The sequence below is a fragment of the Thamnophis elegans genome, chromosome 3 (assembly GCF_009769535.1).
Source record: "Thamnophis elegans isolate rThaEle1 chromosome 3, rThaEle1.pri, whole genome shotgun sequence".
In the NCBI taxonomy this organism is placed as follows: domain Eukaryota; kingdom Metazoa; phylum Chordata; class Lepidosauria; order Squamata; family Colubridae; genus Thamnophis; species Thamnophis elegans.
The window spans coordinates 93,179,122-93,323,300 of NC_045543.1; the positions used below are offsets into that span (position 1 = coordinate 93,179,122).

The window sequence follows — 144,179 nt, forward strand, 5'->3', positions numbered from 1 at the left end:
CTAGCAAGATAAAAAAAACCTCTTTGTCAAGAGTCATCTTTGGTGAGATGGTTGGCATATAAATTTCATAAATGAATGAATAAATGAATTTGTATATTCAATTCTTACAAATTAAAAGTATTGCTTAAAGCTGGTATGTTCTGTGGAACAATTCTAGCATAACAAAATATGAATGATCCTTATCCAAAGTTTAATAAAGATTCTGGGAGAAGAATTCTAAGTCAAGAAGTTACAAAGTCATGACAAATCTATTTAACATGTCACTAGAGCCTCTATTTTTTGCTCCAACTAATTAACATTACTTTATATCAGGACTTGGCATTAGAAACTGTATCACTGCCTCATACAAAAAGAAAATTCCAATTCTCAAGTTATAGTTTCGATTGCATGCAAAGAAAATAAAAGTCATCACTTAACATTTCTGCCTTTGCTATCAATATCTCAAATAAGGAGACACAGCAAATCCGACCTAATTTTAGAGTCATTATTCATACAGCTGAATTGGATTGCATTGGGTTCTACCTTGTTTTTCCATTCATTGCTTTTCAATAAATCTTTACTTTGATGACATAAGCATATAATTCTAGTATATTGTTTTCAAGTGATTGGTATTAAACAAAGAGATAGAATAATGAGGTTGTGTTTCATTGTTATTCTGAAAATGCTACCAGTGTTAGGACATCTTTAGGACCTCATTCCCTCATCATGAATTATGTATGAAAGATAGTATGGCACACACAGTCAATTTGTGTATAAAAATTACTACTATGAGGAAATGATTTTACATTTTTAAGAGGGGAATCAAAGAGGTAACATTTTGAAGGTAGTCAAAAAACTGCACAGATGAGGGAAAGTGTAAAGGACATGAAAAGGAATTCCTTAACTTTGGAGTCATCCCTGGAAATGATCAGTTTCTTGAGCTCACCAATTTAACATACTTTACTAGCAAGTACGTAGTATGGATTTAGCATATGTGCTTCAAATGGATGAAGATGGTCCATAAGGTAATCTGTCCCAAATCATTTACAGCAGTATAGACAGGCTTTTGAAAATCAGAAGCATCCAGGAAATAATTAGGACTGGAATTTTCAGATTTATTTGTGCTTTTTTTTTTTAGGAGGGAATGTGTGTGTTTAAAATATGCAGAGCCATTTTATTTGCATGTATATTGATTTTATTTACTTTTCTGCCAAAATTTGTCATAAATCCTATTTTTGGTCTTAAAGCAATGTTACGATAATAAGAAATTTAGGAGCTCCAGGTTACCCATCTCTATTTTAAAAGGTTTTACTGACAATATCTGGCCTTCCAGAAGGGTCTTAAAACCTGGTCCTCCCAGTTGGTTTGGGGGTCTGACAGAAGTGGTACAGACTGGAGGTGGTTGCTACAGTCAGGGCTGAGGAAAGGGGGGTGCAGCCAGTACATTGTTCCGGGGCCCCTGGAGCTCAAAGGGGGGCCATGAAGGGGAAAAGGAGGATTTACTTAACGGCCATGTGATTCACTTAATAATTGCAGATATTGACACAGAGGTTGAAACAGTGACCTCATGGGTTTTTGGAAAAGCAGTGACTCCCCCATGCCGCCCCGCAACATGCATGGGGGGGACACATTCATGGAGTTACCCATGCATGCACGGCAGTGGTGGGTTTCAAAATCTGTAGGTGTGGCCTGCTTTGTGGCTTGCCGGCCATGTGGTGAAACTCACTTAACAATGCTCTTGCTTAGCAACCAAAATGTTTGCTCAGGAACTCTGGCATTTGAAGCATGCAAGTCTTAAAGCTGTCAAGTTACAAGACCCTTGCACCCCTAACCCTTTAGAAAAAAATCTCAAGGGGTGTTCAAACTTGACAGCTTTAAGACTTGTGGACTTCAATTCCCAGAATTCCTCCTCTCAGTCTTCATCTTGATGATGTGCGGACGGGTGGGGGGAGGGAGCTAGAACCAGTTCTAAACGGCACTGTAGATTTGTGGAACCTCTTCTATAGGTTAGAACTGACAGGAACCCACCCCTGATGCACGGGGGTCGCACACACATGCATGGGGGATGCACACACATGCACAGGGGTCACGCATGCATGCATGGGGGTTGCGTGAATTGCATTTTGAGGACCAATATTAGTCTTGTTCCAGCACTTAATAATCCTCTCGACAGCCCTGGCTACAGTGACAGAGAAGGCACCAGCTCCATTCTTCCCGAACAATTTTTAAATTGTTTTTATGGTTAAAGCTATTCTTATAATTTTATTGTCTTGTATTTTTCATAGTATAAGATGCTCCAAAGTATAAGACACACCTAGCTTTGGGGAGAAAAACAAGAAAAAAAAATCTACCTCTGTCTCTGCCTCCCAGCAATTTGCCTCCTTGCAGGAAACAGCACAAGCATCTGATTATCGGTTGGATCGGCCTCCTGAGGATCAGCTGTTTCAGGCTGCAGGGATTGCCATAGCCTATTGCTGCCTCTGCATGCCCCGTTTTTAGCCTCCGCATCAGAGGTGGGTTGCTCCCAGTTTGGCTGAACTGGTAGTAGTGGTGGCGGGACATGCACAGAAGCACCACACATGCACACAGGAGTGTGCCCGAACTGGTAGTAAAAAAATTTGCAACCCACCACTGCTCCGTACGCCCCATTTTCGACCTATGTGCACCCCATTTTCCTCCTTTTCCGGGTGGTGGGGATCAGAATGGGCGGAAAATGGGGCACGCAGGCAGTGGCAATGGCAATACCTGCAGCCTGAAACAGCTGATGGTCGGGAGGCCGATCCAACTGACAATCAGCTACTTGTGCTAATCAAGCTGTGCTGAAGCTGAAAATGAAACAGGCTGTTTGCTGTTTGCTGCAAAGAGGCAAATTGCTGGGAGGCAGAGACCAAAGGGTGGGGGCAGGGGGGTGAGCGGGACTACATTCATTGTATAAAGCGCACCCAAATTTTGCCTTCTTTTAGGGGGTGGGAATAGTGCGTCTTATACGCCAAAAAATATGGTAATTCTTTTTGGGTAGCCACATTATAAATAATCTTACAAGGTACTGACAAAAATGAAGGAAACATTTTTTTAAAATTGAACAATTCATTTTGATCTCATCATTGTTTGAGTCTGATTTTCTAATTAATGGCACTATAATGTGTTCCTTATTTTATTTAAATAAAACAAACATTTTTGATGGGGATGACAAATGTTTATCTTCCTTAAAGACACTGGTTGCTTAAGACGTAAACATATCACCAGGATGTTTGCAAATTGACTGGCAATTAGAGCTCAGTTTTTTTAAAAAAATACTCTTTTAAGTCTGTATTAGTACTGCAAACAATTCTTGGCCTTTCATGTATTGCATCAGCTTGATTTTATGATTTTCCTTTCTCATAACAATTGTGAATATAGACTGGTTTTTCCTACTATAAAGCTGTCATTTGGCTGCTAATGTTGTCCAAGGTTAGTAGATCTTGACAAAAAACATCATTTAGACTGAGAAAGGACTGGATTGTCTTCAAAAGAACAGTGAATTGGGACCTAAGCCCAAGAGGGCAGAGGAGTAATTGACTAGTTTACTTAACAGTTCATCATAACCTCCTTGTCTTATAAGCACGCAAGACTGGCAGTCTTAAGAATGACTTTTTTTCTCACTTGTCAACTTGATGGAAGAAAATATCTTAAAGGAAGAATTTGGTAAAAAGCTAATCTGCTAGAAGCCTGTTCATGTAATTGGTGCAGTATAAATGATTAGAATGTTAATGTTTAATAAAGCTTGAATGGTTTGAAGCACAGTGCAATATGGACTTTATCAAGCTGATGTTTTAATGAGAAGAAGAATGCCACCAGTTGTCTTGCCAAGCCAATCTTTCTGCTTCTAAGGATATCATTGACATCTCCCCAGATAAAATCAAAGAAACATCTGCAGGGCTTTCAGGCTGTGATTGCTGCTGCTAGAAACCAGGGACGTATTCAGACATATGCAGGAATGGATTTGAATAAATCATACACAGGTAGACTTTTAAAACCTGTGTTTGAATACCCAAAGCTATATTTTGAAGGGGAAAAAAGAATTGCAAGACATCAGAGAATGATAGTAGTTCTAAGCAGATTTGATATGGCCATAATTCCTTAATGCTATATAAATGTAAGGCTTTCCACAGTAAAATAAAATTCAGGCATTTTTTTCAAACCTCCAACTTGTTGTAATTCATTAATTGCTAAAGGGAAGAATGTTTGAGGGTTGTTAGAACTTAGTAAAATTTATAGGCAAGGTTAGCCATTTGTGAACTGTAACTGGTATATACACAGTTCTTCACACTATATTGAATATATAGCAGCCTGTTCAGAAAAAAAAAACTGGATTTATTTTAATGCATAAACTATGCATAAACTCTGAAAAGTTAATCTAGAAAAAAATCTAATATTTATTGTGCCTCAGAAGATCATTATTATATCATAAACAATTATGATTGGGGCCAGAGGTGGGTTCCGGCAGGCATTATTGCTGGTTCGGTTGTGTGCATGCTGCATATGGGTGCACACTCTGCATGCAGGCACATGCTTTGCATGCTTGATGTTAACTGTGCACACCTGGTGCGCGCTGGGCGCCCATGCGCAGTGCAATTAAAATTGTTATGTGCATGCCTAAAACTGAAAAACAAGATTCCTGTGCCTATGGCGCCACCCGGAGAACCAGTTTGGGGGTATGGCAGGCCTGGATAGCTGCTGATTTCAGCAACCTATGCTGCCAAAACACTACTGGTTTGGGCAAACCGATCCGAATCGGTAGGAATCCACCACTGGTTGGGGCTTAAAAACAAACATTTATATGGAGTTCCAAAACACGTAACTATCTAATAACTTTTTCAGACTCATCAAATTCATTTAAAAGACTAGTCCTAACAGAATTATTATATTGCTCTAGCTGAATTTGATTTACAATAGAGTAAAAATTGGATGAAATTTTATGCAATAAATAAAATTGGCATGGAAGACAAATCTGAAAGACAAGTCAAACATATTTTTAAAGCATAGAACCATCTTTCCAGCTGGTGCTGCTCAAAAATAAAAAAAATCATATTGTGAAGGGGTTAAGTTTATTAACAGCTGTTTGACATTATAAGTAATCTCCATGTTCAGAGGCATTTGAACCCAAGCTTGCCCTAAATTCCTCTGACACTGAGTAATTAGTGCAATTATTTATTTGTTGAATTTACATCCTGGCACGCAATGGAGCTAACAATCAGATTGTTAAAAAACAACTAAAACGCAAATAAAAACATATTGAACTTTTAAAATGCATCAATAAAAGTAGAAACAACCAAACAATTGCAATCAATTCAGCACCCGGTCTTAGTTATATACTTAAAGTCTGTCTCTAGATCAGTATTTCTCCACCTTGGCTATTTTAAGATAGGTAGACTAACTCTCAGAATTCCTCAGCCAGCATTGCAGCCATTCAGGGAGTTGTAGTCTACCTACTGTATCTTAAGTTTGGGAAATGCTATTCTCAATAAAATGCTTTGCCTGTTGATGAAAGAGTGTGATAGAGGAAGCTAAACTGAGCTCTCTTGGCAGAATCTTTTAAGAACCTGAGAACAGCAGCCAGAATAATTTGTTTATGCTCATAACAAAGATTTTTCTATGGATAGTGGGATAGTGAAAGTCTGAGCAGGTTCATAGTAGAAAATCACTCTCTTTCAAATATCTGATTTGAATCCTTAAAGGACTATGATTTCCAATCAGTTTTCTATCAGTGTCAATGGCCTTGGCCATCCTTTGGATGTGTTGATAATCTTGGCTTAGTAACTTTCTTTTCTTTAAGTGATGACCATTAACAAAACCATTGTGGGATACTGGCTTGTCTAATTGGTGATGTGATGTGGAAGCAAGGGATTTTAGACAGCTTTTAAGAGAGCATTATAGTTCAGTGGCTAAGGTGTTGGCCTTGAAATTTACACTGTAAATCATCAGCATGACAATGATGCTTCTTTGATGTCCAAAAACATTCTTTGCTTTTAATTTTATTGCAATTTTTAAAAAGATAAATGTAAAAAAAGCAAAATGTACAAAAAAAATTAAAAACAAAGAATAACACCTGACAAATTAGTTATGAAATTGTAGGAATAAAGACAATTTGTAGACAAACTACAAATATAAACAATATATTAAATTAATATTAATCACATACACACACATATATCTCACATGCCTACTTCATGCAATAACAATATATTAAATTGTGAATACAATTTGTCTGTTCTTGTAAAATACTATGAAAACCATGTCAACGAGAAACACTGCTATATTTGATTAAACTGAATTTTACAATTTAGATTAAATTTTGATTTATTTATTTTTAAACAGACTTTAAAAAAAAAGATATACTACATATTTGTTCAGTTTTTATATTTGGTGCACTAGTGCCTTTTCTATCAATATAATTTTGCCATTCTGCGTGTCTGATATAAGCAGTAAACCAAAAAAAATATCTGACTGCACAAAATTGTTGAAAAAAAAAGTGCTGTGTTTTATGAAGCTCTATTGCTCTGAACTCTGAAGTTAATTTCTGATCCCATGGACTGGTTCACTCAATTTTCTTAATCAGACCTGGTGGCTATATTTATGTATTTCACTTTTTTGTTGTCTTATATAAGCCTATCAGTTCAGTACATTATGCAAAACCAGATCATTCATGTAATAATCATTTAACAAATTAAGTGCATTGTGCAACCACCCGCTGGATATGAAGAAAACCAAGTGTCCATAGGAGCTACTGTTTTCATCAAGATGAAAGCAGCTCTTTCATTCATATGTCTTTGTGTGAAAAATCACAACGCAGATTTAAAAAGAGCTTATTTATTATATTCTCTCCCCCCCCCCAACCTGACCTCTGGGCAGAAGGGCAATTATATACCATTGCATGTGTGTAAGATAAACAGTAGTGAGACCCACTTGCCCTCCATGAAGGAATGTTGACTTATTCTGAAACTCAATTGTCCTTTACTTAGCCCATTATAGCTTTATGAATGCCTGCTGAATAAGGATAAATAAAAGTTTTTGCTAAAAAGATTTACAGCTTAACATTCTGTTGGCAATAGTGGTGGCTGAAAAGAGCTAGAGAAATTGAACAGAATTACTGTGTCACAGTCATGGTATTTTTATGGGAAGGATATAATATATCACTGGAGTTTGCTGTTAGAATATTTCTTTATCTGTAAGATAAATTGTAGGACACAGACATGTTTAAAGGATTTAATGGAAATATTGTTTATGTCACACAAAGCAGAACATCACTATATGGTAAAACATACCCTTTCTCTGTACTCCATTCAATTTCAAAATGTTACAAAATCAATTAGTGTCATCTGTTAAAATAGCAGCTGTCAATAAATAATTATAATTTATTTGTATGTCAAATTGATAAAAAAATTGCCGCAAAAAAGAGAAAAACATTTAAGAAAAAGATGTCAGGAAAACATCTGCAAAGAATATTACAAGATGATTCAGTTTTGCAAAGGCTTCAACACCCAAAATGTTGAATTGCTTCTAAATTGTGGCCCATGTTTACATTAAACTTCTCAGGGTTTATATGCTGATATTATATATCACAATCTTAAACAACAACAACAACTGTGTTAAGTTTATTTGTAACTTTATTGTTTGCATGTTCTGGCCTGTAAGCAAAGGGCCAACAACTCCTATGAGAGAATCTATGATAGTTAACAAAAACAAATTCTGGCTTAAAACCGTCAGTGGTTTAGAAGGTACCATGTGGTTGACATTGATTTGTTTCAACATTTCCTGTTTCTAAAACGTTACTCGAGTCATCCTGGTAATCATCCTTTTGATTGTTCAGATCTTGCAGTACCCTATAGCCTAATTTATGAGATATAAATTGGACAAAAATCCCAATCAGAGACATTTATTTCATAATGCTTCAAGTCGCTCTCACTCTCTCTCCAATAAAATTCAGGTGCTGAATTTTAACCAAGTAGCCAGAATTGTATTATCAAGAAACAAATCATGGGATTTTTTTTTTTTTACTTTTTCAATTTTACCTTACCTTTAGGACATTTACTGGGTTTAAGAGACTAACAATATAAAGAGAGACAGTTTGCTGTAGTGATTAAGGTATCAGGTTAGAAACCAAGACAGCAGGAGTCATGCCTTGGGCATAAAGATAGCTGGGTGATCTTGAGCCAGTCACTTTTTCTCAGCCCTAGGAAAGAGACAACAACAAACCACTTCTGAACATCATGCAAAGAAATGGATGCGATTGAATAAAAAAAATATAGACACATAAACAAAGTTTGTAGGAGAAAGCTGTGTGCTAAAAATAAAATGCCAGAATCAATTCCAGATGTTTGGAATCTGTCCTTGGCATGCTGATGATCTTTTGTGATGAGAAACTAAAACAATATTCTGAAATGAGATAGGATTGCCTCCCTAGGCTGGATTAAAACAGTTCATACTGTAACATAAGCCACAGTAGATTTTACACAAACCTACTTAAACACATTATGTTATATTAAAAAGTTATAGAAATTCACTGTATTTTTCTTGCATCAGTTGCCAGCTGGCTATAAACCTGTACTAATATTTAGGGTAAAACACAGTACATAATTGCCTCTGAATAAAATCTAATTTGCTTACGGCAAAAGAAAAACAAATGCAAAAATAAAGTCCATTTATTTCATTTCAAAATTGAGAGGTTAGGACCATCCTAGAAGTCCTTCATGTTCTTGGACAGTTTTCCTTCAGACAACGTGGGGGCTTCATCACTGGAGGCTTTTAAGAAGAGACTTGACAGTCACTTGTCTGAAACAGTATAGGATCTCCTACTTGAGGAGGGGGCTGGACTAGAAGGCCTCCAAAGTCCCTTCCAGCTCTGTTCTAATTCGAATCTTTCTAATTCTAATGTCCTAATGTGGTATTTGAATGACGCTCCACGCTCAGCGCCGGAGATCCGCAGGCGCACCCGCAGCTGGGAGCCACCTTAACCCTCCAGGCTAGGCAAAGAAGGCCATCCGCCGCAGCCCACCGCGGACCGAAAGCATGGAAACCGGTTCCTTCGCGACTGGAAGCGCCGCCCGCGCCTTTCCCTCCGCGCTGCTCCGCCCCTGCCAGAGTGTCAGCCGCGAGGGAGAGCCGCGCAGGCGCTGGGCTGTCGCGGAGAGGACGGGAGGATGGGCCGCTTGGCGCCGCGCTTGCTGCTCTTCTGCCTTTTCTGGGGCGCCTGGGAACGCGTTCCAGGGGCCGAGACCGTCCGAAAGCGAGGACCCACCGTGACCGCTAAGGTGACTATCTCTCTGAAGCGAGGAGCCGGAGGGCAGGAGGGATAGGTGGTTCCTCCCGTCCCCTCTCCACCTTCCCACCCGCTGCAGAGGCTGAAAAGTTAACTTCGGGAGCTTAACGCCTTCCTGCCATGCGCTCTGCTTTTCCTCGACGGTTTCCGAGGCGCTTCTCCTCATCTGCCTTGTTTCTTTTTTCTTTTTTTTCCCTCGGCCGTTTCCTCATTCACGATCTGTAGGGTTTTATAGCGTCACCCACAAAACCCCGTTTGAATTGCAGAACCATGAAGTCCTTCCCCCCCCCCAAATGCGGTACTGATCTTATGAACTCTCAAGCTTTCTTTTCCCCCTATGCATTCAAGATGGACATGGATTGATATCTATTTATATGTATGGATGTCTTTAGGGTCTATACGCATGTATGAATAGAGCATGTCTATATAGTGTGTTATGCATGTGTGAGCATTTGGAGAGCAGGCAGCAGAATTTCAGTTTTAATGTGTGCCAGGATTCCCACAGTAAAAAAGGACAATAAAGCTGATCTTACCTGCATCAATTTTATATTCTTCTCTGCCCATCCCTCTTGTGCCTTCATTGACTTTGTTAATTGGCCCTCTTCCCAGTAACATGTAACACCCTTGAGCTGTCACTGCTCCTGTCCTTAAGATCTAGTGGAAAGGGTTTGGAGGAGCAAGGGTGACCATGGAGGCGTTAAACTTTTTAAAGATCGGCTGACATTCTTGAGATGGTCTGTCACTTGATGTCGGCCTTGAAATAGCCAGCTCCAGAAGCGGACATCACAAAGGGTCACAGAAATAATACAGGGAGTCCTCAATGTTCATTTAGTGACTGTTCAAAGTTACAACGGCATTGAAAAAAGGTGGCTTATGACCGTTTTTCACATTTAGGACCATTGCAGTATCCCCATGATCAAAATTCAGATGCTTGGCAAGTGGTTCATACTTATGACAGTTGGGGTGTCATGTGATCAGCTTCTGAAAACTTCTGACAAGCAAAGGCAACGGGGAATCCAGATTCACTCAACAACCAGGCTAGTAACCTAACAAATGCAGTGATCCAGTTAATTGTGGCAAGAAGAGTCATAAAATGGGGCAAACTTAACGATTGTTTCACTTAGCAACATAAATTTTGGGTTCAGTTGTGGTCATAACTCGACTACCTGTACTCTGTTGTTGTAAAAAACAGTCACATAATTTTGTAGTTTGCCAAAGTTTTTCTTTGTTCTGTCTCATATCAACAAGAATAAGGATTATTTTGAATTTCTTAAGCTTTCCTCCCTTTCAGAACCAAGTTATCTTTTTTTTAGTTCTTAACAGTTCCTGCGTATCTCTGTCTAGGTTATTGGTACCTGGGCTATTTCTGCATACTGGAAGAGCAATATAGATGTGTCCAAAAATGACCAGGCCAGTGGAACAGAATGAGAAGGACTATGCTAAGATAACACCCTCCTGCTTCATTCCATAGTGTGTCATCCATCCCACTGGCCTATAAGATGGACTGTTTTTGTACACAGGTCTACTAATCTTCCTTTTGCTAGGGCTTTTGCTAGGGCAAACCTCTTGCCAATTTCACACACACTTCCAAATAATATCTATTGTAAGGGAAGGACAGTTGGCAGGAACAAGCTATGGCAATCAGTACCACAAAAGTAATAAATGGAGTCATCTGCTACTTCTTGTTAGCAGGAACAGCAAAAAGAACTATAGCACACTGATTCCTGTCAGAACCACTAATAGATAGTTGGTACAATACAATACAATAGCAGAGTTGGAAGGGATCTTGTAGGTCTTCTAATCCAACCCTCTGCCTAGGCAGGAAACTCTATACCGTTTCAGACAAATGGCTATCTAACATCTTCTTAAAGACTTCCAGTGTTGGGGCATTCACAACTTCTGGAAGCAAGTTGTGATTAATTGTTCTAACTGTCAGGACAACCTTGCTCTTTTTCCAAGTTTAATTCCATCTTCCATACAAAAAGAGCTATTCCCATTTCTAAACCAGAGGTCTACAACTTGGCCAGTAAGAGCTGGAAAGATTCCAGTCCACAATTCTGTCAAAATCTCTTTTATTAATGATATGTTGTAGAATGTTCATACATCAAGACTTACATCCAGAGAAAACACACCTTTAAAACCAAAATAGCTAAAGATAAATGTTGGCCATGTCTGTAGTATTTTTGTGCTGCAGTTAGTAGATAGAGAGAATGAGCTTTAGCACATTCTAGAGGCATTGAAGTATTGTTCCACTGAAATAACACTAATGAAGGCAGGCTTTACATTGCTTCAGTAATGGGTGAGATAAGACACTTGAAATCAGTAGTGAAGATCTGTGTGAATATGTTTGTGGACAAAAGACGAAGAATCAGATCAGATTTCTATGTTGGGAAAGATGCCATCACAGTTGGATACATATCATTGATTTGTGTGAAAGCATCAATCTGGAGGCATGTAGCAGTTGGACTTTGGCCTTACAGTTGAATTTGGGTTAAAATCTGTAGACTTTGTTGGGGCAATACAACCTTGGAAACTAACTGGAAGATTTATCCCTTAAATGCACATCCCTTAAAATTTAAACAAGACAATATAATTATGAATGTATGAGAAGTAGTAGGGAAGAAAAATGGTAAATGCAATGTCAATAATTTTAAAGTTACTTGTCTCATATTATTCTTTCTGTGTGCATGTGTGTATATGAACAGAACCCACACCAAGATTTGTCAATATAATTTGTGTATTAACATTCTTTAGTGAGAACTGCATAAGTTGAGAGGAACAAGACTTTTGCTTCCATGCTTTCAAATTATTTCTTAGGATGTGTCTCCCCATGTAGTTCTACAGAATGTTTTTACATGTAATATTAAGAACAAAAAGCAAGGAAAAATCTTGGCTGCCAGATAGGTAGGTAGGTAGGTAGGTAGGTAGGTAGGTAGGTAGGTAGATAGATAGATAGATAGATAGATAGATAAGATTTTGTCAACTTTACAGCTTAAAAAAATATTATTCTTGGTTTTTCTTAAAATTTGATTGCCCTGAAAGAATAGTTTCCCTTCAATTTGTTTTTACTTTAAGAAATTTCATGGAGAAGGGAATAATTTTAGATGAGAAATGACTCTGGTACTGCATGTATTGTATAATTATTATCCACTTCTCTAGAAAAAAATAGCATTTGCAAAAAAACATTTGTAATGAAGCAAAGTAATATTAGCTACTTTTCTCTTAGCTGCTCTTGCCTTGTATCTCAGTGGATTGGCTAGAGCATGGATGTCAGACTCATGACGTCATGTTGCTGTCACGTGGCCTTTTATGACATTTTTCCCCTTTGTAGAGCTGGAGTGGGCATGGCCTGCGCATGATGCATCTGGCCCCGGGCCGCCAGTTTGACACCTCTGGCTAGAGTATGAATGGAGTACCAAAAAGAAAACATTTGTTCCTATTTGCCTATAATTACGAAGCCAGTAGCAACTATGATTTCAATATTTTAGTACTTTAAGCCCATATGTTATTCATTGCTTCTGTTCATAAATCATGCTTAGTGAAAATCTTTTTCTGCTTGGTGTGACCCTTGTGTGATACAATGCTGTTGAATTAATTATTCAGAAAAATTAAACCAGTGGTTTTCTGAATTAAAAAGGGGGTAACACAAACATAATGTAAGCAACTCAGAGTCACTTAGTTGAATTGGGATGCTATAGAAATAGAAGAAAGAAATATATTTTTCTTGTTATTAACAAATCTTGGTAAAGAGACCTAAAGTAGCATTTGCTTTTTACTAATTGTCTAAATATTTATATTATTCTCAAATATTGGGGTATTTAATTAGATCATTGGGAAATGGTTTGATTTCATGCAGAACTATGGGATATCGCTGTGCCTTGGTTATTTAGCTGGAGCAATAAAGAACAAAAGCCAGGTGTGTTCTAACATTTGACAATCTGCAGAACTTGGGGGGATTTGTAATTCCCTTACTAGGTAGAGTTAGTCACTATAATAAATAGCACACTTCAATAGATATTAGATCAGGACCAATTGATGAGGAATCCTGATTTTTCTTGACATAGACATTTAAAAGAAAAGCATAGAAGAATGATGGATGTATTTATGTATCCTTCTAATATTGCTAATGTTTATACCTGTTTTGTAGCATATGCAGTTAATATAATGATATAACCATCTGTGCTTCCAAACTCAAGAGCCTCTACCTTTAACCCTAGTTCTAATTATGGAGTCCTGAAACCTGAATGATTTCTGTGCTTTGCCAGCCCTCCCTCCTATTCTGCTTTCCTCACATATTTCTGAAAGAGAGCTTAGGACAGACATTATGAGATCATTGCCCAATGGAAACTGTGATTTTAAAAAAATTTAATTTTTTAAAAAAAAAAACAAATTAACAAAGTTCATCCATCATGGCTTAATATTCTTCTGTGTACTGGTTTCTAGCCAATGGACAGTCAGTAAAGCTTGAATTGCATTTTATAAATACTTTAAAACACAGTCGATCTCACCATCCAAGTGACTCTGTGCAGTTTACAAATAGAATCCATAAAACCGTATAAAAGAGACATCATTAAAAGCTAAATTAAAACAAAGTGAAGAACAAACAGAATAAAAACAGTCAAGTTAAAAGATGGCAGGAGCGCCTTCATCCCTTAGACACCCCAGGGGTTCCTCATGACACCTGTCTTCGACCCTTCTGCCAATTGGCATAACTAACTCTACATGCTGTTCCAGAAAATCAAAATGAGTGCTAACCGCACCTCTAGGAGCAAGATGTCTGACCTAGGCTTCCTGATACAGTAAAAAGCACATGCTTCGTCCCAAAAACCTTTATTTCAAAGGCTGTGAATTATGTTCATTCACAGCCCGTAATGAGTCACAAATAGTTGTAAAGAGTCCGACAGTAGTCTGCCAAAGTTTTTCAGGATAACGCTGATAACACCTTTATCTTCCTTGAAATGCTGCCAAAAATCTAATTAGCAATTAGCTTGCAAGACCACACGGAACAAAGAATCAAAATGGAACTTCAGAAGTTAAACTGATCAGCACGAACAAAGTTGCTTCCTGCAAAGGCTCATGTGCCTTTGCTCCTCCTTTATGTTCTATAGGAAGGGCCAATCACCTCCAAGCCTTACTCCTGAGTCATCCCTTTTGTCTTAACTATTCTTGCCTTCTGGCATCTCTGCGCATGCGCGTACTGGGAAAAGGCTCTTCGTTCCTCTGTCTCGCTGACGTCCAATTCTGGAAACTCCAGAGGCGGCACATAACTCCCAGATGGCCCTGCTCCCCCTCTGCCTCTGATGCAGGGATCTCGTCCAGACCTTCCCCAGAGTCCAGCACTGGCCCATACTGCTCCCCCACTTCCTCGCTGTCCGACTCTGCTGCCAGCTCTGTACCACAACACAAGATATTGCATTAGGAAGGAGCAAGAGACCCCACCAGTAAAAAGTCTAACTGATATGGTCCCTAAATACTCCTCCTGCTTGATGGGACCCACTGATTAGACAAGATGGTTCCTCAGGTAATTTCTTAGCTTTCTCCAGGACCATGATGTGTAGGGAAGGCAGGCAGTTTTGAGAAATAAAACTATATGCAACGTCCTTTGTAATTGGGCAGGATATGTATTCATTAGGTAACAGCATGTTTTTTAATTGCTGTTTTCATTTTTTTAAAAGGAAAGCTGGTATGTTTTCCCTCTCAAAATTGTAACTTTTAAACTAAGTAGTTGTGTGTTAAGTGAAAAAACATCAGGTAGTCCTCGACTTACAATATTTTGTTTAGTGATCGTTCAAAGATACAACAGCCCTGAAAAAAGTGACTTATGATCAGGGACGTTCAGGCAGGGGAGGCAGGGGAGGCAGAGCCTCACCACTGTCACATGAAAAGAAAAAAAAATGTAAAAGGAAAAAGGCTGAGGTAGTTGCTGCCAGAGTCACAGTGTATGACTCTGCTTAGTGCTTAACTGTCTAAAAAAGCCTCTAAAAAACACCCTCTACAGGAGGAGGCAGGAGAACGACGTGCCTCATCTAGTCTGACTTTATGATCACTCGAGCAGAGTTAAGCAAGGGTTAAAAGCCGAAAAATTCCTGACGTAGATGAGGCACGTCATTCTGCTGCCTCCTCCTGTAGCGGGTGGGTTTTTAGAGGCTTTTTTAAACAATTAGGCAGAGTCATCCACAGCGACTCTGGCAGCAACTATCCCAGCCTGACCTCAGCTCTTGCCTTTTTCCTTTTAATTTTTTTTTCTTTTCATGATGGCAGGCAAGAGCAGAGTTGAAATCCTCTCTGAAACAGCTGGAAAAGGTACGTGTTGGTCGGAGGGACGGGGAGGAATTCAAACTTCATCCTCCTGGTGCAACTTTGTGTTTATGTGTGTATGTGTGTTTGTTTGAGAGAGAGAGAGTTTGTTTGAGTGAAGAGAGGGAAGGGGGTAGGAGAAGCAGGGAGGGCAGCACAGGAGTACGAAAGAGACTTTCTCTTGCCCGCCTGAGCCTAAAACGCTTTCTTTTGCCCGCCTGTGTCTGCGGCAGCCCACCAGCATAGGCGGGCGAAAGAAACTTGTGATCAGCTTTTGCAAACTTCTGACAAGCAAAGTCAATGGGGAAGCCAGAATTAGTTAACAACAGTTGTTACTGACAACAGGTGTTACTAACAACTGCAATTATTCACTTAGCAACTGTGGCAAGACAGATTGTAAAATGGGACAAAACTCACTTAACAAATGTCTCACTTAACAGCATAAATTTTGGGCTCAACTGTGGTTGTTACTTATAACTATAATAACTGAATATTGCTTTAATAATGAACTTGGATAGCTTGACTATTGATAGGAACCAAAATGGAACCACTGAGAAACATTGAAAAATAGGGGTTTTGATGCAAAATGATGAAGTTTGAAAAATTTTGTTTTTTAAAACTGTGTTGATGCCCCTTTACTATCAAATGCAGTCCAATTGGAATTGAACATTCTGAACAGACACATAGTTTTGAAACTTGATTAGAAACTTTAAAAACAATAAAGAGAAGGATAATAATAATTGTGAAGCATGGCTAGATATTGAAGAGTATTTATGTTAGGGAGTCAGGAATTGTTACATTTGGCTCTATAGATACAAGTTATATTTCTTAACTTGTAATCCATCTGATATAGCTCTGAGATCATAATATAGGAAGTTTATAAAAGTATAAGCCTTGGATTGCATAGTTCGTGATGGAAAACAAGTGTACCTAATATTTCTTTATATTCAGAAATAGGTAGACTGATAAAGTGGGTATTTCCATCTCCATGCTATAAATATAGTCCAGAGAAGTGGGAGAAAACATTGAGAAACGATAAGCCAACAGGCTTTTTTCTGCTCAAAGATCGTTAGAAAAGTTCCTTCTACAACACATTTGAATATAACTGTTTTATCTTCTAGTAAATAACTAATAAATAGCCTAGCTTAACAATGATATATCATATTGACAGCGATTCCTTTTTCTACTTTTGAAAATTTCCAGGTGTTCTTTGATATACAGATTGGTGACAGAAATGCTGGCAGAATTGTAATCGGCTTGTTTGGAAAAGTAGTACCCAAGACAGCAGAAAACTTCATTAAACTTGCAACTGGAGAGGTAAGAGCTTTTTAAAAAATATTGATTAGTAGTGATTGATCCATTATTTTCTAGCAATAAGCAAAAGTTCAAGTTTTCTGTTTCAGTTTAGTGTTGATGTCTTGAACCTTCTCCTCCAGGCCTGGCTGGTTTGGCGCAGAAAGAGAGTGAGCCGGTTTGCCAAACCCCAAAAATCCAAATGTCAGTATTTTGTAAATAGAAGTAGTAATTGGTTGTTATGCCACTGTAGTAATCAGAAAAACAGTAAGTCTTTTCCCTAGTTTCAATGAAAGGTTGTTGTATTTGGTCATTATGTTGGGTGCCTTGGCAGGTTACTTTCAGGAATAGTTTTTTCTTTCTTTCTCAGGTTTGGAGACCTTTAGGGGGATGATCTCCAGCTAAATGTTTCAGCACCAAATTTATAGTGGGAAAGGAAAGGAGGGTCTTGTCTGACCTCATGTAGAGATACTCAGAAAGTAAAAAAGTTGAAGTCTTATAATGTGCAAAAGTTGGCTATAGAACCACAACCAGTCCAAATTCTCAATATTTTTCTCTAGAGAATTATTTTCTAAGACTTTCTTTGGTGGCAGGATTCATTGTTCAGTCTGAAGTGCATGGTAGGTTTTGTTCCCATACTTGATTCTCAGACAAGCAGGGGTCCTTGGTGCTCTCCGAGGTTGGTTGTTTTCTTGCAAATGTTTCATTACCCAAACTAGGTAATATCATTGGCTAGCACTGATATTATCTAGTTTGGCTAACAAAACGTGTGCAAGCAATTTCAACCCTGAGCTACAAATGTTCTCTAATGCAAGTTATACATTAGCCATTCAAAAATTTGAACTTCCTGGAGGTTGATCTTTTACAACAAATCTAAGGAGGTCATACATCATAGCATTAAGCAACAGTGCAATTATATGTTTATAATCTTAGAGTTGTTGATTCTGGTTGGCCTCTTTTGGGAAGGAACCGATACATTCCTTACTCAAAGAATTTTGCTCTGACCTCTTTGAGAAAAATGTTTTTGGGTCTGATGGCTGTCAAAGGCACAGCATCCAGTTCACCAAGTAAGAGAGTCAAGTGATGAACATTCAAGATAGTAGTAAGAAGTATGGCAGTATTGAATCTCAGATAGAAAGGGTGGGTCACAATTAAGCTTTGGGTGGGTGTATATCTGACTATCACTAACAGAATATTCTGATCTTTTTCCTCAGTTAAATTAAATGACCACACACACACTAGTTGTCTTATTAAACATTTAATTGCATCCATTGTTAAATTGTAGTCACTTTACTGAACTGCAACTGTGTCATTTTAAATTCTAGAAAGGATTTGGTTATAAAGGAAGCAAATTTCATCGCGTAATCAAAGATTTTATGATTCAAGGAGGTGACTTCACAGCTGGAGATGGTACTGGAGGTAACACTGCTTTCTTTAGAGACTATTCATGTTGCCAGGTCCAAATACTAGAAGATGTGTCTTGACTGTTGTAGCCCCTGCCCTTTGGACCATCCTTCACAGATTAGATTGGCCTCAACTTTATTGGCCTGTCATGAGGCTTTAAAAACCTGGCTATGTGCTCCTGAATTAAGGGCCTCATTTCTCGGCTTGACTGACAATTATTATGATAATTAACTTGGTTGCTATCTTTGTTTATTTTTGACAGTTTTTAATTGTTTTAGCACTGTTTGCTGCCAGAGTCACTTGATTGAGATGGAAGGCTACAGCAATGAAAAATAAATAAATGAATAAATAAGCCAAATTAAAACTATATCATATGTACCCTTATTGTTCAAATATATGTATGTATGTATGTATGTATGTATGTATGTATGTATGTATGTATGTATATCAGCAATTGTTGCATTTTTGCTGATAAATAAATGAAGGGAGACTAGTATAGATCTATTTCAAGCTATTTAGCTCTCATCAGCTAGCCATAACCTTGTTGGGATTTGAACTTGGGCTGTTTTTACATATTAGGCAGTTATGTTAACCTCTAAGCCACAAGCTCTCCTCCCCGTGGAGATTCGGACCCTCACCACCCTCCAGTCCTTCCGCGCTGCTTTAAAGATCTGGCTGTCCCGGCTGGCCTGGGTTTAAGATTCTAACCCCACCCGAATTGTGTGACTGTTGTGCCTTCTTTTTAATATGTTGTATTGTCTTCATGTTGGAAAATTGTTTGTCCCCCCCCCTTTTTGAACTGTGAGCCGCCCTGAGTCCCCCCAGGGAAAAGGGCGGCATACAAATAAAGGGAAACTAAACTAAACTAACTAACTAACTCCCTTATCAGCTCAGCCAGGGGAATGATTAGGTGTTTTTTCTTTTGGCCAAATATGGGAGAACATACCAGGGCATACGAGGTGCATATTTGGGCATACCAGATGCATTGACAAAACACACACACACGCACACGCACACACACACTGCATAACTCTATCAGCAAGTGCCCTGTACTGTAAAATTTTCTAAACAATGCTTTTAATAGCCTTGCTTCTTCTGATGAAAACCATGGTGGCCTCTCAGCTCCGGCGGTCCTTGGATGAAACCGATTATCTAGACTCCTTTCAGTCTGGTTTCAGGCCTGGCTACAGCACGGAAACTGCTTTGGTCGCACTGATCGATGATCTCTGGCGAGCCAGGGACGGGGGTCGTGCCTCCGTCCTAGTGCTCCTTGACCTCTCAGCGGCCTTCGATACCATCAGCCATGGTATCCTTCTGCGACGGTTCCGAGAGGTGGGAGTGGGAGGCACTGTTCTTAAATGGTTTTCCTCCTACCTCTCGGACAGGTCGCAGTTGGTGTTGGTTGGGGGGCAGAGGTCGACCCCTAGGCCCCTTAAGTATGGGGTGCTGCAGGGTTCGGTCCTGTCCCCCCTCCTGTTTAACATCTACATGAAGCCACTGGGTGAGATCATTCGGCGGCACGGGATAAAATACCACCAATATGCGGATGATACACAGTTGTATCTGTCCGCCCCGTGCCAACTCAGTGAAGCGGTTGACGTGATGTGTCACTGCCTGGAAGCTGTTAGGGTCTGGATGGGTGTAAACAAGCTTGCACTCAATCCCAACAAGAGTGGCTTGTGTTTTTCCCTCCCAAAAATTGGCCTTGTATTCCATCTCTCAGGCTGGGGGGGTGAAATTATACGCCCCTCAGACAGGGTTCGCAATTTGGGAGTCCTCCTGGACCCACAGCTGACTTTAGAACACCATCTGTCGGCTGTGACCAGGGGGACATTTGCCCAGGTCCGCCTGGTGCACCAATTGCGTCCCTACCTGAACCGGGAGGCCCTCAGAACAGTCATTCACGCCCTTGTGACCTCAAGACTGGACTACTGTAACGCGCTCTACATGGGGCAGCCCTTGAAGAGCATTCAGAGACTTCAGCTTATCCAGAATGCAGCCGCGCGAGCGATTGTGGGTGCACCCCGATACACCCACGTTACACCTATCTTCCGCGAGCTGCACTGGTTGTCTATTGAACTCCGCATGCGCTTCAAGGTGCTAGTCGTTACTTTTAAAGCCCTGCATGGTATCGGACCTGGGTACTTGAGAGACCGCCTCCTGCCAATTACCTCCCTGCAACCAATTAGATCCCACAGATTAGGCCTCCTCCGGGTTCCATCAGCTAGCCAGTGTCGACTGTCGACCACCCGGGGGAGGGCCTTCTCTGTGGCTGCTCCGGCCCTCTGGAACGATCTCCCCATGGAGATTCGGACCCTTACCACCCTTCAGGCTTTCCGCAAAGCCGTCAAGACCTGGCTGTTCCGGCAGGCCTGGGGCTGATGAGTTCCCAACCCCACTTGAATTGTTGTGGCTGTTGTGGTGTTTTAATCTGTTTTTGTATTTTGCTTTTTGTCTTGTTTGTCTTTTTTGTACTACCCCTATCCCCTTTAGTTTGTTAGCCGCCCTGAGTCCCCCTGGGAATAGGGCGGCATACAAGTCTAATAAACTAACTAAGTAACTAACATTATTTTTTAATTTAGGAAGAAGCATCTACGGAGATCGGTTTCCTGATGAAAACTTCAAGCTGAAGCACTATGGCATTGGCTGGGTCAGCATGGCTAATTCTGGCCCAGACACTAATGGCTCCCAGTTCTTCATTGCTGTAACAAAGCCTGGCTGGTTAGATGGAAAGCATGTAGTATTTGGAAAAGTAATTGATGGAATGGTAGGTGAATTCTGCAATGCTTTTATTTATTAGAAATAGAATAGGTCCCTACCTGCATGTGCCCCCCCCCCCCGCGCATGCACAGCAGAGATCCAAAGACCAGCTGGCTGATGGGGTGTGTGCATACATGAGCAGCGGAGCAATAGCTCATGTGCCATCAGAAAAGGCGCTGCATACCACCTCTGGCACGCGTGCCATAGGTTCACCATCACGGATGAAGAGGTATAAAACCTCTAAAGTGAAAAATCCCACAAAATTTAGACTACAGCATGTGTCTTATTTGTTGAGTGTTTCATACCTTGTTTTTCCTTTTCATCAAAAGCCACTCTCTCTTTAGTCTGTAGTACATGATATTGAACTTCAGGCAACAGATGACTATGACCAGCCTCTTCAGGACTGTGTGATCATTAACAGTGGAAAAATAGATGTAAAAGAACCTTTTGTGGTTGAAGTAGATGATTGGAGAAGTTGACAGAAATAGAAGCAACTGAGCAGCAAGCACGTCTGGTTATCATTGTGTGAGGCTTCTATCAGAAAATACTTTGCAGAGACTGTACAACTTGACCTTGCAGGTAACAGAAAATACCTGGGTATTAAATGAGGAAATGCTATGATATTGCCTTTCTAGGGTTGATTTAAAGAGATATGTCTTTATAGTATTCATTTTTATAGTCCCTTGTTTTTTTGTTTATTAGTATCTTATGAATACTTTATGAATATTAATACTTATGAATATTAATATCTTATGAATATTTTTAACATCTTTGCCTAGTAATTTTAAAACTTTGAACAACCCCCCACTTATTCAACAGGCAAGTCTATAGCACATATTGTGTGGATTTCCTAATTTATGAATCTGAAAATAGACAAGGAAGTATTACTATGTAATTAAACAAATTACATTAATATGACAAATACTTTGCATCATATCTTTCAACAATACATAGATTTATTTCATTTCAACTTTGTTTCAAATTTGTCAAAATGCAAAATATGTCATTATTATAGTTACATATTAATTTTATAAATTTATCATTTAAATCTTGCTTACTTACCTTATGTGAAAATATTAAACCACTGGTGAAAACCACCTGTTTTAAAACAATGCTTTATTTTGTCATGCATATTTTTTTTACTAATCCAAGACTAATTAGGTTTAAAAGATGTAAATATATTTTCATTTTCTATACCCAACACAATAGCAATAACATACACGAAGACAAGAATATCATTTATTGTCAATTATTTTCCATATTTCTGCCCATATTCATTACAGCTAACAATAAGAAGAAAAACATGAACCCATCACTATTAAACCAATTCAGAGTGAAAAGGCTTGACCATAAAAGTCTAGACTTATTTCAAGATAGTGGAAGAATGTTGGGGCTTTATGAAACAGGGAATTGAATTTTGTTCAGCATTGGAGAAAATTCTCTCCTGGGTGACAGGCAAATGGACTTCAAAAAATGAAGCTATTTTTAAGAAGTCTCTTCTTGACAGGTTCACAGTATTTGGATCCGAGGCAGGAAAGCTGCTTTGAAGAAGATGTGAATGTACTGTCTGCACCTGGTGTTGCCTCTTTAAGCAATAATATCTACTGCTTGACAGTATTGCTGACAGAGAAGATGGAAAATCCCCAATGGCATTCAGGAAGTCATTTTAACATTGGTTAAAGTTCATTCCAGTGGCCAACCTAAAGCTGCCCAGAGAATGATCTGCCAGGACAACTGAGAGATAGGAAAACATCTCTGACAGCAACTGTATTTGAAAAGCATAACTACAACATGTTGTACTGTGCCAGGCACCCAATGGCAGAGAGTCATAGTTGTTATGGTAGACGTGAATTCCCCAAATTAAGCATAGTATGTTACAGCTCCATCCTCAATATTACCCAGCTATGGCACATGTACTCAAAACTGACAAAGTGGTGGATGGACATATAACCAAGAAGTTAGTATTTTTACATTCATTATTTCATTGTGGTTTTAGCATTATTTGGAATTTCACATGTTGAGAAACAATGTTGATTTGCACAATTGATAGGATGGATAAACCTTTGGGGATGAGGTCAAAATGGGCAGATTTTTACCATACATTTGGGTGGAAGTATTATTTTCATTTTTTCCTGGGCCTGCTAATGGTTTCTTATTTTTAAATTGTGTTAATGCATATTTGTATAGTTTTGAGTATATTTTTTAAATGTGCTTCCATCTCAAATCTTTGGGAAACTGCTCAATTTTTAGCAAATAAAATTAGGGAAAGTTCCAGGAGCTGCAAACAGGAGTCAAGTTGAATTGCCCCTGGACTGGCTAATTATTTTTATTAATCATGTTTATTATTATTTATATTTCAAAAGGTTAAAAATTAACAAAATTTTCAAAATGACATTAAGCATAGGCTAATAAAAGTATTGCAGCCGAGTTTATGACATAAATTAAAACTGAACCAAACTGTTAGCATCTCTGTTCTTAAAATAATACTTACGTGATATAACATCAGAAATACTGATACAGTGAGCTTATATTGCATTTCCAGTTTTCGTAGTTATTTTTTAACATTTACATTTTTTAGTCATCCATGCTATTATATTTTATGTATCCTCTGCCAGCAGTGGATACAATGCTGAGACAAAAGAATTAGGATAATGATTTATCACAGACACAAAAATTATAAATACATGATGAAAGTTAGTGTAATTTGGCATTTTGTCAGCGGTTTTAAAATTTAAGTATTTAGAGTTTAATATACAGGTTCAACCGAGTAGCGTTTTTCCCTGTTCATAATCTTGAAAAGCAGCCATTTTTAGTGATACAATTAAAAAAATCCCCAAAGTTCCATCTTCGAAGACAGGCTTCAGTATCATGCTTCAGTATTTTGATTTTTACTTTTTAAAAAAAAGCCTCCAAAACCCTGCATCGAGGAACACAACTTGAATTTACTCTGATTATTTTCCGTCGAAATCCATTTTCTACCTGGGTTGTAGGTGAGGATAAAACAATCCATGGAGAATGCCTTCAATAACTACATTTGGAAAGTCATCTGGGGAAAAAAAAGAGAGAAGAAAAACTGCTTTCTTACATATGTCAATACAATATAAATGTTTTTGTAGAACCTAACAAGGCGAAGCCTGGTGTAATTTAGGATATTGCATCACCACCCTGTTTATCTTTGCTCAGAATTTGTTATTAGTAATGCTGTTTCAGCAGGAACCCACTTTAGTGTAGCACTGGGCATTGCTTGAATGCACTGCCAGATTTGCAGCTTATTGATTTAAAGGGATGTTCTAATACTTAATGCTGCTAGGCTCCAGCTCTTTATCTGAATCTTTTCTCACAAGGAAGATGGATTACACTGGCAATTCAATTTCTAACAAAATCTCAATACACTTGAAGGAATTCCAAGATTTCTACTGGGAATAGTCTGCGGCAGTTTTTCCACTATAGTTTACAGCACAGTTTTGTCCAAGTTGACTGGAAAAGGCTTAATGCTGTCACACAAACATCTCTAGAGCAGGAAAATGACAAAGTTTTTTTTTTAAATGGATCTTAAGAACTTTTGGAGAAAGTCCTAGAAAGAACTTAAGCAAAGTTAATCACTACAACAGATACAGGAATCAAAACAAAATATTAACAAGAAGGAAAATTTCAGTAAAAAAATGTGACTGAGGTTTATTTTTTGGGGGTGCTTAAAAAGAATATTTTTCAATGTATGTATGTATTCTTAATAAAGTTGGCTTTATTGTACCCACATTTTCATACTGGGCTAGTGCTTTATTTTCTGTTTGAGTGTAAAACTTTACAAAAAGCATTCAAAATAGCATAATTTGGTAAGGGCAGTGATTTTATTTCAGCCAGGGAATCAATTATTCCATGCTAATAATTCCAATTCCAATTTCTTTTCCAAAGCTCTTTTTCTGTAGCCTTTACTTTCCACAATTAATAGTAAATGGCAAGATTAATTTAACCAAAGAAACTTTTACAAGAGTGAGTAATTAAATACCCTTTCTTTTGTACTATATCCCAGCCCATATCAATCACAACAGCAGGTACATTTTATACCTTAAAGATGAAGGGAGTTTAAGACTTAGTTTGAACATAAGCTGTACTGGAGACATCTAATTTTGCTCACTTTACAGTCTAACATCATGATATCACTGGATATTGGGAATATTTGAAGGGGAAAACTAGCAAAGGTTATGTGAAATATCATAAGCTACAATAAAAAGACACAACACATCAGAACACAAAAAAGATTTTTCATCCAACAATTTGTTTTTATAATCCTTATCAAAATATTAGCAGTGCTACAAGATTCCATTCCATTTGAAATTTACTTCCAAGAGCTTTGCTATTGATGTAGGAGAGAGCCAAGATAACAATATCTTTTTAATTTTTATTTGTAGGAGGGCTGTCTGCAAAAAAATATATCATTTTTTAGCAATTACTTTAAACGGAATTAAAATAACTCCTGATGTATTGCCAAATTATTAGAATTTGTGCTCAACATACATTTATAACAATGTGGTTTTTGTGGTATGGGGCAGATCAGTAAAGAGCTGTTAATGGATGACAGGTCTGATTACCATTGGCTGTAGGCAAGACATATGGATCCCTTAGGAACAGCAACACAGGCTGGTGGGACAGTTTGCTGTAAAGGTCAAGAACAGGAATATCAGCATCAAGGGACACTAAACCAAATACATTACAAACTAGCTTTGATAAAGTAAGGCAGTAGAACCGAGTAGGGATACCGTTTATATATATAAATCAGTTTTATGGGAAAGGGGGAAAAAAACATCATCAAGGAATAATGCTTACATGCAGAAGATCACATATAATACGAGGAATAGGTATGTATTTACTCAGAACCTAATCCAGCTGAGTCCAGAGCGGTTTCTTGCAAGGAGACCAATGATCACAGTACTAAAACTGGTTTGGTTGTTATGTAGCTTGTCTGGAAATAATCTCAGGATAAAGCAAGTAGTTCAAGATTGCAGTTGTCAGCAACTTCAATTCCCTTTTTTTCCCTTAAGACTTCAACATTAATTTATTTCCGCTGCTAGACCTTGTCTGGATTTAGGACACTTAAAGAAAGTATCATAATTTTCCTACCCATCTGTTACACAAAATTTGTAAATAAAGAAGGAAACCCGTATCATCATATAGATCTGTGGGCAGGAAAATAGTACTATAACCTGATTTAACTGCATATAAATTTAATCTCTAGGCATCAAAACCAGAATTGCTATAATAGTCTAGGTTTTTCTGGTTCAGAAATACCTACATAGGAAATCTGGAAAAAGGAAATCTAAATATAAATGCAAACGTGTTAATTCACATAAGATAAAAAAACTGACAGATAACAGCCAAAAATCAACATAATGAGACTGTAACATATAAATCCTCTTTAAAATATTCTGTTAGGCTCTCTTTCAAAATTAACTGGGGATGAGTACATTTAACCATGCAATGTTAAATATCTGATTAACTTCAATATAATCAGTTTTAAAAAATTCTAATTCAAAAGAGCAATACAAAACTGTGGCTCCTAAAATCTTTGTACGCTGCTTCTTGTTAAAAAATGAAAAAAAAGTGTTATGTCTTCATCATATCTGTTGCAATGTACAAATAATTTTCTTAATCATCTCACATCTGATACATATAAAAACACTTAAGAATACAAATATCTTACCTTGATTCTTCAGACTCTGTTTCTTCAAAAGAACTGGAATATAATTTGTTAAAGTATTAGAATATACACATATAAAATATATATTCCACAAAAGGAATGGCAAAACTTTAATTCTCTTTAAAACAGATTTTAACACTGCCTTATGCCTTCCTGTAGCCAGCTGTCCCAAGTGTGTGCAAAATCCACATTAAAAAACAGGCTCAATTGCATGTAATGGCTGCCACCTGAACTTTTATGATCCTTTATCCAAAGACATCCTAGCAGCTATCCAAATTATTTTTAAATTATTCTAGTGTAAATATTTTTAAAATAACTTCTATTTTAATGCCAGCTGCTTTCCATTTTTATGATAATGAACGCTTAATCCTACACACCCAATTTTTTTTAGTGTCATTTCAATACTATCTCAGAGGTCACATATGTTCAAATGTCCCAAAGCATTTTTAGTATAAAAATAGTATTTTTTCAAAAGAATATAGACATACATAAACTCCTTCTACTGAAATAAATGAGAGATTTCTAAAGAAGGGACCTGCATTGTCAGCAAAGCTTCTAAACCTGGAGGAATTACTGAATCAGATTAATGCAAATTATACCAAATAGTTAGATATGAAGTCAAATTCACTGTCTTAGCATGGTAATGCCAAAAGACATTAAATAAGAATTTCCCTGTTTTATATTCAAAACAGAATCACTGAAGAATTTCTTGAACATTTTTAAGTGCCATATTTAAGGAAATAATCTAATATTTTGAGACAAATTGTGAATGAAATTTTTAATTAATAAAGGGAAATTGTAATTGTAAATTTATTGTATTTTGTTGGATTTTGAACTCTTTGGATAAAATTCTTACCCACAACTTTCTGCTTTTGGGAGAGAAGGAAAATGGCGAACGTTGAGAAAATCAAGAAACATCTTGGGAAGTTCTTCATTTTCTAAAACAATACTCTATAATAAAATAATAATAAAAATAATGCACTTAGTCTAACATGATCACATCCAGTAGTCATTTTGCTAGTGGAATCTGAAAAACATTCATCCATCACAGCAGCCAGGAAAATGTCTTCTGATTATCTGGGAGTCTAGCTGGCTTCATTAATGAAAGATTTAATGTGTTTTAACAAGGACAGGGAAGTGTTTGATTTGATAGATCAGCATACAACACACAGATTCATCTCAAACACCTTGACTAAGTGCAAGATCACCGGTCCAAGTGACAATCAATGCAAAGTTCAGTGGAGATTAAATCCATATATTTCATAAGAAATAATTGATGATGTAACCCATAATCATTTTATAAGGAAGCAATTAGCAATACATTTAAAGATGTCTATAATTGTTAAATAGTCATTTATCAAACATTTTCTAACATATTTCTAATTTGGGAATGTTACAATCAAAAGTTATCCTTTCTTACTATGGTACTATTAACAAGGACAGAATGAGAAGTATATCACTCTAGAAAAAATACATAATTTGATAGAGAGGTTTGAATTAAGATTCTGATAGACCAAGAGATAAGCTCAACTTAATTCAAGGGCTGCAAATAGATCATAGAAAAAGGGCCCTGGCATAAAGAAGATATTGAAAAGAAAGAAAAGAAAGCCTTTCATTAAGAGGATAGCAATAGCACTTAGACTTATATACTGCTTCAGGGTGCTTTATACCCCTCTCTAAGCAGTTCACAGAGTCAGCATGTTGCCCCCAACAATCTGGGTCCTCATTTTACCGACTTCAGAAGGATGGAAGGCTGAGTCAACCTTGAACTGGGTGAGATTCAAACTGCCAAATTGCAGTCAACCGGCAGTCAGCAGAAGTAGTCTCTAGTACAGCACCCTAGCCACTCTGCCACCATGGCTCCAGACCAACTTTATATGTTTGACTGTTTCCACATAATATGTATACAGTATTTACTAGATTTATATCCTGCCTCTTCTTCAGAAGTTCAAAATGGCAGTTAGGAACACTCCTTTTTCCCATATTTTACCCACAACAGTCTTATAAGAAAGATTGGCCAGTGAAAAATAGCTGGCCCAGTCATTCAGTGACTTTCCATGGCTAAGAATTGAATTGAATTGAATGGGTTCATTTATAGGCCGCCCTTTTCCCTGAGGGGACTCAGGGCGGCTAACAACTCATAGGGAGGGGGGTACATACAATAACATATAACATTTCATCTAATTAAAAAGTAAACAACATTCATCCAACATTTGGGTGGGGGCAGATCAATCTCTACCCCCAGGCCTGGCAGGATAGGCAGTTCTTGAGGGCTGCGCGGAAGGTCTGAAGGGTGGTGAGGGTACGGATCCCCACGGGGAGCTCGTTCCAGAGGGTCGGAGCTGCCACTGAAAAGGCTCTCCTCCGCGTAGTGGCCAGCCGGCACTGGCTGGCAGATGGCACTCAGAGGAGGCCTAATCTATGAGATCTAATCGGTCTCGAGGAGGTAATCGGCAGGAGGCGGCCTCCCAAGTACCCAGATCCACTACCATGGAGGGCTTTATAGGTGGTAAGAAGCACCTTGAAGCGCACACGGAGATCAACAGGTAGCCAGTGCAGCTCGCGGAGGATAGGTGTTATGTGGGTGAACCGAGGTGCACCCACAATCACTCGCGCAGCCGCGTTCTGGACTAGCTGAAGTCGCCGGATGCTCTTCAAGGGCAGCCCCATGTAGAGCACGTTGCAGTATTCCAGCCTAGAGGTCACGAGGGCGCGAGTGACTGTTGTGAGTGCCTCCCGATTCAGGTAGGGTCGCAACTGGCGCACCAGGCGAACCTGGGCGAATGCCCCCCTGGTCACAGCCGACAGGTGGTGATCAAAGGTCAGCTGTGGATCCAGGAGGACTCCCAAGTTGCGGACCCTGTCTGAGGGGTGTAAAATTTGGCCCCCCAGCCTGAGTGATGGAATGCTAGCCAAATTGTTGGGAGGGAAACACAACAGCCACTCGGTCTTTTCTGGGTTGAGTACAAGCTTGTTAGCCCGCATCCAGTCTCTAACGGCCTCAAGACCCTGGTTCATCACGTCCACCGCTTCATTGAGTTGGCACGGGGCGGACAGATACAGCTGTGTATCGTCCGCATATTGATGGTATCTTATCCCGTGCCTCCGAATGATCTCGCCCAGCGGTTTCATGTAAATGTTAAATAGTACGGGGGACAGGACCGACCCCTGCGGCACCCCATGTGTTAGGGGCCTCATGGTCGATCTCTGTCCCCCGACCAACACCGACTGCGACCTGTCCGAGAGGTAGGAGGAGAACCACTGCAGAACAGTGCCTCCCACCCCCACCTCCCACAGTCGTCGCAGAAGGATACCATGGTCGATGGTATCGAAAGCCGCTGAGAGGTCGAGAAGAACCAAGATGGAGGGATGACCTCCATCCCTGGCTCTCCAGAGATCATCGGTCAAGGAAGAACTTCATACTGGATCTCCCTGATTCTAGTCCAGCATTTTAATCACAGCATCAAGCTGGTCTATAGTACTTAAATGCTCATTTATCAAAATATTAATTTATCATTTATCTGTTTTAATGTCCATGCAAGTCATTTCCCTCCCAAAAAATTACAAAAAACTATTTTTATAAAAAAACTGAGAAATGATTTTTTTAAATTTACAAGTTCACAGAAAGGAAATCATCTAATGAAAAATGTTTATCCTGAAGCATATCATATTGATTTTGGATGAGAAAACAAAGTCAAGAGCAATAGTAGTGAAGAAGTAGAAGACAGTCTTGATCAATGCAGTCAAATTATACTGCTGCTTATAGGAGTGTGATGGTGAACCTATGATATGTGTGCCATAGGTGGCATGCAGAGCTAAATTTGCCGGCATGTGAGCCATCAGCTTTAGCGTGCATGTGCGTGCCGGCCAACTGATTTTCAGGAAAGCCTCTGGAGCCTGGGGAAAGCAAAAACTCCACCCACCCGTGTGTGTGTGGGGGGAGGGGGGATTGTGCACGCATGTGCAGGGGTTGTATGCATTTGCACAGATGTGAGGGGCACATTGGATTGCAGCTGTGGGTACGCATGCGTGATAGCACCCACACAATTTGGCACGCCTTTACAAAAAAGTTCGCCATCACTGTTATAGGATAAGAGTCTTGTAGGGCTGGCTAAAAGTTCATTTGTTCACACCGCCTATAGTAATTCAGACTCTATTACAACCATCCATAAGGCCATTATTTGGTTGGGTGCCACAACAAAGAAAAAGTGAAGAAAATATGCTCAGAACAGAAAATACACTTCAATTAAAAGAAAAGGGAAATATGATATCAGTATATTTTATTTGTAAGGTCTTAACTCTTCTGTAGATTTAAACCCAAGTTCTATTTTTTTAAAGAAGATCAGGTAATTATATAAAAACGATAAATTAGAAAGAAAAGTAAATATATATTTTCCCCCAAACTGAAACTGTCCAGATCTGATGGGTATACAGTTCCCTGCCAGTTGGCCAAACTGCTAATCTGGTAGGTTTGCCAAAGATAAAAAAAATTTTAAAAGCCAGCAGACGATTTTGGAATATATTTCCATGATTACCACCCATTCCCAGTCTTGTTCTTAAAATACACACCCAGCTGCTTCAGATTGTTGGCTATGCTTTATCTGGACATGCCAACAGTCATTGGATGGCTTCTTCCAGGCCAGCAGGTATTGGTAGGCTGAGTTGTATCTCATACAACTGCTGACCACCTTGGCTGAAACTCTTATTTTCTGGTATTTAGAAAGCCTTTCAGTTCACCTTTACATGAGAATTCTACATTAAATGTATTTTTCATTTGCATTTTGTAAAATCAGCACTCTACTGCTACAAAATTCATCTTGCTTTGCATTTTAGTTATTCACAGAAGGAGGGGGGATGGGGGATGTAAGTTAAAGGATATGTGAACGGAATAACAATACAGACTGTTAACTCAAGCAAAACAAAGTCCTAATAGTCACTAATCTAGGTATTGAGGGAAAATATTGAAAAAACTCTGCAGGCAATTGAATACACTTTTAATATAGTGAAAGAAAAGCTTTTCTCTGTAGGTCATTTAGATCTATTGGAGTGTATCTGGGCTACAAAGTCACTAATAATATATTTTTATTGGCTGACTTCAGAGTTAATCCTAAATTGTACTTCAGCATTCCATGAATGGACCTCAAGCTTATGAATTTTCCTTTCTTGTCTTCCAAATGTGGCTTAAAAGCATCAACTTCGGATTTTGTTTTTAATAATAATTCTGATAGTATAGCAGACAGATCAGGGGTGGGTTCAGGCAGGCACTACTGCCGTTTCGCTTGTGTGCGATTCGCACATGCGCTTGATGCACACTGTGCGCACATGCGCAGTGCAATAAAAAATTTTCAGGGTTCAGGGGGTGGCAGGCCTGGGCTGCTGCTGGTTCCAGCGACCAAGGCTGCTAAACCACTACAGGTTCAGCTGAGCCGGTAGGAACCCACCACTGCTATAGATCCATGGTTAAATTTTATGATAACTCAGGGTAGGGGAAGGGGGATTGTGATATGCCAAGGGTCATATGAAGAAGAATCAGGAAAAACAATTATACAAGGCCAGGAGCAGAATTAAATTAATAAAATATAATTGAACTAAATAAATAAAATGAATATGATTGCTACTTATGTATAATGACTTTTTAATTTTATATTCAAAGTTGTGATTTGGCAGCTGCATTGGGAGGGACTAGGGAAGTTGTGATGAAACCTTTAAAGAACTGTAGGCTTTGAAAATTTGGAATGCTTGATTTAACTGAACAAGCCAGGACCTGAAATTATAGATTTGATATTTGCTTGTCTCTGTAAGTAAAAGTGGGGACTTGAGCACTCCAAATTCTCCAGTGCACTGCTCAGAGAGCCCAAATGCTGGGTTAACACAGCCTATCTGCCCTTGGACTGAGTGATGTTTTTCTTGACCACGCCTCCCTTTGCCTGCACATGCTCAATTCGAAAACTCAGTCCGCCCGAGTTAGGGCTGTTTTGGGAGAGCTCCAGTCTAAGAGCAGAAAGGCTGAAAAAAGTTTCCCAATTTGGACCACGTTTAAATTCTCAGATAGAGGAAATCACGCTTCTACATCAGGTCTGTCTATTTACCTCCAGTGAGGCTTCCGTCGCTTTAAGAGAAGGGCTGCCGGGTTTCCCTGCTGTTGCTAATTGCAAGCACTGCAGGGGGTTGGAAAGGCTTGCACAGCGGGGGCTGGCTAGCAAGGGAGCAATTAGTGGGATAAACCAAGTTCCCTGTTGGAACAGGGGCGTCCCAGGGGGAGGAAAAGTCCAGCAAGGCTCTGAGAAGGCTCTAAAGCAGGTGAGCCGGATTGCTAGGATTCCCTCGCCTGCTCCATTTTGCCCGGCAACAGCAGCGACGGCTGGAGCCTTCGCACACCTTCAGGGCTGGAAAGAGCGGGAAGCGGCTGCGTGCGCACCCCCCGCCATTTTGGATCGCTCCGACTCACTGGGCAGAGCGGCAGAGCTCAGAGCGTGCTAGGAACAAGGCAGCAAGAAGAGCCCAGCCAGCCAACGGAGCCTCAGCGAGCCCTCAACGACTGCAGAACGCCGCGGGGAGGCTGGGGGCTAGTCTGGGAAGCCAGCTAGTCTCTCCCTCCGGGAAATAAGCTAAGTCTCGGGGAACCGAGGGCGGTGGGAGGAAGGAAATCCGACCCCAAGGCGGCCCTTCCCTCCTGGAGATTCTGCCAGCGCTTTTGGACTGCAAAGGCCAGCGCGTGCCCATCCCAACTCCAGCTATCTTCCAGGCCTCGTGGGGACCTGAAATGGCTGAGGAATGCAGGGAGACCTTAGGGGATCAGGTGGGGCCCTCCAGCAAGCGCTGCAAGCTGGATCCCTCTGTAAATAAAGGCAAAGGGCACAAAGGCTCACTTGAAAGGTCTTCTCCAAGAGCCACAGTGGATCCCAGGGAGGTTTCAAGGCCCCTTCAGCCAGAACCTAGCCCAGGCCGTCGCAGCAGGGAGTCAGCTTCCCCTGATCGTGAGGCCCAATCCCCCGGGGACAGTGAATTCTTGTCTGGGGATAACTATGCATCCAGGGATCCATCTCCTGAAGCATCTTGGGGGTACCCCGACTCCCCTAGCTCCTCCATCGGAGAGGAACGAGATTCTGTCCAGAATTCCCCCTTTGGGAAGGGTGGATCCAGCTCAGGCAGGCCTAGCCAGCGCAGGCCCAGTAAGCAAAAGAAAAAAAGGGGAAAAAGTCCTGCTCTCTCGGATGAAATGAGGGAGGTAATTGCCTTAGCCATCTCCCAAGGGATAGCTGAAGGCATTAAGCGCAAGGGCTCTCGCAAGGGCAAGGCCCCAAAGGAGAAACGCAAACCTCGGGCCTCCACCTCTAAGGAGCCTGTATCCTCCTCCCCATCTTCAAGCCCCTCTCACTCTGGGTTATCAAGTTCTGAGCAGGAAGAAGGGGAGATTTTCGCCCTTTCCGAAGACGAAAACCCCACCCGACAAGCCAAAATTCTCTGGCCTATTTCAACCGTCATTATTCAAGTCTATCTTGCACAAAGCCATGACGGCCACAGAGTTAGGCCCCACTTCCAGACCTGAGGCCTCTCAGGCTTCCACTTCCAAGGATCTTAAGCATGGGTTGTTCAAAGAGACAAACCCCAGTGGGGGGGATAGAACTCTATATGCAGTAGAAGATAAAATGGAGGAAATCCTCAAATTCCCAGAAGTAGATGCCCCAGTCGTGTCTCTGACTTCCAATTCCAACCTGCCAGCTGAGCTCCTAGAGGGACTTAAGGCAGAAGATAAGAGGTCAGAAAAGGCATGTCAGAAAACACACATGGCGTCTGCCTGGGCCATCAAGGCATCCACCTCTGCCTCCTTTTTTATTAGGGCCACCCTATTCTGGCTGCGCCAACTCAGGTCCAGACCCCCGCCCAGGAAATCTAGGTGGCGCCATGAGCTAACCAAGATTATTACCGCTGTCGAGTATTCGGCGGATGCCACCTTGACAGCAGCAAAATTCTCTTCCAGAGCTCTAGCTTCCAATATCACCTCCCGCCACCTCCTATGGCTCAGGCACTGGCAGGCCGAAATGAAGGCTAAATGGAAGCTGGCATCGGCCCCATTTAAGGGGGGCTTTCTGTTTGGAGAGGCCCTGGACAAGTTTGTCACCGAAACCAAGGACAAACGCAAGATCCTTCCGGCAACCTTTAAAAGGGGTGACCGGAAACGGGCGGGGTCCTTTCGTAAGAGACCCTACAGGAGCCAGGAAACAGGGCAATCTTCTCACCCTTCCCCCTATCAGAGGCCCTTTCAGGCAGGGGGGGATAGGCACCAAGACAGATCCTTCGGGGCTCGTGCCAACCAATCCCAGTCTTCCTTTCGGAGACCATTCCGAGGAGGAGGAAACAACAGTGGTGGATCCCGGCCCTTTCGTAAGGGAAAGTGACGGTCACAGGGATCCCCCCATCGGGGGTCGGCTACGGCTGTATGCCGACAGGTGGGAGGAGATAACATCGGACAAGTGGGTCCTCAACACCATTCGCAAGGGCCTTCTCCTGGACTTCCTATCCTTTCCCCAAAGAAAGGTTATCCGCTGTCCTACCCCCAGGAACCCAGAAAAGAGGGAACGCATGAGGGCAGAAATCTGCCATCTCCTAGAGATAGAGGCGATAGAGCAGTCCCCAGGGATCAGCAGGGGAGGGGCTTCTATTCGATCCTCTTCCTAGTGCCCAAAAGTTCAGGGGGGTGGAGGGCCATCTTGGACCTCAAGAGCCTAAATCAGCATCTGGCTTACAAGAGGTTCAAGATGCAGTCACTCCACTCCATCCTGGGCTGTGTGAGGGAGGGGGACCTATTGACATCAATAGATCTCAAAGAGGCCTACCTGCATGTCCCCATCCATGTGGCCCACAGGCGGTTCCTGAGGTTCTACGCGGAAGGGAAGCTTTTCCAGTACAGGGCTCTTCCCTTCGGGCTATCATCTGCGCCCAGAACATTCACCAAAATTCTGGCAGTGCTAGCGGCTCATCTCCGCAACCATCCGGTTCGTCTGGAATGTTATTTAGACGACATAATCATTAACTCTCTCACCACCAAGCAGGCACACCGCGATGTTTCTCTAACTGTGCAGACCCTGCAGTACCATGGCTTCTCTGTCAACATGGAGAAGAGCCAGTTCCGACCATCCACCTGTATACAGCACCTGGGTGCGGTCATCAACTCCACCTCCTGCCAGGTATTTCTTTCGCCAGACTGGCTGTCGAACCTGAGACGCAGAGTGAAGCACTGCAGCCTTGCCAGGTCGGTACCCATCATTCAGCTGTCCCAGCTCCTAGGGATAATGATCTCGTGCCTGGGGGTGGTTCCCTGGGCTCGCCTTCACGCCAGGGAGCTGCAGTGGTTTCTGCTGCCAGTGCAGAGGGCCAGGAACAGCAACTCACTCAGGCGGGTTCGGCTCCCACGAAAGGTGATCCGGTCTCTGGCATGGTGGAGGTCCAAGGCAGTCAGGAAGGGCTGCCTGTTCAAGGAGCCGGAGAGACTAGTTGTCACCACGGATGCCAGCCTCCTGGGGTGGGGCGCTCACTGTCAGGGCCACCTAGCCCAAGGCCGATGGACTCAGAGGGAGGCCGCCCACAGCATCAATTGGCTGGAACTGAGGGCAGCTCGCCTAGCGCTGAGAAAGTTCGCATCTCTAGTAAGAGGGGCTCATGTACTGTTGATGACAGACAATGTGGCGACAAAAGCGCACATAAACCGGCAAGGGGGCACTCGATCAAAGGCCCTCATGCTCGAGGCAGAAGCGCTGGGCAGGTGGGCGGAACGTCATCTGGCTTCTCTCAGTGCGGATCACATCTCCGGCGTAAGCAACCAGGAAGCAGACTGGCTGAGCCGCCAACGCATCGACCACTCGGAGTGGCGCCTGCACCCGGACCTGTTCCAGCAGATCGTGAGGAGGTTCGGCAAGCCACAGGTAGACCTGTTTGCCACACACAACAACACACAGCTCCCACACTTCTTCAGTTGCTACCACTCGCCCCAGGCGGAGGGAACCAATGCTCTGAGGTCAGCGTGGCCTCAGGGACTTCTGTATGCCTTCCCTCCACTTCCGCTCATCCCTCAAGTGGTGAACAAGCTCCTGACCGAAAGGCAGACCTCATTCTGGTGGCTCCCTTCTGGCCCAGAAGGCCCTGGTACGCTGACCTGGTCAGCCTCTCAGTTCAAAGACCTTGGAGAATCCCCCGGGACAAGATTGCCCTCAGCCAGGGGGCCATCACCCATCCGGAGCCCCAGTGGCTGCAGCTAGCCGTTTGGCACTTGAAGGGGAGCTCCTGAGAAAGCAAAAATTCCCTGACCAGGTCATTCGATCAATCCAAGCGTCCAGGAAGCCCTCTACGACTAGAATCTATGATGCCACCTGGGCCGCCTTTCTCACGGTGGTGCAAGACTAGGAACATAGAGGCCTCCTCAGCCTCGATCCCCCAGACCCTAGACTTTTTGCAAGAGGGTCTGGATAAGGGCCTTGCAGTCAGCACCCTCAGACGCCAGGTTGCAGCGTTGTCTACCATCCTGGCAAAGGGCTCCTCTCGCTCGCTGAGTCAGCTCCCCCAGATCAAGAGCTTTCTCAAGGGAGCAGCGAACATCAGCCCTCCAACTGTTCACCGGTATCCGTCATGGGATCTTCCATTTGTGCTTAAGGCCCTGACCAAAGCCCCATTTGAGCCTTTGAAAAAGACCAGTCTGCACTACCTCACCATCAAAACCGCTTTCCTGGTGGCCATTACATCCGCTCGCAGGGTAGCCGAGCTTGCTGCGCTCTCTGTCAGGGAGGATTTGTGCGTAGTTCACCCGGACAGAGTAATATTGAGACTTGATCCGTTATTTGCTCCGAAAATTAACTCCCTGTTTCACAGGACTCAAGAACTTATTTTGCCCAACTTCTGTCCCCATCCTTCTCACCCTAAGGAGCGTGAGTGGCACAAGCTGGACGTGAGACGGGCCGTGCGCACGTATGTAAAGAGAACAAAGGACTACCGCCGGTCAGAGGTTTTCTTTGTCTCCTTCCTCCCTGCGTCCCTGGGCCGCAAGGTCTCCTCTCACACTGTGGGACGTTGGCTACGTGCTTGCATCAAACTGGCATATGAGCACCAGGGCAAGACGGCTCCGAGACGAATCACCGCTCACTCCACCAGGAGCGCTGCAACGTCTGCAGCCTGGGCAACCCAGGCCTCTATCCTAGACATTTGTAGAGCGGCCACCTGGGCTTCCCCCACGGCCTTTATTAGAAACTATAAGATCGACACCTTTGCCTCAGCCGAAGCCTCCTTGGCAGAAGAGTATTACAAAGAGTGGCTGAAATGCCAGAGGCTTCGGCGCTTCCCCACCCTGGGACTCAATAGCTTGGGCATGTCCCAGCATTTGGGCTCTCTGAGCAGTGCACTGGAGAAAGACCGTTGGCTTACCTGAACGGTCGTTCTCGGGGCACTGCGAAGAGAGCCCAAACCCACCCGGGTGTTTGTATTTTGAACGATGTGGCTGTATTGACTGTAATTGATTACAGGACGGTTCCTTCGTTTTCGAATTGAGCATGTGCAGGCAAAGGGAGGCGTGGTCAAGAAAAACATCACTCAGTCCAAGGGCAGATAGGCTGTGTTAACCCAGCATTTGGGCTCTCTTCGCAGTGCCCCGAGAACGACCGTTCAGGTAAGCCAACGGTCTTTTTCTCAGATTTCAGTTCCCAACAGCCATTGACAAAATGGTTTGTGTTTAGGTATTATGACAATTGTAGCTTGAAATTCATGAATATATTGCACATTAATGGTATTTTGGAAATAGGGAGTGGTGTGGTGGCCTAGAGGTGGAGCTCTCACCTCACAATCAGAAGGCTGTGGGTTCAATCCTAGGTAGAGGCAGATACTCCACATTGGCGGCAGGAAGGCGGCCATTAAACATTCTGTTTGCTCCATTCAATTCCTCAGACTCCACCCCGCAAGGGATTATGGGTTTGTTAAAAGTTGTTGTTGTTGAAGATGAATATTTTGCAAAAAAACTTCTCTACCAAACACTCATCTTTTGTTTTCAAAACATGCCTGTTAAAGCAATTCACATATTTATATCAATGTTTTGGGCTGGTTTCTTTTTGCTTGATGCAATCATTTCCATTATTTTTCCTAAACCTTAGGAATATTTGTCAATTTTTTTGTCATACAAGTAGCCTTTGATTTACAATCAAAATTGAGCCCCAAATTTCTGGTGCAAAGCAGGACAGTTTTTAAGTGAGTTTTGTCCCATTTTACGATCTTTCTTGCAATAGTAAAGTGATTCACTGCAGATGTGAAGTTAGTAATACAGTTAAGTGAATCTGATCCCCCCAACTTTGCTTGTCAGAAGGTTGAAAAAGGTGATCACAGGACCCCGGGACACTGCAACTATCATAACTTAGCCAGTTGCCAAGATCCAAATTCTGATCATGTGATCTTGGGAATTCTGCAAATGTTGTTAAGTGTGAAAAATGGTCAGGAGTCAATTTTCAGTGCTGTTGTAACTTTGAACAGTCATTAAATGAAAGGTTGTAAGTCAAGGACTACCTGTATTATATATGATTTTGAAAACTAGGCCACCAGAGGCGGGAAGATATAAATATACTTAACTTATACAAAATATCTCCACATCAAAATTGTATTTTCATAATCAGCGAATTTTTCATTCTGTAGTATGACACCCGCACTTCTCACACACTAATTGATGATTCATTAGTAGCAGCACCAATGATAGCTGTTTGAAAGTAGTAGAGAAAGGGAGGGTGAATCCTTAGTCCAGATGTGAGAAAAAATAGTAACCCGCCTTTATTATTATTTATTATTTTTATAAATAATTTGAGGTAGTGAACTTTCCTAATATTGCTTTCTCCTCCTATTTTCTTCACAACAATAATGCTGTTAGTTGAGTCAGGGTGACAGACAATGAATGGTTCAGCATCACCCAATCACTAATAAAACACTGTCTAGGCTAGATTTTAAAACAAAATGTGATGACACTTAAATAATCCTTAGAGAAGGAAAAAGTAGTGTTAGAATTATAATATTTAGGTATGAAATCTGGAAGAAAAGTGGGAATGAATTTGGTAGGCTACTATAGAAAAGCAAATCAAAAAGCTATACTTTCCAAAATATTTCTAAAATTCCAGATATTTCAAAGAAAGCTTTGGAGGAGGGGAGGGGAATGGGATGTCAAATTCTATCATGGAAACACTGCTTTAGAAAAAGATTGGTTTTGGTAAGTCTAGATCCAACTACATGTAAAAATGAAGTGATTACATAAACATAAAGATAATACATAAACTAGAAAGAAATCAAAATAACATTGTTTATGTGATGTTTTCATTGCTTCCTTTATATTAATTATGATTAATTAACTACACTGAGAGTATTTTTTTTAAAAAACCTAGGAATGTTTACTAGAAATGATTCAGCCTTAAGAAAGGATGTTATATAACAAAACCATAATATCCCAATTTTTCTATCTTCTTAGGTTCATAAAAAGCATCCTCCCAGAGGATTTGTTGGTCAGCTGAACATGTTTCCTGGTGACATTCTGAATTCTTAATTGTCAGTTATCTTTTCTCCTTCAGTAAGTGAAATATAGTCACAAAATTGCAAAGGGACTTGTTCTGCCTTAACCTTCGCTAGATACCATCATGCACTAGAAAACAGCGCTAAAATATCATAGGATAATGTTCTTCAGGATGGGAGACATATAAACAGCATAATGATTTCCCATGAGCTTCCTTTTTAAAAAAAATGTCACTAAAGCTAGGATTTAAATGGTGACACATCTTCACAGAGGACACCATGAAATCGAACTCTGGCATTCTAGCTAGGTCCAAACCTACTCATCAGCCAATTATAACAGTAACTGAACAGCTTGCTGAGAACTTGGACGAGACCACTGTGATAACCTGAGAACGCACCAGAGGACTGCATTGTTTTCATCAATTGATTTTCTTTTTAACACACAAAACAGCTCTAAAAATGCATGCCACCCTCCCCAATCTGCCATCCTATTTTCTCATGATCTACAGCTATCTTTTGGGCAGGAACAGTCAGTGTGGGATACATTAAGCAGCTTTGTTTTTGAAGGCTTCAATCGTTATTGCAATCTTTTAGTCTGAAATGCCCTATTGTTAGGGTGAAAAAGTTCATGACAGTTTTTCCTGTCTTCACAAGGAAAGATGCTTCGCAATATCTAATTCAGTGGTGCAGCTAAAATGGGGGAGGAAAAAAAATCAATACATTCTAGCTACAGTAAGAAAGCAGGAGCATCAGCCTCCACTGGGACTTCAACCTGCAGTCTTTATAGAGCATTTTGTAGTATATATTCCTGTTTGCCTTGTCTATGGCAGTTGCTTAAAAGGCTCTAACAATGATAAAAGAAAAAGTTAGCAAAAGAATATCACCCATTGGAAAGTCAAGAAGCAATCTGGAATGTTTTTCCTCTAACCCAAGAATGAACCTTCCGCTTTGTGTGAGGTTTTTTTTTTTTTTTTTAGAAAAAGGAAAAATAGACGTGCCTTCCTAATTCATACTAGTTTTGTTCTTTCGCAGAATAGGACTGTATTTTAAAAAAAGCTTATTCCCATTTCTTCAGCAGTGTTTTAAGATTCTGTTAGTGGTCAGCTGTTAGGGTGAAATAAGTTAGAGCTTATTTTCTTCACAATTTAAGAAAACAATCAAAATACCCATATAGAAAATATTATCACGTGCTACTGGCCGATGGAAGGGAGGGAGAGAAGGATAAAAGGATTCAAATATTCCTTTAAAACTGCCCATATTTCAGTTTATATTTCTCCTCTTCTCTTCCTGAGTCAGTTCTTTTAGACTACCCCCTGATAGATTCGAAGGTGGAGGCTTTGGAATTGATCCTTTAAGAAAATGCCATCTGCAGGGAACCTGGTGACGGGTTTTTCACTGATGGCTGCTTTTATTTGGACCAGCATCATCCAGCAAATTAGATTAACTTCTTCCCTACTAACATTCTGGGAAGCCATTACAGTCCTAGCTATTGCAAAGAGCTGAGAGTAGGGAAGTATAATGACATTTCTTTTTGCTAACTTGATATACCATATTTAATCTTTATACTGAAGAAGGTTTTGTAAGCTACTTTAAATCTACATGGATTAGTGGAGCGCACAAACCTAAGCAAATAAATTAATTGGAATTTATCTATAGCAGGAAAAATTTAAATAAAAGCCTCAAAGGATCATTGGATGGGCATCACTTTCTGCCTGAAACCTGATGAGCACTGATATTTTCTATTTTTGGTGTTCATAGTGTTTGCTTCTTGCCTCTTTGTATATATCTTAGCCTATAATTTCTATGATGAGGTGGAAAAATACTTTATAGTCAGAATAATAATCATACAAATGTCCAAAGATGTATGCAAGCTTTTGTACCATTGTATTTAAAGTATGCATGCAATTAAAAGATTATGAATATGTCACATTGATATAGATAAAAAAATTAAAAGCTGACTTCAGAAAGATGATTCTGCATCACCTTTCTGATTTTCCCTAAATTATAAGTTTGTTCTGAATGTAATATAACTTTATAATATTTTGGAAAATTAAGCAAATGCTCAGAGTTAAAAGTCAGTTCATAGCATCATCTTCAACGCAACGGACATTAAGATCTGGATCCATTTTCTTCTGCAAGACAGAACCACAGGAGATTAAATCTACAGAACTTGGTTAATGTAGCTCACAAGTATCATGTCTGCAGTTGTGGCTTTTAAGAAGGAGGATTCTTAATCCCATTGGCCTGTCCAATATGGTCAGTGGTCATGGATAATAAGAAGTCAACTTCATAGATCAACAATTTCATGATATCTGTTATCTAGGGACAGAATCATTGCCAATTCTATTGTTGGCCATTCACAACACTGGAGAAATGAAGTTAGAAGAATCTAAGAAACAGCCACAGATCCTAAACATTTAGCAAGAATTTGATGGACTGAAATACATAGCTGGAAGCCATGTAAAGTTTGGCTGTTGCATGCCATATGGGAGTATCCTAATTGAGCAGATCTGTCAAATGACACTCCAGAAGAACTAAGGTGTGTAGCAATTGCTGTCACACGCTCCCACCAGCATCAGCACACATATCTCGAGAATTATAGAAAACTAGCAAATCTAGGATTGTAATGAAATCCATCATATACACAAGACAAGGAAGTATGTGTATAGGTGTGTATAATAAATTACAAAGAAGTATTTTATTCCTTAAGGAACTTAGTGTTAAATTTATAAATGTGACAATTTTAGATGATCATGTAGCAATTAATGTTTGACCAAAATAACTGATACCTTTCATCTGCTTTGTTTTTACATTTAAACTAATTTTCCTTCCACAGTTAGTGAATTAATTTTCAAGTTAAATTTGTCCCCCTTTTTTAAAACTGTCTGTATCTCTGTTTATAAATGGGGCAAAAAAGTATGGTGGGAATAGCACACAACAACACACCAAAATCCACCTGAAACAAGCATACTTAGTTACGTGCTGTTCTGTAACTATAGGAGCCAATCAATAGCAGCTGAATGCCATCTGCAGATCAGCACCAAAAGTGTGAGCAATGCATCTTCCCTTATTGAAAGGTTATTTTATGCAAGTAAACAATTCATCGTCTTCTTGCACGCTTGACGCTCATTTACCACTTTTGATCAATAAAATATGCAAAACAACAACAAAAAATTGAATCCTAAGAGTAGTTCTGATGCCAGTGTGATAGCTAATCAATATTCAGGTCTTCACACTTAAGAAGGCAAATGGTAGGAGGACTTCCTTTATACAAATCCATTAATTTAGGAGGTGACTTCTGCTGTTTTTAAAGCAAGATGGACCCTAGTATTTATTTACATTCAAAAGAAAAAGAATTAGGATCCACTATATTGTTTCCTGTTCTTTGAATAATCAAGCATGTCTTCTCCAGGTTGGCTTTCGGGTTCCTGCTAAAACCAATACCTGAGGGTATTTTCTTTACACTGCATTAAAAAAATACTCTACAAATTGCTTTATTATGTGACAAGGGTTTTTTATATTTTATTCAAATAAAACAATTCTTACCTAATAATGAAAAAGATATAGTATAGATGTATATTTCCAAAATATATAGTATATTTTGGAAAAATACATTCCAAAAGTTAAAACTTTCCTAAAATAAAGTTAAACATATAAAAACTGTTTTCAAAAATAATGTTTTCAAAAATAACAAATTAAGAAGCATGAGGTTCATTCATTGCTTAGGGAACATGAGTCAATTACTGCAGAAGCCATGCTTAATGGCCTAATACAATATGTAATCACAGTCTGGTTGTTTGGAATTCACACTTATTCAGTTTCAACATCCTTGAAGGACATAGACGATTAAAAGTGCAATCAGAAATTGGAAATATTTGAAAAACAGAAACTATCCACAGTTATTAGGAGATAAATATTAAATGTATTAGACACCCCAGATTTCAAATAGTTTTGGAGTTTATAACAAACATTTCAGTATTTAAAAATGAATATAGGGCACTGTTATTCAGTTAGCTGTAATGAGTAATATACTAAAAATAATAATTTCTACATAAAGGAAGGGATGGAAACATCTAACATCAACCTCGAATATGTACAAGATTATATTTAAATAAACCTGGAGCATATTCAGATGAGTGAAAGATGAGATCCCTATCTAGAACCTCATAAAACTATACATCCTCTGATTATTTACATGAATAACATACTAGTAAGTGTGAATTAATTTGTTCTAGACAATATATAAAGTCAGTTTGTTTTATAACTTACTGAACATTTTTTGTTATTCTACTTCAAAGATTTCAGTAATGCTTCCACACATTATGCCTTCCACACATTAGCCTTTCAAATTCCAATATTAGTATAGTATAGTATAGTATAGTATAGTATAGTATAGTATAGTACAGAATAGTATAATGTTACAATACAATGCAATATGCCCCCATATGCATATATTTTACACAGCACTGCTGATCAAATATATAAAAAGCTTTTATTTCTAAAATGTGTGTTATATCTACTGCACATGCTGATTTCCATCATTTTCCGTTAATGTTCCCTGTTATTATTTGGGAATTGTTCAAGCTTCAAAAAAGTAGGCAGCCAGGTTTTATATAGCAAAGCACAGCAAACTTTAATAGGAAAATTTTAACTATGAATTATTACTTCTTAAACTCCAGAGCCAACTTTAGTGTAACCATAGCTCTATAAACCACATGATTTTGATCAAATAAATAATATAGAACATGGTTCACAGGAAAATGCAGTAGCTTCAAGTCAATGACCCAACTAGCAGGAAGAGCATAATTTAAAGGCAGAAATTTCCAGTGCATGCACCGTTAGGCACAGTGAACCTGTTACTACTCTAAGGGGAATTGTTTGCCTCTTATTAGATTTTCTACAGCACAGCCATAAGTGATAAATGTACTGCTGTACTCACTGTCAAGTTAATCAATGCTGCCAAAGTTTTGTTGACCTAACAGTAATCCATAAAGCGAGCGGCATTTTCTCTATCTATATGACATCTCAGTCCACAGTGGGATAGGAATCTTCCAGCAGCTTTGTAAAAATAAAATCAGACTGAAATAAGAGATGGGGAAAAAATAATAAAGTGGACACTTTCAAAATGTTGCTTTTGCTTTTAGAGAAGCAAGATTTGTTGCCTCCTTGATGGAAAAGGAACACCTTAAATGAGCCCCTTTTGAGGTTTCAACTTCTAACAAACTGATAACTTCACAGAAGAAGGAGTACAAAAGTCTTTCTTTCTTTGCCACAGTTGCAGAAATCTCAGGCATTATAAGTATGCCCGAAATATTTTTAACTAAGCTCAAATACAGAATGATGAATAGTGTAAGAAAATCTGACTTTGTTGTTTATGGAATAAGGCAGACAATAACAATCCTCAACCCCATCACTATTGTAAATAGGAATTATCTATAATAATGAAGTATTTTTATTTTTAAAAATGTGATCTGTTCCATTAACAATTATAGACCCATGAAATATGAACTTCAATTGATTTTCTTCTAGGGGTCACCCCGTTCCACATTTTATGTGCTCTAGTCATTTATTTGGGTGACAAACTGATTAATTTTTTACAGAATGAATTGAGCAGTGTAATTCTTTCTCAATCAGAAGTATTTCATTGTAACTCTTGTTCTCTAGAACTTGTGCTTTCCTAATTTTATATATGAAGGGTTTCGTGTTCAATACAAGAAAATGAAAGTAACAATTTAAGAGATCCATACAAGAATACTGCAGGATATGGTTAAAAAAAATGTCAAGAGGATAGTCCTGATGGTGTGAAGCCATTTGATTCTTGACAAACCTAGACTGACAAACCACAGATTACAAAGCCAAGCAACATTTTTTCCTAATACGATCTAAATTCTTATTCTTTTCCCTGCCTTAGAATAAGATTAATGAACTATTCCCTAAAACTGGGTCAATAACTTACTCTCCCCAACATTGCATTGAGGAAGAACGGGGGTGGGGGAATGATAGTTTACTTGAAATATCTCCCAATTCTATATAATCTTTTCTTTTTTGTTACTGGATTCCCTATTATTTCCTTACAATTTAGTCTTGGGAATGATTTAATTGCAAAATCAGCAGTCTTACAGAACTATCATCTTTAATATTATTTCTAGAAATGTGTCAGAAATGTCCATATACCATGTTCCTAATTATGAAGAAAAAACTCCACCACTGAGAATGTATTGTATTTCATATGTTCTACCGCCAAGGCCTTCCATATCTTTTCCCAACTAGATATAAATAGTCTGGAATTCAAGTTAAATGTTCATTCCTGATCAATTTGGGTTAAAATCTTGCTATCTTGAGTAGGCCAAATTTTGACTGAACCTAATGCCTTTACAGACACTAAATAGAAATCTTGAGACAATCAACCTAAAAACTTTCTTCCAAGAACCTACCCTCTTTTGAAATATTTATATTAGATTCCATGCAAGGAATTACTAGGAAAGTAATTGAAAATAAAACTGTCAATATTAAAATGCCATTATAGAAATATATTGGACTTTTGCATCTGGAACATTGTGTACGGTTCTGATTGGCACATCTCAAAAATCATATAATAGTTCTTGGGGGAAAAGCAGTAGATGGCAATCAAAATTATTTTATCTATCTATCTATCTATCTATCTATCTATCTATCTATCTATCTATCTATCTATCTATCTATCTAATCTATGTCTGTCCACCTGTCTACAGAATATGTGCATGCATTTAATACTAGGTATATACATATGGAGAAATAGTCAATGATTTTTGTTTTGCCTTCTCATGTACTATTCATCACCAAAGAAAACAGATAAAGTTCTCAAACTACTCTTGTTACACCATTCTCAATGAAAGCAACTATAAAGAGTTTGGCCAAAATCAAACGTACAGAACCTACACTGGGACAGCAGAAAATTGACCTGTGTTCTCTTGTGTGTTTTGCTGACTAGGGTAATGAGATGGTAAGGGCTAAAATGTTTCTAATCCAAGAAATAATTTATTTTATGTCACATTTGTAGTCATTGACAGCATTGGTTTTGTCTGACTTTTATACTAAGCCTTGAATTAATTGCTCTCAATTAATCTGTTCCAGTCTTTGATAGCTTATTTATCAGACAAGGAAAGATAGATTTAATGGTGCTTGCTGGAAACAGATTCTTTAATTGGAAACACCAGAGTGTTTAGCTCACTTTGTGTTCTAGCAATTAAGGACAATTTGGAGAAGAAGTTCTCCCCCCACTTGCACTATTGTCTCCTTGATTAGATTTCCAAAGAAGTAGACAAAACAAATGACAATACTACCTGGCAATATTGGTTCAAATAAAAGCCCAACAGCCGAATTACTTACTATGAGAAATGTGAGCCATCCCCATCCATTTCAGCATTGTCTTATATTTATTTCATTTTAACTTTGTCTCCTGAGCAAAGCACATGGCTACATTTCTTGCAAAATGCATGTCCACCACATTCTTTTCCACAATTATGCATCGCTCCAAATAAGCCAAATCAACAGGAGAAATTATTTTTCTTGATTAAGGGCCCACATTTCTCTGGGGATGAAATGAAACAAACAATTAATCTTTCCTTATTTGTTCTCAGAAACAGCAACATTCTTTATGTGTACAATAGCCAGGTACCTGTGGCAGCTAGTCGGCAGCAATTAGGCTTGAGTTGAAAATGAATGGACTTAAGTCAGAGTGCCTAATCTGCTGAGAGTTTCTACTAGAGGGCAAGGTTACGCTGGGAAAATTCCCCTGTTGTAGAAATACTGTTAAAAAATTACCTCTTGGCTTTGGCATAATTAACCAGGCTTGGGAATTTATATGAACTAGGTAATTGGAAAGAATTAGCAAGAGATATATACATTAATCTTTACCAGTTACAAGGTGTTTAATGAAATTAAAGTGCCAGATCTACTTCATGCTTTATTTTAGTTTATGCAAACTTTAGGAATTTCACCTGTAGATCAAGAATATGCAAGGGGGCAATGAGAATGGAGCACATGCAAGAGAATAAAAGAAAAGCATCTTTCTTACTGGCATTCATTCTCACTATTCCTTGTTTCTCTTTCCATGTCAACAATAGAATCAAAATACCTTCTGTGATTTACCATGAAATTCTAACATGGCTTCAGCAAAACATACTAAATCCAAGTCAGTAAAATGTTGAAGACTTTTGTATAATTTAGCATTGATAACATAGATGGCATTTAAGAAAGACAAACTGGGTGATTGATTTTTTCTCAATACATACAGATTGTATCCGCCTTTTAAAATAATTATTCTATATTTCTTGGCTAATGTAGTGTGAAGTCTAACAATTGAAATTTGCTCCTGCTTATCTAAATTTTATAACAAGATGAAGGTTCTGTAAGCTGACTACAACTCTGAGCATTCAATAGTTACTTCAGATAACAGAATTAGAAAATTTCATGTGTTGACTACAGAACAAAGAGAACAACAAAGCAAGGATTTCACTTCTCATCAAATAGAATAAAATGAAATACAATATTCTTTTGAAATATACATTTATCATAGATTATTGTAAATAATCTAGTTTGCAATTTAGCTTTGGAACTTAAACTACTTCGGTGCAACCTCTTCTGAGTGAGACACACGGAAAATACCACTTTATTCCTATTTTGGGGGTCTCAGATCATTTATTTCACTGACAATATCCTAGACAGGATCTATGAAATCAAAATTGTGTACCAAATAGCAATACCACTTACTTATATACCACTTCATTGTGCTTTACAGCACTCTAAGCGGTTTACAGAGTCAGCATATTGCCCCCAACAATCTAGATCCTCATTTTACTGATCTTGGAAGGATGGAAGACTGAGTCAATATTGAACCTGTTGTCAGAGTTCTGCCAGGCTCAATCAAAATCCCGACAGTGAGAAAAATTAGCCTGCAATACTACATTCTAATCAGTGCACCTGCAAAGCTCCAAATATTGAAGGCATCATATTTTTTTAGTGAAAATGTTATAGCTTTTCTCAAATATTAATTCTGCTAAAAAATGAAGGATTTTTTCATGAAAAGTATTTTCATTTTTAATGTTAATTTCTGATGTGTTTAATACCCATTATTTTTACATGATTCAATAAATAAATATTCTATGAATATATTAATTTTAATTTTTAACATGGTAATTACCAATGAGAGCCAGTTGGCGTAGTGGTTAAGGCATTAGGCTAGAAACCAGGAGACAGGTTCCATCTTGGGCACAAAACAGCTGGGTGACCGTGGGCCAGTCATTTTCTCTCAGCCTAGGACTGAGACAATGACAAACCATTTCTGAAAAATCTTGCCAAAAAACTGCAGGGACTTGTCCAGGCAGTCTCTGAGAATCAGACATGATTGAACATAAGAATAAACATAATCAATACAAGCAGAAGCACTCTTTTGGGGTGCTACATAATTTTTAAAAGTGGGAAAGGGAGTGGGAAGTGGGAGTAAAAGTTTAGCACTATCTTAGAACAGTTCTCCAACCTTGTGGACTGCGGGGGTGGGTGGGGGTGGGATGTTTCTATGTGAACAGCAAGCAAATGTGTGCACAGCTCCATTTGTGCAAGTGGCAGGCACATCACATCCACTACTTGCACAAATGGGAATGCACGCATGTGCACATGCTCACCCACTGTTTTTGGCAGCCCAGTCTGAACATCTCATGGACCAATAATTGGCCACAGCCGGGGGGGGGGGTTGGTACTACTGGCCTAAAAGACAGAGTATCCTATTCAGTAATTTCGTTTCTACTTGGTAAATACATTGCAGATAGAAATGGCTGCTTTAGTGTAGCACTGTCACTTCTCCTAGGATGTTCCAAAGAATACATTTGTTTTCTTCCATATATTATCGCCTTCATAGGAAACTGCTGACAGTCAACTAATTTGAAATATTGTCATCTGTGGGTACCGTAGACAGTACTAGAATGGTTTCCTTTAATGCAACATGAAATGAGGAATGGGAAAATGATACTTATAATCTTTCAGAGGCTGCAAAGGAGCCAATAGACCAAAGCTCAATCTAGATAAAGCAGTGGTATCATAAGTAAAGATAATTTTTTTCAACTAAGTGGGTTATATTTCTAACACAAGATGGCTGTCACCATTTTCAGTTGGCATCACTGCTACAAGCTTTCTCAGCCATATCTAATGAATTGAAATAATGACCCATAATCTGATAAAAACATTATTCTGCAGACTGAATGATCTGTAGCCAAATAGTCAGATAAGATGAAATGGGTATCATTGGATGTACTAGAGAATGTTGGTTAAGGTGCCTGATTTCTTTTTACAGTTGTTGTCAGCTACCCAAAGTTGTGTTATTGAAGATGGACAGATATATAAGTATTTTAAGTAAATAAAATAATAAATATGATTTTAATGATATTGAGAGCGAAGCCAATGTTTTTGTATAAATGTTAAGAATCACATAAGTATAAAATACAATTAAAACAGCCAATTAATAGCAATAGCAATAGCAGTTAGACTTATATACCGCTTCATAGGGCTTTCAGCCCTCTCTAAGCAGTTTACAGAGTCAGCATATTGCCCCCAACAATCCGGGTCCTCATTTTACCCACCTCGGAAGGATGGAAGGCTGAGTCAATCCTGAGCCGGTGAGATTTGAACAGCTGAACTGCAGAACTGCAGTCAGCTGAAGTAGTCTGCAGTGCTGCATTTAACCACTGCGCCACCTCGGCTCCTAAGAAGTGGGAAACATTTTCCCACTGCTGGTCATAAATTGTTGAATTTCATTCACTTGAATTGGTGGGAAGAAAAAAGAAAAAAACACTATTTTTTCCCATTTGTCTTTTTCTTGGTCTACCTGGTAATATTTGAATAAGATTTATAGACAAAACAATAAACTCCCTCTGTCTGAAGAATCTTTCTTTAAACAATACAAAAGACTGAAGGCGCTAGCAGCAAAGAAAGTAAAACAAATTCAACAAAATGATGAAACATGCATTTCCAGTAGAGTTTGTGTCCACAACACATTGCAATATTTCTCCTCTTGCCCACTTATAGGCAAAGATCAAAATGTGAATGTATTGAGAATTGGTTGCTAATTGACTATATCATCCAGCCATCTCTAAAGCATAGATTAGTGGCAAGAAACTTATTTACTTCCAACATAGGCCGAGTTTATTCCCAAACATTAAAAAAAAAAACCATCCAACTATGCTAAGTCTAAGGCAAAAGTAGTTCATTATCTCATTTTCAAGTATTCTTCATTTTGCCACAGCTCAGAAGCACTCCATGTTTGTTGCAGAGTCCACTGTTTAATCTTTAATACCTTAGGCAGCTTGTGATATGTATGTTGTTTTTAAAGACTATTTTAAAAAATTAAAACAAATAAAGGTTTGAGTTTGATTCTGCAAGAATTCTGCTCAGAGTTAAGTGAAAATTATTGATATTGTTTATTATTAGCAGAATTTACTGTTTCTCCTATTGAAAAAACATTGCTATATGTTGCCAGATAGTTAAAATAAATACTTAATAAAACTGGGTTGATGTGTTATATATCCTTCGTGAGATATTTACACACACACACACACACACACACACACACACACACACACACACACAGACACTCCACAGAATCTTAAAACAGCTCTTACCAACAATGATGGATTTAAGTTATTAACAGATCAAAAAAGATGGATGGTCTTCTGCTTTTCTTAATCTTCATCATCATCTAGATCCATTTAAAGATATGTAGTGCACTAACAAAGTTAGTTAAGGTTTCAATAAAATCAGTAAAATAATCTGCCCTGTTACATTGAGTCTGCATTGATCAATAAAATCACTTGTACTAGGAAAGTACTGTTAACTACTGACAATCCTAGCCATTAATATTATTTAACACACTTCTCACAATCTTTAATGAGGATAAAGAACATTTTGGTTCTTCACACTTATCATACTGCTCTTTCCAGAAATCTGTATAAACACAACTCAAAAGTGATCATTTAAAACTAATTAGGGTTTCACAGGGACAAGGACACTGAATAATTTCTGCTAAGTTTTCTGTGTGATTAATAGAAGTCTTCAGTGGCTTTCTTAAAAACAAGATAAAACTGGAGTGAAATATATTTGCATATATTCCAAGTAAATTTCTATAGTTTACACCATCAGAAAGGCCATTTCCAGATATTTATTTCCTAATACAACAAATAAAAAACCCCAGAAGCCTTTACCATAAGTCTAACACACTTGTAAAGTATTAGATTGAGAAAGGCTACTATATTGTCAGTTGAAACAGTATATATAAGATCTAGGTTTGGTGACACAGAAAAGTTTATGACTACAATATTTATTGGTGATTAAAAATATATAGGGAATTTCATTAAATTAGAAAACATATGTATTAATAACTATGCAAAATCATTGGGGATTATAGAAATGAGGTGTCTATGAATGAATTACAACTCCTTCTCTTAAACTGAGGAAGATAATTTCCGAATAGCTCATTTTATTTAGCTAAATCAATCTAAACAGGATTCATATAAAAGCTTTCTTCAGATCCTTGAAGCACTGACTATGACTGATGGGATTTTTTTCTCTCCAGGAATAAGCAAATTCTTGAATAAATTTTGAACATGTGAAAAGATGGGTATTGTGAATTTTCCTATTTATCCAAAACAGTGCTAAACTAGAAAGCTAACCGAGTAGCTTTCTAAGATATGAATCTGCAACATGTAGCCAATATGCACCATTCTGATGCCAACAGACAACTCTTCACTGTATTTTAAGTTTTGCTTTACCAACTGTGTTGTTAAGATTGGGAGGATGGTGGAAGAATTAATTTTTCTTTAATTTATTTCTCTTTCCATCCACTATAGACTTCTTGTTCCTATAAAAAGGGTAATGAAGTGTTTTCTCCTAAAATATGATAGATTTAAACCTCAATATTCTGGTTTCCATATGTATTTGAAAATCAAATTCTTTCAGTAAGAAACAGTATTTCAAAATGATGTTCCAGCCAGTAGACAATTAATATTTGTCACCGTCTCAATTAAACCTAGTATACTTTCTTTTTATACTGCTGACCTGGAACACAGAATTGCCTTTGGAGAACCATTTTCTAAAAGTTAATCAAAAACATTTTTTTATTCAAGGAAAGAACTTTTATAACATATATTATTTTTTGCTAACTGCCCATTATTTTGCTAAGGACAGAAAATAATAATTGTGAGATGTTTTTGCTAACTGAATTTGGTTAGTATCTATTATGTTGAGAGAATCTAAATACAATTTAAAAACACAAATCTACAGCTATTGTTAACAATATATTATTTTGTTCTATAAACATTATTTCTCCTAGTCTCCAACCTCTTGTATGATGTAATAAAAACATATTTTTACTATGTACATGTAAACATATAAACATGTTTATAGTTTAAACCTCCAAGCCATTTTGTTTACATTTTCAGCTGTATAATTACTTTTAACTGTGTTACAACCAAAATGGTTTTTTTCAAACTTTTGAAAGAATTGTACTGTATCATGACTAAAATGGTTAGCTTTTTCCTACTCAAAAATACCTTTCAGTACTGATTTCAAAGCATTAGGAGAGGAAAATCAGATTCCTATTTTAAAATTATTACATGGATTCACTATCATAAAAAATCTGACATTATATTAATTCTTGCTGGGCTTCATCAAGTATTTCCTTTTAATTGCAGTACCATCCATAACTTGAACAGATTTTTCTCTCATAACACTTTCACTAATAGACAGGACCATTTTCACACATTTCTTTTTCAGCTTGCAAGGTCTACCACTATTTCTTCCACTGTCCCACAAGGTTACCATGACTATCAAAGAAGTTTTAGGAAGATAAAGGAAGTAGTAGGGAGAAGGGGGAGATTTCTTCTTTCAGTCCTGGAAATATTCAACTCTAATAAAGTTTTTCCCAGAAGAAAGCTGTGGTTCGTATTCAATGCAAATAAAGTTCTGAAAACCAATAAAAACAGATACCCTAATTAAATCTATAAGTGTAATACACTCATTTTTAGATTTTATTCAAAAATGTTTATAATTAGCTTAACAATGAATGCTTTCAGTGGGTTAGGCATAAACAGAAACTGATACTTTATAAAACTCAACGGAAACTACAGTACATTGTCTTACATGACAGGCTAAAAGTAAAGGTTAATACAGGGCCACATTTTTAAACAGTTTATATCAAAGGACTTTCCACAGAAAAAGGCTTTAGTGAAGAATTTTAAGAGCATGGCAAGTATCTAAGACATCTTCTCACCCCCCACCCCCAAAGGAAGCACCTTCACATAAAGTTCAAAAACAAAGAAATAAAGAGGTAGACCTCAAGGACCTTTAAAAGAATTCTTTAAAATATTGTGTTGCTGAAACATTTACTTTTGGACCTCATGAATAAAAATAAGACATCAGAAATGGACTAGCTGATTCTTTCCTCCATTCCATGTACCTGGAGCAGACCACAATGATGTCAGACTGGCAACTTAATGTCCCTTCATAAAGGACAGTCAACACAAGAACATTAGACACATGCACATAACATGATATACATACTGTCATTTGCTTTCCTAGATACTAGTGACTTTTCATTGTTTACTACAACTGCAGAGAAGTTCTTGGATCCTTTGTATGCTCTGTCCAAGTTTTTAGAATACAAGCAAACTGAGATTGTAAAAATCACAGAAACTCTGAGATAACTACCATCCAAAAACAGAAAGCAGCAAGAAATATAAACTAGAATAATGCTTTCCCTTCTGTAATATTTCTCTTAGCACATCCAGTTTGTGTACATGTTAAACAGAACATTTTAATTTTAATGTTACAGTGGATAAAGAATATTAAATAAATGTAGAACAATGATATTAACTGAATCAATGCTATTTATTTAAATCAAGTTTTTCTCTTTGCAATAACCATGTCTTTATCCTTTGCAATTGGGACTGTCTTTAAAACAATATAGTTGTACAAAGCTCAGATATAACTATTTTAGATAGACACGAAGCAAATAATATATTGCTAGAGTGGTTATGTAAAATAACAGCAGACTTCAATGATCACTGTAAAATACATTTTAAAGCATCTGGCATTCAAACTCCTGATACTGCTTGGAGAAAAGATTCTTCTCTGTTCATTGTTAAAAATAGCTTACCTGTAAATAAAATTCTAATCCCTGACGACGCTGTTCCAAAACTTTGGGCACCCAGTTCCTCACATGCTTTGAAGGGATTTCTGGAGTTCTTATGAATTTTTTAAGCTAAAAAATAGGAGCAAAGAAATAAACTCTATGATCAATATAACAGATTATTTAAAAATAAAAACTTACAAAAAGAGAAATAAACAAATTGGGAAAGAAGACAAAAAAATCAATAAGCTAAGTTTTGCTATGAAAAACCTCTGACTGTAAATGGGCTTATTCAATTACAAAAGATATTGGTACTGCAAATTTGAAATAAACACTTGTAACAGCTAACAGACTGGGCAATTTCTTAAGTTGGATACATTTTGGTATGTCAGCTAAATACTAACTAACCAATATACAACTCTAATAAATCCGAAAGAATGGAGTTTAACTCTTACTTTAGATGAACTCTTGAGCATTAAGTTTAACAAACAAACCTTAAAAACTGTACTATACAGATAAAATGCAATTTGTTGTTTTTTTCCTTGCCAGACGGGCAATTTAGAAAACAGCAAATACAGACAAATGAAATATCTATGAAAATACAAATGCTTTGGTTTTGAGAGGACAAGAATTTCAAAATCTGAGAAATAAGGAGACAGAACAAAAGATTTTTGAATGAATTAAGCTTCAGAGATTACAAGAAAGGCAGGCTGAGTGGCAGCAATGTGTATGAGTATATGTATTATTATTCCTCTCACTTTTTGGCAGTGGAAATTATTCCAATGAAACAATTGTGCTTTTTCTTTCATTTTTCCTGTTGATTTGACAGAATTCAAAAAGTAGCTGACAAGAATATAAAGGTAAAAAAAGAAACAAAAAACAAACAATTTTATTATATGGTTTATTTCACAGATTTCAGATTCAAATGATAGTCAAAATCACTAGCCAATAAGCAGAGTGTGCATTTCCAAAATTTGCTAAAATTGATACAGATTACTGAGACAAAAAATATTAATCTCAAAACAAAAGAAAGACACCTTTAAAGAACATGCTATATATTCTTACTTTTCAACTTTTCAACTGGGTAGTATTCAAATTTATATTTTTGTAGCAAAGGATAAGCAAGGGATGGGAAATGTATGATGTGTGTCAATGGTAACATGCTACAACATCTTGGGTGACATGCCAGTATTCACCACTATGCAACAATTACTTTAAAGCACATCCCATTCTTGTGTGATTTTCAGAGGCTGTGGATGGCTTGTGATCTTGTGCAACCTCTGGATCTCAAGGAAGTAGGCCATGTTCTTGCATGACCTCTGGAGCCCATGTAAATCCTGCAGGAATGGGGTGTGCTTTCGTGCAGTTTTGGATGCTGCGGAGGCTGTGAAAGGCAATTCTCCAAAACCACTTCAAAAACAAAAGCCTTGTATGTCCTGGAGCAGCCTTGTGAAGGTTGCAGGGGCCTGTTAACATAAAGAGAATACCACTTGAAAATAAGAGGCAAGCGGCAGAACCTGGAGAACAGTGGGCTGCAAGAAAATCACATATTATTGGGGAATGACACAGTGTGGGCTTTTTGAGTGGCACCAGTGGTGCTAGAGCTAAAGTTGAGGCCTGATATGCTGAAGCCCTTGAAGACTGAAGTCAAAGCCTCCTCTACTTTAGGCTCAGTCACAAAGTGCCACCGTTCTATGAGATCTAGATGACTGGGAGATAATTGTTTCTCATGTGTGTGTGTGTGTGTGTGTGTGTGTGTGTGTGTGTGTGTCACTTGCCAGCAGAATAAAGCTAGATATTTTCTGAATTTTTGAAATGCTAAGTCCAGAATGTTTACCATCACTGTGCTAGGACTATCAGATCTGGCTTACAAATATTTAGACAACTGGAAGACAGCCGCAAAGAAAAAAAAGAAAACGTTAATTCTTCATTGCCATCTAATAGTTGTCAATATTTTTATAGTCCTTATATAGTAGTCCTACTGTGCACCTCAAAGTGAAGTTGTGATTGACTTAAGTACGAAAGAATCTTCTACAACTACAAAACTATGGCTTTGTTTTGGCTGATTTATAGCCAGATTATTAAGTGAATATGAACCAATTCCTGTCCACAGTTTATGGTTTTAAACTGGGAAAGCAGGATATAAATATTAGCAAAATACTCCACTCTTCCAGTTACAATAGAATTCCCTATGCGACTAGACTTGAAATTTTGGACTTGCACAATCTGGAACTGAGCCGCCTGCAGTCGAATCTAAGCATAGTACACAAAATTGTCTGCTACAACATCTTGCCTGTCAATGACTTCTTCAGCTTCAACCACAATAATAAACGGGGAAATATAGATACAAATTCAAGGTAAACCACTTCAAACTTGATTGCAGAAAATATGACTTCAGCAACAGAATGGTCAACGCCTGCTCTACCCAACTCTGTTGTTACAACCTCAAACCCTCATAGCTTCAAACTCGAACTGCCTACCCTGGACCTCACCCCATTCTTAAGGGGTCTGTAAAGGGGTGTCTGTAAAGGGGGCACGCTTAAGCGCACCAGCGTCCCTGTCTTACTGTCCCCATTTATCTGTATTTACTTCCTTTGTTCCTGTTTAGGTTCATACCTATGCTTGTTATATTGTTATGTTATATGTTTGACGAATAAATAAATAATAATTAAAAATCAATTCCTCTACAAATATCTGTAAGGGATCTGGTGATTGTGACATATCTGGACAGTTGTGACTTTTATGTGCCCTTGGATACGTTACTTTTTTTTACTGTAGATGAGAGACCTATACTTCCTTTGTCTCATTAGCAAGAATAATACCTAGCTATCAGGATTCCAATAAAGGTTATGATTAACTTTGACATACAAAACAGGCTGCATTAAAAATAAAAAGTAAAGTAAAAAGAAAGATAATAAATATATTTTACCTATAGTTGAAAAAAGTAAAAGTGGTACTCTCTAGGTACTTTATCAGTTCAAAAATTGTGTGAAGGGGTGGAGATTGAAAGTCAAAACGACATTCAAACTCAAATTTGACTTTGACATGTAATGCCCACAGGAGTAGAGTAATTTACATTTCATCTTTCATCTTGACGAGATGTCATCTGACTAAAAGCTGTGTCAACAAATGTTTCAAGTCATGAGATTTGAATATCAAAGAAAAAAAGTCTACTGTTCAGGAAGGAATTCACAGATGCTGATTTACAGATGCTCATTTAAACCAGACTTCCATAATCTGGTGTTGTTCTACAACTACTATTTCTGATAGGCATGTAGAAAGCTCCAACATGATCCAGTGTTCTGATAACCTTAAGCAGATCTGAATTTGTAAAAGGTCATGACTGAGGCACAATCATAGCATAGTCAATCTATGGCTCTCTTTAAATATGGAAATTGGTGATTCATATAGGAAAAAACCTAGAATTTCCTGGCATGGATTTTAGTTCTTCTGGATTTTCACTTTAAATAGGATAGTAAATAAGCAATGCATTTCTCAAACCATAATGCTACAAATGCTGGACAAATCCAACATCATATATGACAGTGATTAAAATTAAAATAATTGAGTTAGATACAGTATATTTAACCTCACAACTTAGGCCAAGTCAGTATAACTACTTTATTATGCTTCCCTTCCATCCTACAGTCGATAGGAAATCTCATGACCTTAAATCTTGCTGCCATCATGTGCACCTTTTTCCCAGAATGGGTCTGTAATGTGCTTGACCATACTGTTTTAATGTATAACTTTCTAAAGGACAAGATTTAAGGCTGTCCATGTTACAGAGGTCAACCAGCTGACTAACTGACATAAAAAAAGAAAAGCTGTAGAAATTACAGTTGTGTTCTTCCTGGCAGCCAAGAGAGAAATGAGGAACAGATAAAAACAAGATCAAAGGGGGAAATTCCACAGAAAACCTGCAAAACAACTGGAGCCAAGAAACTGCTGGTATGGAACAGCTAATTCAGACATATCAGCATGCCCTGCATTTTCTGGGTACTATGTTGACTATGAGATATTAGGGAAAACACCTCTTTTGTTATGTAAAACTTTAAGCTGCGTCAGTTGCAAGAGAACATTGTAATGTAGGGAAAGGCATATAGACATGTCCTCGGAAATCAGGTACATTCATTTATTAAGTTTAAGGTAGTGAGTCATCACTGCATCAGGGCCAGCAGGCAGTGTGGATTTTCCCTCAGGTAGGATTAAACACTGTTCAAAAAGGTGAATTAGCAGCAAGCCAAATTAGATAAGCAGAAATAAAACCTTATGGGCAGAACTTCGATATAGCCTAGAAAAACTGGCTATGATCAGTCAGCATAAAGCCGTGGATGCTGAAGAAGAGAGGAGGGGATTAAAATGAAGTATACCTAAACTACAGTGTTTTGCTGCACATCCCACTTTGTAAAGCAATTCCTGAAAAATCTGAGGTTGTCATGTTGGCTACTGGAAGGAACTTCAAGTGGCTTGCTAAAGATCAATATCTCTATCCAGTATAGTTTGGAAAAGTGGCATGGCACCTGAGAGTAACTTTCACCCTCACCTAGCCTTCCCCTCTGGAAAAAATAGGTGGATAGATAATATTCAAAGGCATAGATAATCTTTCTGTGACTTGGATTTTCCTTCAAAAAGACTGGATAGAGGGAATTACCAACTCCCACTTACTTAAATTTGTATTTTTTTTCTTTTCTGTCTGTTGCCCCTTGAGGCTTTGATCATCCAGTAGTAATGAAAGCAGAGAATTAACCCCAAAAAGAAAGGTAGTAAAAAAAGACAAAGTCAGTCAAAAAAATATTCCTTTGCCTAAATTTAGCCTACTTTTGATTGAGGGACTACTGAATTTTATCTGGGCCAGTGGGATGCTATATAGACATAGTAGTATGCCATGCTTGATCAGAAGAGAGTGGAACACCTTATTTTCTTTGTACCTGTTAGGAATATAATCTAACGGTTGTGTTGGCAATATATAAATCATGTAACAATGCTGTACCTGTTTCTTTAAATCATGCTGTAAATGTGATTGGTTGCTGTTTCCTCAATTGGCCATAAGATGGAACCAGAATCACTGTTAGATGCTGATCTGATCCCGGTGTTTGGAAGCTGGCTGTTAGAAGTGCCGTATAGTGATCAGCGTGAGCTATTGTATGTTTTGCAACTGCTAGCAAACTTTGTGTATCAGACTGTTCGTATGATTATGGACTATGTTATTTGGATTATCCCTTAACTGAAGACGTTGATGACTGACTGTCTTAACCTTGTATGACTTGGACTGTTTGATGGACTCTGATACCTCTATTTCCATGAAAGCAAAAGCCTATTTAAAATATAGTGTTTCTGTATGCTAGTTTGTGTGTTCTCCAACAACACTCTCACAACGGGGAGTTTACCTAATACTACCTACTTACTACCTACCTACTTACCTTTAATTGTTTGAAAATGGACAGTAAGGTAAAGTATAAGCTTTCTTAACATATTCAGAAATCAAGTGCAGTCGCTATTTGGGAATGAATGGAAATGGGTTACAGACAGTATTACTTGAACAATTTGCACAGTATACTTACTTTTTTATGGAGAGCATGAAATTCACTATATCTTTTTTCAACAAAATGCTTTCTTCCATTCATTAGTACTTCGATCTTAAAGACCTGTGAAAATAAAAGATTACTTTTATGTATTTCCTGATATGTTTGTTTTGTGATCGATTTCTTTGCTTTAATTACTGTAGCCAATCTTTTCTACCTCTCAAAACCCCATGACACTCAGGAGATACCAGGATGCAACATTGATTAACGAGCACTCCGATGCCTTTTAACCAAGTGTTTCTTTAAATCCATCTAAGGATTAAAACGTCTAGTGCCTTAAAAAGTCTATTTTGTTCCAGTCCTCTTATTCCTAGACATTATCTGCATTTTGCAACTGGATATTTTATCCCACAGTGACGGAATTTTATTTTAAAAATGCAAAATAAGTGAGAAGCATTTGTGCTTCTCTGGTCATGTAATATACACAGTACGTTCACAACATACAGTGATAGGTATCCCATAAGCTATTCTACTTTTTGGCATCTTTACTGCATGAGATATAAATACGAGTACTACATTATAGGTTAATTTATGCCCTAACCTATATACTCTTGTTTAGTCCCAGCTGGACCTTTTTTTAGTGTTTAAACTACTTTAAAAAATGTGGTGCTGACTTGTTTTCTTAGCATGATGAGTATGACAGCTTTGGATGCTGTCTGTACAAGGTTGAAAGGCCAGATGAAGCAGCTCTGTAGATCCACTAATTAGTAGCCACTAACATGACATTTTCTTGATTTCCAGGTCACTAGGTCAAATCTTTAGGGCAGGTGACAAGAAATATCTCACAATGCTCATGAAAACACAACCTAGTGAAACCAAGATCAGAAAATTGCATAATAAAACAATCTATTTACAATCAGTAAATATTCTTACTTTCAGAAAAAAAATAGATTGAGAGAGTGAATAATAGATACAGGTGATTTCTAAGTCTGAAACTGTGTTAAGCATATTTTTTCCCCCCCAAAATGAATTTGTGGAAAAATGTTAGATAGGAAATTTTCCCAAAAAGAGAACTATGTAACTTTGTCTGTTATAATTATCTAGGCATTTTGTGGATAAAAATCACATTTACTTGGACATGGAAGCCAAGTGAGAGATTGACAGCCAATAACCTGCAACTTAGAATGTATTCAAGCTTGTTGTCTCAAGGAAATAGACAAGACTTTCCTCAAGGTTGCCTCTATCATTTGTGGATTTGATCCTTGTTCTGCATGACTAATATTTCTAACACAATTTCTATAATGAGATAGGGAACAACTGCAGAAAAAGCATCTCTGTAACTTCAAGCACTTTTGAAAGAATGAATTTTGGTGAAACAACTTATGTGAAAATTTGCAACTGTATTTTTTCTCTAAATCATGTCATATCTATAGCAAATTAGGTTTATACAATACACTAAGCCAGGGGTCGGCAACCTTAAACACTCAAAGAGCCACCAAGGTCCTAATTGGAAGCCCCTGTTCAATTCTGGAACCAACCGGAAGTCCAGTTTCCCCACCATAGCAGCATCCTTTTTCTTCTACCTGTCCTAACCAAAAGCACTATCAATATGGATTTCCATATTGTATGTATGGTCTGAAGCTTCTGTATGTCAGGGATTGTTTTCCAGAAATACTGGCTTAAATACCCATATGCTATTAAACTCTGTATCTGGGGTATTTTACTTTTCAAAATCCCCTTTTCATAATTCTAAATTAATTGCATTCAGCTTGTAGACTTCATATAAAATATATAAACAGACATAATGTAGTTTATCTGGCTTTGGTTTAATGTGTTATATGAATCTAGTAATCATAATTAGTTCACTATAAATTATAATTTAGTATGTTGTATTCAAACTGAGTCAATTGTGGTTTCTTTAAAAACCCAGCAGTAAAACAAGGTATGGTTTAGTATGCTTTATGAACATTGCTTCTCTTAACTGTACAGATTATCAATCAGCAACAATACAATTTGTTTTTCAACAGATCAATAGATCTTTATTGCAATATTATCATTGTAATTCTTCAGATTTGTGTTATGCTTGCTAAGACCAATTAAAATTAGCTTTAGGATATTTAAAATTCTTAAAATACGAGTCTTACTGAAAACTGCATATTTCAAGAGTTTTAGAGTGTGCCACATGACAAATGCAAACATCAAACCAAAGCATGTTCAGACATCAGACATGATTATTTATGTATTTATGATATTCATACATTTTCTGAACCAAAATGAAAATTGGTTTGTTCCTTGCATGTTCATTATCGTATCTGATAAAAAGACACTGTTCATGTAGCAATGCACAAAGACTAAGAATTACCCATAACCATTTCCATTTTACAATTTTTGAACAAAAAATTTTAATATATGGATTTAATATGCATCCTCATTTAAAGTAATAACTTGAGAATTGGGACAGATTTGGTTCACACAATGCACCAAGTTCTTACAGAATAAACTACATTTGGTTAAGTTCTCAGAATGCATTAAGCCAACATTTAAAGAAGCCAGTTTATATGTTTCTTGTGTTATTTTCAATCTTTCAATGTTAGGAAGGAGTGAAATATTTTCCCACTGTACCAAAGCTATTTTTTCTCCTCCTTAAATCTGCTTTTTATAACTTTTCTTCCCAAGAAAAAAAAATCACAGCTTGTGGCAGAACTTTCATACAGATCATAGCAAAGAAAATCTATTAACAACAAACACATACAAATCTATCTTTCAAACCACATTCATTTCCTTCTCCATCAATGTGTGCAACCTTAAAGTTGGGGGAATGGGGATTGATGATGAGTATGCACACATTTAACCCATTATATAATTTGGCTCTTTTAGCAAGGAATATAGAACTTCAATTATTACATTCTGCCTTTCAAAGGTATAATTCATAAATGAAGCAGATAAAACAGATTATATTTATAACCGCTTGGCAGTCAAAATGAATATTCTTTCTCTTTCACCACAATAAAAGTGCATTTAGTTCTCAACAATTTTCTCCTACATTGAGCCAATAGTTGATAGGGAAAACAATTACCCATTTAACTCATATAAATTAAGAACAGACCGTGTTTGAAGACTTACACTTTTCTCATATTAATGTGCCTAAAATAGGACATTTTATCTCATAACTATCAAAAGATGGAGAAATACTTAAACCTATTAAATTAAAGTCATATTTGAAAAATTCTTTGTGAGAAATCATAGCAAAGGTTTTTTTTATAGATTTCAGTAAATATATTTAACAGATGTCTTCATTTAAAGTGAATATTTAACACAGAATAGTAAATCATTGTCTGATTATCCATTATAATAAATGCATTACAAACTATTATGATAAATACACTATAAACCATAGCAAATTTGGAAAGCAATCTATCTCCCAATACTATAGTATAAAGCAATATTCCCAATTGTTAAGGTCTTATTGGGAGTTAAGGCCAAGGGAAGAAGAAGAAGATCACCTTAACTAGGATTTAGTGCTAAACGGATGAACTATATACTGGGGAAAACTACAGGCTTTTATTAAAGATGTCTATGTATGGGGATTCCAGAGTGTCAAAATAAGAAGAACTGAAGGGAAATACTAGGTGTGCGGTTATGAAGTATGCTGAAATTCTTCAATATATATTTACCTTCCATATATAGTACAAATATACTGAAAAATTTAAAAAACAAAAATTGTATTTCAAACTCAAATAAAAAGAACCCCCAAAAACATTATCAGTAGAGGTGTAGTGTACCAAGCAGTTAGTTCCCTGCAAATTAACGTTACTTGGCTGAATACCAATGAAGTTAATCTGCATTTTTATTGGCCACCTGTATCCATTGCCTAACATCACAACTAATTCCCTTTAGACCAAAATTTCTCATGGACACTTAGACAGTGCTCTAGCCCAACACATTTTATATAATAAAAACTGAAGAAACATAGCACAATGTAGCTAAATGATTGGAGGCAAGCAAGCCATTTTAAGTAAGTTGAACTTACTTAAACAAAAACGGATACCGCTGTTTTGTACCATAACAAATACATACTGCCAAATACAACAGAAATATGCTTACTGTATATACTCGAGTATAAGCCTAGTTTTTCAGCCCACTTTTTGGGCTGAAAAAAGCCGCCTCGGCTTATACTCGAGTCAGTGAAAAATTTGCCCGAAATGGAGGAGAAAAAGGGGCGGGGCCATGCCGCTGGGTGACACTCGTGAATGGCCCAGTGCCCCTGTGAGTTTCCCCTCCCTCTGTGTCAGTTTGCCGCGCAGCGCGCACCGCACCATCCCCCCTCCTCACGTTCTAATGTAATGCAGGGCTGTCTTACGATTCCCCTTCCTCCCCCTCCTGCCGCTCTGCAACGATGTCCCACCTCCTCCTTGTTATGGCAAGCAGCCACATAGCGATGTCCCACCTCCTCTGGTACAGTGATCCAATGATAGGAATCACTGTGCCGTGTGTCATAGGAGGCGGGACATCGCTCCCGCGGCTGCACGGGACATCATCATCACAGCGGGACATCAGCATCATGAGGTGAGTGAAGTATTTCATTGAATACACCGCTAGTTTACTGTTTTTCTTTGAAATAAATATTCAAAAACATTATTGGTATCTATTTTGATTTTTGAAATTTACCGGTAGCTGCTGCATTTCCCACCCTAGGCTTATACTCGAGTCAATAACTTTTCCAGTTTTTTGTGGTAAAATTAGGTGCCTCGGCTTATATTCGGGTCGGCCTATACTCGAGTATATACGGTAGTTTTTTTTTAAGTTTGTGAATACTGAAATATCTTAGCATAGAAGTACTCATCAATAGAGAAGGCATCCAATAAATAAAATTATATTTTTATCAAGTTATAAATAAGAAAAATTTGGTACTACTGGATCCATTCCAGTAGAAAATCATAGTACAGTTTTGATCAACTGCACAAGCTAGATTCACGGTGGCTACATTCTAGTGACCAAATTGACCACTATCTGGGTTTAAATAATACACCAAATGATAAGTTGACCAAATGCCCTGGATCACACAATACTTAAGGCCGCAAAACCCTAACTAGAATTAAATTTAACCATGTTTGATATATTATGTTCATGCCCTTAGATGATTGAATTCATACGTTGTATACCCCCAGCCACACTTTTCACATGGCTTATTCATACTTAATATTTGGGTTTATATAGTTCACTGAGCCGTATCATTGGCACCGTGGATCCCTCTTGCAGATATCCTTATATCGCAGCTGTAATCTCTGTCTGGGACGCTTTCCCTGCACTAATTCTCCATACAGGAGATTTTTCAGAATCCGACCATCAGCCATTCTCACGACATGCCCAAGCCAGCATAGACATCACTGTTTCAATAGTGTATACATGCTAGAAATTCCCGCACGTTCCAAGACTGCGCTATTTGGAACTTTGTCATGCCTGGTGATGCCAAGAATACGTTGGAGACAGCGCATATGAAAAGTGTTCAACTTTCAGTCCTGCTGTATGTAAAGGGTTCAAGACTCACTGCAGTACAAGAGTGTGTTCAGGACGAAGGCTCTATAGACCTGGATCTTTGCATGTTCCGTCAGCTTCTTATTAAGCCATAGTCTTTTAAGTCTGGAAGATGTGGTGGCCACTTTACCAATGCATTTATCCAGCTCAGTATCTAAAGAGAAAGTGTTGGAGATAGTTGCACTGAGGGACACAAAGTCATGGACGACGTCCAGTTCTTGTGCAGAGATTGTAATACAGGGAGGCGAATCCACGTCCTGACCCATGACTTGTGTTTTTTTCAGGCTGATTGTTAGTCCAAAGTCTTGGCAGGCTTTGTTAAAACAGTCCATAAGTTATTGAAGTTCTTCGGCAGAGTGAGATTAACTGAGCCATAATAACTCTATTATTTTGTTATTTCAAACTTCTAGTTTACAAATGGGCATTGGTGCATATAAAATCATTTATATTTGACAAGTACAATGTGACAAATGGTCTGAATAACAGTACTGTACCAATTTAATTTTAGCTTGAATTAAGCAAAATATTAAATACAAAACCTCTGGCACTGCATTCAAAGCAGGAGAAAATCAGCTTGTGTGAGGATATCTTTAATGTTTGTATATCATTTAGAATCACTGTTGTGAGATGGAAAGGAGTCTCTGTGGATGTTTACTCTGCTAATAGATGAGCACCACACCCGACAATAGGGTGTGGTGCTCATCTCCTTTCAAGAGCTATTGAGTCAGCATTGTCTGAAGATGTTTCTGGGTCATGTGGCCAGCATGATGCCACAGAGCACTGTTATCTTCCCTTTAAGTGGTACATATTTATCTACGTGCATTGCATGCTTTTTAACTCTCAGAAACTAACGTATTTTTCGGACTATAATAAGATGCACTGGTGTATAAGACGCACCAAGATTTTGAAGAGGTAAGTACGAAAAAAAGTGTTTGTCTTTTCCGGCCCCCAGCAGCACTCTAAAGGCATCAGCAGGGCTGGGGGAAGGCAAAAAATTTTTTTCTTCCCCCAGCCCTGCTGAAGCCTGCAGAGTGCTTCTGGGGGGTGCAGGAAGGCAAAACCACCCCCATTTTGGTGGAAAATGGCTTCAGGAGGCAAAAATGGCTGTATTCAGTGTATAAGATGCGCCAACATTTCCACGCTCTTTTAGGGGGGGAAGGTGTGTCTTATACTCTGAAAAATATGGTAGGTGAAGATGGAGTTCATTTCATGACACAATGGGCTATAGGCTTTCTAGCTGACAAGTCCAGCATCTTAACTGCTGAACCTGTGCACCTGCCCTTGTGAGGTGGGTGGCTCTATAAATTATGTGAAATAATGTTTTATTTAACTTTTTATTCACAGTTTTCCTATTTTTAACAATCTGAATTATGCCGTTTATTCATATGAGGTACAAATACAACACAAATTCATTATATATGAAATACTGTTGGATTCAATGAAATAGGAGAGACGTGAGAAACATGACAATATTGATACATTTTGCCCACCTGCCCAACTATTCTAATGGTCATTCAAGCAGCTAGATATTCATTTTCTACTGTTTCTGTTTCTCACATATTTAGTCACTTCAAGTCCAAAGGTTCTAAAATGTCATCCTATTGCAGTTCTCCAATTTAGCTACTATTTTGGAAGAAAAAAAGAAAGAAATGATACATATTGAGGAATTTGCCCTGCTGAAACTAAAAACATATATTTGTCCCCATTTCATTCTAATTCAAGCCAAAGAGTTTTTTTGAGGAGAAAGGGAGGATGACTACATGTTTATTTGCAGAACGATATTACTACTCTATTGAATATAATATATATTATGTAATACTAAATACAGATTTTATAATGTAATCAAGCAACATATTTTTAAAATTGCCACTCTAAGTATTTACTTAATAGTAATTAATTTATATTACTTCATTGTTTTTTTTCTGTGCAAGTTTTTTTTAATGAAACATCAATACAAGGGAAAGGTAAAACATATATTAAAGATTTAAACATTTTACCTGCATTTCTAAGAGTCTTCCAAACAGAATCCATAGTAGCAAAATGCTTATTCAAATACACAGAGATGCGTATTTTTCAGACCACCATAAACTGATGGATAGTATGTCCATCTGTAACTCTATAGTGTTAATTTTTTTGTAGCTATAAATACGTGCAATATCCATTTTTATTGTCCTCATAAGAGTTTCCAAACTGTTGGAATATCATGGAAAGCAACAAAAGCATCCCCAAATATAATGAAAGTTCAAGAACAAAATTAATATGTGAAACAATTTTTATCCAGAAAAGGAATTATTATAGTACAAAATAAATCTGCATTTTGAGGACTACCTCTCCAACTTTTAGGTGGACCCATCAATAACTCTTAAAAAAACCCATATAATGTCCAATGCATACAAAACAATATTCTTTGAATTAATTAGCAAAATAACATAGATGCTCAAATGGCATTCCATTGATTTATACACAGCATTCTAATTCTTTATCCCATGCCTCTCTCCTTGCTTTTGAATATCTAATTTTTCATTTCTAATTTAAAGACACAGTCTCTTCATTAACACAATTTCTTGTTTTGTAACATGTCAAACAGAAAATCCTGCAATAATTCCCACCTCACAAAGATTTAAATGACTTCATCCAAATTGGAATTGTATCAGCTTTTCAAGACAGCAATTTACATGAAATCTTGTATAGTTTCTCTGTTGGTATAAAATGTAGATGCCACTGCACATCAGGCCTGTATTTGACTCTTTGTGTGGACAGTCCAAAACAGTTTTCCTGATCTGTTTCAACTTGAAATGTTGTCAATATATGGATTGCCTTGCTTTCTAATTCAGTGAAAAATCTAGTTTTCCATTAGTCTCTGCCTTTCTAATTTTCAATACAGCTTTACTAAATGTAATTATTAAAGGCAGATTCAAGAAAGCAATTACTGAGCTACTGGTTTGTATCTCTGAAGTCTTAATAAGAAGTAAACCACAAAAGTGCCAGGATTGCTTAAAATCAAATTCTCCACCATCATCATCCTCATAATCAGATATTTTACAAAATAGTTCTAAGTTCAGAGCTTCTTCTGAAACTTCCATTTTTCTTTGTCTGAGCTATTTTATTGGATAGAGTGCTTGCTGTTGGTGAAAAAGAAGGTCACGAATACAATCCTCTGAATGAGGCCTTTAATTTTTGTGTATCTTCAGGTACACAGTTGGGTTATTAGTGGCAATGTATTTATTTATATGGGATAACATGGGATTCAAAGAACTGGACAGTTAATTTATGCATCTATGTGTTAATGTAAAGCAGCTTTTTATACCCAGATGGTAATCTACCTTTGAGGCTAATTTGCTTTTGAAACTTGGAGATTTTTGAAAAGTAATGATTTCATGATTTCATGTGAAAATTTGGTTCTAGAGGAGGAAGAGGAAGGCAAATTACATAATCTACAAATTTAACACAATTCTTGAAAAAGCTTTAAAGCTTTCAAAAGTTTTAAGTAGATTTGGAAGTTACTTAAAAAGTTTTGCAACATTGCACATCAAGAGTTATCTTGCTCCAGATGCAGTGTTGGGAAAGATAGCTGTCAAGGATGTTTAAAACACACAAAACAGATTAGAGAACTTTAAGAAGATACTGCCTTCTCTGTTTCTACTTTAAAATGTATATTCCTTGCCATTAAAGTTAACAAACATTTCTCTCCCAGTCTGATGTTTCTACAGATATGTTGAATATGTATTCCTGAAAAAGTTTGACATTTTTTTGGTCAGATCTAAAGTAATTTTCTAGACCACATTTATACCACAAAGTTCTTTTTTTTTATAAAGTTCAGCAAATATTTCTGATCTCAATATATACAAGTAAAACACTTGGGGTTTTTGCCACACTATTTGCCCTTACTGCAATCTCTGCATACTTTAACATGCTCCTTAAGGGTCACAATCATATTTGAAATTGTATGAGAGGGGATGCAAATATGGCAGTAAATTGTGAAAATTAGCTAAGTTAGTATCTGTCATATGCAAAAAATTGAAAATAACTTGGTTAAGATAACTACATTTAGATAGGAATAACCATTGTGTCAAATTAATGATACCATTACTGTGATTTCCCAAGAAATTTTGTTCTTTTTTTCACCATGCAAACATCAAAAATTGATAAGCAACACAAAATCTGGATGATTGTTTGTAAAACAGATATTCTGAGCTATTTTCTACAGGCTGGTAGAGTCTCAATTCTGTAGCCCGTTCTTTTATCAGCTAAGCAAGAAATCTTTAAACAAGAAACATTTTCTCTCACTTTAGTCCACTAAGGTACTCAGTTCCCTCAGTTTATTAAAATAGAATATTTGTGGAAAGAAGTTCTAAAAACATGTATTTGTATGTATTAGTTTGTCAAACATGTACAAGACAGCAGGTATAAATATAAATATGGATATGAACGAAAGATATTAATACAAATAGATGGGGCCAGTAGGATAGTGACGTTAAGCATGCTAGTGCACTTATGCATGCTCCCTTTACTTAGGAATGGGGTAAGATCCACGGTAGATCCACAGCTTTAAGGTTGAAGCTGTGAGGGTTAGAGAATGTAACAACTGAGTCAGGTAGAGCATTCCAGGCGTTGACCACTCTGTTGCGGAAGTCATATTTTCTGCAATCAAGTTTGGAGCGGTTTACTTTGAGTTTGTATCGATTGTTTACTTGTGTATTATTGAGGTTGAAGCTGAAGAAGTCATTGACAAGCAAGACGTTGTAGCAGACAATTTTGTGTATTGTGCTTACATCGTACCACAGGTGGCATAGTTCGAGATTGTCCAAGCCCAAAATTTCAAGTCTGGTGGCATAGGGAATTCTATTGTGAGTAGAAGAGTGGAGTACTCTTCTTGTGAAGTACCCCTGGACCAGCTCAATTGCATTAATGTCTGATATACAGTGTGGATTCAAGGCAGATGAGCTGTATTCCAGAACTGGTCTGGCAAAGGGTTTTGCATGCCCTAGTTAGCAATACAACATTACCAGAGAAGAAGCTTCTCAAAATTAGGTTAACAACTCTTAATGCCTTTTTTTGCAATGATGTTACAGTCGGCTCTGGGGCTTAGATCATTTAAGATGAGTACTCCTAGCAGTGGTGGGTTGCAGGCAGTTCGTACCGGTACAGGGGTACCAGTGCCTGCTGGGAGCACTGGGTACCGTTCCGGTATGGTGCTCTGGAGGGCCCAGCCACCCTCACCTGTATTTGAACTCTTTGATGCTTCTGCGCATGGAGCACATGGCACCTGTGCAATGTTCTGCCAAGCAGCGTGGCAGAAGCATCGCGGAGCATCACAGGAGGTAAGGACGCATGCGCACACTGCACATGTTCATGTGGTAGACGCCGGGCCCTGTTGCACCGTACTGGTTGCAATGGGATCCGGAACCCACCACTGACTCCTAGGTATCTCGAGTAGTGGTCTTGTGTAACACCTATATTCATCCACCTTTCCATGTGAGTTTAAGATAGAATTCTGGTTTTTAAATTTACTATTGGTCAATAATTCCAAATAATGATAAAATTGATACAAATAAAAGGCAACAGGAAACAAGGTTCAATAATTTTCTCTACATGTTCATCTACATGTTATTTCCCTAAAAATGTCTCTGCCTTAGCGACTGAAGTTTGAATCTTTCTGTTACCTGAAGATATTTCTCCAGTGACTTTAACAAAATAAAAAGTCTATGATTCCCTCCCACACCTTTTTTTGGCACTGAAAAGATTTTGACAAAATCCCTTAAAGCCTTTTCTACTTCTTTTTAAAAACAGAATAATCAAACAATTTAGAGAAGTCTCTTGATGTCCTAGACAAGAACTTTTTAAAAATCTGCATTCTTGAAAAATTTTTACATCTTGTAATTTATTGATAAAAGTTAAGGCATACAGACAAACATCTAACAAACAAGTAATATTTTACTGAACAAGTATTCAGTAAAAAGACTGGATTGTAGTAATGAAACTACTAGGTATGGTAGGTATGGATTATAATCCATTTGAATAGGAAAGACCATGCTTCCTTTGGGCTATGATGCCCAGAATGATTTCTACAGACTTGTATTATACACAATTTTCTGGCATTAGCTTTCTCTGAACAAAATTACTCCACTCAAGACAATAGGAATGCCTTTGAAAATTAACTAGAAATCAATGTTTTTGACTCACAATGCAGTCACCAGAATTCTGACCCATTCATAAATCAGACCAAACCTCTTCAGCTGCCAAGTTTTTTCCAAATTCAATTCACTTTTTAAAATCCTGAACAGTTTTGCTGGGGGGGGGGAGGGGGAATCTCACTGATTCATGTAAATCTGCCTGACATTTTTTCTCCTCTTTTTCCTCCACTCATTTGTTTCAGAAGAAATTAATAATTTAATAAAAGAATCTACTAGTGTTTTTAAGCTACTGCTCAAAGTACTGGTCCCTACTGATAGATATTAAAAAAGTAGTCATTATACTTTTCAAAGGATTCCATTCACTACCTAAAAAGTTGTAATTTAGTATCATAATTATAGTTGTACAAGTAGTTTTGTGTGTGTGTGTGTATTGTATATTATAGTTGCAACTATAGTTGCAAGTTTTAAAATATAAAAACAATACAGTACATACAGAAGCCCACAGTTTCTAGAAATCCAACTAATCTGCAATTCATTTCCCCCCCTAAAATAAGCATCAGTGAAATGTGATCCAAATGGTTATCTTGTATTTTTCTTAGAATAACAGAGTTGATTAATTATACATTAGCAATAAAAGATATAAATATGTATTGTTTTGGTTTGGAAAAGATGCAATACACTTCAGAACTTACAAGTTTTCAGAGGAATGAAAACTGATTCTTTCTGACAGTGTGAACTGGGCAAATAACAAACACTGCTTTGGGAACTGTCAGCACTAAATTCTGTATTTAGTAGAGAATGGGGATGTCTCAGTCTTAAGAAAGATTATTCAAATGCAGAATCTTTACTTTCTTGAATCCCTCACTGTGGTCCTCCCCTTTGTACTATTCTAATCATGGCAGTTTCACAATGACTGGCTGGGTTCACACATAGCACTTAACCTTGCTTTGCATAACTGTGGTTTAATAACTAAGCCACAATTAACAGAATTTATACATCAGGCTAAGTAAAATGCATGGTTTACAAATCACTATAACATACTGCATAGTACATAAAACATGCTAAGCCAAACGAACACTGCTCTGGTAGTGTGTTGTATAAACCTGTCTCAATTTTCATATTAAAAATTAAAATAAATTATATGACAAAAATAAAATAAATATCACCAAAACAGATTTTAAAAATGTGTCCGAAAACAAATGGAGGTTTTTACAGTTAAATGAGAAGAAAACATATCCTAGCAAGCCATATTACTGTACTACAGAAATACAATATGTTGTTGTTTTTTTAAAAAAAGGAGATAACTATACTATTTATGGAGCGCTGTACTCTTTGTACAAATATTGCGCAGTTCTTGCTGTGAGGTTTTTCAGAATATAACCACAAAACAGGCAATACACTTTTTGCAATAAATATTGCATAATGGGATTTTTTTTGTGATTCATGAATTTGAAGAACTTAAGTGCTAACATCTTGAATCATTATCAAGTCAATTTATAACTGAAGTATATCTAGAGAAAATCTCTAGACTATTTTTTTGTTTCTTAACAGTTACTAGAATTGTTTAATATCATATTCCCAAATGTTCTTCTTTTAAAAATGAATCTGGTTATGAATTTTGCAGTACAATTATCACTTGCTTGGGCTTTTCTCAGGTAATAACGATTTAGTGGGATGTTCACAGACTATAGGGCTCTTCTGTGTGGCAACAACAAATAATTTATACACAGCAGATGTCAACTGTCATCTCTGTCAATTGCACTGGTCTTCCTCTCCTTCCTTAGTCTGGGTGAGCTGTCAAGTTTCTAGTTTCTGATGTGTATTTACATCATTCAATGATAACTGACAGTAGTGAAAGGCCACAGAAAACTGCTTATTGATCAGAGCAAAACTAGTTGATGGAACAGATGATGTTGTATTACTGAATTGCAGCTACACTCAGGTGATGACATTTGGTTCCCCATATACAAGTGTTTAATAGCATACAACTTCATTATATCATGCCACTAGTGCTTAAAACATTGCCTAGATTTCCTGATTGCTTTGTCTATGTAGGATTGAGGACAATCTCTTTGTGCTGGTATCAATGTGCTACTAACTGCATTTGCTCATAAACCTTTGCAAATGGCTGGCTAACTTGCCAAGACGAATATATCAGACAGGTACTGACATTGCAATCGTGCCAAAGGCTTATTGAGCTGACCTTTTCCTCCCCCCATTTAAAAAAATGCTGGTAACTTACAATTTAGTGAGGCACAACCTCTCAGGAAGATACTTTTAAAAACTTTTCCACTGCTTAGTTAGTACATACATTGGTGTACCATTGTCGCCAGGCAGTAGCATCACTAGGCATGGAGCTAAGTCTCATAAGCTTTAGAAGCATCGCTATTAGCAGGAGAAAACAAGGAATAATATACTTTCAGACCTCACACAAAATGTAAAGATAATAAGTACTGTTATCTCCTAAGAAATTTTCACTTTCTGAACTGTGAAGAGACTGCAACTGCCAATAATGGTCATATTTACAGCAAAAAAGACAACATGACTAAATACGTAGATTTTATTAAAATTAATAACCTAATGAGACAAAGGCATTCAATACAAGTCTTGCCTCGCTGTATTACTAATTGGAATTAGGCACAAATAATAGTTTAAATAATTTACAACAGATAAATGCTTCTTAACGGCATCCCTTAAAATGTCTTTCTGCAGATAGCAAGCAGGGTTGGGCATTTTGATTTTTTTTTTAAAGTTACATACACACAGTGCAGTTTTTGTGTACATAAATTTTAATTTGCAGTGGTTAGGGCTCAAGTTTTGCCAATTATTTTTAAGCAGAAACCAAATTTTTGTATTGGATGAAGTCTTAGCCATAATTACTTTTGGGAAGATTTTTAGCAGATAAGCAAGTTTTCTCCTCTTTTGTAGGGATGCCACCTGGAAAAATATATAAGAGGAGTTGTATGCTGCAGATGTAAAGTGCATTTTCTCTTCCAGTCCCACCTGTCTCTTCATATGTTGTCATTTTCAGATTGTAAAGGAAATCTTCCATTGATATCTTGCAGTTTGTGGGATCCATTCATTTTCCACAAATAAGAATCAATGAAAGGTGATCCAAATGGCCATCTTGTATTTAAGACTATTCCCGGTTAATTATTAATCAGCAATAAATATTTATTGCTTTGGCTGACAAAAAATACAACACACTTCAAGATTTACAAGGTAAATCTTGGGTTTCAGAAGAGCAGAAACTGACTCTTTTTGACAGGAATACGTGAATTGGGCAAATAACTGAGACACTGCTCTAAGCATGCCTGTAGCACTACTATTACTTCTTGGGGGAATAAAATCAGTAACTGGAACAACTGAGTTTTTCTGAGATCCAAATGAGTGAAAATAATAGTATCATGTTTACTATTACAGCCATCAACAAAAATGTCCTATTATTAGTTACTTAATAGAAAAGTTAGTTTTGTGGCATTTGCAAATGAGCAAAAACAATAGTATATTTACTATTACACCCATCAACAAAAATGTAACTATTATTAGTTACTTAATACAGGAGTTAGTTTTGTGGAGTTTCATATATGGAAGAAGCCAGTGGATTTCCACACCTGTATGTGGGTGTGAAAAAGGCCTTCCAAGCTGGCATGGTACAACACTCCCATCTTTTGCTACTGTAGCAAAAGCTAATGAGGCAGGATATGGGGTTTTTGGGAACTATGGCACAAATGTGTCTTGGAAACCCCCCCCCCCCCCCGTTGCTGTACATTGTATTCACCAATGAACTTCACAGCAGCACTAAAATATTCTTATCAAGTGTAGGTGCCTAGACAAAAGTTTCTTGGCTTCAGTTTATATTGAGAGCCCAGGAAAGGATGACAAATGAAGAATTCTTTCCTTGGGATTCCTTTTCTGTCCCTAAACCAGCTTTCCTTGTCATTGGGGGCAGGTGAAGCGTGAAAGACAGCAGGGGAAGATGGGTCTTTTCAGCCATCTTTTTCTGCTGCAGAGCTGCTTCACCTAGCTCTCTTTCCCACTGCAAAATGACTGCTGTGGAGGCTGTACATTGCTCTCCTGACTAGTTGGAGGAGGGCAAGTCAGAGGTGGGTTCCTACCAGTTCGCACCAGTTCGGTACAACCGGTTCGTCAAATCTACCGAACCAGTTAGAAGAGGTTCCACCAGTGGACCCGGAAAGCAGGCCACACCTACAGAAGAGGTTCCAAAAATTTTTGAAACCCACCACTGACACACACACACACAGAGACTCACACAGAGAGAGAAAGAGAAAGGAAGAAAGGAAGAAAGAAAAAAAGAAAGAAAAAGTGTGAGAGAGATGAAAGAAAAAAAGGAAAAAGGGACAGAGAGACAAAAGGAAAGAGAGAGGGAGAGAGAGAAAGAGAGAACACATGGCCGGCAAGCCACTCCCACAAAGGAGGCCACACCCACAGAGTAGGTTTGAAAATTTTTTGAAACCCACCACTGGGGCACATTATAACTGCAGCAGAAGACTCTGCTCTATATATGCTACAGTCCCCCCAACAGAAGAGTAGTTAACTCCCCTCCTCCAAGGTTGGGCATTACAGCTAGGATGGGATATTTTAAACACAGGCCAAGGATCTCCCATGTTATGAAGATGACATGCATCCAGCAGACTTTTTAAAGGCTTCGGGACACATATTTTGAATGTCCTCCCAGTTAAGGTGCTGAACACCTAAGCTGTGGGGGAGAAGGAGAGCAATGGTGCTGTGGTGGGAAATATACTGCAGCAGCACCTCAAAGGACATGCTTTTCTTCCTCCTCTTCTGCCACAAAGGGTGGGGGGGAAGACTCTCATCTAGAATTGCTGTGGGCCATGGGTTAGAATCTATTTTGTCCCATCTCAGAACGAAATGAGTTTACAAAAACTAAGATTATGGGTAAAATTGCTGAGCATTATTTTGAGTAGGGTCTAAAGTTTTCGCCAATAGACCAATTGATGGGAAAAGAGGTGAGAATCTAATGCTTTGAAAATTAGTTATTTTAGTTTTAGAGCAAATAAAATTGATGTGTTTTTTTTTAAAAAGAAACTGCACATCTATATTTCAAAGGCCATTGCCTAAATGGAAATAAAATCACCATTCTAACTATGCTGTAATGGAAAAAAAATGCTCACAGTGAGTTATTCAAGTGGAATTGAAGTCTGCTTCCGCCTGCCTATACTCAGTAATTAATTCACTAATTAAATGATAGGCTACAACTACAGTTATTTGATTTTGCCCTCCTACCACATTTCAAGCTTGCCCTTAATTTTCTCATTATTTTTTCAAGAGTGTTGCCTCTAGGTTTGTGCATTTACCTTTTCAATAAACAAATCAAAAATTCAACTCTTCTAAAAATGCAGAATTGTTCTAGAGATCAGTCATGTTTTTGATAGTATTGTTGGGTCTATTGCCACAATGCCCTCTGGGTTGTATGAAGAAAAATGTTTTTTTTTAGCATTCTTAAAGTACTTTAAACTAATGCATGAAGTAAGCTCATTAGTAAGGCTTGATCATATAGATCAGGGAGAATGAGTGTTTATTTGAACATAAAGGTCTTCAAATGTGAGTTTCATCCTGTTGGAGGAAATGTCCTTTTGAGTTCAGTTCCAAATGGAAAAAAAGACACTGAAAACATGGAGGCTGCTTGGAAAGATGGTTTAATGGTGAACAGGATCACATGGCTTGAGCTCCTGCGTGACCCGACAAAACCGCGCTCGTCAAAATAGCGGCGACAAATAAGCGCTGACAAGTACGTGTCATTAGCGTGCCCACATTACCGTGTCGATATCAGCGCGATGACGAAAGCGCGAAGGAAGTGAAGCTTTTGAATTATTTTAACCACAAAATGTAAAATGAAGCTTTTTGTATTTTTTTGTATTATTTTGTATTGAAGCTTTTGAATGCTAGTAAAAGTTTATTTTGTGGCATCAAATGGAATAAAGATATTGATTACAGACAATAAAATGTAGTACTAAAAGTTTATTTTGTTGCATCAAATCAATCAGTTTTGTTGACTAGTTTTATTATTATTTATTATTTATTTATTATTATTTATTATTAAGTTTATTATGTCACTAAATAAGTTAGGTTTAGGGGTTAGGTTTAGGGTTTAGGACTAGTTTTATTATTTATTATTATTTATTTATTATTATTTATTATTAAGTTTATTATGTCACTAAATAAGTTAGGTTTAGGTTTAGGTTTAGGGTTAGGGTTAGGTTTACGGTTAGGTTTAGGGTTAGGGTTAGCTTTTGAATGCTAGTAAAAGTTTATTTTGTTGCATCAAATGGAATAAAGATATCAATTACAGACAGTAAAATGTAGTACTGATGTCGGCGCACTAGGGTCTCACTTTGCTGAGCGCTTAGGAAGGCGTGGATTTGCCCTCTGCAGTTATGTCGGTGTGGAAAAGGGCTTCGCGGTTTTGTCGGTAAACTGAGCTCCTGTACCAAAAAGGGGAATCACATGCTTCCAGAAGTTGGGGGAAAAAGAAAAGAGAGCGAGATGCTGAAAGTCCCTGGTTTTATGCCCTCTGTGGCCTTTGATCTACATCTTGTATTCTGATTGGTTGTCAGACTCCTATGGGGCCATGCAGGGAGGGGTAACTCTCTAGGCTGTGTTTTGAGTCCATTTTTGGTTGAGCATTGCTTCTTCCCAGGTGCCCTGTGGTGAGATGGGTAAAGGGCTAATACTATCATGCCTTAATCCCATCACCCTGGAGCTGAAGGGGGATATCTTTGTTATGTAGAATAGACTGATTCAGGCCTTTTAATGGCCCACTGAAAAAGGTAGGGGCTATTAAGAGTTTTTTCCTGCCTAAGAACATGTTTCTCCATTTCTTATCCATGGAAATATAATATTCTGCTTTTTCAATATTTCCCAGGATATTTTATTTTTCTAGGAGTGGGGTGGGTTTTAACTTCCTACAACCCAAAGTGAAAAAAGATCTACCTCCAATTTCACCATAGTGTTACTTTTAGTAACACTGGGGACAAACTGTGGTTGCCATTATCTTGAATAAGAAACCACTTATTTGAATGAAAATGTATCAAGTCCGTCAATGAACAATGCAAAAAAAAAAAATCAATGATTTCCCATCCTTGCTGCCATGATGTAGTGAAGTATACTAAATATGGATGGCTTTGAAAAGAGACTAAATCAATGAAAAGAAGGAAAAGCTAGCAGGGCTAATTCTGCCCTTTGAATTGGATGATAAAGTAGTTGCTTCCAACTCAAGCTCAACTTCCAATGATTCTCAGATTTCTTGGCAGTGTTACAAAGTAGCTTCCTTTTCCCCAGTACATTTTAACTCCCCTATTTAGTCAAGAACTGTGGCATTTCCAGTTGATCTCCCACCTAAGAACTAACCACAACTAATTCTGTTTAAATATTAAGATTGGCCAAGTTCAGCTAGGTGCTGCCCTCTGCTGAGGAATGATTGTATGCCAAAACTCAGTGTATGAGTTTTGAAAACTCAGTGTAGAGACAGGACAATTAGAAAAACTAGTTTGGTCTGAGAGAATGATTAGGCCTAATGATTTCAGTGGTTAAGGAAACACTTGAATCTGGATCTCTGCTGATTTAACCAGAAATAATTGGCTTTTAGAAGGAACAAAACAGCAAACTGTAGAGTTCTAGAATGATTAGCATGCCTTTTTTGGTTCTGATATTAAAAATATATATCACTAAGAAGTGGCCTATACATGAATCCATTTTATGCACAATTTGCTTCAATACTACTGCATGTAATTCAGCATGAATCCAAATATGAAGATTTTGGACCTGTTTTCATTCTGTAGTACACTGTCAGGGAGATTAATGCAACCATGTCAAGAAATGGAAGATCTAAATTTTTCAAGAGACTATAACAAAAGAAACTGTAGGGCCCTGGGGGAAAAGGGAGGGAAAAAAAGCTATGATTCAGCTAGAGTACTGAATATCTAGAATAAATGTAGATACCAATCACAGTGTCAAGAAGATACTGTTTATATAGTATAAGAAATCTGTAAACTAATGTCAAAAGATACTTGTTAACTAATGTCTAATGTCACTTGCAAAATGAGAATATTTTGTTGCACATACAAGAGTTACAATTATGTTCCTGTCAAAAATCTAAAATACTGTCAAAAAGTTAAAGTTCTTAGTATCTAGAATAAATGCAGATACCAAGCACAGTGTCAAGAAGAAGAATATAAGGGATTTGTTAACTAATTTCAAAAGATACTTGTTAACTAATATCTAAATTATTTGGAAAATGAGAATATTTTGTTGGACATACAACAGTTACAATTATGTTCCCATCAAAAATCTACCAATTATCATTGGAAAACTATTAAGAATGGCAGAAAAAAACTAACCTTTCAAAGTGAGAAGTACTAACACCAAAACAAACAGCTAAAATTACCTTCAATAGTTCCAAACATTTGGCCTTTGATTAAGCCATAGTTTATACTTTTATCTGTTGTACAATTTTCTTACTTTCTCATTATTTGTTAATGCTGCATCCTCTTGCTAGTATCGTTTTGCACACCCTTCATAGCTAAAATTATCTTGTCAACCTTTTATTTTTAAACATTCCCTTTTTTGTAAGAAAGTTATTATGGATGAGTCAGATAGTTGCATCGGATGTCAATAAGGTCATATGGGGAAAAAACCCTAAAATACATTAATTATTTTTTACTCCATTCATTTTGAAACAATGTGAGCATCTTTATCTTATTTATTAAAAATAATTTGGGATAATAAGTTGTTGTTGGTTTTTTTTTGAAAAAGTCATTCCTGGACATGCAAGTTTTAAAAGTTAATTTTAAAATGATATCACATATTAAATGCATAGAGTGACCCCTACTGTTATACACGTTGGATATCCAAGTAAAAGCAATGACAACCCAACCTGATAATCAATTCACTGTAGTGTAAAACTAATTAACCAAGTCAGTCTTAAAGTACATCTGTTAAGCTTTTGGGACAGGGGGAGAAGGGAATTGATAAGTAGAAATGTGAGCATTTGCAGTTCATAATGAAGTTGACCATAATTACCCAGTTCTTTCACTCTTAATTGCATAACTTTGAATAAGGAATCAAAATAATTGTTGGAACATAAATTATACAAAATTGTAGAATTAATTTTTCATTGCATTGCAGGATCATCAGTCAAATAATTGTAACAAAATATAAAATGACTAATAAATCATCCTTTAAAAATAATATTTTCCAAGAAATTAACATGTATAAAAGATGAAGGTTGTTGGGGAATTTCAAACAAATACATTACATTTAGATGAAATGTTTTTTCTTAAGTATATTTTTATATTTATTAGCGTTTTTGTTGGCACTGATTTTTATCATGATTCAGTCTTAACATTTAATAAGAAATTATATATTAACATAAAAACAGCTATATCCCCCAAACAAACGTAGTTGGAATATTATGTTTACCTAATACCAACCAGGATATATTACAACATCGATAAGTAGTTAATCCACTCCTGAAAGCAAAGATTGTATGACAGTTTCCAGAGAGCTGATCTTGCTAATTACTCTCAAAAGAGCTGAGACTTAGGGGACTATACACGGAAAGAGACTTACAAATTTAGAAAAGGAATAATCTTTCTAGGTAAGTTCTTCAATAAAAATGAAGTGCCGTTCCATATTGGCACACATAGCTTTTTTGAGGGAAAAATTTTAAACAATAATTTTGCTAGAAATAGAAGGATTTAGAGAGCAGTGATATTGATCATAAGGGAACAAATATGACTTTTTAAATATACATACAGTACATTGGATCATATAGGTTATTACAGTAGCATCATCAAAATTGCACTGTTCTGCAATAATGTTTCTAATATTTTTAGAGATGTACTACATTTTTACTGGAAGTTTAAATTGTATTTACACTGGTTATATTGATAATATCATATATGTATACATTATATCACACACACACATACACGTGTGTGTGTGTGTGTGTGTGTACGCATATTCAAAATCAGTGTAAACACAATTTAAACTTACTTATTCATTCCAGTAAATGTATTTGCAGTTGATAATTAAAATGATCAATCATTTTTAAGAGAAACCAACACTCATATTATTTATCACTAAATGGTAGATCCTCTGCTTGACTACAGTAATGAGTTTTACATGGAGCTGCCCTTGAAGATCTAATTAAAGTGCAATCAGTTGAGAATGTACTGGCATGGATACTTAGGGGCACATCATAATACAGTCACTTAACTACTTTGTGAGCAACACTCTCATCCTATAGGATTCTGGGTACAATTCATGATTCTTCTTATTAGCCATAAAGCCCTTTATAACACAGGAATGAGTAACCTGTTGGGCCATTTGTCTCCAGTTGTATCAGCTTGTCTCATTAGATATGGAAGAGTTACTACTGCGAACTGGGCAACTACATGAATACATATGGCAAATTGAATAGGAGATAATAGGTCATGTAAATTAATGGTATGAAACAAAAAGGAAATAGGAAAGAAACAAAAGGAAACAAAGCATATTCACTTTATATCAATACTATATTTTACTTCCTTACTTTTATTACTTTACCACATGTACTTTATTCGATTTCATATTCAGGTTTTTTTTATTGCTCTTCATATAAAAATCATGTAACAAAGAGGATAGAAATATGTCTTAATACACAGCCATTGTTTGCTATTTTTTGACAATAGTTATTCCTCACAACAGACTGCATACAACACCAGCATTTGCAATCTTAAAATTTCTTCATTTTTGAAATTTATTAAGTGTTCTATCAAGGTATACAAATTCAGCTACTTGCTCAATTTCTTTTTGGCTTTTACATAGAAGTATTCATTCAATTTTCTTTGCTAAACACTACTTCCTTTGTATTTGATATATTGATTTCCAGATTTATACTCATTAATGCATCATATGCTCTATATAACATTTACTGTCAAAATTTGGATTCTTAACACTACTGAACATGCCTAACACATTCAGAACTTTTTATCACCCTTTTATTCTTCATCAATTCTCTCCTTTCTTCATTGTAAATACATAAATCAATTATAACAATAAATCTATTTTGCCATACTTGGGTATAACATATTAAACTCATTTATTCAAAAACAAACATTTCTTTGGTGTGTTTGGTGACTTTTCACCAGATAATATCATTCTTATTCATACTTAGGTCTCTGAATAGCCCCAAACATTTTGTTGTACTCTCTCATATTATTCCCACTAATACAAATTTGTCACGAACAAAATAGTTTTATTTATTTATCTCATTATATGGCCACTGATTCCACAGAAAGCAAGTCTAGGTGGTGTACCACCATTAATGAAAAAGCAAATATATAAAACTTTCATTATAACAATAAAAAGTCTTTATCTAAAACAAAACATCATAAAAATTTAAAATATGCCAGGACACAAAAGGAATAAAAAGAAAAACCACACTGCAGTCATCTAAGAATGTTTCTAGGTCCCTGAGATCCCTAGGTGATGTAGCCAGATCTTAAGGAATGATATATATTTCTCCTGACATGCATTTTGGCTTTCTGATAAATAATTAACCTACATCTTCACTTCCCAACATGCATTTATCAGCTTCATTTTATAAGATGAGACAACTTTCATTCAGGATTTATTACCAACTTTCCCTTTCTTTTAGTTTTACAAACATTTAACAAATCTATCCCACCTCATTTAATTTATCTAATGTTCTTTACTATTTATTTCTCTTGCCCCGCAAGTCATACATTTTAATATGCTGTAGTCATCACCAGATGACTGATCTCTGCCGCCCATTAAGACTTTGGTCAATGAGGCTTTCACATAAGCCTTTTTAACAAGACAAAGCTGTAGCTAGTCTACAGCTAAGCTGTAGACTAGCTTACATCTTCAGTCATCACCATGCAACATTTAGTATTCTGTTAAAGATAAAAAATGGTCTTATCAGTCTTGGGAGATTTTGGCAAGTAGGCCACAAATACAATCAAAACCCAAAACCCTTAAGCAAGGGAATAAATTAAAATATCCAAGTTAGAGATTACCTTGCAAGCTCTATCATCACCAACATCCCATTGACTTGGAGACAGATCTTGTACAGTATACTGACATCACTTGGGATACAATTATTTCAATTATCTCAGAATGATGGTTGAAGAACTATCAGGTTTGCAACATTTTGGAGCTCTAGGCATCCCAGTCTAAGAAGACTCTAAACTTGCACAATTTCAGCAAGTTTTCATTTTGTAGCATTGGTTTCATGTCTTGGGATCTGGCGGCATTGTGTTCATATATGTATATTGTATTGTTAACTCTTGACCAAGATCTTAAAAGTGTACGGGTTTGAATTTCTATGCAGAAAATCACATATGTAATGCTGAATTAACTGGTCATTTTTAAAAATTCTGATAGAAGTCTCATCTTTTGAGTGCTACATGGCATGCAAATATAACATGGAGCCTTCTGCAAACCCAAGAGTCCTGTAGATACAGCAATATGTTAAGGAATAATGGGGGAAGGTTATTTTAGAAGCTGAATTATCCCTTTAATTTCTTAAAAGTTCAATATATTTCTTGCATTTCCCATGCAAAATCTTAAAAATAAAAAAATAAAATTATCCCTAAATTATGTCCGAATGCAACATTTTCTTATATGAAGAAAAGTCTACACTACTCTGAATTTATCTGTGTGCATGTTTGTATAGGAAAAATACTTTAAAGAAAATATATTCCAAAGTAAAAAGTTCCAAAGTCCAGTAAAAAGGATTTAGTAATCATTTTGTGCAAAGTCCAAGGAGATTAAATATTAAAAGAAAGGGTTTTTTTAAAAAAAGAAAAATACAATTAATATATTAAAATCCACATGAATTCAATATTCAATGATTAGTTGCTTCCCCAAAAACTCATTAACACATCCCTAAAACACTTCTTGATAAATCAACAGTAATTCAAAATAGGATGAGTTTTCTGCTCTGACAGCTTTTATCTATAATTTTGAATGTTTCTTAGATGAAATAGCAAACATTAACACCTTTATGGTAATCGATTAATGTCAGCAGAATTTTAGAGAGCTATGCTGCAGGCTCTAATATCACAGAAGTAATCAATTAAGGGAGTCAGTTAAAAATGATGCAAAGATCAGAGATGTCAACAGTAAAACAATCTCATTTTATGGTGTCAAAAGCAGAGTAAAATATGGCATTTATTTCATAACATAACTGAATTATTTTGCTATTTTGCACACCCACTTTTCTAGACAGTAACATCTATTTACCAACTATTAAATTACTGATTACATAAAATACTTGTTTTCAAAGATTTTTAAATGACAGTGGGATATCTTCTGTAATAAGATCTTAAATATATATATTGGTCAAGATGTCTGAAAACCTTTTGATCTATTCAGTTAATAGTAATAGCAGAATTCTATACATTTCAAGAGAAAATTTACATTGAGGTGTATGGAACTTCTTTTATATAACTGTATTTAGGAAAACAAGCAGACTTTTCAAGATCACAATGAAGACAGTTAATCAGAAAAAAAATGAAATGTAAGTAAACTCATGTGATCCTAACTAGCGTTTCCCCTTTTAATAAGTAAAAATTATGTCATATTCATGCAGAAAATGCAAAACTATTTAAAAGAAATGCTGAATTTCAGAAATGGGAATAATGAAATTTCTCAAGATTCGTCATAGCTGACATTGCATTTGTCAATACAAGTTTTTAGCAAAAATACAATGGTTTCATTTCCTTCACAATTATTTAAATAAGTGCCACTAACATGAGGCCTCTGTTACACAACACAGTAAGAGGCACCAAGTAAAGCAAGCTATATGCATTCTTTACTCCCAGAAGCAAACCATCAGAACCTATTAAAATTACCTCAAACTGATAGTACTAGAGACATGACAAATCACAGGCCAAGAGTCAGATACCAAAGAATGTGTATCAGAGCTTAGGGGCCAGGCCGATTTGCAAGCAAATGATATTGTGTAGAGTTGGCATGCTCAGTGCATGACAAACTGATGCAATTTCAGCACTGTCGAAGAAATGGGGTGAGATTTCTGAGATGCTGGCCAGGCTTAGCTTAGAGAATTGTGCAGAGTTCCCAGATTTGAATCACTTGGGGCCTGAAAGGGCGTCCTTTGACAAGCCACAAATAATTACACTGCACTCTTTCCATTGTACCCTATTATTTTGTCCTTCTTATCTCTAGACTTTGAACACTTGTGAACAAGCAAGGTCGCCTCTTATTTTGACCATAGGATAGCAAAACATTGTTCTTTTCTGATATGATAAATAAAACGAAGGCCAAGAGACTGGCCATTTTTATCAGATCTATTTTCTACTTCTATAAGCAAAAGTAACTGGTGACCTGGGAAGAAGAGCTGAGACTACAAATATTCATGGAAGTGGGTTCATGAGCTCTTCACTTAAGAGGGTTATTCAGCTATCTAGTAAAACGGAAGAGGGGGGGATGTGAGATTTTAGAAACAGGGCATTGAGTTCACAGCCCACAACAGATAAAGCTATCCGGAGATTATTTTAGTAGAATTCTCTTTTTAAACCAGCCAGTTTCGACAACTCAGATTACAAGTAATTCAAAAAGGTTGAGAATCTTGCTGTCAGTTTTTTTTTTTAGGAAACCAGTAATCTGTCTACTGAACATTGTGAAACATTTCCAGTAACAAACAGTGATTTCCAAAGGCAAGGTACACCATACTGAAATTATTAACACATAATTTAAAGCAAGTTTCTGATAATTCCTGCAGTTCAGAGTAATAGGAAAAGTCAAAGCAAACTCAATAACCTTATTTTTTCCTGTTTTCAAATAGAAACTGTATTTTTTCTCCTCTTTTTGCTTTACAATCTATTACTGATTTACTCCCAGCACTTTACGGCTATGTTAAGATTATAACTCTGAGAATCATGGGAACTGTAATATCAATGCAACCAGAACAAAAGATAATGAAAGGTTGGTTTGTTCTTTTGTCCACAACCAACTAGTAAGCAAATTAACTGTTTCAATGAACTCTTAAGATTCGATGACACATTTTATATAAAACATTTCTTATTCTATTTTACGTTTGCTGATAATTTTTTGGGGTCCCACTAAATAGACCAACTTTACTTACAATGCATTCAGTCTATATAAAGAAGATTATTCTTTTAATATTTTAAACCTAAACCTAAATTTTGAAAGATTTGGTTTATTATAAAATACAAGTCTTTATTCATATCAAGGCAAATGTATGTACTGATGTACTGATATGCAAGGGTGCACAATATGTGAAGTCTAATGCTATTTAATTCTAGCTTACATATTCACAACTGGATTCTTTTCCCACTTCTGTAAATGGAACTGCTTCACTATTAGCTTATGAGCAGTTAGCTGAATGAATGTAAAACTAACAATGATGAGTTTATTTTGTTTGTTTGCTCCCCCCCCCATTCTTGAGCATTATCTCTGTTGGGTCAGTTTAAAAGATAAGTGTGGTATTTAGATTGCATGATTAATCACACCTTAGTTTTGAGGCCAAATTCCAAAGAACTGAAGAAGTAGTGTACCCTGAAATATTTTTTTTGTTTTGCAAATAGTTTTGAAAGCATCCGTATATTGCTTGATCATGGAAAATTAAGCTATATAATTTATTTACACTTCATCATTATCTGTCTTCATGACTCAAGTTTCAATTTCCACTGAGATTCATTTATACACAGAAGCACTATTTTGCATCTAAGTTTTGGAATTATTATGTTTTATAAAATTATTGTTCCTTAAAGTCAAGAGGAAAACACTGTATAAAAAATAACACACACACACAAATCTAAGTAATGTGAAAAATTAATCTAATGCATTTGTTACAGAGACTAGATAATATAAATCAATATACTATTAACAGAATTAGCATTCTGGATCAAAAACTTAGGAAAAACAAATGTGATCTTATATACATTAAATCTTTTTAAGACCTTCATTAGAAAGCACAGATAGTTAAGGATGTCCTAATGAAATTAACTTTAAAGAGGAGGAATTGCTACAGAGGTTTATACCACCAATGTGTACAAAATTTTCACCATTTATAATTAGTTTGAATTCAGGCAGCATCTAAATTGAATTGAATTAAATAACAGGAGCATCCTTTCCAGGCAAGGAAATAATCACTCATCTATTGTTTTTGAATTCGCTACCATGAATATATTAAATACATTAGTGATTCTAACAGATAGTTTTGTGTAGCTTTAACATGAATTTATTATAAATGAAATTCCAGCCCAATGTTTTCAATTAAATATTCTGCTGCTAAATGGAGTTGATGTTTTTCCAGGATTAGAAAAATCTCCTGCTTGTCCTTGTAACTAAAAAAATAAATTTAAAATTCAGGATAATTTTTTCCAGTTTATTATCTCTGATACTTTCTCTTGAAACATGCCAAAGCAAATTTAAAAGCTAGGGCAAGTTGCTAATTTTTTTGATTTAATGTTCCTTCAATAATAATTGGAATTCACCATTGTATAGTACTAAAAAGAATGTTAGCTTCACTGTAGCAAATGAGGCAGATGGAATGAGATAGCAGCCTGAGGTTCATTAACGCTTCTGCAGCTTGCAGTTTATTTCTCTAACATACAGGCAATCCTCAACTTATGACCATAACTGAGCCTGAATTACAGGTGTTGCAGTCCTAGGTCAAATCATCAGCAGGTCCAATTTATTTTACCTTTTTTATGGTGGTTGTTAAGGGAACACCATGGTTAAGCAAATCAATCCTCACCCTTAGTTGTTGTTTTTTGTTTTTGTTTTGCCAAACTGGAAGTAAATGTTGGAAAGAGGCAAAATGTGTCACAAATCATAGTCATGTGATTGCAGAATGCTGCAAATGGCCATAAAGATGAGTTGGTTGCCAAGTACCCAAAATACAATGTGCATGAATATATGACCACTATAGTGCACGAGGGTCAGTCATAACTTCAAATGACCATTATGACCCATCATAAGTTGAGGACTTGAGACACTTGATTTTGAAAATACTTTGGACAGAGAGCACATAAGTCCGTCATGGCAAACCTATGCCATAGGTGGCACAAGGAGCCATATTTGGTGGCATGCCAGCCGTCAACTGATTTTTCGCCTTTCCAGAAGGTTAGGGGAGGCCATTGGTTTCCCTTCCCAGCCTTCAGAAAAGTCTCTGAAGGCTGGAAAGGGTGAAAAATGGCCCCAACAGGTCAGCCAGAAGTTTGTTCCTGAAGTTCCAGTTGGGCTGTTGGGGCTGTTTTGCACTCTCCCCAAACTTCAGGAAAGTCTTTGGAGGCTGAGGAGAGCAAAAATAACCTCTCCCAGCCCCTGGAGGCCCTCCAGAAGCCTGAAATGGATCATTCACACTGGCCTTTGGGGCTGTTTTTCATCCTCCTCAGCCTCTGGAGGCTTTCCTGAAGCCTGGGAAGGGCAAAAAACAGCCCCAACAGCCTAATCAGAAGTTCAGAAATTATCCGCTTCCAGCTTCCAGAGGGCCTTTGGGGGATGGTGTTTTTGCCTTCCCCAGGCTTCAGGAAAGCCCCCTGGAGCCTGGGGTCTTACATATATGCACAGGGGGGTCACATGTGCATGCACAGGTGGGCAAGGAGGATAGAGTGGCCATGCATGCTTGTGCGCAATTTTGGCATGCCGTAAGAAAAGGGTTAATCATCACTGCCAATTACCTCCCAAAGGCCCATTAGATCCCACAGATTAGGCCTCCTCCGGGTTCCATCTACTGGCCAATGTCACCTGGCTACTACCCGGGGGAGGGCCTTTTCTGTGGCTGCTCTGGCCCTTTGGAACGAACTCCCCGCAGAGATTCGGACCCTCACCTCTCCAGCCCTTCCGTAAAGTCGTTAAAACCTGGCTGTGCTGGCAGGCCTGGGGTTGATGAGTTCCCTTCCCCTCTCGAATTGTGTGACTGTTGATTGTCTTTTAAATTCCCTTGTACCTTCTTTGTTGTATTTCCTATGTGTTTACCTCCCCCCCCACTTGGGTTTGTTAGCCACCCTGAGTCCATCAGGGAATAGGGTGGCATATAAATAAAATAAACCTTCAAACCTTCACTGACCTAAGTGATGCTAATTGAATAAACCAAGAGAGGCAGGTCTTCAGAACTGTAGCAAAAACAGCAAACTTATGCCTTTCACTGAGGACCTACACTAGCCAGAAAGAAGGCTGTGCAAATATCTACAGACCTCTCGCATCCTGGACATAAACTGTTTCAACTTCTACCCTCAAAACGATGCTATAGGGCACTGCATACTGGAACAACTAGACAAAAGGACAGTCCCTTCCCCCCATGCCATCACTATGCTAAACAACTAATTCCCACAACACTGTCAAACTATCTGGACAGGCAGTATTACCATCATTGTTCTCATCTTCCCTATTACCTATCTCCTTATGTTCTTAGGACTATAACTTTGTTGCTTGCATCTTACAATTTATATTGTTTACTTAATATCCCAATATGATTTCTTTAGTATCCCACAATTATCCATGACTATAACTAAGTGTTGATTTAATGTTTTATGATGAATGCGTTTTTACGATTATGATAACAATCTATATACAACATATTGTTGTATGTACACTGAGAGTTTATGCACTAGAGACAAATTCCTTAGATGTCTAATCACACTTGGCCAATAATGAATTCTAATTCTTTGCTACCTTGTGCTATCTCAGTGACAGCAAGAGAGGCAGTTTAGTCATTATTGGTCCAAATGAAGCCTATCAAATAAATGTTCTCTGATTCGTTATGAAGGGTTTTCACAGCTTTCCAGTTCAGATTTGGACAAAACTTTCCTTTCATATAAAAAGAATAAATGGTAATATAAATGGAAGCTATGTTCTTATGTAGAAACTGATTGATTTTACTGGTCCACCAATTTCTTTTAATACTGTGATTCATATCATTTCTCCACTGATTTGAACATGGGACTGAAACACCACTAATTCTGTTGATTTCATTTGTTAGCAACAGACCACAGTTTTGCTAACTCTGTTCATGTTCTTATTCTGACAATACACAGAATAAAAAACCATTTTATTCAGAAATAAGTGGTAAAAACAGGAAGCTTACAGAACTATGAGTAATATGAGAAGCATTAATGCCTTTGCTATGCATCTTTACAACAAGGATTGACCTTTGGGCTATCTAGTCTCTTTCTTGACCCATACAGTACTGACACTGCTTTTGTCTGGTTCACAAGTATTATTTTGATGATAATTGCTTGTTCGTCCCTAAAAGATATGGAGACTTTGGAAAGAGTCTCCTATGAAAGAAGGAATTGGTCTAAATGACCTCCAAGGTCCCTTACAACTCTGTCACTGTTATAATTATGGTTACTTTTAAGAAGCTTCTAAGTATTTTAATATAAAAACTTAAACATAACTGTTACTATTGGGAAAATATGCTATAAACATATTGTAAAATAATGTGCTGGAAAAGAAATATCAACCAATCAATCATTGTTTGAAATGTTCATGAATATATTATGATGCAAATAGGTAGTATAACATGTAAATAGATACCAAGAGTTACAAGTAAGAAATAATAGCATCTAACACTATTAGAAGATACTTGGATACTATGTAAAGCACCTATTGGTTACATAGCTAAAGTAATATCATTAGCACTAAAATTGATATATTGTGATCCCAAACACCATTAAAAGTAGATTCTACTCATCTTAATGTATTTCTCAAGAACCTAAGAAAACTCATTTGAATGCAGAAAGAAAGAAGAAACCAAGTCAGCTGGAGTGAAATTTGTTACATGTTATGAAAACAATTTTCTTAATCAATATATACTTACAGCTATCTTATTGATTATTTCACCACATAATCAAGCTCCTTATTTTAAGATTATGAATGGAATGATGAGGAGACATTGGATTTCATTTTTCTCCAGTTTGAAGCCCCATTGCAGCATATGAATATTTTTCTGCATGACTTTTAAACTGTGCTTTTAAATAATACTTTTATTACCAAAACAGCTAAACAGGAATAACTAATGTTTTATACTGGAAATTTTATTTACTGACAGCTGCATATTTTTAAGAAATTACATATGTCAACTATATGGGAAGGTCCAACCTTTAAAATAAGCTGTATCTGTGCAGTGTGAATACCTACTGCAGAATTCAAAGCAAATATTGAATTTTTTCCAGCCTCCCAAATAGACCTTCATTTTGGGACAGGGAAACCAGTCAATTCTCTCTCTCCCTCCCTCCCTCTTGGTGTGTTCATCCACATTCACTCTACTTTCATTCATTTTTCTAAGGGGATATGTTTTCCTTAGTACAGCCTAAAAAACCTGCATATAAGCACTGCTGGATTATTGTGTACTTGAAACAAACATTTATTCTTTTAAACAACAACATATATTTCAGTTATATTTAGAGCAGTTTTAATAATTGGTATTAATAATTGTAGTCTTCAAGGGATAGAATTTAAGTAGTTTTGCTAACTAAAAATTTTAAAATAAGCGAAATATGTAGTGATTTGTCTTTTTCTACCAATATCAAACCTGTATTTTTTATACCCTATCTGTTCTACGTATTGCTTCATTCACAGAAGAACTTAATGAACTAGACCAAGTATTTCAAAATTAAAAGAAGAGAAAGATAATAATTTATATTATGTAGCACTTCTATATTGATAATGCAGAGGAGTGCCACAAAAGAAAAAAAGCACATTCCAAATACTTTTGAAGATATTTTGTTATTAATCTGTATACGAGGTTCCATTAGACAGTAAGAATTACACTTACTTTATAATTAAGTATAATTAACTTATCTTTATGAGACAAGAGTAGGCATAAGGATGGGTAAAATTATCTTTCTAAAAAGTGTTTTAAGAAAACATTACATGAAGGCAATTAAAAGCTAACAGGATAGGGGGGGGATTTAATTAAGAACACTCTAAGCCTGTCAGTCAAATATGCCCTTTGCACTTTGATCTACTTAAACACATGTCACCTTGACCTATAACATACCAATAAATGTTTATGATCAATATGAATCAAGCACAAATTAATTTATTCAGGTGGTTTGCTCATACTGGAATCAACCTTAGAAATCTAACTAGTATTTGCTCTTCTGTCATTGGCAAAAGAATCATACTTAAATGATAACAAGTGCTCATGGGTGTCATTTTAAAGTTAAATTGTTCCCCAAGGACATGTTCACAAAATGTCTACATTTAAAGGTTATTCACTACCAAATCATGAACAACTGTTGCATTTTAAGCAGAGAAATCAATAGTTTGGAGATCCACTCATCAATTTAAAGTGTTTGTAAAAAGTTTAAATGTTGACTAGTATGAATTGAAGAAAATATATCACTGAGCAATCTTTCCACATACAATAGATATTTAATTTCCTTAGAAAGTTTGAATAGAGTCCCACTACCAAAAGAAAAGGCACCAAAATCACTTCTCAATAAAGTTATATTGCTGTAATGATACTGAAAATGCCCAGAATATACATATTTTGCATACTGTTTTAAAATTTTGGTTTAAATCTCATTATCAAACAATGATATACTGATACATAAAGTATAGTATGAATTGGATGAAGCCTTAAAAAGGCATCAGGCTAACCAGCAATCAGGAGTCTTTAAGTTCTAGTTCTGCCTTAGAAATGCAAGACAATTGGGTGACTTTGGGCCAGTCACTCTGTCAGTCCAACTCACCTCACAGGTTTGTTGTGGGAAAGTTAGGAGGAGTACTAGAACTACTACTAATAGATATGTTTCCCACCTTGAATTATTTATAAAAACAAAGGTGGGATAAAAAATAACTCCACTAACAAAAATAATGAGATGAATGCATGTTATTAAATTTGGAAAACATGTAACTGTGATTTTCCTGTAAAGTTAGTTTCTACACTAGGGAATCAGCCAATAGTTCTGACAAGTCCTCTATTTGGGAACTCAAACTTACCACTCCCAGAAATGTTAATGTCTTGTAACAAAGAAAAGGCTAGTTAATGTTATTTTATTTTAATGAAAATTTATGTCATCCTTCTATCACAAAGATTAACAACTGAAACTAATGCAACATTAAAAATACGTAGGAAAAAAGTGCAGTAAGATTTTCTTACAGTATAAAGCAGACAAATACTGAGGAAATTATCAAATGAAATTTACACTTATGTGAGAATCAAATGTTTTCCTAAATAATAGGGCTACTAAGTCTATGACCTGAGATGGTAGTCAAAAAGTACCAAAAACTCTGGCTTTTCCATGCCATTTGTGGTTTTCTAGCCCAGATCTGGTAGTCTTATAAATAGGAAATTCTTAACTAATTGATGAAAAACTACTGGAAAAAGTGCAGGTGTGGTCCTGAGACTTCCTGATGCAGAGGTCCAGAGTTAAATGTAGCCACTGAGTACCTCTTTCTATTGTCTTCATCAATCATGCCTCTGCCAAGAGAACAGATGTTTCATCAGATTTTAGGGTAGAGAATGCTGTAATAAATAAATGTTAGGGAACATAATATGAAAAGATCTCAAGCTATTCTAGAAGTAAAGTATTCAAGGTAACTAGAGGTAGTCCTCAACTTATGATCACAATTGAGCACAACATTTCTGTTGCTAAGTGAAACATTTGTTAAGTGAATTTTGCCCCATTTTATGACCTGTCTTGCCACAGATGTTAAGTGAATCAATGCAGTTGTTACGTTAAGTGAATTTGGCTTCCCCATTGACTTTGCTTGTCAGAAGGTTGCAAAAACTGATCACTTGACCCAGGGACACTGAAACTGTCAGAAATCTGAATCAGTTATCAAATGTTCTAATTTTGATCATGTGACCATGGGGGTGCTGCAACGGTTTTAAGTGTGAAAAACGGTCATTCACTTTTTTCAGTGCCACTGTACCTTTGAACTGTCACTAAATGAACTGTGGTAAGTCAAGGATTATCTGTACTGTAATTTTGAACCGTGTCCTAAGTCAGGCAAAGCCAACTAGAGCAGGAGCCACAGTAATCAGTGGAGTTGTACATTATGGCTCCATCTCAAACATTTGCCACTCAGTATTCTTGTAGACCAGTGATGGCTAACCTTTTCCAGACCGAGTGCCCAAAGCGCATGTGCATATGTGTGAATGTGTGCCTCCCAAATCCCCAAAATGCAATGCATGTGTGGCACCCATGCATGCACCCCACGCATGCATGCATGGCCTCCACATGCGTTCCCCCCACGTATGTGTGGCAGAGACCTGAACACCAGCTGGCTGGCAGGAAATGCATGTGCATGCGCAGCAGAGCTGAACTGGGGCGATGGCTCACCTGTCCACAGAGAGGTTTGCCATCACGGTTATAGACCAACTATATTTTCAAAATAGAATGTGTGTTGCACCAATCCAGTTTAACTTAACTAAAGCAGAGGCAGGCCTAATTAATGGCTTTATTCTATATATCACTGCCTTAAATCTGGTAAAGGCACTCCAAACTTCAGACAAGCCTCCAAATGCAAAGCAGAATCTAGAAGTATCCAAAAGGAAATTTGATTTTTTTGAGATTAAGCACCCCATCCAAACTGATTCGTTCCTACAGCAGGCTCCTCATAAGCAACACCTCTATCTTGTTTGAATATATATATATATATAATTTAATTCATATTCTTTATGAATGTGTGAGATCCTCCCCACCCACCCCATTTAAAGTCAGATTCAACAGCTTGTCTCTAGCATCAGCTCACATATTGCAGAGAGAAGTGAAGGATGGAAGTTAATTCTAGTTTTGGTTAATTAGGGATAGTAAAACAGTTTCCATATTTAACTCAAGACTTGTGAGGAAACACACAGCAGAAGTGATATTTGTTAGCTGGACATTTGACAGGAACATTTAATAATTAGGCTACAGATTAAGTAACCCTAAATGTTTTACTCTGACAAAATATAAACACTGCTTCTTCACTTAAGAGAAAGAGCTACAACTTTAAAACAGACACATGGACTCCACTGTGTGGAGCAAGGGCCAAAAATACCAGGGCATACTTCAAGTAGTACACTTTGGAGGATTCCAGACAAGGGAAAAAGCATTTTTTTTCCCCTAAATGCAGTTTGTATCTGCTTTGGTATCCGCTGCCTTTCTGTTGCGTTATGTATCTCTAAGAAACATTTGACACATGTTCCAAGATAAATTGTCCTAAGCCGGAATTTTTTAATCAATAAAATTTGATCCAAATCTTCCATCATAGCCTACTTAGAATGCCCTCAAGTCTTCAGCTAGCTAGGTAGCAATGATATAGAATGACAAGTTCAAACGGTAACCCAACCATTCACTAGCTTTACACTATAATCAAAATATGTTTATGAATGAAGTCGAATATACGTGTCCCAAGATAATGTTGCTGGATTCAATGTGGGTCGGTCACCGGGACTACAGGTTTTATTTTACGAGCTTTCGGACTGGTGCTGGAGCCCATTCTCAGAGAACTTCTGTCTAGCAGTACTGTCTAGCAGTACTTTGGACTATTTTGTCTGTGTTGTGTGGCTTTGCAGTTGGCGAACACACAATCAGGCACCATATGAACACCACACACAAAATAGTTCAAAGCGCACACTCTGCTAGAGAAAAGTTCCCTGAGGATGGGCTCCAGCACGAATCCCAAAGCGGGCGGGAGTAAGCCTCTGGTCCCGGTGACCGACCCCGATTGGATCCCGCAAAATAAATTTAGCACTAAAATCATTCGCCGCCTTGTCGGCGATCTGGCTGCTAGCCCAACGCACCAGCCTTACAAATCCCTTCTATTCAGGAGCACTGCCTGCGCGCGCTTCTCCGGGAGAAGGCAAGCAAACGCCCGGCCCCCGAGCTGTACCATCCCATCCTCTGCAGGGGGAAGAGGGGGAGTCATTAGCGCCTTCGCCTTGGCCACCACTCACCGTGTAGCCCCTTTCCAATTCGCTCTCCTCATAGCGGAACGAAGGAATAAAAACCTCCATGGTATGGCTGGTGCGCGAGCGCAGCCCCTGGACGGATTCTCCACGGTGGGTGGGTGGGGGAGGGGCATTCGTGGAAAGGATAGGCAAGGGGAGGGAGGGGGGACTCTACGTCCCCCGGGCAGCGCAAAGCCTGGCGGAAGGAGCCGTGGGGCCAGTGAAAATCACATGACTGGCAAGGGCAACCTTTTTTTCTATCTCTATGGGAACAGCAGTCTCCGCTCTTCCCCCACGTGATTCCTGGTGCAAGATGGACTGGGAAAGCGAAACGGAGGAGGAGGAGGGGGGGAGCGAGGGAGGGTGCCTTCGCTACTCCCAGCTCTCCTGGTCTTGGGCGATAGGGAGGGCGTCCTGTGCGCCAGGGTAAATGTTATCTTTGCTCCTGCTGGAGGCTGCGATATTTTCGGCAGCAGTTGCCACAGGGATGTTCATACTTTTTATTAAAGCGGTTGCAGCAATGTGGGATAAGGACAGCCCTTAGGTGCCTCCGCCCCTACTTAATTGCAAGTTGACGCATTAGGCAATACTGAGTAAGGGGAACGCCTTTTTTGGAATGCGCAATCTGAACTGTCATCCAATAGTAATGTTAATAGATAGGTTAGCTAGACCGTAAACAGAAGGAAAAAATGCAGTGGCTGCAAGTTTGTAAAATAAAACGCAAAATTTTCTTACTTCGAGAACAGTTGTTAGATTGCAAAAGATGCGCACTTCACATCATTAAAAATTTTAGACTCCTCGATTCTTTGGGCTCATATTCTTTGTTGCCTTGTGTTTACTTGAACTCGAACATTGCTCTCTAAAGAGATGCAAACCTCTTTTTCTCTCCTATGTAAATGGTTAATTTATATGAGGTTAAATACATATGAAAGAGGATTGTTGTGTATCATCTGGAATTCTGTTTTTGCTGCTACAGGCAGTACAGAACTGTTGTGGGAGAAAATGTAACTATCAAGTTTTTAAATTCCATGGCATTACAGTAAATCTTTACAGATTAAGATATCCATAGGCGTACCTAACATCTTAAGTCAATTAAAAAATGTATTTAGAAGCTGCATTTATAACATGTATGATACACTATATTTCAAGGAAATTGAAATGGTATTTAAACACCTTGACTGGACTCAGCCTTAGTGCTGATCGTATCCTAAGCAGAGACAGACACCTGGACAAACTTGTCTGGCTAAGCAAGATTGAATAGACTACCACCCAAACCAACATTGTGTAGCCTAGATTGAGTAGTAGAAAAAGTATTTGGGAAGTTGGCAAATCATTCCAGTATTGATGCCAAGGAAACTCCATGGGTATTAGGACTTGAAGTCAGTTCAGAGACTTTTCTTCCTCTTTGATGTTGATCATATTAGCATAAAAATCAGAAAGATGTTAATGATTAACTTTCAGTGATCAAATGTATCTATTTATATCTTCCTATCAAATATGTATTCCATGTGAAGCGAACCATTCTCCCTTAAAATAAAAGCTGCTAAATGCAGCTCTATGAAAGTATGTTCATTTTTAAATTTTCTGAATGTTGCATTATCTTCACTACAGAATATTAGAGCTGTATTTTAGTATTCTATTGATACAAGATTCTCAAGGAATAAATGCTGCCAAAGTTTAGTGCTTATTTGGCATGTGTTACTGAGACCTGGCTGGGTCCAGAGGTTAGGGTGGCTCTTTCAGATATGTGCCAGCTAGATTTCGGGTATGGAATTAACAGAGAATCCAGGCCTGGGGATGTGGTTATTTTCATCTGAGAGTGTCTTAAGACTTAAAGGGGAGCTACTCCTCAGGCTGATGGATATGAAGCCCTTTCAGTCAAGATTCAGAACTGGATATTGAATGGAAATGGCATTGGTTTCACTTTTGAATGATCTATAGTGAAAGCAGGATGGAGGTTATGTATCCATTGTTCTGCTGGATCTCTTAATGCCCTTCAGTATTGACCATGGTATGAAAAGTTCTACTTTTTAATCACCAGTCCACATCATAAGAGCCGAGGTGGCGCAGTGGTTAAATGCAGCACTGCAGGCTACTGCTAGATCAGCAGTTCAGCGGTTCAAATCTCACCGGCTCAGGGTTGACTCAGCCTTCCATCCTTCCGAGGTGGGTAAAATGAGGACCCAGATTGTTGGGGGCAATATGCTGACTCTCTGTAAACCGCTTAGAGAGGGCTGAAAGCCCTATGAAGCGGTATATAAGTCTACTGCTATTGCTATTGCTATCATGTTCCTACGGAAGTCATCCAAATGGTTTTGGCAAATTTGAGAAAAGCATCAATTATCCTAGGCACCTACAGGATTCATCTTATATTTTTTCATCAGTCTCATTTTAGCAGTTTTCCTGAACTCTTTCGTGTAGGTCAGTAGGCCTACAGATTCCAAAATGTTATCCTGGAGGTATCACTTCCTGGATTATTTTATGCTGTATTCTTGAAGTGATTTTGACAGAATGTGAAGTGATTTTTCAGAAAGCACCATTCTTTTCTTAAATCTCTATTCCAAGTGATGTCTGGGACTCTAGATTAGTGGAGTCCTAATGTTTTCACTTATTTCCAATTTTAAAGAAGATCTTCACAAAATGTATATTGAGAACTTCACTGTGATAAGAGGAGCTAAAGTTTAAGAGTTATATAAGATCAATCAGAATCAGCCGATTTATTTAATTAAATTCTCACAAAATTGGCTTAGTTTTTCCTGAGTTGATTGAAAGCAGGGTGGAATGGAGATTACTTTTTCATACGAAAATATCACATATTTGATGGTTTTGATTATGAATAAGCACCAAATTTTATTTGTTTACTTAGATTCTCTTTATACAGTATATTAGTATGACTTACATGAAACTCTGGTAAATGAATAATGGAGATATTCAAAAATCCCCTGCTGCATTGGATTCACTGAGTTCAGAGTCTATTCTCCCAGTGGCTAATCAACTGTCCAAGGAAGCATACAGACCTCTCAGCAATAAGCCTTCAGACAGTCACACTGACATCAAGGCTAATAGCCACTGATCCCCATGTCTTCCATGAATTGGTTTAACCATTTTTGAAACAAACCAAGCTGCTAGCCAGCCCTGTATCTTGTGGTAATAAATTGCAAGTTTGATTACATGTAACTCTGATGTAACTCTGACCCTATTAGTTTGCATGAATAGTTAGGCTTTTTGGAACCAATGTGCATCATTTTACACTTGCTCACATTGAATGACATCTGCTATTTTGATATTCAATCCCCTAATGTGTGAAAATCTCTTATGGAGCTCTTTGCAGTTTCTTATTGTTTTACCATTCCAAACAATTTAATGCCATCAACAACCTTGGCTATTCCACTGGTTAATTCAAAAAGGGCAAAAAATTTTGCTGCAATATTGCAGTAGTAAATCATGCAGGTAATTAAAAGATAACATTAGGGAAAAAAGCTGTCCTGTAACAACACAATCATTACTTTAATACTTTTTCATAGAACAAGCCTGTAAATTCTCCACCCAGTAATAGGCAAATGCATCAAAGTTATAGAGCTTACTGGGATGTTTTGTTATCTTCTATGTGGGATTTCCACTTTAGGACTGATTAATAAAATATTCAAGCAATTGTTACATGCAAATGTAAATCTATCTCATAAGCCTTATCAGATAAGGAGTTAAAACATTGCAACCCTAGAAATAACACAAGTTGCCAAAATACCTGCCAGTTAGAACAGCTAGAACCAACATCATATTTCTTCAGAGGAAGTGGAGATGGCAAAATTTATGTTTCCACTGAGACAAATATTCAAACCATAGAATTTAAACATCTTTCAGGAACATAAAAAATTCACAGAATCGTTTTTAAAAAAGATATGCCATTTTCCAAATTGTATAGTGACTTTAAAAAAACCTAAGATAAATATCTGGATGTTATCTGATTGAATAATTGGCTCTACAGAATTTCAGGACTACCTTCTTTTTTTTTAACTGTGTAAATGTGCCTTTTAAAAACAGGAAATCCCTTAGAATAGCCTAAGAATGTAAGTAGAAGAACGTTGAGTCTTCAGTTTTATTCCCTGATAGAATTCTTCATTGGATCAAGGAGCCTTCTTACTAGAATGATATCAGTTTGAAACAATCCAAACAAATTGATTTGTAAATTGTAACAGTTTTATGGTTTAGTATCCGATATTTTTGTTAAGGCCAAATAAAAGGCATTTAAGTACAATGGTATAATTTTGAAAATACTTTTCATATGCATAAAACTGATGGAACTACTTAATACCAATTATTTCACTTAGAGTTTATAGTTTATAATCAATTAATGAAGAACAAAATTAACACAGGTAATGATTAATGTTGCACAAGATACATCCCTTTATTACTGTAATCACAAAATCTTGATTATTTACAGGAATGTGTATGTGAACATTAATAAATGCAATTTATTTCATAAAGATCAAGTAGACAGAACTTATAGTAAAGAACAAAAATAACGTTCTGGCCTTGCATTGCACATCTTAGTGCAAATATTAAGACACAATAGTGTTCAATTCGCAAGTATTGCAGAATGTCATGCCACAGTCCAAAGAGTGTCAGGACATGCAGCTGTTAATAAGATGCTATAGTATATAAAAAGCCACATGTTAAATTCATAAAATATATAGTGGTTTATTTGGATGATTTTAAAGTGATTTCATTGTGGAATTTAATTCAACTGGGAGAACATCCAAAGAATCTTCATATTGGAAAGTCGTCTTTTCTAGGCAATGGCTTTGGCTTCAGGTAGGAATGCTTCCCAGTATTTTATCAGCTGGGGAGGGAAAAAAAAGAAAAAGTAGTAAACAGTAAACATTTCATGTGTACACATGCATATATGTACGTACACACATGCACGACTACCCAAAATTCTTTTAATGTAAACATCTAATGAATTTCATTGAGTAAAACTCTAAAATGTGTTATTAGTTGAAGATAATCTTACCTGCTGTTGTGTTTGCACTAATGATTCCAAGTACTTGATTATAACGGTTTTGAAGTCTCTCACACGTTCTTTCTGAGAATAAAAGAGAATTAAGGTGTTTACTCACTGAACAACCTTGCCAAAGTTTATTTCATTAAGATCCATTTAATAAACTTTTTTTTCACAACAGCCTGTATACATGCCTCAAATCGTCCTACTTCTTTGCGTATTGTTTTGGAGATTTGTTCAAAATCCCTTTCTCCTTGTTGAACTTTTGTTTCCCACTAAAAGTTAAAAAATGCATATAATTTAAACACATATAATAACTCGTATATGAATCAACATACAGTCAGGTATTTGGAACTATCATCCCTAAAAAGGCTCCTTCCACTGAACAGAATGTATATATAAAATTAAAGATCAATTAAAAAATATAGTGATTGCAGTGAATATGTCAAATTGGATATTAAAAGTTTCCAACTCAAATATAATTATGGAAAAGTGTTCAAAGGAAATTATGACAATGGATAGAAGAATGTTGATATGTAGAAAATCTGACAAAAGCAGTTTAAATCCAAATTCATAAAAAAAATAGTCTGTAAAAATTTCAATATTAGACTTTTAAAAATAGCTTGCAGTTATTTATTTATTAGATTTATGGATTGTGTTAATAAAAAACTGCTCTGAAGAATTAGAATTCCGGAGAATAACTGAAGCCTCAATTTTCCGTCAACTGTTGCTACAATACAGAGGTTCGGTTAACAGATGAATTGGTTAGCCGACCCCGATACCTCAGCCACTCTCGTCACTTTAAATTTGGCACTAGTATGAGCGAACAGGACACCTGTCACTTTCGTCTCCCTGCACCTTATAGTTGCCGGACAATCAGTCACATAAGATTGTTAGCACGATCTTCACTTCTAGCTACTAACAGTCTTAAATTGTTTCCTGAGGTAAATATCAGATCTCAGCCACTTAAAAGCGGCAATCGCTCTAAATTGGGCTAATTAAGCCCTCAAATATGCCTACAGCGCTCCTCACCACGGCAAACCAATCTTCCTTCAATTTATGTTGATATTTAATGTTCTTAAATTAGAAGTCCAACAATCTTTCAAACTTGAGCTGAGAGCTCAAGAAAACCAGTCCTGCGAGCTGAGACTGAATTGAAAGACTGGGGACCATTGCCAAGGAGGCATATCTTCAGAATTTCAATTCAGTCAACGAATAACCCATTCTGGACTCTTCCGTCGATACCATGGAGAAATTTAATTCTACAGTAACTGAGTCACAAGAAAAGCAACAAATATTTTTACAGAGCATATGTTGGTTTTCTGTGCCACACATAAATCTGATAATGCAAACAGTATCCATATCCGTAATGATGTGAAATTACATGTAAAATATTTTCAGTAAACTGTTCCCTCCTTATGCACATTTTAACTACAAGTCTATGCTACTCTAAACAATAGGCAAAACCCACTATCCATTCAAATACTTATTACTCTCCTGATTATTGAGCATTTTCATAAAAGTATAAAATCTTCATTGAAGACAATATGCTAGTTTGTTAAAAGAATATGTCTAGTATTTAAGAAAAATGTAGAGGTGGATTTGTTAATGAATATTAACAATTCTTATTCAATGTAAGAAATAAGAACAGGAAACATATGTTCTCCTACCTCTTCGATTTCCTTGATGAAGCATAACAGAAAAAAGTGTAGAGATTATGATTATGATACTCTCTAGCTCTTTTAACATTATAATGATGATAGAGTATGCTGTACAAGTGAAAAATATGTATATGCAATTGTAAAGTTGACAGTGAGAAATTTATATTTTGGAAATGAGAGTTTCATATAGCCTAATATAAATTGACTCGGTCTAAATGCTGTAACTTTTTATTTTAAAAAGTGGCATTCAGTTTGTAAAACACAAATATGAATATACATTTAAGAAAATGTATGAAATTACTGTTATTGTAATAATAATTGTACTAATGAGATTAAAACCATATTTGAAATGCACTAAAGGCAAAGAATATGAAGAACAAAAGGTTTTTTTTAATTAAAAAGGCACTGCATTATAAAATTTACCTCTCTGATTTCATCTTTAGCTTGCTGTAATTTGTCAGGTTTGTTGGCAAGCTGAAGTTTAGCTTCAGCCTCTCGTTTTTTCTGTAACATGACTTGAGCATCTTGCCATTTCTGCCAACATTTCATTCGATGATCAAATACACCCTATAAACAATGTGGTTTTTTAAAAAAAAGATGAGAGTAACCTTATTCAAAATCTGACATTTCAAGAAAAAAGTTTTGCATCTTAACTAAAAAGAGCTCTGATCATTATTAAATGTTTAACTTAAATGCCTATAGTTATTCATCTACAAAATAACTTGAATCTAAAGAAGTATTTAACCTGGGCAGCTGCTGCCTGTAATGTACAAGACTTGTGCTTGGGACTGGGAGTCCAGAATGACACACGTGTGTCTCCCTTACTCTCTTGTAATCCCTTCCTGTCCAATCTCTCCACTTTGTGAATGGAAGGAAAAAAAGGAGCGAGTGGGGGTTGGGGGGGGAACCTAAATAATCTATGGGGCCAATGTCTCCTGTGCCTGACTTTTTTAATGCTTATTCTCCTGCAATTACTTTTTCATTGGTCTTTCGGTTTTATGGGGGGTTAGGGTTAGGAAGGAAGTATAACAAGACAGGCACAGGACAACATGTACTGACATGTGGACACTGCTCATAAAGTTATTTTTCTTCAGCACCATTGTAATTTGAATGGTCACTAAATGAGGCAGTTGGCAAGAAAGGTTTACTGTATCGTTGACTTTATGGGAACTTCCATTTATGCAATTTTCTTGGCAACATTGTTTTTCCAAGATTATTTTTTTTTTGACATCTCACCTTAGGCTGCAGTAAAATTGTCTAATGTTGCCTATGAAAATACTACCCAGACCTCATCCTGATTAGTTTTCAAAGCCCAAATTCAGAAAGGTTCCAAGAACTTGTATGAGAGCTCCCTAGATATAATGATTAAGAAACAGGGACATTTTGAATTCTAGTCCTCCCTTTCACATAAGATCTACCTTGGATTCAGGAAATATGAGGTACATAAATCAAATATAATAGCAAATGTCATGGCATTGAATATAATCACAAGTAGTCCTCACTTTGTGACCCTAAATGGCAGCAGCAATTCCATCGATAAGCAAAGGAGTGATTAACTGAAACATGACATTATATCACCGTGCTTAGTAATGGCAGTTCTAGCTGTCCCTATTGCAGTTGTTGAGTGAAACATTACATGACTGCAGTTTGTGACTGTCTGCCAGATTCCTCATCTAACTTGCTTGTTGGAAGCTGGCTGTGAAGTTTTCAAATGGTGATCACATGATTGTGGGGACACTGCAATAGTCGTGTGAGGACCAATCAGAAGTCATTTTTTTCAGCAACATAATAATTTCAAAAATTACTAAAGAAAGGTCATTAAGTAAGAAGTACCTATATATGAACATTTGTATAGATTTAAATGTGGGCTTACTTTTACAGCACCAATAAGACGAATGTAATCACTGAGTAGCTCAGAGAATACATAAAAATCAGCAAAAGCTTGTTCTTGATGCAACTGGTCTATTTTTTCTTCAACTTCAGCAAGCTGAGACAAAGCTCTTGATAAAGCAGTATGGTCTTCTGAGTTTCCTAACATGGCTGCACTTTTAGCAAAGGCAGCTGTATTGATGGACAGTTCTGAAACAAACAAATGAACACACTCATATGAATCTTCTACACCAGGACTGTTAAACTCGTGGCCCACAGCTGAATGTGTCACGTGCTGGCCACGCCAACACCCAGTTTAGCAAAGGGGGGAAAAGTCATGATACATCACATGATGCCACCGTGACACTGCAAGTTTGACATCATGTTCTACACCAATACTCAATTCTATTTTATCTATTATTTCAACCATTTTAAAGAGATTACAAAGTAAGCACATGCTAAAATCACAAGAACTTTGTACGTTACTCCTAAAATGATAGTATGTATGATATGAAATAATCTTGTATATCAGACAAGGTTGGACATGATTTCGTAACTAGAACCATTTCAGAATAAAAATCTGTCATATTACTATAAACTCTGCTAAAAACTTCTCCCGAAGTTTATAAAGCAAAGTGTTGGGAAATTGCTGCCAATGAAGCAAATGTCGGTAAAATAAATTTAGTCATGTGTATTGTAATGCAAAACATGTAAGGATTTGGATGTTTGTGTAATTTACTATCTCCTCGTAAAAAGATTATATCCTGCACTATAGATTAGATGTGAATCTTCAATATCCAGTTTAGGGCATAAAAAAAACCAAACCCTGAACATCGTATTGATCTAATACAAAAAGAGGACAAATGTCAAGAAGAACTCCATTCTCTATCTTACACATATCCCATTGATTGCACTGGAAGATTTATGTACCTGATTTAGGGACCTGATTAGCTCCAACCTTGTTTCACCCCTTTCTATCCATTTCTATGAAATTAGGAAAGACTCCTGCAACTGACAAATTTCCAATTAACTATGTTAGTTTTTTTTAATGGTGCTCTACATTGGGATTTATATAATGGCAAAAGATATTGTATCGTACTTCAATCACAGATATTAAAATTTTGATACCTAATACATGGATATCAGCATTGTTCATCCAGTTCCTCTTATTGTAAAAAAAATCACTTTTCTTATAGTAGGTTGCAAAAAAAGATATTCAATTAATCCATTTAATGCAAGATTAATATATTTATAAGCAGGACACTGTCCAAGAATCCCAAGTGCTCAATTACTTTACAAACTGAAATTATTTGGTAAGAAATATCCATTGAAAAAAATGATTTTCCAGTTTCTAAAAATCATCAACATTTTTGCATGAGATGTATTGTACACTGCATAGTTCAGTGTTTAGCTAGTTTCTTGTCCTGAAATTATTTAAGATTTCTGATCAAAAGAGATTTTAGAAACATTAATTAATGTTTAACTTTTAAAAAAGTAAAAATCTAATTAACATATCTACCTTTTCTGTGACAGACCAAGGCTTCTACACTACCATGAAGTTTCCGAAGTTGCTGATCCAGATTCTCAAATTGTTGTTGCTTTTCCTCAAACCACTGGCAAAATGAAACAAACAAACAAACAAACAAACAAACAAACCTTTAGAATTTATGCTATATTGCAAACTACAGTTCCCTTCCTAAAGAAAGAAATTAACTCAGTATAAACAGGTGGTCAACTGATGCAATTGAGAATCCAAGCCAATAAGTAAATTAATATCCCATTTTCTACTCCTATGGTTTTAAAATGCAACTGTTGAACCTCATTAATTCATCTCATTATTCAAGTCGAAAAATCAGCTCTTACTGCATCCGATTCATTCATCTTGATCGTCATTTTGTTGACAGCGTCGGCAGCCTTGTTTACCATCCTCAATATTCCTGCTCCACTCAGAGCCTGGGTGTTAACTGCTCTCGGCAGCTGGAATTGAATGACAAATAAGGGCAAACAAACTGGTTAAAAGGCTGGAGGTTTAACTGGGCACCAAAGGGACTGAAAAGGATGTAGTGTTTTCTTCCCCCTCATACATTTCAATATAGTGGAACCTAATTTCTTAAATTTACTACTTTTACATCCTCAGAGGAAAAGTTAAAAAAATAGACTTTCAATTTGCTTTTCTTCTGCACCTTTACATTTAGATGGAAACACAGAGACCATTTGTCAAAAGTTGTTACACTGCCGCCAAATGCTTTAACTGGCTACTCGTATACCAACAGCAGTGGAGCTTTTAAGGGCAATACTATGCTACTGCTTCCACATAACAAATGCACTGAGAACTTTTTTGTTGTTCAATATATTTCAAGCACTAACATATAACTAAAATGTGGAGAGAGAGACAAAGAGAGAGCACTAGTGTGTTTAATTACCGCATTTTTTGCGCTATAAGATGCACTCCCCCCCCAAAGTAGGTGGAAATGTCTGTATGTCTTATAGAGCGAATATTGCCACTGCTCGCTACCGCCACCTATTGGCAATTGGATCAGCCTTTCCAGAATACTGCCAATCAGCTGTTCCAGGGGGTGGGGACCACCAGTGAACAGGCAGCAGTGGCAACCCCCGCCACCTGAAACAGCTGATCGGCGGTGTTCCAGGAAGCCAATTCAATGGCTGATAAGTGGCGGCGGCAATAGCTGGGGAATGCTGGTGAAGGCTTCAGCATTCCCCGATGGAGGCAGCAGATACAGAGGAGGCAGCAATAGCGCTGTTTCTGGTAAGCCAGCACACTGATTGACAGGGCTATTGGTGGCCAGGATCCAGCTTTCGCTCAGTTGACCAGTGGTGGGCACAATAGAGTGGAGTCCTGACGAGTCACATGCAGGGGCTGGGAGACAGAGGCAGATTTTTTGTTTTTTGTTTTCCTCTCCAAAAGCTAGGCGCATCTTATGGTCTGGAGCATCTTATAGTGCAAAAAATAGGGTGTGTATGTGAACACTAAATTCAAACCCTCATTATGCACATGTACCTTTCCATAGATCTGTTTTTCCCTGCAGTCACATGAGAGAGAAGAAATACAGTTGCACGCAGAACTATTAAAACCTCTCTAGGTGTATTATTAAAAGAGTTTAGTTATACATTTATATATAGACGTCACAATAGATTATTTCTTTGAACAGCAAAAAAAAGGGTTTGGGAACCTGAATCAAGTTTCTTCGGTTAACATGATGTTAATAACAGGCTAAAATTCCAGCATTTTCTTTCACTAAACAGCAGTTTTTTAGGCTTTACAGTACCATCTTAGGATACACTGAATAATTTGGAAATCTGGAACATTTATCAGCAGGAAAGTTTACATCAGCTGTATAGTAATCCAGCTAGAAATTTTTCTGAAGATAATTTTCTACTTTTAAATGAAATGTCAAATTGACAGTACTGGTGACTGAAGGGAATTAAATGATTACAAGCTTTTTTGTTCTTGTAATACAAAGATGTAATCCGATACCAACGATCACATTTTGAAACAGAGACACAATAGTGTTTCCAGAGTTAATCAGATTACTTACCAAATGCCAGCAAGAAAAGAGGATTTCACTTGCTCTAACTTTAAATAATGGAAGTTTGTTAACAGCACTGTACTGTGTTTCTCCGAAAATACAACCTGTCCTGAAACTAAGGCCTTGCTACATTTTTCACATGGGCAAAAATATAAGCCCTCCCCCTGAAAATAAGCCCCCTGGACAACCTCTCCTCCAGCCAGCCAGAGCACCGCTCACCGACCTAGTGATATCTCAAAGGCACCAAACCATGTGATGCTCTGCCTGCCCCCCAGCTCCCGCGGCTTGGCACATTCGGAATACTCCCTAGGGCAGTGCATGGAGCTCTGCCCGGCAGGACAGGGTGGTTGCGCGAGCGCCTGTTCTGCCCCCACCTCGCATGCCTCCCAGCCTCACCATGCCCTGGCTCAGCTCTCCCTGCAGGGCCAGGTGGCACCGCCGCTTTCGCCGCCACTGCTGCGCTCTGAGCATAACTTATTCTCTGGCTTCCAAACTCCAGAACTCGGCCTCCAATTCTTCCAGCAGCGACCGCTCTAGGAATGCATTCTATGGTTGTGGGCCCTATGGCAGCTGGCCCACAACCATAGAGCGCACTCCTAGAGCGGCTGTTGCTGGATATAATTGGAAGCAGAGTTCTGGAGTTTGGAAGCCGGAGAAGAAGTTATGCTCAAAGCGCAGCGGCAATGGCAAAAGTGGCGGCGGTGCCCTGGTCCTGCAGGGAGAGCTGGGCCAGGGCATGGTGAGGCTAGGAGGCATGCGAGCTGGGGGCAGAACAGGCGCTCGTGCAACCACCCTGTCCTGCCGGGCAGAGCTCCATGCACTGACCTAGGGGGGTATCCCGAATGTGCCACGCCGCGGGAGCTGGGGAGCGGGCAGAGCATCACATGCTTAGGGATGCCCCCTAGGTTAGTGAATGGCACTCTGTCTGGCTGGAGAGGGGGCTTGCTGGGTGGCTGCTTGTAAGCGTGTCACCTCATGGTTGCTTCATCCCTGAGGCTGTGCCCAGCTCTTCAGGAGACCGCTCGCAAGGGAGCAGCCACCCCAAAACAATAAGCCCCCCCTGACAATAAGGTCCAAGCCATATTTTGTGGATCAAAAGAAAATAAGACCCTGTCTTATTTTCGGGGAAACACAGTAGTTGTGCATAAAACCAGGTATCCACATATAATTGTTTGGTACGTAATATATAAAACTAAATAAATGGGAAAATAGAATTAAATACCTCAGAACATTCCAAGAACTGTCTTAAATCAGGATCTTGTAATAAGGTTGGATGTTTTACTGTTCGCTGTAGGTACCTACAATTTTAAAAATTAGAGAACATTTATTGTTCTTGATAGTATTAAAAAAATAGCCATACACAGAATGAATACATACTAAAACAGCTAGGGGAAGACAGTGTATTTTAAAATTTGCATTGAAATAGGTAATTCTAAGATATATAGGATAGTTCAGTCTCAATAAAAGCTTTCAACCATTTTGCTTTTTACTAAAACAACCAATTAAACGTCAATGTTTATGGAATCTAGAATGGAAGCAAAACTGTGTTAAACTAGCTTGTTGATTTTACAAAAGCTAGAGTTTCCAGTTGCACGAAAAAAAATAACTAAAGAGAACTCTTCCAATGGGTGAAGCTGTTCCTCCTGGAAAGAGCTTCATAATTCTAATTTTCATTAGAAATGGAAAGTCAATGGCTATAATCTGATCAATAATGTCATACACTATCCTTATATATCAGTGATCATTCCTATATTATAACACTTTATGATAGGAGCAACTATATAATATTTGCTATTTACCATTATTTTAACATATTATTAAAACAATAATAATGTTACATCTTTATCATCCTGTGTTTAAAAAAATGTGTGTGCTGATTTTACCATTTATTCCCCCTATTCTCCCTTTCTGCTAAACATTTGTTAGGACATAAGCTCCAATTCACAAGAATCTGCATTATCCAAGAGTTTAGTGAGAATCACAGATAAGAAAATGCAACTAGGATAAATAATTACACACTTTAGGAAACAAGTCCTGCCACACCAGCTCTTTTAGATTTCCCAGTAGAATGTGTTTTACTGCCAACATTTATTTATTTAAAAGATTCATATGGCCACCCATCTTAAGAGACATAACTCTGGCTGGCAAATAGCAATAGTATAGAATTAAATACCATAAAAAGACAAAACAGAAAAATCCCAGGCACCACAACCAATTTCCAACAATGCAAATCAATACCACCATCTTCAGACTCCAAGCTCACTCTATACCTACACTTGGGAGAAGAGTCACCTGTTTATGGCCTTCTGGGAGGTTAAGATAGGGAATGCCTGACAAATCTCTAAGGAAAAGCACATTCCACAGGGGCTACTATGGCAAAGGCACACTTCCTAGGTCCCACTAAAAGGTAACACAGAAAGGTGGGGGGAACCTGGGGCTTACCTACTCTATTCGATATCGTAGATAGGCAAATATCCTTTTCATGTTCTGTTCCGAAGACACCTAGATACCATCAAGTTTTACGTTTTATTATTGCTTTATCACTTAACTAAAATAATGGCTTCCATTATAGAACAATCCAATAATCAAGAAAATGTATATAATCAATTTATATACTTATATCAAATATATGCAGACTCAGTATAATCTCACAACTTTAGTAAGGATTTTAACTGATAAACCACTATCTTAGTGTATGTTAAGTAGCAAGCAATTTACTAGACCATTACAAGAATCATTTTTACATTATATGGATATGTAGGCAGACCCACTCATCCATTAAAGCTGGCCTAGCAAATATACAAAATAGAATCCATCTTTGAATAACTGTTTCTAGGTTACTCAGGAATATTTTCATGAAGAAATCAAAAATCCATTTATTATGCAAAAATCAGTCTTATCTCATTCCCACACCAAAATAACCTCATGAAATGTGATTTAAAAAAAAAACACCTCCTTTTTTTTGCTTTTATTATTCTTAGGATCATAATCCTGGAGAACCTTCATCCTCTTGCCCTAAAAATGGAACACCAAGATCACTATCTTCATATCTGCAAGGTTAAACTGTTGGAAAGTTGCTTCATGTCAAAGGAGGAATTGCCAGGAGTTCAGCTATCTCAATTTTGAATAGCTTTACTCATGCACAAGATGGACATGACATAAAGTAATTATTCTAGTAACATTCTAAAAGCATTTAACAGTATTACTGTAAAGTAGCAGATGCTATCTGATCTTGGTTGTCTGCCTGCAGACATTTTGTTACAAGACTTTTTGTTAACTCTTCACATCTTAGTTTGGTAACTATCCTAGGAAGGTAACAAAGCATCTGCCAGCAGGCTACAACGCTCAAAGAGCAACAAGGACTCCACAGTTTAATTTGGGCTAAATATATTCATTCTATTCTATTGCTGAGAAAAGGTTTTAAAAATGATTTAGTCTGGAATGTGATATTCAGGGAAAGGCAAATATTATTTGATAAGTTACAATGATACTAGATAATTTCTAAAACAAAAGATCAGTTCTAGAATACTGATATGCTAGTGACAAGTCTTAGAAAAAAAAAGCTTAAATTAAGTAACTGCTACATAGAAACGTTTTGACACATTATGATTTTGCTACATAGAAACATTTTGACACATTATGATTTTTCATACATAGTAATAAAGATAGCATAGAAAAATGGCATACATCCTGCCTTTCATGAATAAATCACAAATACTTTCATAGTGGATGTCATTTGCAGAAGCACTCAAGAATGAAATCTAGAAATTAAAAAGTAGATCAATGTAAACTAACTTTTGATATTCTTCCAATTGCCACATTAAAATCAAAGCAAAATTTAAACAGACAATGTTTAAACACTGGATTTTGAATTATATTTGATTCTGAGCAGATGCAGCAATCTTTAGCATGCCAAACAACCTTTTTTGAGAGAAAATATATTTTCTGTCTTACATACAGTGGGGCAAAAAAGTATTTAGTCAGCCACCAATTGTGTAAGTTCTCCCAGTTAAAAAGATGAGAAACGCCTGTAATTGACATCATAGGTAGACCTCAACTATGAGAGACAAAATGAGAAAACAAATCCAGACAATCACATTGTCTGATTTGGAAAGAATTTTTTTGCAAATTATGGTGGAAAATAAATATTTGGTCACCTACAAACAAGCAAGATTTCTGGCTCTCACAGACCTGTAACTTTTTCTTTAAGAGGCTCCTCTGTCCTCCACTTATTACCTGTATTAATGGCACCTATTTGAACTTGTTAGCAGTATAAAAGACACCTGTCCACAACCTCAAACAGTCACACTCCAAACTCCACTATGAAGACCAAAGAGATGTCGAAGGACACCAGAAACAAAATTGTAGACCTGCACCAGGCTGGGGAAGACTGTATCTGCAATAGGCAAGCAGCTTGGTGTGAAGAAATCAACTGTGGGAGCAATAATTAGAAAATGGAAGACATACAAGACCATTGATAATCTCCCTTGATCTGGAGCTCCACACAAGATCTCACCCTGTGAGGTCAAAATGATCACAAGAACAGTGAACAAAAATCCCAGAACGACACAGGGGGACCTAGTGAATGACCTGCAGAGAGCTGGGACCAACGTAACAAAGGCTACCATCAGTAACACACTATGCTGCCAGGGACTCAGATCCTGCAGTGGCAGACGTGTTCCCCTGCTTAAGCCAGTACATGTCTGGGTCTATCTGAAGTTTGCTAGAGAGCATTTGGATGATCCAGAAGAGGATTGGGAGAATGTCATATGGTCAGATGAAACCAAAGTAGAACTGTTTGGTAGAAACACAACTCGTCCTGTTTGGAGGAGAGAGAATGCTGAGTTGCATCCAAAGAACACCATACCTATTGTGAAGCACGGGGGTGGCAACATCATGCTTTGGGGCTGTTTCTCTGCAAAGGGACCAGGACCACTGATCCGTGTACAGGAAAGAATGAATGGGGCCATGTATCGTGAGATTTTGAGTGCAAACCTCCTTCCATCAGCAAGGGCATTGAAGATGAAACGTGGCTGGGTCTTTCAGCATGACAATGATCCCAAATACACCGCCTGGGCAATGAAGGAGTGGCTTCGTAAGAAGCATTTCAAGGTCCTGGAGTGGCCTAGCCAGTCTCCATATCCCAACCCCATAGAAAACCTTTGGAGGGAGTTGAAAGTCCGTGTTGCCCAGCGACAGCCCCAAAACATCACTGCTCTAGAGGAGATCTGCATGGAGGAATGGGCCAACATACCAGCAACAGTGTGTGCCAACCTTGTGAAGACTTACAGAAAACGTTTGACCTCTGTCATTGCCAACAAAGAATATATAACAAAGTATTGAGATGAACTTTTGATATTGACCAAATACTTATTTTGTACCATAATTTGCAAAAAAAATCTTTCTAAATCAGACAATGTGATTGTCTGGATTTGTTTTCTCATTTTGTCTCTCATAGTTGAGGTCTACCTATGATGTCAATTACAGGCCTCTCTCATCTTTTTAAGTGGGAGAACTTGCACAATTGGTGACTGATTAAATACTTTTTTGCCCCACTGTATCTATATACACATACAAATACACATATACATTTCGAAATATTTCATACCGAAATATGCTAATATTATATAAACAATTTAATATCAACTTCAGATTTTATTCTGAGCTGTTTCTTTTACAGTTTAGCATGTAAAATTAAATAGTCTGAGAAGCAAATAGAATTGTATACTTCACTGAACATTCATTTAATAATACTACAGATAATCAATTACCTTTCTAAAGCTGCTCTTCTTTTTTCTACAAATTCTGTAGATGAGGAATCTTCCTTGCCTACTTTTACCTTCGTCATGCCTTTGAAGAAAGTGACAAATTCATTTTTTTAACCTGATGAAATTCTGAACTTTGTCAAGTTCATATCTAAATGTACAGTATATTAATCTACTAAGGTCACATACATGGTAACTGCCCCAAGGTTATGTGTACAAAGATGGAAGTCTATAGAAAGACCAATAATACAAGAACACCTTGTGAAGATGACAGTTTGCAGAAATAGCTAAACTGACTTGTTGATTATGGAGGGAACTCAGCTGACTTTTATAGGGTTTAGCTGAAAACGGACAAAAATGAAGCAATTTGGGGATTTATTGATTTAAAAGGTTTGCTTATGGGAAGTACTATGATATGTAATATGGAAAGGTAGAGATAGTAATTGCTATATTTGTGGTTGTAATTGCTATATTTTACTTCAAAGATGATCTGATTGCCTTTATGATCTTTTTCTTTCTTTTTTGTTATTCATTTTTTTATCCTTTTATAAACTTTTTCGTTTTACATTTTTTCTAAGTTTCTTTAACTTTTAAAACCTTTGCAAAATCTTATTTTAATAAAAAAATATACATATAATACCTTAAGGTCACAAAAATATATTTTAATTAGCTATAATTTGAACATCATGCTTGTCTCTTCTGTAAATATGAACTTACTTATATGAACTGTACTATGGTAATGTGGAGAGATCTAATGTGGAGAGAGGCCAATTTTAGGTAATTATTTTCCTTCGCGCCAAAACATTTTTCAGATGGAAGTGTGAGACAAATGTTTTCACTTTAATGAAAACTGCACTTAGTGTCCAGTGCAGAAATTAAGATGCTCAATAATTATTTTCTTTGAGCTCTACTAGGTTCTATGCTTCACCTGATTTTATTATTTTAATTAAAAAATGTTAAAAGCCAACACACTGCAAAGCAAAACAGGAACCTCAATAACTATATTTTCTTCAAAAATATGAATGGTACTCTTAAGACTTTACCTAGAAATTATTTCATTTGACCTCCAAAAAACAAAAGATAAGCTGAGATGGGAAAAGCATATTGGGAGATTAAAAAGATAACTGACAATTTATTCAAATACTAGGCTTCTGGAAAATGGGTTCATTTTCATTGCTGATTCATACATTGCAGACATTTGGGGAGAATATCTGTGACATTCTTCCAACATTCCAAATGGTCCCACTGATTTAAAAAGGACAGGGTTTTGGTTACTCTTTTAGTAGCCTACAGAAGGGAGGAGGGACTACAGTGAAACAAAAGAAGTTATTTTTGTCGCCTTCCATTCATACATACCGCGTTTTCCCCAAAATATGACATGTCCTGAAAATAAGGCCATGGCACATTCTTCAGGTGGGCAAAAATATAAGCCCTCCCCCCAAAATAAGCCCCGTGGACAACTCCCCCCTCTGGTCAGGCAGAGTGCCGCTCACCAACCTAGTGGTATCCTGAAGGTGCCAAGCTGCGGGAACCGGGGGGGGGGGGCAAAGGCACTTGTGTTGCTTGGCTCCTTCAGGATACAGCTAGGGTGATGAGCAGCGCTGTGCCCGGCTGGAGGGGGGGGTTGCCGGGCAACTGCTCTCTTGCGAGAGGGCTTTCAAAGAGCCGGGCACAGCCTCAGTGGTGAACGGCTGTGTTGCGCTGTCTCAGCAGTGACCTAGGGGTATTGCCAAGCTGCGTGAGTGCCTGTTCACCACCGCCTGGCTCCCGCAGCTTGGAGCCTTTTGGCGCTCTGCACAGCTAGAGAGGGGGGTTGCACAAGTGGCTATTCCACTCCAACTCGCACGCCTCCCAGCCTCACGATGCCCTGGCTCAGCTCTCCCTGCAGAGCCGGGGCACCTCCGATGCCGCTGCCACCTCCATAGCTTTTTCAGTGGCTTCCAAACCAAGTCTTCCAGCAGTGGCCACTCTGGGTGTACGCTCTATGGTTGTGGGCCGACTGCCGGTAGAGCATACTCCCAAAGCATATAACCATAGAGCGTACACCCAGAGCAGCCACTGCCGAAAGACTCGGTTTGGAAGCCGCCAAAAAAGTCATGCTGGGATGATGGCGGCAGACAACGGTGGCAGCAGAGGTGCTCTGGCTGTGCAGGGAGAGCTGGGCCATGGCATCGTGAGGCTAGGAGGCGTGCAAACAGGATCGGAACAGCCCCTTGTGCAACCCCCACTCCAGCCGTGCAGAGCACCATTCACTGGCATTTTGAAGGCACCAAGCCACGGGAGCCAGGCGGTGGCAAACAGGCACTCAAACGGTTGGCGATACCCCTAGGTCAGTGAATAGCGCTGTGCCAAGCTGGAAAGGGGGTTTGCTGGGTGGCTGCTTGTGAGCGTGGTCACTTTATGGCTGCTGTGTTGCGCTGCTGCGACAGCGCAACACAGCTGTTTGCCCCAGCCGCTGTGCCCGGCTCTTTGGGAGCCCGCTAACAAGAGAGCAGCCGCCAGGCAACCCCAAAACAATAAGCCCTCCCCTGATAATAAGGTCCAAGCCATATTTTGTGGGTCAAAAGAAAATAAGACCCTGTCTTATTTTCGAGGAAACATGGTAGAACCCGAAGAAATTATTTCAGAAGCATAAAACATTAGGATCAATGAGACCACACAAAGTAAATCAACCATCATATTTGCAATAAGCTGGGTAAGTAGCACCAATGAGTTGTTCTCTTAGCCAAGACACTCCACCTAAACCTAGCAGTCTTAGTGTAGATTAATTTCTGCTTATCTGGAATAAACATTATATAAAATCAGATAAACTTTAAACAGGAATAAGCCTTTTCATAGATGAAAGCTTCATTCAGCTATCACCGAATTACATATTTACATATAGTATAATATGTTCATCTTTTGAATACGCAATGAAAAATAAGAGTATTTCAAAGAACATTCCTGAAATCCAAAGGAGAAAAGCAGTCAGCCACAATTTAGGGCTGTGCACACTGCAAAAACAAATTGGAAATGTGTTTTTGACCCTGGTAGAAGTATAGTACTTCTGAAAAATCAATGTGACTCTTAAAATAGCAGCAGCTCTTTTTTCAGACTCAACTTATATTGAAGCTTGAAAAAATATCAGGCAGCTTAGTGAATAATAGAAAGTGCTGTACTTTTGCAATGTCCAAAAAACTTCTTTCAAATTATTTTTGAAATATACAACAATCAGCCTATTTGAAACACTCAAATAACCAAACAATAAACTCATTAAGTCAGAATTCTGCTCAGTTTTTTTTCAAACAAAGTATTAGTATTCTCAATATCAATGGACAATATTGTTTCTCGTTAGTCTATTCCAGGGGTGTCAAACTGTATTTCTTCGAGGGCCAGATCAGCATTGCAATTCTCCTCTAAGGACTGGCAGGGGGGTTGGGGAACAGGGGGAGATGGGATGGGTGCTTCCTGCTGCACCCTGCTGGCCAAAGTGGGGTATCGGGGGGGTGGTGCACGTTTTTGGCCTCAACGGCCTCCTGCAGCACTCTGCCATCTAAAATGGGGCATGGGGGGGGGCGCACATTTTCAGCCTCCTGCAGCACTTTGCTGGACAAGATGGAGGGCAGGGGGCACCTTGTTTTCGGCCTCCATCAGCACTTACACATCTTCAAAGTGCTACAGGAGGCTGGGAAGTAGAAAACAGGTTGTGTAGAGGTCTCACTGGACCTCTGCTTGGCCCAATTTTGGCTGGCAGAGTGCTGCAGGAGGCTGTAGAGGCATTGTGGGCCTTTTTTGATATTTCCAGGCTGGTCCTGCAGACTAGATCTAAGCACCCCACGGCCGGATCTAGCCCACAGGCCTTGAGTTTGACACCCCTGGTCTATTCCATTTCTCTTGGGAAAGAATTAATGTTCATTTTTAGGGATATTAATTCCCTTGATCAATTTGAACACCCTACCAAATGGTTGAAAGTGCTGTTTCTACAACTTTACACCCATCATTATCATATACAAAAATGAGTAAGCTTTCTTCAATTAAGAACAGTTGAACAAGTTTAATGATCTGAATATACAGTACAAGCCAAAAAATAACTTGAGATGCACACCCACTTTCTCTCTAAATATATAGAGCCAATTTGATCAAGGCACCAGACTAGAAAGTGGGAGTGTGTACACTCTAATCCCATTTTAGCTATGAAAGTCAGCTGAGTGACCTGGGGCCAATTACTTTCTTTCTCACCATCCCATTTCAAAGGGTGTTATGTGGTTAAAATAGGAAGAGGAATGTATTTTGGATATCTTCACTGCTTTGAGTTTGTAAAAATAATAAAGGCAGGATATAAAAAAAATAGTAATTCCAGCTGTGAGGCTGCCCAACTCTGCAATAATTCTGAAGTGCTTATAAATAAATAAAATAAAATATATCAAGAAAAAAACAACTGAATGGAAGACAATAACCAAAGACTAAATAACAACAAACCATAAGTGGTCCACCATCATTCTAATTCAAGGCCTGGGAGAATAACCAAGGTTTTTATTTATTACATTTGTAATGGGTCATGATTCCTCATAAACTTTACAGAAATGCAAACATTCAAAACATTACAATCCAGTAAAATACAAGAGACATAAAACATGTAAATGATTCCCAAATACCCTCTGGAATAGCTCCAACTGCTTGCATATGGTCGCTAAATTAACTTCCAATCAAGCAGGAACTGTGAATCTAGAATGATACTCAAATCACTGACCTACTTCTTCAGGGGTATTGGTTTCTCCCCCCCACCCCCATTGACATACACCACTGGACCATCTGAACATCCTGATGACAAACAGTAATTGTGTCCTGCTAGGATTCAATCTGGATCTCCACAACCTCTGGACACTAGGACAAGACTTTTAACAGCCTCCTCTCTGTGGCCCAGGGTAGAGATGTAAAACTGAGTATCATCAGCATTCTGATGATCAGTATGTGTTAAGCTAAACATTTTAACTGACAATTTACCGCAAAATTGAAAAAGTATTTAAATATTCCAAAACAAAGGGACAAGTAAATAGAACATGGAAAATACATTTTGTCATTCAAATAAAGTGTACTCCCACCCCACAAAAATGTTAATTTAGTTCTTACATATATTTTTTTCAAAAGCAAGGCTTCCTTTGTTTATTTATTTAGAAAATTTAGAAAGTACCCATCTCCTTCACAGAGTGATTCTGGGTGGTACAGAAATAAAATATTAAAAATTAAAAAATTGAAGATAAAAATTTAAGTAAGAGACAAGGACACTTAAAACTTAATATTAAAAAATCAGGGTAGGGGGCTTCACCATGCATGCTTTTCTGTAAGCTTGAAGTGAGATAACAGACCAAGATCTTTAGACATTTCCGAAAGGTTATGAGACTGGGGGGCTGCCTCCCTTCTAGAGACAGAATGTTCCAAAGTCAGCAATGCAGAAAAGACTCTTTTCCTAGACCCTGCCAGTGAGAATTCTTTAACTGACAGGTTCGTGACATATCTCTCCCGCCTAATCAGGTGGGATGTGCTGGTGTAATGGGACTAAGATGATTCTGTAGGTAACCTGGCCCTGTACCAGCTTCATTTCCTTCTTGTGCAATTGAACCCTTTGAAAATGCAGTGAAACTACTAACTCCTTCTCAGAAAATTGTGTTTAAACACATCAAATATATGTTGACTTTAATGCAAAGGAAACTAAATTCAGTTATCGAAATATTGCAAATAATAAATACGTAACATAGTAATATATCTACTTCATTATTCCATTAATCAATAAGACAAGCTTTCAGTTAGAGTGAATATAAAGTTCATATAATATTTTTTACTAATATAATTTACTAATAATAAAGTAAGGATTTTCTTTATCTTTTATAGCCTCTAAATAAGCAATTTAGTTATAGTTACAGTTATAGTTCATAGACCTCTGGTCATCTAAATACAGACCCCTTGGGGGGGGGTGTCTATTGATCCAAGGTTAATAACCCTTACTCTAAAAGTAAAATTTGTCAAATAGATGTAAAAAGATTTATGTGATGCAACATAATTTTTACTGTCAGAATAATTGCTTCACTATTGAAGATGGATACCATCACTCATTAAGCACACTTACCTACAATACTCTTTTCTGGAGCTGGTGGTACAATGTAACCAACATGAAGATATTTTGATGCTAACTTGCCATACAAACCAAGAAAATCACTGAATCTTCTTTTAACAGCGAATTCATTTTTGTGAAACATAGTTAGGGAAGTCTAAAAAAACAGAAAAAGGCATTTGTAAAATACACCACATTTATATAGTGCTGAACACTAAATATTTGATTAGTTATCATGAAATAGTTACCTTTGTAGTGACTCTGTAGGCCATGTAAGCATTCATGCCATCCCCTGTATGGTACATGAATAAATACACACATTTATTAACAATATAGATATATCCGTTTATATTATTTATTAACATTAGTTTTTATACATGTGACTTAAACAGTTATATCAAACTTTAGCTATAAAATAAAGTAATATTTCTTTAATTAATACAGTAATTTTCAGACTCACCAACTTTTTCTGGATCTGACACATTAATTTCAATATCAAATGCATCCCCATTTGCTTCTTCTTCAATCTAAAACAAATGTAATATCAAACAGTAAATAATCTTTCCAAGAATCTAAATTTAATGTCTAGCCACAAATTCTAAAAGATTAAACAACACACTTGCATCTCTGAAGTTCAAGAAATATTAAAAGCCCAACCATAGCTCACTATATTTTTAATAAGGCAGTCATTTGAACAATTAAGATTACACAAAATAAAGCATAATCCTTTCTAATTCTGAAGAATCTTATGAATACGATTAATGTTGAATAATTATGACTGAAAAGTTTTCATACAAAAAAATATGATTTCTCAGCATTAAAACACTTTTTTTAGCACTGAGAATGAAGGCTACTTGTATTTTGATAAAAATCATTCCATCAAATTATCTCAATATAGTACAACTATTTATGACAATAATTCCAAAAAATTCCTGTAAATATTTTTCTGATCACCACTAAGAACACAAGTCAGAATAAAATCAATTAGAGCTGGCTCTTTCCCCACAAAGCTCGGTGGTCATGGATAAACAAGGTTCATCCTTTTTTTTAAAAAAAACAAAAACACCTGGTGAATTAATTAAAATAGAGTAAACCCTCAAAAAGGCTGAGTGACAGCATTGCAGAGCTTTTTGATAAGGATCTTATAGTATAGGATATAAACATTCAAATTTTAAAAGCAACCAGGGCATCAACTTTGTACTTTCCCCCCTTAGATCTATAACTCACTTTAAAGCCTTGTTTTCAAATAATTCTTTTTATTAGGACCATTACTTGTCACATTTATATTTTCTACTCTAGATAAAAGGAATGAGAATGTGGTGTTCAAGATTTTTTTTTAATCCTGTGGTATACACATTCATGTGTGTCAAATGTTTAACACTGAAAGACAAATACCATTTTCCCACTTTCATTAAGACATTTCTTTTTCCTCATCAACTGCCATTACTCTAAACTTTAGATAGATTAATGTCATCACCTTGCTCATATTTTAATGGATTATTAAAATTCCATTCTACATGTAGATATCAAGTTTTCTCTGAAGGAAAATAAGTTTTCAAGGTACATCATTCTAAAACACATGTACCAGTTTAAAGACAACTGGAAATTCGTAATACCATGTTTGCAAAAGTCAAGTTATTGAATTGAATACAACTATGTATATGTTTACCATATTAAACAATTCAAACATACAATAAATAATATCTAACCAAGAATACTTAAGCAACAATGACAGGGCAAGCCCTTCATAAAAAGAGAGCAACACCCACTCCCTTTTAGCACTGATGAAATTACCTAATTGGGTAATAAAACATCTATAAGAATACAACCAAACTCAGAAAGCACTAAGGACCTCACAGAATTGTTACTAAATAATCCCTTGATATAAACAAAGATGGACCAAGATATGGACCAGGCAAAGATGTTGCCATATTTTTCTGTTCTTATCATGCTGCAAAGAACCCAAAATCCTGATTGTGTTGAACTAGGAAATTTATGATCAAAATAAACTAGATACAATACATACAATAGCAGAGTTGTGAGGGGACTTTGGAGGTCTTCTAGTCCAACCCGTTGCCTACGCAGGAACCCTATACCATTTCAGACAAATGGTTATCCAACATCTTCTTAAAAGCTTCCAGTGTTGGGGCATTCACAACTTCTGGAGGCAAGCTGTTCCACTGATTAATTGTTCTGTCAGAAAATTCTTCCTTAGTTCTAAGATGTTCCAATCTAATGAGTGCTTAATAGAAAATTTAAGTGGTTTAAATATATCAGCATGCTTACTTAATGGTAAACATAAGGATAGGGAGAATAGATACAATACTGGCATGGGTCCAGGCATTTGAGGAAACTTCTCACCCCAATGGGACTATTTTGCCCCCTGTGCCAACAGAGGGAGCATATTGCAGATCCTGTCAGCCAACGAATTTCGGCTGCTGGGATCCAGAGAAGAGCCTGCTCTGTCCTGGCTCCTGTCCTCTGGAACATCTTATCCTGAGGTTCCCACTTTCCAGATGTTTCAAAAGAGCCTCAAGACCTGCTCTGCCAGATAGTTTGGGGACCCAATGGGGGAACTCCATACTGGAGGTGGTTGACTAGTTAAAACTCAATGCTACCCCCCCCATGTGTCTGGCTCCCTTCTTTGCCATCTTGGCTACTTGATTTTATCTGTTGATGTTTTTACTTGCTGAGTTTTTACTTGTTGAGTTTTTAGAGTGGATGACGTTAATGTTTTTCAATGTTTTTATGTTGTAAGCTACCCAGAATCATTGGCTACAAGATGGGCAGCAAATAAATTTGATAAATTAATAAGTATTATGTCTCTGCCAACTTAGAAATCAGAGTTATCTCTAAGTTGGCAGAGACATAGTACTTGTTAATTTATTAAATTTATTGCTGCCCATCTTGTAGCCAATGACTCTAGGTGGCTTACAGCATAAAACGTTGAAACATTAAAGATTAGACAAGATAAAGCACAATTCTTCCTAATTCTGAAGAACATTATGAATACGATTAATGTTGAGTAACTATTACTGAATGTTGAGTAACTATCACTGAAAAATTAAGTCAGGATAGTAAGTAATAGCAAAATCATTCAAAGCTTTCCAAGTTTTTTTTTAATTGGCAATAGCTACTGTGTTAAATATTTATTCCAATATTCATTCCAAAAGGCTCCAACTACTTATATACAATTAATATAAAACAAGACAGCATTCCCTGCAGAAGTGACCAAAATTGTAGGAATTATAAAACCAGTTCCATGCATAAATTTATCGTAAGAATAAATACCAATTTCTAAAGCAAGTCAACTATTTCTTTATTGTTAAATAATTTATTGTGGACACTGCCAATATAGTCACATTTACTTTAATTATAAATTGTGTATCCAGCTTGAAAATTGGCTTATTAACTTCATTAATACCTCTTCTCTGCATCTATCAAAATCCACAGGGGCCACTACTGTTTTTGATTCCATTCTTGGTGCTATTAGTGTTGTTGGGGTAACAGGAGTTATAGCTGGAGTAGAGTCTGAAGAAAGTATTGGTTCCCTTTCTGGACTATCCAAAGAAACTTCTTCTGTTGCTTCTAAATAAAAAAGAGAATCATTCATACATTAGCCTGCATATTTTTTACATGCGTATACAATGAGAAAGATTTATCTTTCATTTACTCCTGTACAGATCACTGATTCTCAGTGTAATTGTGAGAAGTCTAGAATTCAGAGGAAGCTTAATTTAAATTATGTATTGTACAATTAGAATTTGTGATATATTCTGTATTCCATAGTTACAACAGAAACGTATGCAAATTAAGATCAATTGCAAAAGTAATTAGCATACTATTAAAAAGAACTGAAGCCATACTGAATACACATTTTACTATCATCCATCATTTAAACACAAATATAGCTGAAAGACAAAGTTAGGGAATGAACCTTGCTCTTAGCCCAAGCACTGCCTGTAAGCCTGGTGGGCTTCTAGTGCCACACAGATGACACACAGGCAGTTTAATAACTTGTTCTTTCCCCAAGCTGTTGTATTAGCAAAGGTTAAGCCATAATTTCAGGCATTATGAATATATATTATAATATTTGTTTTAATATATACCTCTAAAGTATGAAGAGATCAGCTAGAGAAATGAAGTAAAATAAAATATTTCAAGTACATTTCTTCACTTAAAATGTATGTAACCAAAGAGTGATAGTTGTCAAATGACTATTTTAACTTACAATTGAGCATAACATAGTATTTTAGTGATAAAAACTTAAAGCACCTTAAGAGTGGATATATTCTACACGTCCTTGGATTCAGGACATTGCACGTTTCTTATGAACAGGGAACTGCTTGAATGGTGTGCAAGAGAAAAACTGCTGATGCAATATATTTTTATATCACTATGATTGTTATAATTTATCATAAAGCTGTCTTTAAATAAAGTAATAAATGTTAAGCTACTGATCCAGGAATGTAACATCATAATAATTAGAGTACAAACAGTCCTTGTTTAGCAGCTGCCTTGGTTAGTAACCATTCACAATTATAATGGTGATAAAAAAGTAACTTTAATGACCAATGCTTGCATTTACAACTTTCACAAGTCCGAGCAAAGGAAAAACCGAAGTAACATTATAAGCACAGACAGAGTTTCTCTTAGCAACTACTTGACTTTAACAACTGAGATGCAGGTCATCATGGGGTTGCTATAACTGTAAAGGGTGAAACAATGTTGGATACTAACAATGAGTTACTCTTTCTTAAAAACTGGTTTTAATTATTTAGAATTCAGGAAATATAACATTCTTTTGACTTGCAATAGTAATATCTGCCCACGTTTCTTTAGGTCAGCTTCTGGTAACTTTATTACTCATTGCTAGATAAGAATCAGAAGTGATTTGCCACTGCCTTATCCTAGTTTTTTAAAAAACCAATCTAGTCCATAGTCCTGGCATTTCCTGTTCATCCCACAAATACAAACAACATTAGCTTCTCAAAATCAATCAAGACTATATATAATTTGCTTTTTACTTAAGTCATAGATTTTTCTGCAGTTTCTTTTTCAATGAAAAATTGATACCTTATGAAAAGCACTAATAAGGAGCGGCTAGAACAAACAAGTATTGTTTATATTTTTAAGTAGCTGTTCTCAACTCTCAAGAAATTCTATATTGGTTCTTGAAATACTTGCAGTTATTTAGTCTGCAAGAGGTCACAATCCAAGTTAAATAATCAATGTAACTTATCCTAGAAATTAGCATCAAACTTCTCCTAAAAGCAATTGAATAGAAATAGCAACTTAATAAAAATGCTAAAAGCAACTGAATAGAAATACTCATTTAATTGTATAAGTAGCCATATGAACAAGCTTCTCATACTATGTGTAACCTTGTTTAAATTCTGCCTTAAAGAACAAAATGTCATAAAGATGAAATACATCAGTTGTTTGATCTTGGAAAGCAATTGTTGCATAATTTATGCTACAGGATTCTCAGAAATGTGATCTCATTGGTTGCATTTTCTTCCAAAGCAATCCAGTACATGATAAAGAAAAAAGAGAAATCCAAAAGTTGTACCTTCTGCTCTAAGAACTGAATTAATGCCATGAAACTGAATGACCCTTTCTTGAACGTCATTTACAAAACCATGCCTGTCAGTACATATGCACAAATGAAGCTAATTTAATTCAACTATGTCCTTCATGCTTCAGTTACCGAAACAGTTTCAATAAAACATGTTCTGTGTTATAGTTTACACCAAGAGAGACTGAATATAGGAATTATGGCTTGCCTTGTTAAACTTAGGTCAAAGCATGATTTCCCAAGATGAAACATAATAGGAAGCTGTTAATATGCAAAAAGAGAGAGAAGAATGACTTTTAATCTTTTAATCTCTATTCTGAATATACAAAGAAAACAGTATGTAATAAGACTGACAAAGGGCTGATCTTTTAATATGTCATAATTTTTCATAGGAGATATTTGCTTGTTACCCACTGCAATGCTATAGTTGCAATGTTACAGTTATTCAGACCAATTTTGTTTAAATGTTAAAAACTGTTCCGATGTACTTAATACTAACTAAATGATGATAAAAGATGCAAAACAGGTCACTAAAATTATACACTTCAAAGGATTCATGAAGTTTTTCCAATAAATAACTTGTCTAAAAATGGGATAGAAATTACCAGCAAAAAGATCTTCCCTGTCATCATCTAATAAGATTTCTGTAGGCTTAGGACCATTTGAATTTGTAGTGATGTCTTCTGCTGGAAGACTGGCTGGTTCTGGAGATGAAGGGCTTGACTAGAGAAAGGAACGGAGAGAAACAGTCAGTATATACACAATGATTTTTTTTGTTAACGTTCACAAGTAGAGAATATATTTACTCATGTCAGCACTTTCCATTTCCTCAAAGCTGTAGAATAACACACTAAGAAACCAGTAATTATTGTTTAGCAGGATACTTTAGCTAATGTTTTCACTTTGTGTATTCACTATATTGTTCATTTGTATGCACTCATCTGTCAGTCTAAAATTTAATTCATTTGTTAATCCAATATAAATGTGGTAACATTGACTTTCAAAGCTCCTATAATAGGAAATAATTATTGCTAAATAATAAAGAGGTTGATGTAAGTATATTCAAACTTTAAAAACTTTTAAATTATAATCGTATGAAGACTTACGTATATTAAATATTACTTAATTCAGAAGTTGAACTTCTGAATTCATTTATATAGATTTATCAGTAAATGGTTTTACAGTAAAAAATATTTATTTGTAAGTTGTAGTACCTTAAAGTCTCAAAACTTAAAAAAAGACAATGGTTTCTAAGTGTCTCTGCAATAAGGCTAACACTGATTATCATAATTTTTTTTAAAAAGATCAAAATACTTAAGTTTTACACACTGCTAAATGAAGCAAAATAAGTTAAGAAATGGGCTGCCAACGACATAAAAGACTAGTAATGTAATTCCCTATGGAGCTAGCCTAGGGTAACTTTAGGGTAGTCTAGCTATTTTGACCAACATTTTAAATTTTAAATACCAATGGGACAATATTAGATAAAAAACATTTCATGGATATAAAATAAGGCCTAACAGATCAGGCTTATCTATTCAATAAATTTCTAGCAGGATAAGCTAAAGCACCATAAAGGCATAGCGATACTTCTGAACAAAGATGTTCCATTTAATTATTACATATACAATACAAAAGGAGTAAAATACCCCAGAATCTGGGTCATTCTTTTGTTTGTTCACTCCAACAAGGAGTGGCGAAGTGTGGTTGGAAATTAGATAGGAGAGTAAAAACTGATCTCCAGTGTGTTTCTCAGCAAGTCATCCTTATTTACTTGTTTAGGGTAAAAACTATTTCAACTGCAAGCTACCAAATTAGAAGTCATGAACATTTTGTGGTTGTGGATTCCATTACTGCCCATTCATTTTAGTATGTGAAGCCATAGTCTACCGGTAGAGCACTCGGTACTCAGGTTTTGAATATACAATAACGGCACATATAATCAGAAAAAGAAATATAAACCAAACTTTGGGTACCAAACATAAGCTATTCAGATAAAAGACATGCCAAAGCTACCTATCCTTTCTGGAGGTGTGCAACATGTATTGATCACCTATAACATTCTAGTAGCTCAAAACAAGGAATTCTGAAGTCAAAATATTTTCCACACCTGTACTAATTTCCCTGGAGGGGATTAATATAATAGGGAGCTTCCCTGGAGAGATTAGTGTTGATTTAAATTACATGCAAGGCTTTGTATTTAGATTGCAGATAATGCATCTGAGCATTTATATATTTATCTGACAGAGGAAACAATGTTGAGGCAGGAGAAACCGATAAGATACTTTCAATGCAACTCTAAAGTACCTCTTTAAGATATTAATATTTTCATACCTTTTATGACATCACCAACCCATGCCTGTTAATACTGCAGGATACAGATATGCTGCCTTAATTGTTAAATGAAACCAAATCCAGGGGAAATTTATTTAAAAAGTAACTAAAGTCACTATAATTCTGTAGTTATTTGAACACTAAACTTTCAATAACTTAATGAAACAAAATAGGGCTTTTAGTTATATCAGAATATTGTAGAACATACTCTGATAAACAACACTGTCCCATAGTTGAAGAGATAAAACTTGTGATAGTAACTTTGTTATATAGCAAAGGTTTTAATCAAAGATCCAAAGTTTTCTCTCGTGCATTGAGTTGTTGGGCTCAAAAATTAGTAACTTCTTACCAATTAGAAAATTAAACCTACAATTTAATTACAAAATCAAATTCTGCAAATATCAAATCTCTCATTTATCACTATTAATTTCACATTAATAGTCAACTCGATACATGCACATACATAATTTCTGTTGTTTCAGTCTTTGTTCTTGTAAAACTACTTTGGCTGCTAGTTTCATCCACAACTCAAGAGTAAGTTCTAGGAGTCAAACGCCAATGTATGAGAAATATGAATATCTATATAAGTAATCTAATTAATGCCAACAAATTATTTCTAATTGTCTTGTTTATAGTATTATATATTTAAACTGAGCAGCTTAGAAAGGCAGGAGTACTATATTCAATTTTCTGAAAGCACATTTCATTCACACATTTTGCCTATCTTTTTCACAAGGAGAAAAATACTACTGACTCAGCATAAAAAGGTGGAAGTAAGTTTAGGAAACAGCCAGCAAAGCATCAGTACTTCCTTCCTGTGAGAGAAGGCTCACTAAATACTTTTATCTATCACATATGGCAAATAGATACTAAATGTGGTTGTTTACAACTTAGAACATTTTATAAATATTTTGGGTTAGATGTATAAAGATTAACATGAGACAAGCCACTATCAAGCTTCTTTTATTAAATCTAATAGTTGCATTCAAGATACACAAACCAGTGCCTGAGCTAATTAAATTTTCATCAATGGTGCAGGACATGAGTACCCAATAAAGAAACAAATAAAATCCTATATTGAAAAATACACACTCTGTACTGCTCCCCTTTAATTTATCAGTAGAGTTATAGCACAACTACACGCCAACTGAAAAATTAACCCATTGATTTCACTGGATGGAACTCCCAGCGAAACTTTAGAAGTATTTGAACGTCTTTCAGCAATACTTTATTCCCTAATTAGCAGCCCGCCCATAACAGTTATGACAGTAACAACTGAGGAATATTCAAATACAGGTAGTCCTTGACTTATAACCACATTTGAGCCCAAACTTTATGTTGCTAAGTGAGAAATTTGTTAGGTGAGTTTTCCCCATTTTATGACTTTTCTTGCCATGTTTGTTAAGTAAATCATTGCAGTTGTAAATTATTATCATGCTGGTTAAGTAAATCTGGTTTTCCCCTTTGACTTTCTTGTCAGAAGATCACAAAAGGTGATCCCAGGATACTGCAACCGTCATAAATAAGAGCTAGTTGTCAATGGCATCGGAATGAAAATGATATGACCGTGGAGATGCTGCAATGGTCATAAGAGTGAAAAATGGTCATAAGCCACTTTTTACAGTGCCGTTGTACACTTCAAAACAGTCACTAAATGAAGTGTTGTAAGTCGAGGACTACCTGTATACACTTCATCCAAAGAAAGCCATTTTAAGGGATGTTTTCTTTATGCAGTACTGCAAGGAATATGCTCACCCTCAAACAGACATTACTCTCCAGAAAAAGCCCACTATTAGAGAAACCTATTGGAGGAAATCCACTTAGTGGCGTACATAGTCCTTGCCCAAAGTGGAGAAAATTAAATCGCTTGGTGTTTTTTTTAGAAAAGTGTCCCAGCTGGGAATAAACCCAGAGCTGGCTGCTGCAATTCGGGTTGGCGAGCCCCAGCCCAGGGAATGGCAGGGAAGAGGAGGCAGGTGCCACTCGCAGGAGTAAATCAAGGCTTAAGGAAGCCCCCCCACGCCCTCAATTCCCCCCTCAATTAAGTCAAAACCTTTAGGACGGAGGGAAGGACAGCCATGACAAACCCAACAGCAGCTGCCCCGGGAGAAGAAATAAGGAGTCCCAAGAAGAGAGAAAAGTGGAGAAACCGTGACTGCCTCCTCTTTACCTCCAGGGTAGAAGCGGTGCTGATGAAAAGGTCCTCCCCATCCTCCAGCTCCTCGAACTCTGTCGGTTTGCCGTCCCCAAACGGAGGGGGCTCCCTTTCTGTCGCCATCTTTCCCCGCTCTCCCCCCAGCTATCCCACTCTTCTCAGAGGCGCGAGATTTCCGGCAGCTGCAGCCAGTCAGATGACGAATATAAACCACGCCCACTTTACTTCCCTCCCTCACGTGACGGCCGCTGTGACCCGATGCGCGAGATCCGCCTTCCCTACACGAGGCTGGGGAGGGGCGGAGCTAAAGGGAACGGTGAGAGACAAGCCGGTAGAGCCGGAGGGAGGGGCGTGGAACGGTGGGCGGGGGAGAAGGAGGCCGTTGTGGAAGCCGGGGCGGTAACAACGCGGAGGCGGGAGAGTAGAAAGCCGTTGTTGCTCTTCTTCTGGGTGCGGGGAACTTGGCTTGTGGCGTGTAAATCTCCTGTTGTCCCAAAAGTGCTTTTTCAGGAAGCAACTGGACTCTCTTGTTTTTTTTTTCTTTGAAGACGTTTCGCTTCTCATCCAAGAAGCTTCTTCAGCTCTGACTGTATTGAACGCATCCTTCCAGTCTCCTCCATCCAGTCAAAGCTGAAGAAGCTTATTGGACGAGAAGCGAAACGTCTTCAAAGGGAAAAAAAAAACAAGAAAAACCAGTTGCCTCCTGAAAAAGCACCTTTGGGGCAACCATGACCTGGATGACTGCTAATCTCCACAGACTGTCTGTCTGTCTGTCTATTTGAATTTGTCAAACATAAAGGAGAACAAGAATAAGAGAATAAAAAAAAACAATGACAGGGACGATTGGCACGTTAGTGCATTTATGCACACCCCCTCTACTAAATCTAAATCTGTTGTTTCGAAAAGCAGCTCTGTGGGATATAAGCTGCTTTCTTTTGAAAATGCAATTTTTTTGCACTTTTTATTCTTTTCATCCCTTTTTCTCTTTCTGGGTTTAGTGTGCTTTTACTATTGTAATTAAAACCTGGAAAAAAAAAGCCAGTTTTAGTGGGAGGGAAACTAATCGTTTCTGGTGAGCAGATGCAGCCAAACCTCTGACCTGTAGCAAAGATTTGAGTAAAGCAGGAAGAAGCTTCTTCCCTGTAAAAGACCCCCAAGCTGCCCTTTATTATTTAGGAACAATTGCACCTCTTTGGGCAAATCTATACGCTATTATGAGGCTCCTTGGTGCTCTCTGAGCTTGCTTGTTTTCTTGCAGACGTTTCATTACCGTAACTGGATATCATCAGTGCTAGCAAGGAGTGCTGTTTGCTCCCAGTTTATCAATCTGCTGTAAGACCAACAAGTAAGCAATATTCCAATCAAGAAATGATCAAGAGCCATCTGTAAACAGCCCAATTAAAGGATCCCTAAGACCCCCCCCCCCCAATAGGCAAGACACCAGAATATACACTGATAGCAAACCACTCCTTACTAGCATTGATGATGTTACCTAGTTAGGGTCATTTAGAAACCTTTATTACACCTCAGGGCCATTGCTACGATCTTATCTGGAAGTCTCCTGGCTGAAGCTTCCTGCAGTTAATGCTCTAGCTGCAGCTCTGGCTTCTAAGTCTGTTAAAGCCTCAGGTTAGGAATCGGGAAACTGAGTTCTAGTCCTGCCTTAAACACAAAGGCAACTTGGTGACCTTGGGCCAGGCACTCTTAGAGCTAGGAAGGAGGCAGATGCAAACTCCTATGAAATCTTGTCATGAGAACTGCAGGGACCCAACCAGACTGTTGCAAAGAAGGCAAACAGACCCAGAAGGGAACTCTGACAGGCGTTGAAGATTTTGTTACCAGTCACTATATCTATGTTCCAGAGACCTCATTTTCCTTGACTTGGTCTGTCACAAAGGGTGGAAGGTTCTCCATTTATCTCTTAACACATTATTGTGCAGCAGCTTAAACCACAAGTGATGGTGGATTCCTGCTGGCAGAAGATTTATGCAAGCTAAAGAATGTGTTGCAGCTGGGGCATTTCTGCTGAATTACATTTCCCCTTGCTTAGGAGGAACCATTCCTCAAAGTTTGCACAGCACTTTTCTTATCACTTAGCAGTAGTTGCCCATATGGATGATAGTCCTTCTCTAATGAGCATTTATTCACTCATTTGTTTGTTTATTTATTTATGAGAGTTATATAGCTACCTGTTCTATTTGCTATAACATCTCACAATAACACAAAAAGCATAGATAGATAGATAGATAGATAGATAGATAGATTGATAGATTTTTTTAAAAAAAACCAGAGAGCTCTGAAATAACACTCCCAGAGACATAAAAAACCCCACCATCACAACCTACAGCCTCATCTTATCCTAGTACTGCATGCCCATCCCTTCCATGGGACAAATGCAGAAAAGACTAGGAAAGGATTTGCCTTGCCAGGTAGAATCTTCATCATCATCATCATGTGTTGTTCTCTGGAAGCAGTGCATTCAATATTTTTTGCCTATTCACTATGGCAGCGCGTGCAGGTTGTACTTATGGGTGATTACAGATGCAGATGTGCAGAGAATAGAGATCACAACACTTTTCCTTATAGCAGTGCTTCCTGTTGTACCACTCAGTGAAATAAAACATGACAATGACAGGCACTACTCCAATGCAATATAGGCACCCTAATGGTTCCTTTGGATTCAATAACACACAATATTATAAAAGTTGATTGGAGGACACTGACCATTCTCTGTATAGATAGAGTAATGACAATGCAATTCAACCCTCATGCATTCTCCACATGAGTGGACTGAGCAGTAAATTGCTATTCGGTTGTAGAGCCATGATTTTAGGAAACACCCAGTTTCTTCTATAGAAATGTGATAACTAACTAAATATATATGGTAATGTTGAATCATGGAATGTGGTGGAATGTTGTTTTCCTAGTGAACACAGTGATACAGCAGTGTCTTGGGCATACTCATGGATAACTTACTATGAAAGTTGAGCTAATAGGGCTGATTTATGCAGACTACCACGCCCTGGCTCAGGAGTATCTCTTCTACCATAACCTTCAGGTGCTTTTGGAAGTCAGAGGAAAAGAGAACATACTACTAGACCTTTAGTACATAGCAGGGATGGGATTCAATTTTTTTTTACTACCGGTTCTCTGGGTGTGGCTTGGTGGGTGTGGCAGGGAAGGATGCAGCAAAATCCCCATTTCCACCCCACTCCAGGGCAAGGATACTGTAACATTTCCATTTCTACCCCACTCCAGAGCAAGGATACTATAATCCCCATTCCCTCCCCACCCCACTAACCTGCTTTCCAGCTCCGTTCTGTGCAGGGCAACAGAAGAAACTGATCAACTGGGACACCCAGCTGATCAGCTGGAACTCAGGAGGCAGTGAATAGATGGGGGTGGAGCCAGCCAGAGGTGGTATTTGCCAGTTCACCAAACTACCGCTACTGGTTTCACCAGAATCGTCAGAACTGGCTGAATACCACCTCTGATACATTGGGTATCCGGTCCTGTGGTGGTATATAGTCTGGATTCCCAGAAAAGTGAGACAGCTTTCCACAGGACAAAGAGAAAGTGGAGTTTGAAAAGTTGGGTTGGCAGAAAGAGAGTTAAGATGGCTTCTCCCTTGCTTTTCCCAGAATATATTTGTAGTTATGCAAATAGTTGCTTTAGTTTGGCAACATTCTGTGTATAAATGAAGAAAATAAAGTAAACTAGTCTTAAGTAACTCCATGGGTCGGTCCTTGGGGTCTAACAGATAGGGATATATCTCTATGCTGCCCATAAGTCCCCAACATTGATGAGTCAGGAATCTAACTTTGGTCTGTGAGATATGTCAAGCCTTTTCAGCAGTTCCCTTCCAATGCAGATGTCTAAAAGTAGGAGAATCAAAGTGGAATCCTCTGGCTCTATGGCAGATGGCTATGCAAACTCTTTTCCTCTGTATGATTTACTGGTTGGAAGGAAATGCAACATGCCAGTAGCTGGTTGCATAGAAGAGATGGAAGGTAGTGCGCTTTGGTTAAATTCTTCATCCATGTAGTCCACATTGTTGTCTTAGTTATGGGCACAATTCCTATACCGCCATGTAGAAAACCAACAGTTTGACTCTTTCCTCAGTTATTGCGCAAAGTGGTCATTGCTTGACATTTGGGAGCAATCTCCCTCAGTTGTGTTTGCCTCTCCTCTGAGCAGTGAATGAGAGATTCTATGATTCAGCTCAGTGTTGCTGTCTCCTTTTGGATCACAGCGTAGCCAAGCTAGATATAGTGGACCTTGTTGCAAGGTCCCATGGTGATTCTGTGAGGAAAGGAAAGAAGGCCAAAGCTGCAGGAGAAGCAGAAGCAGTGTCACCCAAGGGGTGATGGCATTGTGCAATGAGAAGACAGAGCCAGGAACTCAAGCACAAACCCCAAGTGGGAAGTGGAATACAACATTGTGCAGATTGCAGACCTATCTCTTAGTGACTTGCGTCTGGCAAAGATTCCTCAGTGTCCTGCAGTTGAGACTGATCTCATGGTGGCAATGGCAACATTAGTAGCAAAAGCAGCACTTCAACCATCCTTGTCCTCATCATCAATCTGTGTCCTATGGTCTTTGTATTTTGACTTCCTTCCAAGATAATATATGAATACAATCTGAATTGATTGCAGATACCTTGAAACTGGCCTTGAATGATGTAGAATAAGCTGAAATCTCTAATGACAGCTAGAGGGCTGGTTGAGCTTGTTTCAGTTATGGGCTGGGATGAAAGCAATATCATGAGGATTTTGTTGCCAGACCTTGTTTTTGGCTTGGTTGAGTGCAATTGAGGATATGTCTTTAAAAAATGAATGCTAGAAGGGCATTCAGATAACTCTTCTTACAGGTTCAGGTAACTGTGGCTATATTTTCAGAGCGTATAGAATTACCCGTTTCTGAGTTTATGTAACCCAAATATAAACTAATTGTATAATCTGTATTTACATAACTCGGCCATTTTCTAAGCATATGATTGGTTAGTTTGCGTGGTTCATTGGCTTATGTGAAGAAGCTATGCCATGTCAGCTTTTGTCTATTATTTGTTCTCTGATCTAGTTCACATATAGTGTAGCTTGAGTTTGAATGAATTTATTCTACAAAATCTCCCCAGGTTTTGTTCTATTACAGGTCTCTTGAATGACAACCTGGATGCTTCATATTAATTATATGACGTCTTTATTTTCCTTTCAAGATTTCCTTCAATCTTAAACTGATTTGCACATCAGAAATCTATTTTCCATACTATTGTAAGTTTTGAGTGCTTAAGAAGAGCAAATGACTCAATTTTATCTCATGGGTATCTGTTCCTATGACCGCATTATAAAATGTCTGCAGAATTTCTCTTCTTGCATATGTAGACAGTAATCCTGGTCAGGCACATAGAAACTAAATGGAGTCATTGTTATTCATTTAGACTACAATTTATATACAACTGTCTTCTGCTAAGCCTCAAGACTTGCATCTTCAGTTTCTTAAATCTGCATCTGAGTCATTAGAAATCGTTGCTGTGAATTTGGTTGTGGCTTCTTGTGTGGCTTCTTGTAGGCTTCTCTTTTTCTTGCTTGGCAAAATGTCAAGAGATATAGACTCTCCAAAGGGAAGCTTCAGGTTATCTTGCCTGCCTGCCTTTCTTCCTTCCTGTGCAAAACTGAGCATCAGTTCATGCTAATAGAAACAGGATATAAGAGGTTCACTGCAAAGGACATTAAGTAGAAACATATACCAAGGATCCACTTTTCACACTAACACAAAACTTGGAACATAAAAGAGTTACTGTGGTTATGTAAAATTATTGCCAGTTTCAAAGAATTTTTTCGTAAACATTATTTAATCTGACTGCCAGAAGGAAGCTAATTATCAGAGATTGGTGCAGTATCATTATAGCCCTTTTTGAGAATGGATTCAATTTATTTCTTATAAGTCACATTTCATAAACTGATCAAAGTTGACTGATTGGAGTGCCATAGAAGCCTGAGAAAGAAAGAAATACATTATCAAGTTTCTAAAAACTTGCTAATTCTAGAGAAAACATACCAGGCTGCAAATTAGTCCCAGTGGGAGATCTAAATGGCTTTAGTAATTTCTTAATCATTTGTAGCACATACATTACATGAAAGAGGGGGGTGAATCAGTAAAATCACTGACAATACATCAGTACATGCTTAAAGGACATTTGTTTTTAGTACTCTCTTGCTTGTTAAATGATGAATGATTGAATATAGTAAAATGAGTCCATACAAAGAGAGACTTGCAACTTCTATGATAAATTTCCTGCTTAATAAATATATATATACTTCCAGGATTGTGTATTTGCTAACTTGTTAATGTTTTGTTTTATCTCTGTTCATGTGCAAACTCCAAATTAAGCTAAGGTAGAAGAAGAAGAAAGCCAATTAGTTTTCATAGTATGATCTGAAAATATGTCAGAACAAACAGTGAACCTTGTTTATTTATTTAGTTTCTACAGCTACCCATCTCAATCCAATCCATTCTTGGGAATTGTCAAGAAGAAAAAAGAAGCCAGAGTCAAAAATCCCAAGAAGGAACTTAAAAAAGAATTTTAGAAAGCTGTTATAAAAGACAAGAGTATTACAGTGACATCTGTAAAGATATGAATATGTAAATTGACAGAGAAAAATAAAGTCTTCCAAAAGATCTCTGAACTCAAAAGGAGGTTCTAACTATGAATTAATATGCTAAAGGACATCAGTGGACAAGTAATTGAATCTGATAAAATCAAAAATTTAAAGAATATACTGAAGTAATGTACGATAGAGGAATCAACATACAAGGTACTTTAGGAGATATTCCATATTTACAAGAATGTCTAGAACCAGAAGATGAAATTATATCAGCAATCTGGTCTTCACCAAGTTAAAATGCTACTCCAAGAAAATGGTGATCCACCGAAGAATCAGCAAATGTTCTAATCAAGCTACACCAGCACATCTGGAGAATTACACAGTGGTCAAAAGATTGGAAAAGGTTCATCTACATTCCACTTTCCCCTAAAAAGGAGAAAAGAAAAGTAGACATAACATTGTACAAATTATTGTACAATATCCTTAGTTTCACATGCTAACAAAATGATGGTTACAATCATCCAATGCAGCTTAAAACTCTTCACGGAAAAAGAGATGCCAGATATTCATTCTAGCTTTAGAAAAAGCCAAAAAACTTAAGACATTATTACTAATTCACCAAAAGCTCAAAAGAAGTAATAGGTGCTATATTGATTATAGAAAGGCATTTGATTGTAACAATGATGTCATTTGTGGAATGTGCTTTAAAAATGGGAATCCCAGAGCATCTCATTGTTCTCATGTAAAGCTATAGTTTACTTATTTTTATTTATTTATTAACCAAATTTATATGCCATCCATCTCACTGAATAAGTGTCTCTGGGCAGTTTACAAGTCAGGAAGTGTCGGAGTGAAACAGAATGGCTATAGGTTGGCAAAGAGATGAGAGAAGGCTCCATACTATATTTTGAGGGAATCTGGATAACAGCAAGATTCTATTATTTTAAAATTGGAGGAAAAATAATCAATGACCCGTGCTTTGAAAATAATACTACTCTGATAGCCAAAATGCAAAGAATTTGCAAACACTAATAATAAAAGTCAGAAATCACAGTGAAAAAATGAGATTATCCTTAAACTAATGACTAACAAGAGTCAGGCTAAAGGTCTGAGTCAGTTAGGCTAACAGCCTAAGAACTGATATTAAGATACAGCTAGTCCTCGACCTATGACCACAATTGAGCTCAAACATTTTTGTTATTAAGTGAGACATTTGTTAAATGAGTTTTGCCCCATTTTATGACCTTTCTTGCCACAGTTGTTAAGTGAATCACTGCTGATAAGTTAGTAATCCAGTTGTTAAGTGAAACTGGCTTCCCCCATTGACTTTGTTTGTCAGAAGGTTGCAAAAGGTGATTACATGATCCTGGGACACTGCAACAGTCGTAAGTATGAACCAGTTATCAAGCATCTGAATTTTGATCACATGATCATGGGGCTGCTGCAAAGGTCATAACTAAAAAACAGCCATAAGACACTTTTTTCAGTGCATTGTAACTTTGAACAGTCACTAATGACAGTTTGTAAGTTGAGGACTACCTATATTGAAATGATAGATAGCATCTGCAACTGTCAACAGTAAAAAAAGCAGATGCACAGACTAGCATTTAGTAATCATAAATGCCTTGAAAAAGATACTCAGATACAATAATGTGTCTATATATACAAAGATCAGATGGTGCAGTCGGTTGCCCTGTAACATTATAAGAAAGCAAAAGTTGATCTGTGAAGAAATGGGATAAAAGAGGAATTGATAATTTTAAATTTTGATGTTAGAAAAACTTCCAAGAATACCACAGACAGTCAAGAATACACAAATGGATCTTTGAATGAAGCAGCCCAGCGTTTTCACTCAAGGCATAAATTTTTCTTCCTCCTCCTAGCGTATTCCTGCAGGCGCATGGTCCACTTTTCAGATCATTGAATGCCGCTTTGCATGGTCAGCTGGGTCTCCAGGGTGCAGGACCGCAGCTTGCATATCTCAGGGCATAAATTACCAGGTTCAAATGATCTTACCTTGGAAACATTAGGCAAAGACAAGACCTAGCTCTCTGGAGAGTAATATTTCTATTACTCTCTAATATTTCTCTCTACTTTCTAATATTGGGAAAGGTAGAAGGAAAGAGAAGAAAAGGATAAGTAGCAGTAAGATGGATGGTTCAGGTGAGGGACTGCTGGATAAAATCTATCAATATGGATGCTAAGAGACAACACCAGCTTGATGGCATGTAGTCAAGGCTGTTCTTTAGGTAGGGGTTTTAGGAAAGGTTGGTCACAAAGATTTATAGTTTAAATTTTATCCTTGGCGTTTTGGTGATTACCATATTTTTCAGAGTATAAGACACATCTTTTTTCCTCAAAAAAGAGGCTGAAAATTTGGGTGCGTCTTATACACCGAATACAGTATTTTTTGTCTCCTGAAACCCCGCCCCTTCACCAAAATGGCCGTTCATACCATTATGGAGGCTTTCAGAGAGCTCCTGGGGGCTGGGGAGAGCAGAAATGAGCAAAAAATGGGGCACTTTTGCCCACCCAGCCCCCAGCAGCACTCTAAAAAGCCTCATAAGGCTATGCATGCAATTTGTTTGACAAAAAAGAGGCCTGTTTTTGCGAAAAACGAGCACTCTGCAAGCCCCCCCCCCCGGGCTCTTCATGCCTTTTTTCAGAAAAAAACAGGCCTGTTTTCGTGAAAAATTGGCCATTTTGGGGAGGTTTGCAGAATGCAAAACCTTTTTTTACCTTTTGGAAAGCTCTTTAACTGATTGAAACACCTACCTATCTATTGTATTTCTCTTTCTGTCTCTCTGTCTCTGTCTCTCTCTTTCTTAGAGAGAGAGAAATCCCTCTACCTACCTATCTACCTATCTACCAACACACACACTCTGTCTCCCTACCTACCTATTTCTCTCTCTTTCCCTCCCTTTATCTACCTACCTAACTACGGTACTCTCTCTTTATCCCTACCTATCTACTGTATTTCTCTCTCTCTCTATTTCTCTCTCTTTATCCCTCTACCTACCAACCTACCTACTCTCTCTCTTTCCCTACCTATCTACTGTATTTCTCTCTATCTCTTTCTATTTCTCTCTATCCCTCTGCCTGCCTGCCTGCCTGCCTGCCTGCCTGCCTGCCTGCCTGCCTGCCTACCTACCTACCTACCTACCTACCTACCTACCTACCTACCTATCTACAGAGCCGAGGTGGCGCAGTGGTTAGAGTGCAGCACTGCAGGCTACTTCAGCTGACTGCAGTTCAGCAATTGTTCTAATCTCACTGGCTCAAGGCTGACTCAGCCTTCCATCCTTCCGAGGTGGGTAAAATGAGGACCCGGATTGTTGGGGGCAATATGCTGACTCTGTAAACTGCTTAGAGAGGGCTGAAAGCTCTATGAAGCGGTATATAAGTCTAATTGCTATTGCTACCTACCTACCCCCCCTCTCTCTCTCCCTTTATCTACCTACCTACCTACCTACCTACCTACCTACATACATACATACATACTCTCTCCCTACCTACCTACTGTATTTCTCTCTCTTTCTCTCCCTCTCTATCCCTCTATCTACCTACTTATTTTTTTTAATTTGCTTCTTCAAATTAATACTCTGGTGCGTCTTATACTCCAAAAATATGGTACATTTTTTGTTGTCGTTTTTTAGTCACCTTTTCATTACCTCTTTTTCCCTTGTTATGTTGTTTGATATTATATGCCATCCAAAATCCTTTGGAACTTGGGTGGGAAGTACTGTAAAGTATGTGGTTTGTTTAAGTAAATTCAAAGTAAGCATAGGTAAAGGCTAATACTTAGCTACTACTGCTATCTGTAAGCAACCAGAAAGTAACAACCAGATAAGGGAAATATGATATTGGTAGTTTCACATATCAAGTATAGGAAGAATGAAATATAAATATAGAATGCAAAGGCAAATTCCCAATTATCTGTCCCCCCAGCCCCAGTTCTTGTGATCTGTAGTTGAAGAGTCAAGTACTGCTAATGCCATACTCCCAACATTTAGGCTGCTATTCATATATGCATAACTTAAATGTATTACAGTGAATTAATGACAACCATTATTATGAACAGATTGCCTTCAAATGCACATCATTGCCATGACATGAAGGTTAAGGAAATGTTGAGAGACCTAGCTCTGGTATTATTTATACTCTTATACTTTTTATTTTTACTCTTATAGTGCTACTTTAATACAATTTCCAGGAAAGTTTATTAAAAGGCTAAGAATATATTCCATCTTAAAATTCAGAAAATTACTGGTAAGCTTATGAAAGGGCTTCTGCTAACTTTATAGTTATTCTTTCAACTGAAGTTCAATTCCATCTAGCACATAATGAATATCACCCCCTTAAGGAGAAAAACCATTTCTCTATGGCATCTTCATCTTGTCTGGATTAATTAACTTTTTGTTAATGGTGCTCATTATTGTGGCCAGGTTCTGACTGAGCACTTCAACCTTTTCAGCTAAATTTTATGAAGTGGCGAAATAGATCTGGCCATAATGCCTGTATATATGATACTTCATCCCAGTATTTCAAAAATACATTAAGTAACATGGGGACAAAATGCCTAAGAGATGAGCACTAATAACCCAGAACTATATTTCAGAATTAACTAGGATACTAGGATAACCAGTCCATAAAAATTCAATGCTCATTAGTACCGATTCACAGAGAAGTTTAGAAAAATCAATATTACTACAGTTCTAATATTTCTTTGGGCACAGATGATCAACTAGCGAGACAAAAATGATGTCTGTTGAGTAAACCTGTTGAAATTGAATTAGATAGTAAAGATGCTACCTAGTAGACAACTATAGGGGCTACCAATAAAAAGGAAGTACTTTATCCTTTCTTTTCTAATTGGTTGTTTTCTGATAAGATGTGGAAGAAATTATAAATGGAATACAATATCACCTGGATCCTCTCATTACCTGGAAACACACAAAAGTCTAGCTATTATAGCAACTATGGTACCCACTTTAAAAGTGTACGGTTGCGGAAATAAAAACCAGCCAATGATTTATAGTATTTGAAGTTTTAAAAAAGATTTTGTTTCCTTAGCTGCTCTTTTTCTGCCTTATTCTTGGGAGCTTTCCAGAGATCAGGCAAATATTTTTTTTTGCCAGTCATGATATAGCCACCTGTTATTTGTTTAATTGCAGATATGGAGGCTGGCTGAGCTTTGTTGCTACAGAGTCTTTGGCCTTCCAATACAATAAGCATATCTCTAAGCAAGACTGGACCTAAATATGCAAAAGCAGGGAAACAGGACTAAAAAGGAAACAGATTTCAGAGCTAGGTTTCCTGCTAGGAATAAAAACAGATAGGACACATACTTTAGGAACAAAAGGTCATGGTAAACATGGCATGTGTGTAGAAATATATTTTAAAAACAACAGCAGAAGAGTTCATATAAGGTTATGACTCTCCAAATTTAAGGATGAAAAAATATAGGACTTGACTGCTTCAAAACTCATTGATTTTGGACATATTTTGACATGGAAAACAGATAGGAAGTTGACGATGTCAGGAAGGTTGCTGCAAAAGGAAGAACTGGACAGTTGCAGAGGGCAGACATAAGATTGGCCATGCTGGGAAGTTCACTGACATAGGCAAAGAGACAGATAGGAGGTCCTTTCCAGCTGAAACAAAGAATTGCTTGCTAAGTCACATGGTTTGTTGGCATGTGTCATTTTTAGTGGTCATTGAGCCTTCTGGATTAATTAATGACAAATATGAGGTATCACAGTATGTGTATGACATAATCTGTGCTAAATTGGTATCTTACAGAGTTGCAGATGAATACTCCTATAAATCTCTGCTAGTATGGCTAAGCACTATGACCAGATACCCAGTCTTGTTGGTCTTTAGTAACACAATGAAGACCAGGCACTGAAGCCAGGATGTTGATGAAACTGGCATGGAGTGGTTGCTTGCTAGATAAATTTGAAAATATCAAGGCCAATTCTGTTATTTCATTTGCCATCCAGAGTTCCTTCTAGTAAATGGGACACTTTACAAAATTATTTAATATAGAAATAA

General features: G+C 37.5%; 3 protein-coding genes across 5 annotated transcripts; 1 reads left to right on the forward strand and 2 right to left on the reverse strand.

Moving 5' to 3' along the window:
- The first annotated feature begins 9,115 nt into the window (after positions 1 to 9,115).
- Positions 9,116 to 23,076, forward strand: PPIC (peptidylprolyl isomerase C). Its single transcript, XM_032213362.1, has 5 exons — positions 9,116 to 9,269; positions 16,778 to 16,891; positions 18,193 to 18,286; positions 20,854 to 21,038; positions 21,376 to 23,076. The coding sequence occupies exons 1-5, from the start codon at positions 9,159 to 9,161 to the stop codon at positions 21,508 to 21,510; spliced, it is 639 nt and encodes a 212-aa protein (XP_032069253.1). The 5' UTR covers positions 9,116 to 9,158; the 3' UTR covers positions 21,511 to 23,076.
- Positions 23,077 to 23,238: 162 nt separating this feature from the next.
- Positions 23,239 to 97,804, reverse strand: SNX24 (sorting nexin 24). 2 transcript variants are annotated; one of them, XM_032213363.1, is made up of 7 exons: positions 97,530 to 97,792; positions 60,966 to 61,049; positions 55,429 to 55,533; positions 27,583 to 27,677; positions 26,730 to 26,762; positions 25,621 to 25,685; positions 23,239 to 24,077 (listed from the first exon to the last, which is right to left on the reverse strand). In XM_032213363.1, exons 1-7 carry the CDS (start codon positions 97,587 to 97,589, stop codon positions 24,007 to 24,009), a joined length of 513 nt encoding a protein of 170 aa, XP_032069254.1. In that variant the 5' UTR covers positions 97,590 to 97,792; the 3' UTR covers positions 23,239 to 24,006. The 2 variants fall into 2 exon arrangements, with proteins under 2 accessions (XP_032069254.1, XP_032069255.1); XM_032213364.1 differs by having other exon boundaries at positions 23,989 to 24,077; positions 25,547 to 25,685; positions 97,530 to 97,804.
- Positions 97,805 to 100,813: 3,009 nt separating this feature from the next.
- On the reverse strand, positions 100,814 to 131,723 carry SNX2 (sorting nexin 2). 2 transcript variants are annotated; one of them, XM_032213443.1, is made up of 15 exons: positions 131,536 to 131,723; positions 127,637 to 127,754; positions 124,878 to 125,041; positions 121,914 to 121,980; positions 121,702 to 121,745; positions 121,469 to 121,610; positions 115,372 to 115,450; positions 110,823 to 110,898; positions 107,916 to 108,029; positions 107,572 to 107,665; positions 106,057 to 106,262; positions 104,607 to 104,750; positions 102,717 to 102,797; positions 102,535 to 102,606; positions 100,814 to 102,363 (listed from the first exon to the last, which is right to left on the reverse strand). In XM_032213443.1, the coding sequence occupies exons 1-15, from the start codon at positions 131,641 to 131,643 to the stop codon at positions 102,313 to 102,315; spliced, it is 1,560 nt and encodes a 519-aa protein (XP_032069334.1). In that variant the 5' UTR covers positions 131,644 to 131,723; the 3' UTR covers positions 100,814 to 102,312. The 2 variants fall into 2 exon arrangements, with proteins under 2 accessions (XP_032069334.1, XP_032069335.1); XM_032213444.1 differs by lacking the exon at positions 102,717 to 102,797.
- Between the last annotated feature and the right edge of the window lie 12,456 nt (positions 131,724 to 144,179).

Bases quoted from the DNA above. Each gene is read 5' to 3' on its own strand.
- SNX2 (XM_032213443.1), bottom strand. From the start codon at position 131,643: ATGGCGACAGAAAGGGAGCCCCCTCCGTTTGGGGACGGCAAACCGACA. The intron at 127,755-131,535 runs GTAAAGAGGAGG...TCCTTTCTCTAG, and splicing joins GCACCGCTTCTACCCTGGAG to TCAAGCCCTTCATCTCCAGA. The intron at 102,364-102,534 runs GTAAGATTATCT...TTCCCTCCCCAG, and splicing joins TAGTGCAAACACAACAGCAG to CTGATAAAATACTGGGAAGC.
- PPIC (XM_032213362.1), top strand. From the start codon at position 9,159: ATGGGCCGCTTGGCGCCGCGCTTGCTGCTCTTCTGCCTTTTCTGGGGC. The intron at 9,270-16,777 runs GTGACTATCTCT...GAAAATTTCCAG, and splicing joins GACCCACCGTGACCGCTAAG to GTGTTCTTTGATATACAGAT. The intron at 21,039-21,375 runs GTAGGTGAATTC...CTCTCTCTTTAG, and splicing joins GAAAAGTAATTGATGGAATG to TCTGTAGTACATGATATTGA.
- SNX24 (XM_032213363.1), bottom strand. From the start codon at position 97,589: ATGGAGGTTTTTATTCCTTCGTTCCGCTATGAGGAGAGCGAATTGGAA. The intron at 27,678-55,428 runs GTAAGCTATTTT...ATTTTATTATAG, and splicing joins GATTAGAATTTTATTTACAG to AGTATTGTTTTAGAAAATGA. The intron at 26,763-27,582 runs GTAAGAATTTTA...ATTATATTCCAG, and splicing joins CCAAAAGCAGAAAGTTGTGG to TTCTTTTGAAGAAACAGAGT.